We start from the raw sequence: 144,179 nt of genomic DNA on the forward strand, positions 1-144,179 counted from the left end.
ATCCAACTCTCCCAGCCCCATTTGTTGAAAAGACCATTATGGCTCAGTTCAGTGACTTTGGGAGCCTTATCAAAGATCAGTCGGCCATAGATCTGAGGGTCTATCTCTGAATTCTCAATTCAATTCCATTGATCTATATGTCTATCTTTGTGCCAGTACCATGCTGTTTTGGCAACTGTGGCTTTATAATAAGCTTCAAAGTCAGGGAGTGTAAGTCCTCCCACTTCGTTTTTCTTTTTTAGAGTGTCTTTAGCAATTCGAGGCATCTTCCCTTTCCAAATAAATTTGCTAACTAGCTTTTCCAAGTCTGCAAAGTAGGTTGTTGGAATTTTGATTGGGATTGCATTGAATCTGTAGATGAGTTTGGGTAGAATTGACATCTTAATGACATTTAGCCTTCCTATCCATGAACATGGAATATTTTTCCATCTTTTAAGGTCCCCTTCTATTTCTTTTAGTAGAGTTATGTAGTTTTCTTTGTATAGGTCTTTTACATCTTTGGTTAAGTTTATTCATAGGTACTTGATTTTTTTAGTTGCTATTGAAAATGGTATCTTTTTCTTGAGTGTCTCTTCAGTTTGTTCATTTCTAGCATATAGAAACATTACTGACTTATGTGCATTAATCTTGTATCCCACTACTTTGCTAAATTTGTTTATTAGCTCTAGTAGGTGTATCATTGATTTCTCAGGGTTTTCTAGATATAAGATCATATCATCTGCAAACAAAGACAGTTTTACTTCTTCTTTTCCAATTTGGATGCTTTTTATTTCTTTGTCTTGCCGGATTGCCCTGGCTAGCAATTCCAGCACAATGTTGAATAACAGTGGTGACAGCGGGCATCCTTGTCTTGTTCCTGATCTTAGAGGGAAGGCTTTCAGTCTCTCACCATTGAGTACTATGCTGGCTGTGGGTTTTTCATATATGCTCTTTATCATGTTGAGGAAGTTTCCTTCAATTCCTACCTTTTGAAGTGTTTTTATCAAAAAGGGATGTTGGATTTTGTTAAATGCTTTTTCAGCATCTATTGAGATGATCAATTGATTTTTCCCTTTCGAGTTTTTAATGTGTTGTAATACATTGATTGTTTTTCTTATGTTGAAACATCCTTGCATGCCTGGAATAAACCCCACTTGGTCATGGTGTATGATTTTTTTAATGTGTCTTTGGATTCAATTTGCAAGTATTTTGTTGAGGATTTTTGCATCTATATTCATTAGGGACATTGGCCGGTAGTTTTCCTTTTTTGTAGCATCTTTGCCTGGTTTTGGTATTAGATTGATGTTAGCTTCATAAAATGAGTTAGGTAGTGTTCCATTTTTTTCAATGTTTTGAAAGAGTTTGAGTAAGATTGGTGTCAGTTCTTTCTGGAAAGTTTGGTAGAATTCCCCTCTGAAGCCATCTGGCACTGGGCATTTATATGTGGGAAGATTTTTGATGACTGATTGGATCTCTTTGCTTGTGATGGGTTGGTTGAGGTCTTCTATTTCTTCTCTGGTCAGTCTAGGTTGTTCATATGTTTCCAGGAAATTGTCCATTTCCTCTACATTATCCAGTTTGTTGCCATACAGTTGTTCATGATATGCTTTTATAATCTTTTAATTTCTTTGGGATTCTCAGTAATGTCACCTTTATCATTCATTATTTTGTTTGTATGGGTGTTTTATCTTTTTGATTTTGTCAGTCTAGCTGAGAGCTTTTCAATCACATTGATCTTCTCAAAGAACTGTTTGCTGTTATTTATCCTCTCTTTTTTTTTTTTCTCTATGTCATCAATTTCTGCTTTAATCCCTATTTCTTTTCTTCTACTTGGTTTAGGATCAGTTTGCTGTTGATTTTCTAGCTTCTTCAGTTGATCCATTAGTTCTTTGATTTTGGCTCTTTCTTCCTTTTTAATATATGTGTTTAGTGCTATAAATTTCCCCCTTAGCACTGCTTTTGCTGCATCCCATAGGTTTTGGTATGTTGTGTTCTCATTTTCATTCGTCTCTATATATTTAGCAATTTCTCTTGCTATTTCTTCTTTAACCCACTGATTGTTTAGGAGTGTGTTGTTTAACCTCCAGGTATTTGTGAATTTTCTAAGTCTCTGATGGTTATTGACTTCTAATTGTATTCCATTGTGGTCAGAGAATGTGCTTTGAATAATTTCAATCTTTTTAAATTTATTGAGGCTTGTTTTATGTCCCAGCATATGATCTATTCTGGAGAAAGTTCCATGAGCACTAGAAAAGTATGTGTATCCTGGTGATTTGGGATGTAATGTCCTGTATATGTCTGTTAAATCTAATTCATTTATCAGATTGTTTAGGTTTTCAATTTCCTGATTGGTCTTCTGTCTGGTTGATCTATCTATAGGAGAGAGTGATGTGTTGAAGTCTCCCACAATTATTGTGGAAACATCAATTGCTTCCTTTAGTTTTGCCAGTGTTTCTCTCATATATTTTGTGGCACCTTGATTGGGTGCATAGACATTTACGATTGTTATTTCTTCTTGCTGAATTGCCCCTTTTATTAGTATGTAGTGGCCTTCTTTGTCTCTCAAAACATCCCTGCATTTGAAGTCTATTTTATCTGAGATTAATATTGCTACACCTGCTTTCTTTTGGCTGTGGCTTGCATGAAATATTTTTTTCCATCCTTTCACTTTCAATTTCTTTGTGTCCCTGTGTCTAAGATGAGTCTCTTGTATGCAACATATTGATGGTTCATTTTTTTTGATCCATTCTGCGAATCTATATCTTTTAATTGGGGAGTTTAATCCATTTACATTCAACGTTAAAACCATGAAGGCATTTCTTGAATCGGCCATCTTATCCTTTGGTTAGTGTTTGCCATATTTTTCCCTCTCTCTATTAATATCCTTTATTGTACCCATACCGAATCTCTTTAGTACTGAACCTTTCTCCAAGTCTCTCTGTCCTGTCTTTGTTTCTCTGTCTGTAGGGCTCCCTTGAGTATCTCCAGTAGGGCAGGTCTCTTGTTAGCAAATTCTCTCAGCATTTGTTTGTCTGTGAAAAATTTAAGCTCTCCCTCAAATTTGAAGGAGAGCTTTGCTGGATAAAGCATTCTTGGCTGGAAATTTTTCTCACTCAGAATTTTAAATATATCGTGCCACTGCCTTCTTGCCTCCATGGTGGCTGCTGAGTAGTCACTACTTAGTCTTATGCTGTTTCCTTTGTATGTGGTGAATTGCTTTTCTCTTGCTGCTTTCAGAACTTGCTCCTTCTCTTCTGTGTTTGACAGTGTGATCAGTATATGTCTCGGAGTGGGTTTATTTGGATTTATTCTATTTGGAGTTCGCTGAGCATTTATGATTTGTGTATTTATGTTGTTTTGAAGATTTGGGAAGTTTTCCCCAACAATTTCTTTGAATACTCTTCCTAGACCTTTACCCTTTTCTTCCCCTTCTGGGACACCAATGAGTCTTATATTTGGAAGTTCCATATTATCTATCATATCCCTGAGGTCCATTTCGATTTTTTCAATTTTTTTCCCCATTCTTTCTTTTATGCTTTCATTTTCCATTCTGTCATCTTCCAGGTCACTGATTCGTTGTTCAACTTCCTCTAGTCTTGTACTATGAGTGTCCAGAATCTTTTTAATTTGGTCAACAGTTTCTTTAATTTCCATAAGATCATCCATTTTTTTATTTAGTCTTGCAATGTCTTCTTTATGCTCTTCTAGAGTCTTCTTGATTTCCTTCATATCCCGTACTATGATCTCATTGTTCATCTTTAGTTCTTTGAGTAGCTGCTCTAGGTGCTGTGTCTCTTCTGGTCTTTTGATTTGGGTGCTTGGGCTTGGGTTATCCATATCGTCTGGTTTTTTCATATGCTTTATGATTTTCTGTTGTTTTTGGCCTCGTGGCATTTGCTGAACTTGATAGGGTTCTTTTAGGGTTTGTAGACCTATTGAAGTCCTTGTCTCTAATTTATCAGATCTACAGCTTCGTGGAGTACACTTTCTCTAACTAACCAGCAGGTGGCGTCCACGAGCCACCTGTTCTCCACAAGCCAGCTCTCCCCTGCTTAGCCTTTTTTTTGGTGAGTGGGGGAGTGAGTCTTTTGGGGCCCAATTGGTGTACCAAGCTTGCGTGTGTAGTTGGTGTTGCCTGCCCTGTATGTGGGGCGTGTTTCTGGGCAGTCGGGGAGGGGGGGTGGCCCTAACTATCAAATCTCCCTGATGATCCTAGAGTTTTAAAGCTGCTGCAATCGTCTAATCCTTCAGTTCAGTCCTGCCACAGTTTGTCTCTGCCACTGACCCACAAGTCTTTGGTATTGGCGTATGGCTCCTGAGACTTGCAAGTGGGCCCCTCTTCCAGGCCATGCACCCCGGGTCCTCTGTTGAGGGATGACTGTGCTATGTCACAGGTGAGTGCCATCCCCCCAGGGCAGTTCTGGGCTGCTGGGCTTTTGTAGGGAGGCTCCCAGTCTGCTCAAATGATGGCTGAATGGGGCTTTGTTAATTCACACTGCTCCACCTTCCCAGCTCTGGGACAATCAGCTGAGGTTGCAGGGAAGGCTAATGTCCACGCCCAGTTTTGTGGTGTGTCCTGTTATTTGAAGCACTTCTGTCACACTGGGTTGTCTGGGGCAGCTCTGGGCTATGGGGCTGGCGATGGGCAGGAGTGTTTCCTGTCCACCAGGATGGTGGCTGTGAGCGGACACCCCCCTTTTCTTGGGAAGTTGTGGTGTTTAGTAAATTTTCTCAGCCATTGGATTATTGCCTTTTGTCTCAGAGCTCTCTTAGTTCTGCTCTTGACTTGACCTGCCCAAATAGCAAGTCTTTGAAGCTTTCTGTATTGGGCTTCTTAGAGTAATTGTTTTAGAAAAAGAAAAAAGGATTAAAAAAAAAAAAAAGGGCCCTCCTCAGAGATCTAATGGGTTATTGAAATGCTAATAGACAAAGCAACCAGGGCCATTAAGGAAAGGTCCACAGGGCAGAGAGATCAGCTTTTCTTCGGGATTTGCATATGCGCCTCAAGGCCTGAGCTCCGCCCTTCCCCTTTCTGTGTTCACCAGAACTCCAAAAATCCTCTGCTTTTATTTTGGAGTTTTTCGTGTTATTTTTTTTTTTTCTATGCCTGTCTCCTCTCTGCTGGGCTGGCAGCTCTCAGATTCTCTGGTGTCTGGTCTCAGTCTATCTATGGTTGGAATTTGAATCAGTAGAATGAGTTTCCGAGAAGGGCTACCACTGCAGTTCTCCCTTCTCCTTCCCGGAGCTGGCAGCCCCTCCTCCCATGGGACTGAGCCTGGCAGGGAGGGGCGCGGGTCCCCTGGCTGCAAAAACTTACAGATTTCGCTGATCTCAGCAGTTCGACATTTTCATGAGTGTTGTATGAAGTATGCCCAAAGACAGATTGCTCTGTGGTGTCCAGTCCATGCAGTTCCTGGCTTTTTACCTACTTTCCTGGAGGAGTAACTAAAACTTACAGCTCACCAGTCTGCCATCTTGCCCTGCCTCCTGTATCATCTTATAAGAACAGAAAAGTTATTGTGGGTAAATTTAATGTTATAACAATGTTCAGGAACTATGGTTTGTTAATTTTTGGAGGGAATGGTGGGAAAAAGTTTGCAGAAATATAGTTATTTTAGTTTACTGTTTTTCTTATTCCTTTGCTGTGTTATAGTCTAAACATTCTCTTGGGATAGAGTAGGAACATGTTGGAAGTAATGTAGTTATTACAGGTTATTTGTCTTTTCTTATTTCTTTACTTTGTTTTTATTTCAAATGTTTTTCATTCCCTTTTTAAATATTCTGATAAACTTAATCTTCAGACAACTGTCTTTTCTTATCTTTAGTACATTTTATAAATGGGCTGTCTGTACACTTGTCACTGAGTTTTGTGAAGATTTTTACTGCAAAGCAGAGGCTAAACCTGGTTATAATTGTACCTAAGAGACTGGCCCTAATACCTCTTTGTTGCTCAGATGTGGTCCTCTCTCTCTAGCTAAGCCAATTTGGTGTGTGAAATCACTACCCTCCACCCTAAGTGAGATCTGACACCCAGGAGTGTAGATCTCCCTGACAATGCAGGATATGATTCCCTGGGATGAATTTGGACCTGACATCTTGGGACTGAGGACATCTTTACCAAAAGGGGGATGTGAAATGAAATGAAATAAAGTGTCAGTGGCTGAGAGATTCCAAATGGAGTCAAGAGATCACTCTTTTGGGCACTCTTACACACTGATAACCCTTTTTAGGTTTTAATGTATTGGAATAACTAGAAGCAAATACCTGAAACTAACAAACTGCAACCCAGTTGACTCTTGAAGATGTATATATAACAATATAGCTTACAAGGGGTGACAATAGGATTGGGAAACCTTGTGGATCACAGTCCCCTTCATCCAGTGTTTAGATGGATGAGTAGAAAAATGGGGACAAATAAACTAAAGAAAAAATAGGTCAGGAGGTGATGTGGGTGTTCTTTTTATTCTTATCTTCACTTTCTTGGGTACAAGGAAAATATTAAAAAAACAGATTGGGGTGATGAATGAACAATTATGATGTTAATATGAACAACTGATTGTACACTTTGGGTGATTGTATGTTATATTTCAAGTAATGTTTACCTAATGATTTCAAAGTTAAGTAAACTGAAGTGTGAAGATTTTAGCAAACATAGTGGTCCTTTAAAATCCTAATTTAAAGGAGTACTTTTTAGATTATAAAATATACTTAGTCTATTTATTGCAGTGCCAAAGTGGTAGATATTTGCTGTCATAGATTTACCCATCTATTGAAGTTATTTCTAGTATAAAAAGTATAGTAAACTTGTGATATGTAAGCTTGCATTTGTATGATTAAGATTTTGAAACAGGAGAATACTGAAACTGCAATTTGAAAAACTTCATTTAGTAAGCCAATAAAAGCAGTTATCTTGTTAAATTCATTTTATTGAGATATATTCACATATGCAGTCATACAAAACAAAGTGTACATTCAATTATTAAGTACCATTACATAGTTGTGCATTAATCACCCAAATCAATCACTGACACCTTCATTACCACACACACACACAAATAACAAGAATAATAAAGTGAAAAAGAGCAATTGAAGTAAAAAAGAACACTGAGTACCTTTGTTTGTTTGTTTGTTTGTTCCCTTCTCCCATTTTTCTACTCATCCATCCATAAACTAATTAAAGGGGAGTGTGGTCCATATGGCTTTCCCAGTCACATTGTCACTCCTCATAAGTTACATTTTTACACAATCATCTTCAAGATTCATGGGTTCTGGGTTGTAGTTTGATAGTTTCAGGTATTTCCTGCTAGCTACTCCAATTCTTTAGAACGTAAAAAGGGTTGTCTATATTGCATGTAAGAGTGTCCACCAGAGTGACCTCTCAGCTTCTTTTGGAATCTCTCCACCACTGTAGCTTATTTCATTTCCTTTCACATCCCCCTTTTGGTCAAAAAGATGTTCTTCATCCTACAATGCCAGGTCAACATTCCTCCCTGGGAGTCATATTCCATGTTGCCAGGGAGATTCACTCCCCTGGGCATCTGATCCCACATAGGGGGGAGGGCAGTGATTTCATATGCCAAGCAGGCTTAGATAGAGAGAGAGGGCCACAACTGAATAACAAAGAGACATTCTGGAAGAGGCTCTTATGCACAATTATAGGGAGGCCTAGACTTTCCTTTGCAGCAACAGTCTTCCCAAGGTCAAGTCCTGTGGTAGAGGGCTCATCCCATCAAACCACCAGTCCCCTATGTCTGTGAGCATATCAGCAACCATCTAGGTGGGGAAGCCCAATACCCCTGCATTCACCATCAGCTCCTCAAGGGCACCCTGCAAATGTTTTTCACTGTTTCTTTAATTAACTTTTTTAAAAAATCAATTATATCAAAAATTTTTTTAAAAAACATTAATTAAAAAAATAAAAAAAATTTTGAAAAGCATTTCAAAAAGCCATAACAAGGGAGTAAGAAAAAGACAACTAACCTAAGATAACTACTTTTCTTCCAACATGTTCCTACTCTACCCGAAGAAAATAAACTAATATAGCAACATTTCTCTGAACTTGTTTTTACTATACCCATCAGAAATTAATGGACCATAGTCATTCTTAGACATTCCCACAATGTTAAGTTTACCCATGATAGCTTATCTGTTCTTATTGGGTTATCATTCCCCATTCCTTAATTGACCTCCATCACTAGTTCCCCTACATTCTACATTACAAAACATTTGTTTTACACTTCTCAATGTTCACATTAGTGGTAGCATATAATATTTCTTTTTTTATGCCTGGCTTATTTTGCTCAGCATTATGTCTTCAAGGTCCATCCATGATGTCATATGTCTCATGACATCATTCCTTCTTACTGCCAAGTAGTATTCCATTGTGTGTATACACCACATTTTATTTATCCACTCATCTGTTGAAGGACATTTGGGTTGTTTCCATCTCTCGGCAATTCTGAATAATACAGCTATGGAGATATCTGTTCATGTCACTGTTTCATATCCAGGTATATACCGAGAAGTGCAATCGCTGGATCAAAGGGTAACTCTATATCTAGTTTTCTAAGGAACTGCCAGACTGACTTCTAGAGTGGCTGAACCATTATACAGTCCCACCAACAATGAATAAGCTTGCCAATTTCTCCCCATCCTCTCCAGCATTTGTAGTTTCCTATTTGTTTAATGGCAGACATTCTAATTGGTGTGAGATGGCATTTTGTTGTGGTCTTATTTGCACCTCTCTAATAGCTAGTGGAGCTGAACTTTTTTCATGTGTTTCTTGGCCATTTGTATTTCCTCTTCAGAGAACTGTCTTTTCATATCTTTTGCCCATTTTATAAATGGGCTATCTGTGCTCTTCTCATTGAGTTGTAGGATTTCTTTATATATTCAAGATATCAGTCTTTTGTCAGATACATGGTTTCCAAAAAAATTTTCTCATTCAGTTGGCTGTCTCTTTACGTTTTTGACAAATTCCTTTGAGGTACAGAAACTTCTAAGCTTGGGGAGTTCCCATTTATCTATTTTTTCTTTTGTTGCTTGTGCTTTGGGTGTAAGGTCTAGGAAGTGGTCACCTAATACAAGATCTGGAAGATGTTTCCCTACATTATCTTCTAGGAGTTTTATGGTACTTTATTTTATATTGAGATCTTTGATCCATTTTGAGTTAATTTTTGTGTAGGGTGTGAAGTAGGGGCCCTCTATCATTTCTGGCTATGGATATCTAACTCTCCAAGCCCCATTTGTTGAAAAGATTGTTATGTCCCAGTTCAGTGGCTTTGGGGGACTTATCAGAGATCACTTGGCCATAGATCTGGGGGTCTGTCTCCAAATTCTGAGTTTGATTCCACTGATCAATATGTCTATTTCTGTGCCAGTACCATGCTGTTAAGAAAATTGTGGCTTAATAATAATCTCCAAAGTCAGGAAGTTTAAGTCCTCCCAGCTCATTTTTCTTGTTTAGAGTGTCTTTAGCAATTCCAGGCATCTTTCCTTTCCAAATAAATTTGATTACTAGCTTTTCCAAGTCTGCAAGTAGGTTGTTGGAATTCTGATTGGGATTGCATTGAATCTGTAGATGACTTTGGGTAAAATCAACATCTTAATGACATTTAGCCTTCCTATCCATGAACATGGAACATTTTTTCCATCTTTTAAGGTCACTTCTACTTCTCTTAGTAGAGTTATGTTGTTTTCTTTGTATAGGTCTTTTATATCTTTGATTAAGTTTATTCCTAGGTACATGATATTTTTTAGTTGCTAGAAAAATGGTATCTTTTTCTTGAATGTCTCTACACTTTGCTCATTTCTAGCCTATAGAAACATTACTGACTTATGTGCATTAATCTTGTATCCTGCTACTTTGCTAAATTTGTTTATTAGCTCTACTAGCTGTATCACTGATTTCTCAGGGTTTTCCAGAAATAAGATCATATCATCTGCAAGCAATGACAGTTTTACTTCTTCCTTTCCAATTTGGATGCCTTTTATTTCTTTGTCTTGCCAGATTGCCCTGGCTAGCATTTCCAGCACAATGTTAAATAGCAGTCGTGACAGCAGTCATACTTGTCTTGTTCCTTATCTTACAGGGAATGCTTTCAGTCTCTCACCATTGAGTGCTATGCTGGCTGTGGGTTTTTCATATATGCTCTGTATCATATTGAGGAAGTTTCCTTCTATTCCTACCTTTTGAATTGTTTTTTATCAAAAAGCAATGTTGGATTTTGTCAAATGCTTTTTCTGCATCTATTGACATGATCAGTTGATTTTCTCTTGATTTGTTAATGTGTTGTAACACATTGATGGATTTTCTTATGTTGAAACATCCTTGTATGCCTGGAATGAACCCCGCTTGGTCATGGTGTATGAGTTTTCTAAAGTGTCTTTGGATTCAACTTGCAAGTATTTGGTTGAGAAGTTTTGCATCTATATTCAATAGGGATGAAGGCCTGTAGTTTTCCTTTTTGTAGCATGTTTGCCTGGCTTTGGTATTAGATTGATGTTAGCTTCATAAAATACATTATGTAGTGTTCCATTTTCTTCAATGTTTTGAAAGAGTTTAAATAAGATTGGTGTCAGTTCTTTCTGGAAAGTTTGGTAGAATTCCCTCATGAAGCCTTCTGGCATTGGGCATTTATTTGTGGGAAGCTTTTTGATGACTGATTGGATCTCTTTGCTTGTGATAGGTTGGTTGGGGTCTTCTGTTTCTCTTTGGTCAGTCTAGGTTGCTCATATGTTTCCAGAAAATTTTACATTTCCTCTACATTATCCAGTTTGTTGGTATACAGTTGTTCATAATATCCTCATAATTTTTTTTAATTTCTTTGGGATCTGCAGTAATGACCACTTTCCATTCATTATTTTGTTTTTATGGATCTTATATGGATCTTCTCCTTTTGATTTTGTCAGTATAGCTAGGGGCTTGTCAAACTTGATCTTGAAGAACCAACTTTTGGTGTTATTTATCCTCTCTACTTTTTTTTTTTTTGTTCTCGATGTCACTTATTTCTGCTTTAATCCTTGTTATTTCTTTTCTTCTACTTGGTTTATGATTGTTTTGCTGTTCATTTTCTAGCTTCTTCAGTTAAACAACTAGTTCTTTGATTTTGGCTCTTTCTTCCTTTTTAATATATGCATTTAGTGGTATAAATTTCCCCCTCAGTACTGCTTTTGCTGCATCCCATAAGTTTTGGTATGTTGTGTTCTCATTTTCTTTCATCTCTATATATTTAGCAATTTCTCTTGCTATTTCTTCTTTAACCCACTGATTGTTTAGGAGTGTGTCATTTAACCTCCAGGTATTTGTGAATTTTCTAATTCTGTGATGGTTATTGACTTCTAATTGTATTCCATTGTGGTCAGAGAATGTGCTTTGAATAATTTTGATTTTTTTTTATATATTTATTGAAGCTTATTTTATGTCCCAGCATATGATCTATTCTGGAGAAAGTTCTGTGAGCACTAGAGAAGTGTGTGTATCCTGGTGATTTTGGGTGTAATGTTCTATATATGTCTGTTAAATCCAATTCATTTATCAGATGGTTTAGGTTTTCAATTTCCTTATTGGACTCCTGCTGGTTGATCTAGCTATAGGAGAGAGTGATGTGTTGAAGTCTCCCACAATTATTATGGAAACATCAACTGCTTCCATTAGTTTTGCCAGTGTTTCTCTCATGCATTTTGTGGCACCTTGACTGGGTGCATACACATTTATGATTGCTATTTCCTCTTGGTGAATTGCCCCTTTTATTAGTATGTAGTGGCCTTCTTTGTCTCTCATAACATCCTTGCATTTAAAGCCTATTTTATCTGAGATTAATATTGCTACTCCTGCTTTCTTTGGCTGTAGCTTGCATGAAATATTATTTTCCATCCTTTCACTTTCAATTTCTTTGTTTCTCTGTGTCAAAGATGAGTCTCTTGTATGCAACATAGTGATACTTCACTTTTTTGATCCATTCGGTGAATCTATATATTTTAATTGGGGAGTTTAATCCATTTACATTCAACCCTATTACTGTGAAGGCTTTTCTTGAATGAGCCATCTTACCCTTGGTTTATTTTGGTCATATATATTTTTCCCTCTCTCTCTTAATGCCCTCTAATGTACCCATACTGAATCTCTTCAGTACTGAACCTTTCTCCAAAGCTCTCTCTCCTTTCTTTCTCTGTCAGTAGGTCTTCCTTTAATATCTCAAGTAGGGCAGGTCTCTTGTTAGTAAATTCTCTCAGCATTTGTTTGTCAGTGAAAATTGTAACCTCTCCCTCAAATCTGAAGGAGAGCTTTGCTAGATAAAGAATTTCTTGGCAATTTTTCTCTCTCAGAATTTTAAATATGTCATGCCACTGCCTTCTTGCCTCCATAGTGGTTGCTGAGTAGTCACTACTTAGTCTTATGCTGTTTCCTTTGTATGTGGTGAATTACTTTTCTCTTGCTACTTTCAGAACTTTCTCCCTCTCTTCCCTATTTGACAGTGTGATCAGAATATTTCTCAGAGTAGGTTTACTTGGATTTATTCTATTTGGAGTTCACTGGGCATTTATGATTTGTGTATTTATGGTGTTTAGATTTGGAAGTTTTCCCCAACAATTTCTTTGACTACTCTATCTAGACATTTATCCTTGTCTTCCCCTTCTGGAACACCAATGAGTCTTATATTTGGACATCTTATATTATCTATCATATCCCTGAGGTCCATTTTGATTTGTTTTATTTTTTCCCCATTTTTTCTTTTGTTCTTTCATTTTCCATTCTGTCGTCTTCCAGGTCACTGATTTGTTGGTCAACTTCCTCTAGTATTATACTATGAGTATCCAGAATCTTTTTAATTTGTTCAACAGTTTCTTTAGTTTCCATGAGATCATCTATTTTTACATTTACTCTTGAAATTTCTTCATGATGCTCTTCTAGAGTCTTCTTGATGTCCTTTATATCCTGTTCCATGCTCTTCTTCATGTTCTTTATATCCTATGCCATGATATCATTGTTCATTTCTAGTTCTTTGATTAATTGCTCCAAGTACTGTGTCTCCTCTGACCTTTTGATTTGGGTGCTTGGGCTTGGGTTATCCATATCATCTGTTTTCTTCATAGGCTTTAAAATTTTCTGTTGTTTTTTTGCCTCTTGGCATTACTGTAACTTGATAGGGTTCTTTTGGGATTTGTAGACTGATAAAAACTCTTATCTCTAATTTGTCAGATCTACAGCTTTGTGGAGTACACTTTCTCTAACTAACCAGCAGGTGATGTCTGTGAGCCACCTGTTCCCCTCAAGCCAGTTCTCCCCTGCTTTGTCTTTGTGGTGAGCCGAGTTTGAGTCTTGTAGGTTCCAACTGGTGTGCTAATCTTGCATGTGTATTTGGTGTTGCCCACCCTGTACATGGGGCATGTGTCTGGGTGGTCAGGGAGGTGGCCAACTCTAACAATCAAATCTCCCTTGTGTTCCTGGAGATTTAAAGCTGCTGCAGTAGTCTAATCCTTCAATTCATTCCTTCCACATTTTGTGTCTGCCACTGACCCACAAGTCCTTGGTATTGACCCACTGAGACTTGCATGTGGGTCCATCTTCCAGGCCATGCACCCCCAGTTCTTCTGTTGAGGGATGACTGTGCTATGTCACAGGTGAGTGCCATCCCTCCAGGGTGGTTCTGGTCTGCAGGGCTGTGTAGGGAGGCTCCCAGTCTGCTGAAAGGATGGATTTTTTGCTGATGTCAGCAGTTTCACATGTTCATGAGTGTTGCATGAAGTATGCTCAAAGTCAAATTGCTCTGTGGTGTCTGGGTGATGCAGTTCCTGGCTTTCTACATACTTCCCTGGAGGAGTAACTAAAACATACACCTCACCAGTCTGCCATCTTGCCTTGCCTCTCTTATATTGTATTACAGTAGTGACTACTGCTCTTTCATAGTTTTCATGATATTTGTAATTTTAACTACATTTTCCTTGGTTGATTAGCACCTGTGTCAGCAAATAGAGGACAAGTGCATTGAAAGTGTGACTTAGCTGCTTATGCTTAAATTTGTATCTTTAGTACCAATCTCAGAGCTTAGGCATATTGGGAAACACTCAATATGAATGGAGAAGTGTCTGAATAATTTCTGGAAAGTGTAGCAATTACAAGTACAAGTAATGGAATCAAACAGGTTAAAGTTTGGGGTCAGCCAAATACAAGATGTAGCATCTTAGAGAGATCACTTGTAATTTCCCTTCTTTAAAGCTCACTTGCCTCAGCTGTAAATGTGGATAACAATAAAACTTCTTCTAAGAGTAACAGAAGTTGATTCCCAGAAAACAATAAACACAATGCCTGGAACATAGAAGGCACATGTATTCATTAGAATTAAGTTTCACTGAGAACAACTGAAAAACCAAAATAATACGTTTTAAGCAAAATAGAAATTTATTTTTCCTATCTCTATTCCTCTTATGAGTCTTTGTATCTTTTTGCTCCATCATTCTCAACATGTGGTTTTTGCTTTATTCACATACTGCCAAATGACTATCAAGCTTCAGCCACCACATTCATATCTTAGCCAATGCAAAGGAAAGAATGTCTTCTTAAGGGCATTTCCCAGAAGTTGCACACAGCATCTGCTCTCATCCCACTGGCTGGAACTTAGACTCATTAGCCACATCAATGAGAAGGAAGACAATGAAATACAGTTTTTAGTTAAGTTCATCACATGACCAGCTGAAAACTGAGAGATAAATAGCAGTCTCTAACATAACAAGGCAGAAAAGCAATTAGCCCTTACATGGAAATTGTACATTTTATGTCAAGGAGTGTCTCCATAAAAGATTATATGGTCAAAGGAGCCTGCAGATGCACCATCTACAACAACTCATCTTGTCACAGCAACAGGCACATGAATTTTAGAGAAATTAAGAGAAAGCAACAATAAGCACACCAAATGTGAATCTTCATAATCACAAGGCCCATCTCCACAGGTCCCCAGTGAAGTTGTTCAGCTCTGGTCTTGCTCAAATTCCACTTGAGCTCTCACAGCCCAGGAAAACCAGCCTTACCTTGGACATAGTAGAAGAGAAGCCTTCAATGGGTCCTCCTATTGTCACCCTCATAGGCATCTATTGGGTTTTGTTCTCTGCAGAGAGGCAAGATAGTGACAGATAAAAGATCCCTGGCTGGACTTCTCAGAAAGCACCAGAAAAGTCTTTTTCTGATGCAGAATCTCACTATATGGCATCTCATGGACAGGAGGACTTCATATTTGCCTGCACTGACACACTGAGGTCTTCCCCATTTGTAACTAACTACCCCCTGAGAAATCTAATCTTTTTTTAGAGCTGAAGCAATACTGTCCCCCTGCTTCAATTCACTTAGGAAAAGTTATAAAAGGAATCTTTGGCTTCACTCTGAATTCTTAAATGTTAGAGGAAAATGTGCAGCAATTCCCAAAGAGAAGGACCATGTTTATTTTTTCTCTTTCATGCAGGAGAGAAAGGAGCTTTCTGTAATATTTTGATAATAGAAACTGCACTTTAAATAAGAACATCCAAGAGTGACAACCACACTCACACTGCAGGTTTTCTTTCATCTCATAGTAGCTGTATGCAGAATAACCTTCTTTAGTATTAAAACATTTTATCAAGGGCCAGTAAGTGCCTGTGACACAAAAAGTTCTAAATTTTCTACATCTAAATCAGTACTTGGGGACAACCCTGAGGCCTCTCCTGAGAACTCAAATATTGCCTTCTGAAAACTTATCAAAATGTATCAAAATTTAAAATGTTCAGACTCCTTAAATCTTCCTTATGATTAGAAGCATTGAAGAGCATAAGGATTTCATAGAGTCTTGTTTGTAAAAGATAAAAAAGGAAACAACAAAGATGTCCATCAAGAAGTTCTGATCAGGTATAGCATGATATATTTCTACAGTGAAATATGATGCAGAAATTTCAAAACAATGAACTAGGTCTCCATTCAGTATCATGGAAAATTGGTCAGAATATACTGAAAAGTAAACAAAGAAATTGCAGGCTCTGAAATCAAGGGGTCTGGTTCACATGTGAATTTTCCACTTCCCAGATGAGTGACTTTGGGAAAGTCATAACACAAACTTTTTAAGTTGGAATTTCCTTATCTGAAAAACGGGATAATAAGACGACCCACCCCCTAGGTCCTGTGAGGATTAAATACAGCAACTAGCCTAGCAGAGTTAGAAAATTTCACTCCAAATGCAGGCTTTCACAAACAGCACATTAGTCAAGACTTTTCTGCAAAACTCCCTGGTAATCAGCCACTGCATCTTTCCCCAAACACCCTTCCTCAGCTATATACATTCCAATCCTTAAAAGGACACTAAAACCCACTACTCAATTCTCCAATGGCTCAACACCATTCCTTCTCAATCCCCACCCAAACAGGACCCTGGGTCCAATCATCACTTATACCATCAGCTAAACCCCTGTCAATCTTGACCAACTGACTACCCCTAAAAGCAAATCATAAATACAGCTCTCCCTTTATCTCAAGTGGGCTGAAACTTTACTTCAGACCCCTGTCATGCTTATGGTGCTTTTCTTTCTGACCCCCACCATGCTGCTGCTTGAATAAAACTTTCCTGCCTGATGTCAATTAATCTCCAAGCCCTCCATGACTGCACCTCAAAATTTCTAACATAATGACACCAGAAAATCAGGATTGGGGTTTACATTGACACCAATCAATCTGTATGGAACTTTCACACTGCCATTGCTGACCAATCTCCCAACACCAGATATCAGTTCATATTCTGTGGGTGAGTTTTGTGGTTCCTCTGGAAGGTCCTGTCCATTTCTCATTTCTATCAGCCACAGAAAATCCTAGAACTAGGTCAGCAACCTTCCCCACTGAGGGAAACTATATCTGAGGCCAGACTCCTCATTGATGGGGACACCTGAGTTTTGTGTTTGGTCTCACTTTTCTCTGAGCAAGAAGCAAAGACACAAGAATGCTTGATTCTTTTGCTCTTGTTCCATTATTGGGGCTATTAGAGCTCTAACCAATTGCACTCACCATGGGAAACTCAGTGAGTGGACAGAAAATGGAAACTTAAATTACCAAATTCTACAAGATCTTAAAAATTTCATTCAATACAATGGCAAATAGTCTAAAGTTCCATACATTCAGACTTTCTTCTATTTCTGTAACCACTCCCCCCACTGTCAGTCTGGTAACACCTACAAAATCCTCCTTCTTCACTCTCCCACCTCTCCCCCTTCTCTGGCAACTTTGACCCCCATTCTCATTCTCATGTTCAGCATACTACTCAAGCCCTTTAATCCTTATTCTGCCAACTCTTTCCTCAATCCTTCCAAATAAACTTTCTCCTAAACTCTTCTCAAGCCCCTCCTGCAAAGACATCTCAGAATCATGGCAGCAGGATCAAAGGCTTGTCCAAGCAAGGTGAGAAAATAGAGTGGATTTCTAAACTTCAGGCTAAAGGTATTTTTACCTAGGCTAAAGGTATTTTTACCTTGGCTAATGGTATTTTTTTTTCTTCCCTTTCTTTTTTGAAGAATACACAGCTCAGGGCAATTCACAGACCTCCATTCCCTGGCATTGCAAAGGGGCATCTGAGTCTATGGGTCTCTAAAGCTGCCAGCTCAGAGAAGGGCTTGGGAAATCAATGCCTCTCTCTGAAGTTATCCAAAATGCTAAGACATTTAAACAAAACTACAGCACACAGACATTAGCAACAGTCTTTCACAGCATTAGAAGATGGAAGTTTATTTCCCAAGCATCCCTGAAATGTGGCAACAGTAGCCATTTTCTAAGATGAAGACATGTTGAATTCAGCTATGGCAGTGATTCCCAAAGAGTCACAACCTTGTCAGCAGACAGGAACAAAAAGCAGCTGGATTATATTTCTAACTCCCCTACCTGTAGGTAGGGATGGCATATGGAAAACATTCTTAGCATCTTCTCTCTCAGAGTAGCAATATAGTGTTGTGGCTATCAGAATGCACCCTACATGCAGAGGCTTGAATCCAGGTGCCATCACTAATGGTCTGTGTTCATTGGGCATAATTCTTCCCCTCTGTGCCTCAACTTTCACAAAGGTAACAGTACTCTAACTCAATAGGGGGTCCTGGAAGGATTAAATAAGAGAAAGGATAGGACATGCTAAGGTTTATTTTAATCACATAAGCACTCAATGGAAGTTAGCTATCATTATTAAGAATGCATATTAAGAAGCGCAACTGCTGGAAAGTCCAAATCACAAAATTTAATTCCCTGTACATATATTGGTTTTTAAAATTTGTCTTTATCAGAAATAGAAAATCATTTTGAAGAAGTTTTCAGAATCTTCAAATAAGTCACAAGGAACCTAGAAGAAAAACATCTTTCAGGTGGCAAGTTTTCAAATTTCTGGGACCTAACATAGGTATTACCAATAAGAAGTTGTAAGTGACAACTCCTACTTCTTCTGTTTATATTCACATCCCTCATCTCTTGACCATTTAGAAGGCAAAGCCCTTAAAGGGAAAGGGACTGTGGCTTTTTCTTTGGGGAAAAAGACGAAGGTTGGTGATGATGAAAAGAGTCAGGCTCCTGCTCTACAGCCAGACAGTGGCAGAGACCCTAAGCCAAAGGGAAATGGTAGCTCAAGATCAGAGGGAGAGATGGAAAACCCCATAGCCTTCAAATAGGTAAAGGTTCACATAGGAAACTGGCCTTGATCTAATAAGTAGCCCTGGGATTTAAGAGTCCCAAGGTCCACCAGTTACCCAAAGTATCCCTGCTGAAGAACCTTCAGAAAGACCCCTTGTGATAAACTTTTAGCACACTCACACCCACAAATACACAGGCTGAGGAAGAAAACATTATGTGCTACTGAGAATCCCCTAGACAGTGCATGAGGTACATATTTTAAAACTAAACACCAGTACACTAGATTTGATGGTGTTTTTTTTTCCAAAATGTGGATGAATTCTCATAGAAAGTCTTACAAAAGTGTAAAAATATAAATGACATTTAATTCTATATTGTAGGCCTCACTTTAAATGAATAAGAATCAGTAATGTTCTAGAAATTCTGAACTTTCTGGTTGTTATATTAAGACTGATCAAATGCCAAATCATTTCCCTCCATCCTCCACTCCATCTCCCACCATCCCTCCATCCTTGAAGGGAATCCAGGCAGGAAGACAATGTGAAGACACCTTCACTTGCTCTTTGAAGAATTATCTTGTAAGATATATAACCCCTTTAAAAGATCCCAGACACTTTTTGCATTACTTTTGATTTTTTAAAACCTTGCATTCAAATACTATTTCCTGAGTTTTTTGGTGCCCCTTAAATTTAGGGCCCAAGGTAAATGCCTCACTATCCTTCCCTGCTTTAAAACCTGAAGCACACTTTTTCACTTTAATTATTATTCTGGTTATTTTTGTGCATGTGGTAATGAGGGTGTTGGGGACTGATTTTGGTGATGAATGTACAACTATGTAACAGTACTGTGAACAATCGAATGTATGATTTGTTTTATATGACTGTGTGGTATGTGAATATATCTCAATAAAATGAATATTAAAAATAAATAAATAAATAAATAAATAAATAAATAAATAAATAAATAAAAGATCCCAGACAGCTGCTGGGGCTTGCTAAGGAAATAAAGGAATAGAAAATATTCAAAATAAATAGTGATTTCTGAGGGAGCAGGTTTTTAGATACTGTTTTTCAGGATTTAATACATCTTAAGGTTTCAATAACAAGTTTCTTTCTTGCTTTACTATTCTTTTTCTCTTCATAACTTCCTTCTTCTTTCTTTTCTGGATTAAAGCAGAGATGCAGAATTTTCAAGTAGTGTGATAGAGAGGGAGATTTTTATCTTCCCTATTTGTGCCCAGCTAGGGTGAAAGACACAGAGTAGGAACCATGCCCTCTATCTCCACATAAGTCAGTGAAACTCTCAGTGAGTGCATTTATGAGCTGTGCTTTGATGAAATATTGCAACCCAACAGATGAGTCTTGAGATAGACAACCTGTTGTTTTGGTGCCAGCATCAATTTCTCTTATTTGAAATCTGTATCCTTGTTTTGCTGAGTGAAAATGACAACACATTTCATTCTCTGTGTATCCAGGGGAATGGACTCCCTCCTCTTCCGGAATCACTGAGCCTCCAGCCTCTCATCTCCCTGGCAACTGTGACTGGTTTATGAATGGGAGTTTGGCCCCTTCAGAACCCAAAACCTTTAGTGGGAATTTGGCAGAAACACAAGAGGGCATAATTTTCCATCTGCACTTGAGGAGAAAGAAGCAGGCTGACACACAATTACATACATCACAAGGGGTTGCATTTTGAGAGTGCAGCCAACCACCTCAGAGGAAGAACAATCCAGAAGTAGAGATCTGGTTACACTCCGTAAGCCCTAATTAAGTCACACCTGAATAAAATCTCCCTCCCCATGATTTCTCAGGTTAATGAGCCCCCATTAATTGGTTCAGGTTTGACCTGGGATTTCCATCTGTGTAACCAGAAGAATCCTGTCATTGAGTTCTGCACTGAAAATAAGTTTATTAAACCACTAGAAAAAGTTTTCTTTAAAGGTGTTATAACTTGTTTTGATGTCTAGCAATTTCTTCATCCTGGTGGAAGAGAGGGGGAAAGAATGTAAAAGACACCCAATTCCAAGAACATATATGAATAACAAGGCCAAGAGTTGAAGGTAAACTAAAATAGGGCCTTTCAGCACAGTGATACATAGGCAAATGAGAACCAGTGTGCATAGACCAAAATCTCTGTTTCTTCCTACTTTAGGGAATAGTGACTCTTACTGGATCTGGGTGAGTTCCTAAGATTTGTAAGCTCAAATCTCCATTCAATTTTCAAATGGGTAGTGTACTTCAAATGGGTAGTGTACCCATGTAATATCTGACATGTTATAATTATATTTTCTATAATTACATGTCAACACAAACCTACAGTAACATGTTTTGTCCACTGTTTGTCCATATTCAGATGACAGGAATGCTAAGAAAAGAAAGTGCTCCCTGGAAATATTTTCTCTGATTCTGAACAAAAATGAATAAATTGTCTAAACAGTTGTTAAAGAAAAATGATACATAATTATATTTGGGTTTGGTTTAAACATGGTTCTAAACATCTGTTTTGGCATCTGTTTAATATTTACTGAAAACAAACCTTTTTTCACAAAGCCTATTATTTTCTGATATAGGTGTTAAGTTGGAATCATTCAGGAATCCACATAACACAGTGATTCATGGCTTAAGTAGAGAGTTTAAGGTTTCTTTGAGGAAGAAAGCAGGTGGGAACCAGCAAAAGGAAAGAAAGAAAATGGCTCCAGCTCTCTATCTGAGAGCAGCATTTTTTAAAGGAAAAACCCACATTGGGATGGGAGGGTGTTGGGGTGTAAGTGTGACTGCTGAGTGTGTCCTTGCCTTGATTGGTTGAGGGCCTATCAATTTCTGAGCTGATTGGTTCCTAGGGTTCTGAGCATTATTCTTCCTTGAAATGTAGCTATGTTATATATGTGGAGGAAGCAGGTCTTTTGGTTTGTTTGTGGTCATTCATTTTATGGACATATCTGATCTTGTCTTATCCATCTTTTGGGGTCTAGGTGCCACTATGAATGGGATTTCTAAAACAGCCTTCAACCCTTTGTTTATGGTACACCTGGTATCTGTGAGGTAAGCAGCAGGGCCCCTATATCAGACATTCCTTCTATATGTTAGACTCTTTTTTCTGGGATCTGACATTCCTGCCTTTTATTTTTAATAAAAAATTGGTATGGGTTTGGGTTGAATTTTGGGTTAATGCTTTAACTTAGCTCAAAGCAACCTCTGTAGGGAATTGAGACATCACACTTATCTCTCAGCTACTTCCAGCTGGTTGTGCATGGAGTTGGGGAAGAGTTGCTTTGAAATAAGTTCCAGCATTATTAGATTGATGTTTAGATATCTTCTGCTGGAACCAGCTGTTAGTGAGGCTTTTGCTGTGGCAGGGACAGATTTTCAAATTTTTGTTGCAGCAGTATTATGTTTTTGGAGTTTTGCTGGTTGGTTACAGCTGCTATTGACCTATTGATACATTTAATTAGACATTGTAAGAGGCAAGGAGCAAAAAGGAAAATTAATATAAGAATAATTACTGGTACCATAAGGGGGAGTAGAATAGCTTGTAGAGGCAAAGAAATGAAAGAAAATTTGAGGAAAGTTTTTTAACTAGGAATTGCTTACATTTGCTAGACTATCTTTTATTATGTTTATATTTTGTTTTAGTACTTGTAAGTTTTGTTTGATTTGTCCTGTATTATTGATGTAAAAACAACAGGTTTCATTTATTATTGTACAAGTTCTTCATGCTATTGTGCTTAGAACATTTAGTGCTTTTTATTCTGTATGACTACTTTAGCTAAATAATTTAAAGATTAAATGGTATCTTGTGAACATCTCTCATGAAAGGGAAAGCAGGTGGAGGTTTTTTTTCTGTCTTGTAGCTGCTTTTTGCTGAGAAAAGGTGAATAGGTACTTATATTAATTTAGAAGATGCTCTGGACATAAACTCACAGATACAATACAGGCAACAACAAGACAAACAAATGACAAGTGGAATAAAAATTATGGTAATAAGGGCTATTTTCTATTTCATAGTAAATTCATTAACCACTTAGAAAATGCATTTAGTTTACTATAATTTTAACACTATTATTATTTTGCTTATGATTTAATATCAAAGAGACATTGTTATATTTATTTGGTATATATGTGTAGCACTGAATGCTAATGAATGCTCAAGTTTTTCCTGAGCTGCATTGGGTGTTAAGTTTACAATACCATATATGCTGTCCCCTCATAGGAGCAGGCCTTAGTGTTAATTATGTTTTTAGGTTTCAACTACATCACAGTGGCAACTACAGCTCTGGGATATATCTTCTTTGTGCTGTTGTAGCATAGCATCATTGGTCATCTGAGAAACAGGACATTGGGCTCCAGGGTTCCATTGGGTTGTTTTACAGAATGCTCTGGCACTATGCAGCAGAGCCAGTCTGGAGGCAATGTTCACCTGAAAAGCTAAAGAGATTGAGTCTTTTTTGGCAGGCAGAGGCAAGGGTGTTTTTAGTAAAAGGTGTTTATAGTAACAGCATGTTCCCATTTACTTCTGGAGCATGTCCATGTGATGTGGTTGACAGCTTTATAGTTCTAGGAACTACAGAAATGTGTTTCACCAATAACTCTGATGGGGAGACAGTATGCAGGCACAATACTAGGAGCCTCATTTAAACTTGCAAGCACTTTAATTAAAACAGAAGTTTAATTTTTCTTTACATTTTTAGTAGGGTTATGTTAGATTATGGGTAGAACATAACTTATTTACTTGCCTTACTTCTCTTTTTCTTTTTTTTTTTTTGAAAGCTTTTATTTGTTGTTGTTGAAGATGAAGCTTTTACTTGTACCTAACTGCAAACACTTTTAGAAAAGCATTAGAATAAACATAGTTTTATTTACTGGCTAAACAAGGCTGTAAAAGGGACTTGGTGTTAGTGTTACAGGTTTGTTTGATACACTTTAAACCTATGGTTTCTATTAGAAAAGGCCTGAGCCTTATCAGGTCATGGTTCAGCCCTTTTGGGTTTCATTAAATAACCTTCCATTCAAATAAGAGTATAGAGACAGAGAATAATTTAAGAGTAAAGAATGCTTAATACAAGAATTTAAAAAAACAATCAAGGAATAATAATGTTAACATGAAGTGCAAGACATTATTTTGATAAAAGAGACTTTTTGCTTCCTACACTGATTTCTTAGAAAAACACTTCTACAACCTTTTATCAAGAAATAACACCTCAATAATTTAAGGAAACTTTTAAAAATAAAAACATCAGGAGACAGTAATGTGAAGAACTTGCAGTATAGTGAGGAATGTTATATTTTGTGTATTATTAGGCACATACCCATAACATTGAATATTAATTACTGCTTTGGGTGGTGGTTAAAATATTTAATACTATTTTGTTTTATAAAACCACTTTTTTCTTTAAGCTCTGAGGTTCTATTGTTAAGCAATGTTATTACTAGTTTTTACCATTTTTTAACTTTGACCACAGAAATAATTGTTTTCACAAACTTTTTTACAACTTCCTGTATCTATTTTTCAACCTTGACTCCAGAAATAAATTTTCCAATTTAAAAAACTTCTGTAACTTTCTGTATCCATCTAGACTTCATCCCACATTCTTATCCATCCAGGCTTCATCCCACATTCCTAAACAATCATTTAGGACAAAGCCACTTTCCTTTTCCCTTTAATTAGAAAAACATTCTTTATACCTTCTATACAACATGCTATTACCACCAAAATCAAATTTGTTAGAATTATGCTAAATATTTAAAACATTTTAGTCAATGCATTTTGAAACAGTAATAAACAATCTTTTGGCTTTTTTGAAAATATTTATGGCTTTTAACTGCTTAGCTTGTCTTGAAGTACAAACTTCTAATATAGGACTTGGAGGATATGAATCAGTTTTAGTTAATATACTAAGACTTCTTACTTTTTTATTATTTGGAAATTGTATTTTAGTGTTTTAGGATGAAACTCTGTTAAATATGCTTTTTTTTTTTTTAATCTTCATTTTATTGAGATATATTCACATACCACGCAGTCATACAAAACAAATCGTACTTTCGATTGTTTACAGTACCATTACATAGTGGTACATTCATCACCCAAATCAATCCCTGACACCTTCATTAGCACACACACAAAAATAACAAGAATAATAATTAGAGTGAAAAAGAGCAATTGAAGTAAAAAAGAACACTGGGTACCTTTGTCTGTTTGTTTCCTTCCCCTATTTTTCTACTCATCCATCCATAAACTAGACAAAGTGGAGTGTGGTCCTTATGGCTTTCCCAATCCCATTGTCACCCCTCATAAGCTACATTTTTATACAACTGTCTTCGAGATTCATGGGTTCTGGGTTGTAGTTTGATAGTTTCAGGTATCCACCACCAGCTACCCCAATTATTTAGAACCTAAAAAGGGTTGTCTAAAGTGTGCATAAGAGTGCCCACCAGAGTGACCTCTCAGGCTCCTTTTGGAATCTCTCTGCCACTGAAGCTTATTTCATTTCCTTTCACATTCCCCTTTTGGTCAAGAAGATGCTTCTCTGTCCCACGATGCCAGGGTCTACATTCCTCCCTGGGAGTCATATTCCACTGTTGCCAGGGAGATTCACTTCCCTGGGTGTCTGATCCCACGTAGGGGGGAGGGCAGTGATTTCACCTTTCAAGTTGGCTTAGCCAGAGAGAGAGGGCCACATCTGAGCAACAAAGAGGCATTCGGGAGGAGACTCTTAGGCACAAATACAGAGAGGCCTAGCCTCTCCTTTGCAGCAACCGTCTTCCCAAGGGTAAAACCTGTGGTAGATGTTAAATATGCTTTTATATTAGAAGGAATAATTGGTTCTTTACCATCAGAACACAAATCATTAGTTGGTATATGAGAGCAACAAGGCTCCTTAGCTGCTTTGAACTCTATAGAGAGAGGGAGTCAAAGTACTTATAATCAGATTCCTCAGTAGAGATATTATTTTATGATACTAATTTGACAATTGGTACTTTTGCTGATTTTTAAATTATGTTAGTTACTTTTGACATCCTTCCAGCAATTTCAGGTTTTTGCAAAGACTCTTTTGACTAGGCCTTTTTGACTTTTTAATTTCAAAAATTCACAGGCTAGCACATTTATGTTATTTCACTTATTTAATTGCTTTGGAAGGCTTGACATTAAAGCAGAGGCGGAAGTCCACATATTTTTTTAACTGTAACTTTTCCTTTAACTTGCAGATTTTTTGTCTTTTTTGAGACAGTTTGCTATAGCTAGCCATACCATACATAAAGGCCAGCTGACTGTAGCTATAGCTTATTTGTTTTTTATTAAATTTCATATTTTTTTGTTCTTGTAATACATTTTTAAATTGGATATTACTTGAAGGTTAGTGTCCCATTTTCTGGTCATTTTGCCATTTTACTTAATTTATATTGTGGCCACACAGATTTACAATAATGTACTAACAATTTTAATGAAAATTTCCAAATTTAGACCAATTAGTAAGAATACTTTTTAAGGGAGACATACATTTTGAGAGTTTCCCATGGCTGAGCAATAGCAAAAGAAATTATAAAGACAGAAAAAAGAAGTAAGAGCTGTTTAAATGTAACTGATTTTTCACACAAATTCAAACTGTGCAAACAGCACAATATTTAAAAGGAAAACTACAAATCTGGGGTTACGGTTAGTGGGTCTCAAACCCACTGAGTTTGCATGCATGATGATTGGATCAACTTAATTAGCATTACTACACAATAGACTAATTGAAACAAAAGAAAGCAAAATGAACACAATAAGCAAAAGATTACACACTTACCTAGTGCAGGGGAAGTTTTGATTGCAAATCTACCTTAACTCAGATTCATTTGGCATTTGTCTGCAGTGGGTGCTTCCACCTGGACTTCTAAGTCCTGGTACTTTAGGAAAAATTTCTGGGCAGCTGGTAGGCACAGAGCTGAGGGGTCCCAGGGGATCACCACAGCTGATGAGATATGGATCAGTGTGTTTGAAAACATGGTTTTAAATAGTTAGGCTCACCTGATCTTGCATCAAATACAGAAAAAAGTTTTCTTTTTGTTAAGGGAGAGGGAAACTTTTAAGTAAGTGACTGTGGCTTAGAAAATTGTTTTTTATCTTTGGAAACTTTATATCCTTTCTGTCAGAGGTGGATAAGGAGAGTGACTGTTTTTGCAATAAGGCTTCAGAGGGGCTGCACTGTAGGAGGTGAGGAGTTCTTGCCATATCCATCCATCTTCCAGTTGTGCCAGGTGTGCATGCTCTGAGCTTGTGATGCAGCCCCGGTCCTAGGAGAGGTGGGCTGGAATGGGAAACAGGGGAAGGGGCACATGGAGAGTGACTGGGCTGTGCACAGGCAGGATGAGGTGAGGAGGAGGTGATGGTGATGGGATGAGAAAGGAGGGGAAAGGGTTAAGGATGAGGGGAGGGGAGCAAAAGGGGTTAAGGGCAAGGGAAAGGGAAAAGAAGGGGTTAGAGAGGAGTTAGAAGGGGGATGATTTGCAGGGTTAAAGAAGCAAAAGCTGCTTAATGGCTTCTCAGGGTTAACTTTTGTAGAGAGAAAAGTGGAAGACTTAGGTTTTTATGTGAAGGAGGAGGATTTGGTAGGAGGCAACAGAGTGGCACAAAGATATCCAGGACTGAACAGTTTAGAAAGCTTGAGATTAGGAGCTTCAGACTACTTGTCATTGCACTGAATAAAATTATTAAGTTTAGTGAGAATTTGCCAATTGAAAGTGCATTTTCTGGCTTACATTTTTTGTTGTTCTAAAGGATATTTCAGCCAAATTGTATTGGCTCTACTTCCCCTTTTAATTGAAGTTTATTGAGTTTGCAGAGTAAACATCTGAAAGGGGTAGACTTAGGGGGAAATTCAGTTTTGGAGCTACTGAAAAGTGACTGTATATTACCCATGATTATTTAATAAATTTGAGAGTCTTGTGTTTTTTAGGGAACTTTGCTCATCAGAGGCTTATGGAGATCACCCGTGAGAGACCCACAGCTCCCCCACTCCTTTAGAGGCTTACAGAGGCCACCCAAAACATTGCTCAAGTGAGACTAATGGCCCAGATCCATATGATGTGTCACAACAACAAAGCAGGTGTTGCCAGTTTGCCATGGGGGGGGGGTCAGGAAATTGCATGCAGTCTTTCACCCAAGGCTTCCCCCTTGGGGAAGATTGCTGCTGCAATGGGGAAAGATGCTCATGGAACATTGGAGTGCTTTGACTGGGTGCTCAGGTTTTCCTAGGCTTATGAAGCCAGCTGCCACATTAAAGTTTGTTGAGGTGCCACACTGGGATGGGCTGGGGTGTCCATGGGACACCAAAAAATCTCCCAAGGGGGATCTTGGAAGAAAGATGCCACTTACCTACCTAGGGCTGAGTTAGTTGTAGATATTTGAGAGCTGTAAGGGTGTGCTAGCATCATATCAAGGTGATCTGAGTTGATGGACTCAAGCCACTGAATGCATGGAGACCTGAATGGCTGTAGTTTGGGGAACAGAGTCAACTGGAAGGCTGCCCCATTGCCCTGAGGGGCTGGGAAACTCAAACTTCAGTGAGACCACTTAACAGGATTGACTGAGAGGCTGTCCCATTGCCCCTTAAGGGGCCATAGACTCAAGCCTCAGTCTGAATTTTTGTCCTGGGTTTTTGGCACCAAATATTAGGTTGGAGTCATTCAGGAATCCACAGAACATGGTGAGTCATGGTTTAAGTAGAGAGTTTAAGGTTTATTAGAGGAAGAAAGAAGGTGGGAACCAGCAAAAAGAAAGAAAGAAAATGGCTCCAGCTCTCTATCTGAGAGTGGCATTTCTTAATGGAAAAAGCCACATTGGGATAGGAGGGTGTTGGGGGGGAAGGGTGACTGCTGAGTGTGTCCTGTGCCTCAATTGGGTGAGTGCCTATCAATTTCTGGGCTGATTGGTTGCTAGGATTCTGAACATTATTCTTTGAAATGTAGCTGTGTTATCTATGTGGAGGAAGCAGGCCTTTTTGCTTGTGTGTGGTCATTCCTCTTATGGACTTATCTGATCTTGTCTTATCTGCCTTTTGGGTTCTAGGCACCACTATGGCTGGAATTTCTAAAACAGCCTTCAACCCTTAGTTTATGGTGTACCTGGTATCTATGAGAGAAACAGCAGGCCCCTTGATCAGACATTCCTTCTATATGTTAAACTCTTTTTTCCTGGGATATGACAATAGGGACAAATTTACAGTGTTAATCCACATTAGAAAGAGTAAGAATCCATTCACATCTTAAATTTCAGGAAACATCTGGCTTCAGTCTCAGCTTATGTCAAACAACCACCACCTGGTGGCAATGTACTTAATAACAGGGATAGCTGGGAGTTAGAAAAACATCTTTTAAATTGACCCCAGCAATATTAAGGGCATTTTATAGCACCAGATCAGAGTTAGATCTTCTTTCCAGAAGGGGTATTTAAGAACCAGGAAATTAACATGCCAGAACTCTGAGCAGGGCTAGGATAATTATGAAATACAGGCAAATATTAATGACAACAATGAATTTATTAGCATTCCCCAAAGGGTGGCACAAATCCAGGTGGTACATGAAAAGGCCAAGCTAAGAAGGAGATAGTTGAGCAGAGACCTGAATGAAGAGAGGATGTAAGTAATGCAGTTATCCAAAGAAAGACCATTAGAGAGAGAGTGAGCAGCATGTGCAAAGGCTCTGAAGCAGGGCCATTTTTGGCTTCTTGGTTACAGCATGATCAGCATAGTTCAAGCAGAGGAGAAGAGAAGAAGTATAAGGAATGTAGTTAAAGAAGTAGGCAAAGGTCAGATCCAAGGGCATCTAATGTTCTGAATTTAGAATTTTTTCTAGATTGAAAGGAAACTACTGGAGAATTAAAAGCAGAGGAGTGATGTGGTCTGCTTTGTGTTCTAAAAGAATCACTTTAACTGCTGTGTGAAGAGCAGACTACAGAGGACAATATGGTTTGCAGGATCATGAGGAGAAATCTATTGCAACTACTCAGAGAAGGGATAAAGTTGGGACCAAATGGCTCTGTATTTTTAATGTGTGTTAATATCTCTACCTCATCAGAGATATATATGTTAGTAATATAGTCTTTACAGTTATTTGATAGCATTGTTATTTTTCATGAAAAAAATCATATAGGTTGGTATATCTGTATGGCAAAAACTGCAAGAAAAAACTCATGACTAAAGTTTATGAGACATCAAACACTTGATATTAAAATGCACTATTAAAGAATCACATAAATTTTCTGTGTTCTTCTAAAATATCCTGTGGTCTCCTAAAATTATTCTGTGTTCTAGTTGCAAAACATTAGTATGCCCAGTCATTTATTTTATCTCTCCTACCAGATTCACTTATTGATAATATTGAATAAAAAGTCATATTATTACCATATTCTTATTTTAGTTACTGTAGTATACAGTTGACTGTCCCCCAAACTTGCTCTCCCCTTCTTGGACATAGAGCTGTGCAAAATGTTTCCCAAATGTCTTTACAGCTGTATGGGGCATGCAACTAAATTCACACCAACCATATGTAACTTCTGCCTCACTTGCTAAAGAGGAAATTCTTTCCCAGACTTCTGCCTTCTTGCCTTTCCCCCAAACTGAAATGTAGATGTGGTGGAATTTCCATTCTGAAAGTTTAGACAAGAAAATCCTGCAAAAACAAGTGTTTACAACTACAATATTGTACCATAGTGGACATTTGGAAAGTCTATATAAATTTTGGGTTGATATAATTGAGAGGTGGGAGCTGGCATCTAGTGGATAGAAGCCAGGGATGGTGCCAAACATCCCAGAAGGCACAGACCAGCCCCCCACATCAAAGACTGTTTTGCCCAAAGAGTCAGTAGTGCTGAGGTTGAAGACCTGCTCTAGGGCAACATTTCTCAAACCTATAAATTACTCAAATATCTTCTTAAAATGCTAATTGAGATTCAGAATGTTTGAGATGTGATCTGATATTCCTCCCTTCTACAAGCTCCCTGGAGATGGTGGAGCAAAGGTGACAAGAACTTGCTTCTCTGAATGATGTCCTGGAGCACAGCTGCACTTGAGGGGAAAGAAGCAAGCTGACACCCAATGAACATGCAACACAAGGGGTTGCATTTAGAGAATGCAGCCAATAACCTCAGAGGCACAAGAATCCAGAAATAGATGTCTGGTTACACTCCTTAAGACCTAATTAAGTCATTCCTGAAAAGAGATTCCCCCCTCTGACTTCTAATTTATGTAGCTCGAGTGGTATGTGCAAGGATGATATTCAAACGTATACCCCTGTACTTGTGAACTCATTCTTTTAGCTTGTTGTTCTCTCTGAGTGGTTGGTAGTCATGCAGCACCGATTGTTACAGATTTAGAGTATCAGCTTCCATTAAATGAGAGAGAATTAAATGCCCTTCTTATTGAAGCTGCGGTATATTGGGGTCTCTTTCTTAGAGCAGTTTAGCTTTTACACTACCATCACCATTTGCAAATAGTTGGTGGTCGCACAGTGCTCCCCTCCATTTACAATGCTGTTATGCAAAAGAATTCAAGAGCTCAGGAGGTGATAATTTTCTAGAAAGATAGGAAAGACAAATGGAAGACAAGAAACAAGATAGCAACTGCTAGTGATATCAGAGAGAGGAATACTAGTTTCCTATTGCTTCTGTAACAAATTGACACAAACTCAGTGGCTTGAAACCAAACAAATATATCACCCTACAGTCTGAAGGTCAGGATTAGGAAATGGGTCTCAGTGAGCTAATAACAAAGTTTCAACAGGCTTCATTATTTTGGAGGCTTTAGGAAAGAATCTGTTGCCTCTTCTAGCTACTAGATGCCACCCAATTACTTAGTTTGTGGACCTCTTCCTCCAGTCTCAAAACCAGCAATAGAGGGTAAAGTCCTCCTTATGCTGCCATCTCTTTGGTTCTCTCTTCTGCCTTCTGCTTCTACCTATAAGGACACTTGTGATTACATTGGGTACATCCAGATAATCCAACATCATCTTCCATCTTGGGGTCAGTGTTATCTGCAAACTTAATTCCCATTTGTCATATAAGCTAACATGATTACAGGTTCTGTGGATCAATATATGGACATTTTTGGGGCCATCATTCTGCCTATCAGCAATGGTTAGAAAGCAGAGAAGTCAGGCAATTTGAAGACAGGAAATCAATACACAGAGCTGGGTGCATAGGGATAAAGAGATGATAAGACAATTGAGAGGAAATTTAAGAAGTTTCTGGTTGTCAGACCCCAGTAAAAAGAGACTAACATATAGAAGGAATGTCTGATCCAGGGGTCCTGCTGCTTATCTCATAGATAACAGGTGTGCCATAAACTAAGGATTGAAGGCTGTTTTGGAAATCCCAGTCATAGTGGTGCCTAGACCCCAAAAGGCAGATAAGACAAGATCAGATAAGTCCATAAGAGGAATGACCACACACAAGCAAAAAGTCCTGCTTCCTCCACATAGATAAGAAGAGTAGTGTGTTAGAACCCTAGTAACCAATCAGCTCAGAAGTTGACAAGCCCTCACCCATTCAAAGCACAGGAAACCCTTCCCTCCCCATGTGGATTTTTTCTTTAAAAAATGCTGCTCTCAGAGATCTGGAGCCATTATCTTTCTTTCTTTCCTGTGGGCTCCCACCTGCTTTCTTCCTCTAATAAACTTTAAACTCTCTACTTAAACCATGACTCACTGCATTATGTGAATTCCTGAATGACTCAGACCTAATATCTGGTGCAGTGACTCAGATACAGAGGTTCAACTGAAGCTTGAGACTCTGGCCCCTTAAGGGGCAATGGGACAGCCTCTCCATCAATCCCATTTGGAAGACTGACTGAGGTTTGTGTTTCCCAGCCCCTCAGGGCAATGAGACAGCCTTCCAGTTGACTCTGTTCCCTGAACTACAGCCTTTCAGGTTTCCATGCATTCAGCAGCTTGAGTCCATCAACTCAGACCACCTTAACATGACCCTGGCTTACCCTAATGGCTCTCAAATATCTACAACTAATTTGGCCCTAGATAGGCAAGTGATATCTTTCTGCCCAGATCCTCCCCTTGAGAGTTTTGTTCAGTGTCCCATGGACACCCTGGCCCACCTCAGTGTGGTGTCTAGGCCTGCTCTAATGTGGCACCCCAACTTCCTAAGCCTAGTGTGCTGGTTTGAATGTATTATGTCCCCCAGAAAAAGCCATATTCTTTGATGCAATCTTGTGGGGCAGCCATAATAGTGGGGATTAAGTTGGAATGTTTGGATTAGGTTGTTTGCATGGAGATGTGCCCCACCCAACTATAGATGATAACTGATGGGATATTTCCATGGAGGCATGGCCCCACCCATTTAGGGTGGGCCTTGATCAGTGGAGCCATATAAACGTGCTGACTTAAAGAGATGGAACTGAGTACAGCTGTGAGTGATGTTTTGAAGAGAGTGACATTTTGAAGAGGAGTAAGCTTGCTAGAGAGGAATTTCCTGGGAGAAAGCCATTTTGAAACCAGAACTTTGGAGCAGACACCAGCCACGTGCCTTCCCAGCTAACAGAGGTTTTCCAGACACCATTTGCCATCCTCCAGTGAAGGTACCTGATTACTGATGTGTTATCTTGGACACTTTATGGCCTTAAGACTGTAACTGTATAGCCAAATAAATCCCCTTTGTATAAAAGCCAATCCTTCTCTGGTGTTTTGCATTCTGAAGCATTAGCAAACCAGAACACCTAGCAAAATCGGAGTGCTCAGTCAAAACTCTCTAACACTCCACGAATGCTTTTCCCCACTGTAACAGTCAAAGTAACTCAGGGGAGGCCTTGAGTAAAAGACTGCAGGCAATTTCCTGATCCCCAAAGGCAAACTGGCAACACCTGCTTTGTTGTTGTGATAGGTTGTGTGGATCTGGGTTGTTAGTCTCACTTGAGCAATGTTTTGGGTTGCCTCTGTAAGCCTCCAAAGGAGGAGGGGGACTGTGGATTTCTCACAGGCGATCTCTGTAAGCCTCCCACAAGGATAGCCCCAATTCATGTCAGCCTTGTTCAGGGAGAACATAAGCCTCTGAAGGAGTGGGGGTGGTGACCATGAATCTCTCATGGATGATCTCCATAAGCCTCCAGGAAGCAATTTCCCTAACAAACCACAAGCCTCTCAAATTTCTTAAATAATCTTGGGTAATATACAGTCACTTTTAAGTGACCCCAAAACAAACTTCCTCCTAAATCTACTCCCCTTAGATGTTTACTCTGCAATCTCAACAATCTACAATTGGAAGGGAAAGTAAAACCAAAAAAACTTATTCATTTCTGCAATACAATTTAGCCACAATATCCTTTAGAACAACAAAAATGTTGGCCAGAAATGGCACTTTTGATTGGCAAATTCTTGCTGAACTTGATAATTTTATTTGGTGTAATGGCAAATGGTCTGAAGCTCCTTATTTTTAAGATTTTTGGACTCTTCAATTCCAGCCATCTTTGTGCCACTCTGTCACCTCCTACCAAATCCTCCTCCTTCACAAAAAGCCTTCTAAGTCTTCCACTTTCCTCTCTACAAAAGTTTACCCTGAAAAGCCTTTAAGCAGCTTTGCTTCTTTAACCCTGCAAACCATCCCCCTCATAACTCCTCTTTAACCCCTTCCACTCCCCTTCCCTCACCCTTAACCCCTTCCCCTCCCTTCTCATCCCATCACTGTGGCCTCCTCTTCATTTCACCCTGCCCATGTGCAGTCCCCTCACCATCTGTGCACCCCTCTCCCATCTCCCATTCCAGCCTACCTCTCCCAAACAGGGTGGTGCAGCACAAACCCAGAGTGTGCACATCTGGTGTAACCAGAGGATAAATGATTAAGGCAAGAACTCCTCAAGTTACTGTCTCCTGCTCTTTTACTATCAACCAACCATCCCCAACCATAATAATGTTTAGCCTCTGATTTACAAATATTAAATTTACATCCCAGTAAGCTGCTTCAATGTGTAGATGAGCTCCTACTGTGCAGCTCCCCTAAAGCCTTATCACAAAAACACTCTCCTTAACTACCTCCAACAGAAAGAATATAAAGTTTCCAAAGACAAAAAGCAATTTCCTAAGCCACAAGTCACTTACTTAGAAATTTCCCTCTCCCCTAACAAAAGGAAAACTTATTTCTTTATTTGATATGAGATCAAGTGAGCCTAACTATTTAAAACTGTGTTTTCAAATGCCCTAATCCATGTCTCATTGGCTGGATCCCTCAGCTCTGTGCCTACCAACAGCTCAGAAATTTTTCCTAGAGTAACAGGACTTCATTGTCCAGGTGGAAGCACCCACCACAAACAAACACCAAATGCATCTGATTTAAGGTAGCTTTGCAATTGAGCCATTCCCTGTGCTGGTTAAGTGTATAATCTTTTGTTTACTGTGTTCACTTTGCTTTCTTTTGTTTCAATTAGTCTATTGTGTAGTAAAGCTAATTAAGTTAATCCAAGGGTCATGCATGCAAACTCAGTAAGTTTGAGCCCCACTAACCATAACCCCAGATTTGTAGTTCTCCTTTTAAATTTTGTTCAGTTTGTACAGCTTGCATTTGTGTGAAAAACCAGTTACTTTTAAACAGCTCCATCTCCTATGTTCTATCTTTATAATTTCTTTTGCTATGGCTCAGCCATGGGAAACTCTCAAAATGTGCCAACTACATCTCCCTTAAAAACTATTCTTAATAATTGGTCTAAATTTAGAAAGTGTCATTAAAATTGTTAATGAGATGTAGCTGCAGTCAGCTGGCCTTTATGTGTGGTATGGCTAGCTACAGCAAACTGTCTCAAGAAAGACAAAGAAATCTGTGAGTTAAAATAAAAATTACAGTTTAAAAATATGTGGACTTCCACCTCTGTTTTAATATCAAGCCTTCCAAAGCAATTAAATAAAAGAAATAATCATGTAAATGTTCTAGCCTATCAGTTTTTAGAATTAATAAGTCAAAAAGACCTAGTCAAAAGGGTCCTTGCAAAAACCTAAAATTGCTAGAAAGACATCAAAAGTAACTAATACAATTTAAAATTCAGCAAAAGTGAAAATTGTTAAACCAGTGTTGTAGTATATCTCTACTAAGGAATCTGATAATGGGAACTTTAACACCCTCTCTCTCTAAAGATCAGACAGCTAAGGAGACTTCTCATATGCCAACTAATGATTTGTGTTCTAATGTTAAAAAACCAGTTATTCCTTCTAAAACAAAGGCATATTTAACAAAATTCACCCTAAAACACCAAAACACAATTTCCAAATAATGAAAAAGTAAAAAAGTCTTAGTATAACAAAAACTAATGATTCATATCCTCCAAGTCCTATATTAGAAGTTCATACTTTAAGACAAGCTAAGCAGTTGAAAGCCATAAATATTTTCAAAAAAGCCAAAAGATTGTTTATTACTGTTTCAAAATGCATTGACTAAAATGTTTTAAATATTTAGCATCATTCTAACAAGTTTAATTTTGGTGGTAATAGCATGTTGTATAGAAGGTATAAAGAATGTTTTTCTAATTAAGGGGAAAAAGAAATTAGCTTTGTCCTAAATGACTAACTGTTTAGGAATGTGAGATAAAGCCTGGATAGATAAGAATGTGGGATGATGCCTAGATGGATACAGAAAGTTGCAGGTTTGTAAAGCAGAAAATTTATTTCTGTAGTCAAGACAGATACAGAAAGCTGTAAAGAGTTTGTGAAAATTATTTCTGTGGTCAAAGTTAAAAAAATGGTAAAAACTTGTAATAACACTGCTTAACAATAGAACCTCAGAACTTCAAGAAAAAAGTGGTTTTATAAAACAAAATAGCATTAAATATTTTAACCACCACCCAAAGCAGTAATTAATATTCAGTGTTGTGGGTATGTGCCTAATAATTCATAAAATATAAAACATTCCTCACCATACTGCAAGCTCCTAACATTACGGTCCCCTGCTGTTTTTATTAAGAAAAAAGTTTCCTTAAATTATTGTGTTATTTCTTAATAAAAGGTTGTAGAAGAGTTTTTCTGAGTAATCAGTGTAGGATGCAAAAAGTCTTTTTTATCAAAATAACTTCTTGCACTTCATGTTAACACTATTATGTCCTTGAATGTTTATTTAAATTCTTGTATTAAGCACCCTTTACTTTTAAATTATTGTCTGTCCCTATACCCTTATTTGAATGGGAGATTACTTAATGAAACCCAAATGGGCTGAACCATGACCTGATAAGTCTCAGGCCTTTTCTAATAGAAACCATGGGTGTAAAGTGTAACAAACAAACCTGTAACTCTAGCACAAACTCCCTTTAACAGCTTTGTTTATCCAGTAAATAAAATGTTTACTCATTTTATATTAAATGAAACTTTTTAACTGTATAAAAATATTGTCTTCTAAGCTATCCATGCCTCAAATAAATGTATCCATCAATTACTAATCACTGTAGTAAACCTGGAGTATATAGAGAAAACTTAATATCTTCACTACAACTTGTCATCAAACCTCAAATATTTAACTATATTAAGTTAGCACACTACATTAAAAAATAATAATAATAAGAGAATACTTTGCCAAGTAATTAAATTAGAAAAACTTCTCTTTGTAATCACAAAGCAAAATCTTTAACCCATATCCTCCTTATATGTCCCAAACCTACCAAGGAATCTGCCTTAATATACATAAAAAAGGTGGGCATAAAAGGCAGCCATAAAATGGCAAATAGCAAAACCCTCTCAAATACTCTAATTTAATAGTTGTTATACAAGATTAAAAGTTTATTTGTAACTGCACCCTTGTTCAGTAATATAGTAATCAACATATTCATAGAGCCAATATGCTATAAAAATTTAGCAAACTAAAAAAAAAAAATCATGAATTTCAAAATTCATGCAAAGTTAAATCATTGTGTGCATTTTTAAGAGAAACAATGTAACACCTATACATTCCAGTAATCCTTGCCAAATAGTTTATTACTATTTCAAGATACATTAATTAAAGTGTTCTATTTAGCAATATTCTAACAAGTTTAAACTTATATTATTTTTTAGTAAAATGTTAGAAATTGTTTTCTTGAATAATCAATGTAAAAGCCAAAAAGTCTGTTCTATCAAAATAACTTATGCCACTCCATGTCAACTTTATCACATCCTTGGTTGTTTAAAAATATTGTCTTCTCACTTTTAAAAGAGCTAAATCTTTTCCTTAATTTTAATTAAAAAAATAGTGCTTCAAACATAATAATTTTTAACATTTTACTTTCTCAAGGTCAAACCCTAAAGAATTTCTTTTTATTCCCAACACTTACAAAGAATTTGTTCTTTCACCTTGGAAAAAAAATAATAAATAACCTATTAAAAATGATTAAATTCATGTAATATAAGTTGCAGAAAAAATGTTTAGACAATGTTATAAAAATTAAAAACTTCTAACCTTTTGGTTACTGATGTGCATAAGACCAAACTACAATGTAGTACTGCTAGTTATAATTTCAGTTATTTTTAAAGTGTTATCTGTCACAAAAACAGCCAAATTTCCTTGTAAGTTACATTCTTTTACTCTAATACTTTTCTAAAAGTGCTTGCAGTTAGCTACAAGTCAAAACGCCATCTTCAACAACAAAGAAACTCTTTTAAAAAGAAGCAAGATAAGTATACAAAGCATGTTCTACCCATTATCTAACATAACCCTACTAAAAATGTAAAGAAAAATTAGACCTCTATTTTAATTGAAGTGCTTGCATGTTTAAACCAAGCTCCTTGTACTGTGCATGCATGCTTTTTCCCCATCAGAGTTATTGGTGAGACCCATTTCTGTGGTCCCTAGAACAATATGTGTGTCAACCATATCACATGGACATGCTCCAGAAGTAAATGGTCACATGCTGTTACTGTAAACACCTTTTACTACAAACACCTTTGCCTCTGCCTGACAGAAAAGACTCAATCACTTTAGCTTTTCAGTGAACATTGCCTCCAGACTAGCTCTGCTGCGTAGTGCCAGATCATGCTATAAGACAGTCCAATGGAACATTGTAGCCCACTGCCCTGTTTCCCATAGGACCAATGTTGCTGTGCTACAACTGTACAAAGAAGATATCTCCCAGAGCTGTAATTGCCAGTGTGATGTGATTGAAATCTAAAAACATAATTAACACTAATGCCTGCTCTTATGAGGGGACAGCATGTTTGGTATTGTAAACTTAACACTGAAGGCAGCTCAGGAAAAACTTGAGCATTCATTAACATTCACTGCTACCCACATATACCAAATAAATGTAACAGTCTCTTTGACATTAAATCATATGCAAAATAATCATGTTAAAATCATAGTAAACTAAATGCATTTTCTAAGTGGTTATCAAACTTACCATGAAATAGAAAATAGCCCTTATTACCATAGTTTTTATTCTGCTTGTCATTTGTCTTGTTGCCTATATTGTATCTGTAAGTTTATGTCCAGAGCATCTTCCAAATTAATATAAGAACCTATTCACCCTTGCTCAGCAAAAAGCAGTTACAAGAAAAAGAACCTCCACCCACTTTCCCTTTTATAGAAGATGCTCACAAGATACTGTTTCTTAAAAATAAGAAAATGTCTCATAAAAAGGAATTTAAATGCTGATCAAGTGCAAGAAATATTCATCAAAATTTTCTCTCAAATTTTCTTTCATTCTTTTCTATGCAATATTCAATAAAACTTTCTCTCAAATTTTCTTTCATTCTTTCTGTGCCTTTACAAGCTATTCTACTCCCCCTTATGGGACCAGTGATTATACTTATATTAATTTTTCTTTTTGCTCCTTGCCTCTTACAATGTCTAATTAAATTTTTCAATAGGTCAATAGCAGCTGTAACCAACCAGCAAAGTGCCAAAAACATACTACTGCTGCAATGAAAATTTGAAAATCTGCTCCTGCCACAAAAATGCCTCACTACCAGCTGGTTCCAGCAGAAGATATTCAAACATCAATCTAATAATGCTAGAACTTAATTCAAAGCAACTCTTCCCCAACTCCATCCATTCCCAGCCAGAAGTAGCTAAGAGATGAGTGTGACATCCCTTTTCCCTAAAAAGTTTGCTTCAAGCTAAGTTAAAGCATTAACCCAAAATTCAACCCAAACCCGTACCAATTTTTTATTAAAAATAGAAGACAGGAATGTCAGATCCCAGAAAAGAAAAGAGTCTAACATATAGAAAGAATGTCTGATCTAGGGGCCCTGCTACTTATCTCATAGAAACCAGGTGAGCCATAAACTAAGGTTTGAAGGCTGTTTTAGAAATCCCAGTAATAGTAGTGCCTAGACCCCAAAAGGCTTATAAGACAAGATCAGATATGTGCATAAGCTGAATGACCACATACAAATCAAAAGGTCTGTTTCCTCCAAATAGGTAATACAGTGCACATCAAAGAAGAGTAGATTGTTAGAACCCTAGTAACCAATCAGCTCAGAAGTTGATAAGCCCTCACCCACTCAAAGCACAAGATGTTCTTCCCTCTCCACATGTTTTTTTTTTTCTTTAAGAAATGCTGCTTTCAGAGAGCTGGAGCTATTATTTTTCTTTATTTCTTTTCTGCTGGCTCCCACCTGCTTTCTTCCTCTAATAAACCTTAAACTCTCTACTTAAACCATGACTCACTGCATTGTGTGGATTCCTGAATAACTCTGACCTAACACTGGTCACCTCCAAAGCTCATCAGCTGCTGGCCACTCCTAAGAAATGAGTGTGTCCTGGAGCATTTGTATGTTCTTCTGGTACAATGAAAGAGTTCTGCAGAATGAGGTTGCCCAGGCATTCTCAGAACCTTTGTGCTGTCTCCCCCCAGAATGTGTGATATCCATGCTATCTAATACTTTCTGTAAATTAAACTGTTAGATCTGGGCCCTGGGCCCCTCCCCATTTCCCTGTTTTGCAAAAACAGGCTGCAGATCAGACCACACCTCACATTGCTACTTTCTCCCTTTCCCCATTTTCATGCCACTCTTTTTCTCCTTCCCTTTCCCTCACAAACTTATTCCCCCCTGACCTCTCTTGTTCAAACACACAAACCAGGCATTGCCAAAGTTACAAGATAAACAATGTGTTACCCACTATTTGCTAAAGTTCACATACCTCACACTGTGTAACCTCCTGATTGGCAAAAACCCTTATAAAAAGGAATCCCACCACCCAACTGTGTGCTTTCCCATCTGAGCAGCCTTTCTGCTGGTGGGGGCTGCCCTGAATCTCCTCTCAAATAAAATTTTTCCTTATTACCTTCCCATTTGGCTTTGTTGCCTGTCTTTCTAGCCAAACTACCTTACATTTTGTGCCAAAACCTGGGAGATGAGGTAATGACTTTCCTTTGCCATTTAAACCCCAACACTGACAAATTATCCAGCCTGGGGGTAAGCAATTTGCAAATGTCCTGAATTTCTCTTTCCCTGATGCACTTAAAATCCTAACATTAGGTAGAAAATTCACTGCACAGCTGCTGGGCCATGGCACCAGGAGGCAGTGGGGATGCCCCTCCTCTTGGTTCCATCTGAAATAATTCCCTTCTCTGGACCCCAAACATGACTCATGGGGATGCCTGTGTTGTTCACATCATGTCCACCAGGCTTGAAATCTCATTCTTTACCTCAGACTCCCCCAAGACGTCCTTATGGGCAACACATTTTCCATCCCACCACAGGAATCCCTTGTAGGTTGCTTCATACAAGCATGGGGTCAGTTAAGCATAAGCTTTAAGCCAAAATGGCTCATTTATTGCTGCAATACTGTCTGACCACAATACAAGTTACTCAATAGCTCTAAGTGGCCTGAAAATTGGACCTTTGATCCCCAAATTCTCACTAACCTTGACAGATTCTGTCAACAGAATGCAAAGGAAAGTTCCATATGTCCAAGTTTTCTTTAAGAAAACCCTCAGACTCCCCCATACTCCTCCTCCTCCATATTCCAAATTCTACCTCTCCAATCTCTGCTTCCCAAAAAGACATCTCTAAACCCCTCACTTGTTTCAAGCCTGCTTAGAAACTCCTCAGCTTATCCTCCTTTTCTGAGAAGAGTCTGGACCAGAGGGGCTCATCTGCATCCATGTTCCTTTCTCTCTTTCTAACCTTTCCCAGATTACAAAGTGCCTAGGCTCATATTCTACTAACCCTACCCAATTTCCTAAAGAATGTCAATAAGTTACTATGCCCTATAACCTCACCTGGCAAAATCTCTATATCATTCTCTCTACCTGCCTCATCCCCAAAGAAAAGGAATGAGTATAGCTAGCAGCTCAGACTCATGCAGACACCGTAAATAGACAGGACACTAAACAGGCCAGGGAAAGCCACCACAGTGCTCTGAGAATATATGAATGGTCCAACAGATAACCCTGTTAATCAAAGAAAGCTAATTGATCTAGGCTTTAAGGTCTTTAACTATAAAAATGTAAAATGACCCTGAAGACAAACACTCCCAGGAGCCTGTTTTAAATGCAAATGGACCAAACTCTGGTCTGAGCAATGTCCAAACCCTCAACATCAATCTATTGGAGCTTCTGGAACTAGCAGCAGAAAACTGAAATTGCCTGAAAACAAAGCCCTAGGACAATCTCTCATATGAAACCTCAGGTAATTCTCTCAGTAGCAGGTAAGCCAATTTCATTTCTTATACACACAAGGCCCACATGGTGTGTTCTCCCACTTCTACCTTGCTCAGTTAACAACCATGTATTTACCCACTCATTGCTTATCCCTCCATGCTGCCTGACACCAATCCAAGAAAAAACATACTGAATTAAAAGCCCAAATTCTTATTCCTTCTCCCCAACTGTCTTTAGTCAATGCAACCTCTTCAAAAAACCCTACCAGCCCCCTTCTTTCCCTTTCTCTCCCTCCCTTGCCAACCCTATAATATACAATACAAAAATCTTCTCACCTAAAACTCTTCTATTTACTAATAAAAACTCAGCTTATTTATTGCTAAAGCAGACATCCAGCCAATGCTTAGATGTGATAAAAATTATTGTAAAAAGTGTGTATTCCTATTTCAATAAGGCAAAAACTGTAATATTTTAAATATTTGACATTATTTTCATAAGTTTAATTTTACTGGTAATAGTATGTTGTAAAATGCTTGCTTAACAATAGTTTCCAAAATTGTCTTGGTGACTTAAGTTTAAAAGATATAAGGAATGCTTTTATTAAAAGAAAAAGGAAAGTGGTTTTGTTTTAAATAACAGATTGTTTAAAAATATAATATGCTGTAGAATGTTTGCTTACAAACCATTTCCAAAATTATTTTGGTAACTTAAATATAAAAAGTATCAAAGATGTTTGTTAGAAAGAAAGGAAAGGTGGTTTGTCCTAAATGACTGGTTGTTTAAGAATTTTAACAAAATGTAAAACAAAAGCCTAAGGGTAAATGCAGAGCTGCAGAAATTTTGCAGAGAAATAGTTTATTATTTTTCGTAAAATTTTGCAAACTGTGGAAACTAGTAATGTCCTGGTTTGATAATAAAACCTCACAGCTTAAGGGGTGGTCTTGCAAAATAGGAAAATAAAATTGCATAGCAAAGAAGCTGCTAGGCTATTGAAACAGTAATCTGCCCATTCTTAAAAGCTGTGTGTTCAGCTACAAAAAACATTAACAGTCAATGTGGCAGTCTGCCAAACAGCAAATTAAATGTATCATAGTTTCCCCTAACTAAAACCCTAAAATGTAAACCCCTAACTAAAAATTAAAGTTGTTAAAGCATGTTCAGCCTCTAATCCTACAAAGGGATAAATAGAAAAATTCAGCAGCTAGTCCCCAAGAAGGGAAAAGGGCTGAGAAGCTGCTGTTGCCTCAGTAAAACCTCCAAATAAAGTGTCTTTCCCAAAATATACTGTGAAAGTATATCAGTATAAACTACTGAAACCATTTGTTAGCCATGTGTGCCAGTTTGTATTGTGCCCCCCAAAATGCCATTATCTTTGATACAGTCTTGTGTGGGCAGATGTATTAGTATTGATTATATCATAATTCTTTGAGTGTTTCCATGGAGATGCAACCCACCCAAATGTAGGTGATAACTCTAAATAATATCCATGGAGGTGTGGCTCTGTCCATTAAGTGTGGGCCTTGGTTAGTTTACTGGGACACCATATAAGTGCAGACAGAAGGAGTGAGCTTCCTACAGCCTAGAGGGGAATGTCCTGGGAGAAAGCTATTTTGAAACCAGAACTCTGGAGCAGACACCATCCACATGCCTGCCAAGCTAACAGAGGATTTCTGGATAACAGTGGCCATCCTCCAGTGAAGGCACCTGATTGTTGATGCCTTTTCTTGGACACTTGATGGCCTTAAGACTGTAACTTTGTAACCAAATAAATCCCCTTTATAAAAGCCAATCCATTTCTGGTATTTTGTGAAAAGGCAGCATTAGCCAACAAGAACACCCTGTCTAGACAATATATACATAATTGTTCCTCGCAAATAACTATTAACTGTAGCAAACTTAATATAGTAACTACCTCTTTATTTGCTGTAGTGCCAAATAAACTTACCTTATTGCAGGATATAAGTATTCAAGCCAATTTAACTTTATATTAAACTTTGCTAAAATGTTATTTAACATATTTTTAAATCCCTTCAACCAAACTGCAGCCACCTTTGCATGGAAAAACAACAATGGACATTTGCTGTGCTTCAAGATGTAAAAATGAAAAACCTCCAACAGACCCTAACTACTCTATCAAGTTCTTGGGTATTGTCTGGTTAAGTAAAACTAGGTTTATTCCTTCAGCTCTTGTTAAAATACAAGATTATCCTACACCACTTACTCCTAGACAATTAATAGCTTTTCTTAGTTTATTAAGTTATTGAAAACTGTTTATACTGTATTTAGTACAAATTTTAAACCCTTTATACACCCTAATATAGAAGGAAAAGCATGGAAATAAAATTTCCCACAGCAGACTATGGGCTGCATCCTTTATTCCAGTGATACTTAGCCCCAGTTCAAATTAGAAGGAAAAAAATAACCACAAAATAGTACTCTTGACTTTAACAACATATGCCAATTAAATCCTTCTTTCTCCAAAACGAAAAGTAAAATAGTCAAATTCTGTATGTCCAGCTTACATAATCCTCTATCAGGACTGAACTGTAAAGGAAGTTTGTTAAATTACATTATCTTAAAGGTAAAATGGAAGCTTACAAAGTATGTTATCTTAAAGGCAAAATAAAAAATAATTCCCATTTATCTCAAGAAAAAATAAGCAAATATTTTAAATAACCAGTTGTCAGTCAAACGTCCACAACTTAAAACATCAAAAAAGCTCAAAAATAAAAATACCCTAAAACTAGCCTCTGAGCCCACAAACCCTATACTAAATAAAATTAATCTATATCTCTTTTTCTATGACAAACTTAGAAGAGTATAAAAGACAACTGGAAAATTTTCTAAAAACCCTTCCAATTTGTAAAAAACTTTAAAAATCTACTCTTAACTTATAAATTTACTTGGGAAAAAAATTCAAGTTATTCTTTTCTTCTGCTGCACTACCAAAGAAAAGTGAAAAATCTAAGCAGAGACCCAAGAACATGCAAATAAACTAAAAAAAAAAAAAAAAAGAAGAAGCCTGCATGGTATAGGGATGGAATTAAACTGTCCCTACCACTGACCCTGTCTGAAACTATCAGAAAAAAACAAAATCTGAAAGCAAAGGGCCATATAATTACTTGCCTAATAAAATATATAAAAAATATATTAGTAATCCTGTAAATATTTACCAATATGAACTCAGACTCTAAAAAAAGTTATATTAAAAATATACTTTATAGAACAGTCAGCTTCAAACATTAAAAACTGCAACAAATATCCTCAAAACATTTAACACCTATAAGTAACCTTATAAATACTGCCTTTTCTGTCTTTAATCAGGACTAGACTACAGGGGAGGCAAGAGAAAGAAGGACTGGAATGAGGCGAGGCTCATAGCTTTAACTGTAATGGTAATTAGTTGCCTCAAGGTCACTCAGGAACAGAAACCACTGGAAACTTGTTATCAATGCAAAAACACAGGGCATTGAAAACAAAAGTGCCCCCAAGGATGAGAATGCCCTAATAACAGAAAACCTCCAGGGCCCTGTCCATGGGGCAGGAAGCCAGAACACTGGGCCTGAAAGTTTATTCAGCACCCAAGGGGAACCAGGACCTCCCCAAAAGCTCTGTTAGCCACCCTGACCATGACTAAAGGGGCCCCAGGCAAATCACTTCTTGGATCTCACAAATAATGTCAAGATCATCAAGCCTTGGGTGTTTCTTGACATGGTGGGAAAACCTGTTGATTCTTTTAAAATTAATATGAAAGCCACCTTTTTTTATTTTGATGGTTTCAGGCATTTACTCCTAGCTATTCCTATTCATTAGAACCTAAAATGGGTTGCCTATATTGTGCATAAGTGTGCCCACCACAGTGACTTCTTGGCTTCTTTTGGAATCTCTCAGCCACTGAAATATTTCATTACAAGATGGTCTCATCTAATGATGCCAGGTGTATTCACACCCCTGGGTGTCAGATCCCTTGTAAGGGGGAGGGCAGTGATTTCACCTGCCAAGTTAGCTTAGCTAGAGAGAGAGGGCCACATCTGAACAACAAAGAGGCATTCAGGAGGAGACACTTAACCACAATTATAAGCAGGTCACAATCACCATTTTTGGTAAACTTACAACATTAACCTTTCACTTTGGCCCTCTGTCCTCTAAAACCTATCTCATAGTGGGAGTAAATAAAAAGACTCAAACTCAAGCCTTATGTGCTCAAATCCAAGTAATAAGTTGTCTGCCATAGCAAAAGCATAAAAGTCCCATTGAAATATATTAGCATTAATTATAGTTATAAAAAGCCATAAAAATCAACAAATGTCCATAGACAATCTAGCAGGCATGGTTCTGCAGAACAGATGAGCCTTAAATATTCTTGCAGCTAAAACAAGATGACCTGTGCATTGCTTAATAAAACTTGCTGTTTTTACTTGAATACAACTAACCAGATAGTTAGAAGTCTAAAAACTTTAAAACAAAATATAGATATCATAAAATGAGACAAAAAATGCAGAAAATAATCTGTCTTGGCTTCAAAGTTTCTTTTCTTACTTCTCTTCACTGCTCCATGCTATTCTTATACCATTTTAACCCCTTTAATACTAATCTTGTTATTTATCACTTCTCAGGCCCTGCCTCATATGATTCCTAGTAAATTTCATTTGCAGAACTGTCCAGACAACAACCAATCAAATTGTTGGCAAAAGACTCCTCATGCAGCAATCACTACCAGACTCTGTAACAAGATTATTTTGAGGGACATCTCTACACACCTTATCAGCATGAAGCAGATACAGAAAATGGATCCTCACCCAGACCCCAGTAAAAAATAACGAATGAAGTCTGGAATGTTAGGTCAGGTCCCTGGGCCTCTCTGCCATATCCCTGTTTTACAAAACCAGGCTGCAGATCAGACCATGCATCACATTGCTGCCTCCACCCTTTCCCCATATTCATACCACTTTCTTTGTTCTTGGCCATCACTTTCCCCTCCCTTTCCCTCACAAATTTATTCCTCCTCCCCTTCAAATGCAGAAGCCAGGCATTGCCAAAGTTACAAGATAAACTATGCATAATCCCCTATTGGCCAAAGTTCATACACCTTACACTGTGGAACCTTCTGATTGGCCAAAGCCCCTATAAAAATGAATCCCACCACCCAAATGTGCACACTCCCCTCTAAGCAGCATTTCTGCTGGCAAGGACTGCCCTGAATCTTCTCTGAAATAAAATTTTCTTTATTAACTGCTCATTTGGCTTCATTGTCCTTCTTTTGAGCCAAACTACCTTACATAAACCTCTTAATGTAACTTTATAAGAATGCTTGTCCTGTATTGCAGGTACTCCCTGCAGTGCAATATTCCAGAAAACCAATTACCAGGGGTAATTCATGCAAATATGCATGGATTAATAACAAATCAGATAAGTAGACAAAGCAGTTCCCAAGACATCATCAATATTCCATCTTTGCAAAATCTCTGTGAAATTTATGAAAGTTGTTGTTTCCATTTTAGAGATGAGGAAACAAAGGCTCAAAGGAAATATCTTTCTACTTGACCATGCACATAAAGAAGGTATTCCCAGAAATCAGACTAAGATCCTTAACTTTTCATTCCAGATGCAGCTTTCTTTTCCAAATATCATGTAGGTCCAAACAGTCTACATTCCCTGTGACAGAGGGGCTCAGGCAATTTGACACAAATATTTCCTTGGCTCTAGGGACACCCAAAGCTCTAACCTGCTGTGAAGACCTGAAACTGAAGAGCTAGGCAAAGGTGTGTCTACATGCTGCAGTGAGTAACACAAATCAGTCACAGAGTCTCTGTGTACTTGTTTGTTTATAACATGACAACTATGCCATTAAATTAATGGATTAACTAAATCCCAACTAATCTTGAAGCACAGTAATCTATGAGGAATCATCCAGGCCCTTCTCCTAAAACTTTCAGGTACAGAACACAGCCAGGAACCAAAGACTCTGTGTTGCAGTGGAAACACCTGGCTTATACCAGCCTGCTGAGAGGCCTCAGGGCTATTGCTTGTCCTTTATAAGCCTCATTCTTTACATTAGTAAAATGATGATAAGAAAGCACCTACTTACCAAGGCTACCAGAAGGACTATGTAAGGTAACATGTGCTCTGTAAAAAACTTTTTGGGAGACAGCCCACACAGCTTGTTCAAATTGTTTCTCGCATCCAAAATAGCCTTGCAAAAATAGCATACAAAAGAACTCAGAACAATTGTGTCTCAGTTTGCCAGGGCTGCTATGACAAACAGCACACCATGGCTTGGCTTAAGCAACAAGAATTTATCATCTCATGCTTTTGGAGGCTGGAAGTACAACATGGAGGTAACGGCAGGGCTTACTTTCTCTCAGAGTCTACGGCATTCCAGCAATACTGTCATGTGGAGATCTCGCTTTCTCTTCTTGAGTCTGTGCCTCTGATTTCTGTTGACTTTTGGTTTCTGGCTTCTACTGACTGACTATATTTAAATTTTCATTACTTATAAAGGCTCCAATCATATGGAATAAGGCCCACTGTGGTTTAATTTGATCTCATCTAAATAGGATCTTCAAATATCCTACTGCTAAATGAGTCCATACCTAATTAATACTAGCATCTTCAAAGGTCCTTTTGGCCAATAGGTTCACACCCACAGAACATGAGACTTGGATATGTCTTTTGAAAGACATGTGATTCAATCCCCAACAAATCCTTAGCCAGAGTTCCCAGGAAACATGAGACTTATTTCTTCTCAGAAGTCTGGAGTTTTACAAGAGAACTTAAGTGACTTACACATTGATTCTTTTAATAAATTGCCATTAACAGAGTGCTTGTTATATGCCAGACGCTGTTCAAGGCATGGGCAAATAACAAGACAAAGAATATTCCTACTCTTACAGGGGAATAAGTAATTAAAATAACTTTGGAGAGCAATTTACGCTCTGAGGAAAAGAGAACAGGATAACAAGCACAGAAATGGAGAAGTGTATTTAAATTTTAAAATTTTTCAATTGTAGTAACATATATACAACTCAAAATTTCCCAATTCAGAGATATTAATTATATTCACCATATTGTGCAGCCACATCACCAATACCCATTACCCTAATTTTTCATCACCTCCAACAGAAACTCTGCACTTACTAAACAGTAAATCCCCTTCCCCTCACACCTGATCCATGGTAACCTGTAATTTACTTCCTGCCTCTATGAATTTGCATCCACTAGTTATTTTATAAAAGTGAAATCAAACAATATGTATCCTTTTGGGTCTGGCTTATTTCACACAACATGATGCATTCATGGTTCATTCATGTTTCAGCATGCTTCAGAATTTCATTCTTTTTTACAGCTGAATATAGCAGCACTATTCACAGTAGCCAAAAGGTGGAAGAAATGCAAGTGTCCATCAACAGATGAATGAATAAACAAAATGCATTTACACACAAGGGAAAGACTTTTTAAGGAGCTGTAATTTGAGCCAAAACATGAGGGACAGATAAGGAGACCCCAGCTGTTTAGGGATCTGGAGGCATAACATTCCAGGAGGAGGGAAGAGAGAATTAAAAGGACCTAAACCAGGAATGAGTTTGGCATGTCCCAAAACTAAAATGAATTCACTGTCACAGATTGTTAAAATGGGTAAGGCACTTCAGTTTGCCTGTCCTGTAGAAGGACCAAACCAAATGTAGAGGGGAAATCAGAAGCTTTCAGTGGGGAAATGCTAAAATTTTATTCACTCCTGTGATTCTGGAAGACAGCATTTCCATTGGAAAAGTGTTACAGGCAAATAAAGGAAATGCTGTACCTTAAGGTCAAACACCTGGGTTTGGATCCCACCTTTATTACTTTGAGTCAGCTACTTATCCTCTCTGTACCTCAGTTCCCTCACCTGTAAAATGGGAGAACAACACTACTTATCTCACATGATTCCTGTGAAGTTCAAATGAACTCAATGCTTGGAGCAGTGTCTGGCACATGTAAATGCAATATGTGTCTACTACCTCAACTACTACCTCCAATGCCACTAGTATTCTTTCAGATCCAAATTTAAATCTCCTTCTCCCATCCTAAAATAAGCATCACTTGTCCCTGATTTTGATTTCAGCTTTGTAACATGAATATGTCTGCATTTACTAAATTGTACTAATTCAACTGCAAATCCACACCTTAATCTTGTCCTACCCCTCCCTGAACTTGAGGTCTAGGGCAGCCAGTGCCCCCAAAGAAATGAATATGAGCCCTAACAGTTGTCTCAGCATCCTTTCTTTCCTCATTCAAATGAAACACAGAATCTAAGAAAATCTTATATATTAAGTATAAAACTTTGATCATATTCATAGAAACAATATTTCCAGACCACTCTCAAACAAATACAAGTGACCACAATTTATGCTGCAATGAATTTAAAAAAAGGAAGGGAGGCAAAAAGAAAAAGAAGCAATTCTGAAGAAGGGGTCTGTCTTTCTATTTGCTTCTGTCCTCTTTGATGTCCCTCAATAAAGCATTTAAAGTTTTTTTTCTTATGAGTCCCTTGCAATTTTAGTATATTTATTCTTATTTATTGTGCCTGTATACTTGGTTCTGGTAAATATTGAATATTTTATCCCATTATATTTTCAAACTGGTTGGTTTAGGCATATAGGAAAACTACAGATTTTGCTTAGCAATTTCCTTACCACCCACCTTAATGAATTCTATTATTGTTCCTCATGGACTCATTATGGGATTGATTATATTTAGTTTTCCAAAAAGAGATCAAACCCCTGAAATGGTGATAACCCTACCTCTCCCTTTTTTGCTTCTTTTTCCTATCAAATTTTGCTATCTAAATATTCCTGAATAATGGTAAAGAATAGTGATGATAATGGGCCCTGTGACCTTTCTCTTGATTTAAGGGGGGCCTTTCTAGTGCTACATCATTTAAGATGATTATGACTTTTCATATCATCCTACTTTATTACCATACTGTTTTAAAAATCAGAAATAGGAATTTACTTTTATCATATGTCCTGTAACATCCATAAAATAAATCATACAGTGTTTCTCATTTTCCCATATTAACAGTGAATATTAGGATTATATTTCCTAAGATTGAACCATCCTTCCATTTCTGGGATAAATCTCATTTTGTCATGGCTGATATTACCTTGCATTGTAATCATTTACAGATCCATTTATTCACTTCAGAAGTTCCTTCAGCTTGTTGGCAATGATTGATTCATATTTGACTGCAGTACATTTCATGGAGTTGGCAATGAATCAATTAATGAACTAATAAATGAATGAATAACTGAATAATAAGTGCACTGAACCCCACCAAACTAACACTTTGTATCTTTTCTAGAGTTAAAATACAATGTTAGAGCAATCATGTGTCTGTCCCAGAGTGGACATTCATATGTTCAATGGACATCTGATTTAATTCACAATCCCTTCTTCTGGCAACAGAACAACTGAATTCATTCTCCATGAGCAACCAATCCCCTTTAGTTTAAGTAGGGCAAATCCTGCCTCCCCACTGCCACCACTACCACAGGAAAAATGGTATCTTTATCACCCAAATCTGATTAGAATATTTCACAACTATGGCTTTAGGAATGGTACTTGACCCAAGCTAGTCCAAAGGCATCTCCAGGAAAGAAGCTCTTAAGAAAAAGTATTTCCTAAAGGATTGATAAACATAAAACTTGTTTCTCTAGGGTTTTTGCTACCATCTTGCTTAAAATATCATGAGACCACTAGTTGAAAATGGAGCCAGGTAAAGAAACACTTGGTAAATGAAGGGAGAAAGACAGAGACCGAGTGACATCATTTAAGGTCCTGGAGTCAGTTTTGCCTGAAGCCAGCTAGACCCCAGAATTTCCAGTCACATAAAATTAAGACTTCCCAATCACATAAAGTTAATAAATAATCTACTTTGAGTATAATAGTTTAAATTTGATTTCTACCATTTGCAACAAAAATATATAATGTAATTCATGTGTTTTTTTGTTTCCCTGTAAATAGGTCTTGCACATTCTTAAAGGTTTAAAAATTCTTTTAAAAGGCAATCCCAACTAGTTAGTGTTTAAAAAAAACAACTGCCTGCTTTTAATTTATGGCAAGATAGGCTTAAAGGCTCCGTTGGTGAATTGTAATTTCATATTGCAATCCCCAAGATTATAGAGGAGCTTGTTAACCCACAGAAACTGATAGAATCAAGAGATTAACAGGACAGTGGTTCAATCAGTTCTGGACATATCATCCATTATGCAAAACTGAAACCTTAAAACTTTCAAATGTACAACCCTAGCCTCTGAACTGGCTTGATTTTAAAGTAAAAGTGCCTGATATGAGTGACACAAAACCAGAATCATGTTCAAAGGTTTCTTTGCCCACAGCTTGACTTCAGGTGCCATGGTACCTGTAGACATATGGAGACCTAACACTTAAACTTAGGGGATATAAAAACTCCTCTCCATGTCTCAGAAAGAAACTTGCTGCTGAAGCAACTAAGCTGATATGATTCCAAATATTGTCTCAGAAATTTTTAGCAACTGAACCCAAGGATTTTCATCATTTGTCCACATAAAAGGGATGACTTTTGAAATTTAATTTGTTATTTAATCAGTAAAGATACAGAACTGTTAAAAGAGATCAGTTAAATATAAAATATATTTATTATAGAACACATCTGCAAAACACAATCTTGTGCCACTGGGGATGAGAGGACTTCTGCAGTACAGGGGTGAAGAGCTCATCTGGCACTTGAGTGAGTGTCTTGGCTGAATTCTACAGTCAGGATGGTGTTTTATCATAATTGCACTTATGCTATATATTATCTTTTACCTATACAATTTTGATCAAATTAAGTTTAATTTTCTTACCAGTAATGGAGAGGAATTTGCACTTCAGAATTCATTATTTTAACATGACATTCATATATAAGACAAGGCTTAGTAGATATTGCAGAGTTTGTGGTAAAACCATCATAGCAAACTAAACAAGGCTGCAATTCATATCCCTGTTTTACTTGCCTGAATATTGGTAGCACAGTGCACTAAAAACATGTTTAATTTCTATTGTGCACAGCCTTTTCTGTTAAAGCTAGGGAATTTCAGGGCTTTTACCTATTGCAGAAAATTGTTGTCTTTTCTAAGTCCTTTGACAGTATCTCGAGATTTATGTCCAACTAATTCTGGATAGAGTTTAGTGATCTTTGACATCAACAGAGTAATATTTGGTTCATGAAATGTAGTTCTATTGACTAAATTGAACCAACTTTACTGAGATACTTGACCTAGTTAAGGACCTTAAGATCAAAAAGGCAATCAAGGAAATAGAATTACTTCTGGATCATATTGTCCATTTACCTATAAATAGAAAATTTTACAGGGGACTAATTGGTGGTATACTGACTTATTCACAGAACTGAAAAATAAAAGTATAAGAAATTGTTTGAAAAACTTAAGTATGGGATATAAATTACATAGTGTGAATTTTATTTAAATCTGATAGACACCTCTCTTATGAAATGTAAGTGAATGTACATTGTTGCTTTCATCTTAGATTTAAACTGCTTTTATCTGTGCACCATAAAACTGAAGAAATTTGTCACTGTATAGAAGTTATTCTTTAAAATGGTCACTATTTTGGGATAAATTTCATGCTATTTGCAAAGTTTTACAAATTATTTACTGTCAACCCTATTCTCCTTTTTCAAGCTCAAGGAGAACAAAATTAGGACATAAACACAAGTAACAGATTGCCAAACTGAATACCATTTTCTTGTTCATGCTAGGAGAAAAATCAAGACAAAAACTTGAAATGATGGTGGTATCCTTTATGTGAAGATATTAATACAAATGATATATATTAAAAATGTTTGATAATGTGAGTTCTGTCCCCTAAGGGATGTTCTGGGCTGCAGGGCTGTGTGGGGGTGTTCCCAGTCTCCCAAAAGGATGGCTGAATGGGACATGTTAATTTTCCCCTTTTCACACAGTTCTACCTTCCCAGCTCCAGGACAATTAGCTGAGGGTGTGGGAAAGGCTATTGTCCATGCCCAATATTGTGGTATGCATGTATGTTGTTGGAAACACTTCCTGTCACACTGAGTTGAGGCAGCTCTGGGCTGTGGTGTTGGTACTGGGCAGGAGTGTTCCCAGCCCACCAGGAAGATGATTGTAAGGGGATGCCCCCCTTTTCTTGGGAAGTTGTGGTGTTTAGTGAATTTTCTTAGCCACTGCACTTATTGCTTTGTTTCTCAGAGCTCTCTTAGCTTTGCTTTTGTCTGGGACCAAATTGCATGTCTTTGAGGCTTTTGGTAATGGGCTTCTCAGTTGTTTTAGAAAAAGGGAAAAAGATTTAAAACAAAGAAGGGCCTTCCTTGCAGATATAATGGGCTATTGAAATGCTAAGAGTCAAGGAGATTAGGGTCATTAAGGAACAATAAAGAAAGCAGAGAGACTGTCTCTTGAGACAATGAAACTCTGCATTTGCCTATGAGCCTGACTCTCTTTGAGCCCTGCCCTTCCCCATTTTATGTTAACAAGAACTCCAAAAAGTCTCTGTTTTTATTTTGGGGTTTTCTTTTTTTGCTGTTTTTGTAGCCCTATCTCCTCTCCACCAGGCTGACTGCTCCCAGATTCTCTGGTGTCTGGTCTCAGTCTATCTATGTTTGGAATTTGGATCAGCCATCCCAGTTTTCAAAAAGAGCCAAAACTTCAGTTCTCTCTCTTCATTCCCAACACTGATGGCCCCTTCTCCCACAGGACTGAGCCTGGCAGGGAGGGGCATGGGTCTCCTGGCTGCAAGAACTTATGTATTTCACTGATCTCAGCTGTTCCATGTGTTTGTGAGTGTTGTATGAAGTATGCCCAGAGTCAAATTGCTCTCCAGTGTCTGGTTTATGCAGTTCCTGGCTTTCTACCTACTGCCCTGGGATAGTAACTAAAACCTACACCTCACCACTCCACCATCTTGTCCCACACTCTGGCATCTGCTCTGGAGTTCTGGTTTCAAAATTGCTTCCTTCCAGAGTGTTCCTCTCTAGGCTGCAGTTCTGTCCAAAATGTCACTCTTAGCTGCTCTCCAAAATGTTCTCAGGGCATTTTGTCCTCTCTTAGCTCCTGTGTTTTCTTCAAAGTTTCCCTCATGGCTGCAGCTGCTCTGGGGTCCTTCTGTCTGAGCCTTTATAAGGCTACAGTGATTTAATTAAGAACCATGCTGAATGGGCAGGGCCACACATCCATGGAAATAATCCAATGAAAAGTCTCACCCACAGCTGATTGAGTCATATCTCCATGAAAACACTGAACCAATAGGTTCCAACCTAATTAGCATTAACACATCTGACCCCACAAGATTGCATCAAATAGCATGGCATTTTGGGGGACATAATACTTCCAAACTGGCACAATCCTTTTATTAGTTTTTTTCTATGGGGTCAGTATTACTGTCCCATGTCTCATTTCTGATTTTATTTATTTGCATATTGTCTTTTTTTTTCCTTTCAGTCTAGCTAAGTGTATGTCAATTTTATTGATTTTTCTCAAAGAATGAGCTTTTGGCTTTGTTGATTCTCTCTTGATTTTTTTCTATCAATTTAAATTATTCTCTGATTTTTATTTCTTTCCTCCTTGCTTTGGAATTAGTTTTTTTTTCTTTTCCTGGTTTCTTCAGGTCTGCAGTTAAGGCTTTGATGTTATCTCTGTTTTCCTTAATGTAGGTATTTAAGGCAATACATTTCACTATTAGTGCAGCCTTCACTACATCCCATAAATTTTGATATGTCCTGACCTCATTTTCATTTGTTCTGATTATTTACTGATTGCTGTTGTAATTTCCTCTTTTTTACCCACTGAGTATGTTGTTTAATATCCATATATTTGTGAATTTTCTATATCTGCCTGTTACTGATTTCCAGTTTCATTCACTATGATCAGAGAAAGTGATTTGTCTAACTTCCATCTGTTAATGTTAGACTTTTTTTTTTCTTTTTTGACCCAACATGTGACCTATCCTGGGGATTGATCCATTTGCAACTGAGAGGAATGTATATCCTGCTGTTTTCAGGTACAGTGTTCTGCAAATGTCTTTAAGGTATAGTTCATTTATCATACTATTCAAGTTTTGTTTCTTGATCCTTTGTCTAGATATATGTCTATTGATGAGAGTGATGTATTGGGGTCCACATGTATTATTGTAGAGATGTCTATTTCTCCCTTTAGTTTTGCCAGTGATTGTCTGATGTATTTTGGAGCACCCACCCTGGTTATGTATGAACATAAATACATATTCCTGATTGTTATTTCCAGTTGGTATATTTTTCCTTTTATTAATATATAATGTCCTTCTTATAAAACTTTTCCAATTAAAGTATGTTTTCCAATATTAGGGGAGATACCCTGGCTTTTATGGTTATTATTGTCATGCAATATATTCTTACAGCATTTCTGTTAACCCTTTTTCCTTGGGTCTAAATTGAGTCTCTCATTGACAGCATATTGATGAATAATATTTATTTTTCTCCATTCTGCCAATGTCTGTCATGCTTGGGGAGTTTAATCCATTAACATTAAATGATACTACTCTGAGGGCTGTACTTCAACCAATTTAACCTTAGATTTTGTATGTAGTAATGGTTAAAAACTGTAAGATCCTCAGAAAATGCCATGTTCTTTTAATTCATTCATGCAGGGGCAGACCTACTGAGGGTAGGACCTGTTTGTTAGGTTGTAACAATTGAGATGTGACCCACCCTATTCTAGATGGATATTATTCTTAACAGAGTCTTTTATGATGGGATAAAAGGAAGAAACAGCTCACGGAAACACCTAAACAAATTTGGAGAGAATAGGGAATACCCCAGAGATGCTAAGATGGGACACACAGAAGCTTGGATAGCAGACCACTGGAAACAGAAGCTATGTGTCTTTCTATCTGACAGAGGAGCCCAGATGCCATCAGGCTTTCTGTAGAGTTCAAGTATCATCCTGTAGATGCCTTATTTGGGCCATTTTCATGGCTGTAGAACTGTAAATTTTAAATTGGTAAATCCATATTGTAAAATCCAACCCATTTCTGGTATATTGCATTCTGGCAGCTTTAGCAAACTGAAATGTCATAACTTGTTTTTGCCTCTTTTTACCTATTTAGTTACCCTTACAGATAATCTTCATTTCTAAATTCTTCTAAGCACCTCTCTCCTGCCTTTTCCATTCATCCCACAAGACTCCATTTCATATTTTTTTCAGGGCAAGTCTTTTGTTATCAAACTCTCTTGGCTTATTTTTACCTGTATGGTCTAAACTCTCCATTTTGGAAGGACTGTTTTGCCAGATAAAGAATTTTTGCCTTACAGACCTTCTATTTCAGTATATTAAATTACCATACCACTGCTGTTTTGCCTCCATGGTTTCTGATGAGAAATAAGAAATTAATCTTATCAAGCTTCCTTTGTATGTGAGGAAACAATTTTCTCTTTATGCTTTCAGGATTCTCTTTATCTTTGGAATATGATATTCTGATAAGTATGTGTTTTGGAATAGGTCTACTGGGATTTGTTCTGTTCAGAGTATGTTGTGTCCCTTGATTATATATATTTATGTCTTTTGTGAAATTTGGGAAGTTTTCTGCCATTATTCCTCAAATTCTTCCCCTTTTCCCTTCTCTCTCAGGTACACCCATGATGCATATGCTTGTACCCTTCCTTAAATCATAGAAATACATGAGACACTACTCAATTTTTTTCTCTTGTTTCCTCAATCTGTTCTTTATGACTTTGCCCTATTTTCTACTTCTCTGATTCTTCTGCCTGTTCAAATCACTTGTATGCCTCTGGTGTATATTTAAATTCAATTTTATTGAGATATAATCACATACCATAATATCACCCAAAGGTTAATTATTCACAGTACCAATGTATAGTTGTGCAATCATCACCACAATTTTTGAACTTTTTCATTACTCAAAAGTTAAGAATAAAAGTAAAAGTAAAAAAGAATACCCCAAACCATCCCATCCTTTCCATTCCCCCATATTATTCAATTTTTGTCCCTATTTTCTACTCATATGTCCATACACTGGATAAAGACAGGGTGAGTCACAGGGTTTTCACAATTATATTGTCACACAGTGTAGGCTATGTGTTTTACTATCATCAAGAATCAAGGTTACTGGGTTGCAATACAATAGTATCAGGTATTTCCTTCTATTTATTCCAATACACTAAAAACTACAAAGGGATATCTATTTAATGCATAAGAATAACCTTGTTCTAGTTTGCTAATGCTGCAGAATGCAAAACACCAGAGATGGACAGGCTTTTATAAAATGGGGGTTTATTTCACTACACAGTTACAGTCTTAAGGCCACAAAGCATCCAAGGTAACACCTCAGCAATCGGGTACCTTCACCAGAGGACAGCCAGTGGTGTCCAGAAAACCTCTGTTAGCTAGGAAGGCAGCTGGCATCTGCTCCAAAGCTCCGGCCTCAAAACGGCTTTCTCCCAGGATGTTCCTTTCTAGCAAGCTTGCTTCTCTTCAAAACATCACTCCCAGCTGCACTCTCTTTCCTCCCCCCAAGTCAGCTCATTTATATAGCTCCACAGATAAAGGCCCACCCTGAATGGGTGGAGCTGCGCCTCCATGAGAACATCTCATCAGAATCATTGCCCACAGCTGGGTGGGGCACATTCCAAGGAAATCCAACCATCACCAAAATGCCTGCCCCACACAAGACCACAAAGATAATGGCATTTGGGGGACACAATACACTCAAACCAGCACAAAACTGTAGAATGACCTCTAGACTCCATTTGAAATCTCTCAACCACTGAAACTTCTTGTTTGATTCCTTTCCCACCTTTAGGTCAAGAAGGCTTTCTGTGATCCAAGCTTATCCCCAGGAGTCATGTTCCACATTGCCAGGGAGATTTACACCTCTGGGAGTCATGTCTCTCATAGGAGGGGAAGGCAGCAAGTCTGCCTCCTGAGTTGGGTTAGAGAGGGTGGCCACATCTGAGCAACAAAAGTTGTTCTCTGGGGTTGAACCTGTGCATAATTAGAAGCATACTTAGCTTCTCCTTTGCAGTAACAAGCTTCATAGGGGCAAGTTTCAAGATTGAGGGCTCAGCCTTCTAAATTGCTGGTCCCCAATACTTGTGAGAGTATCAGTAATTCCCCACGTGGGGAAGTTTAATATTTCCACATTTTTCACCAGTCCCTCAAGGGGGCTTCACAAATACAATTTTATGCTCTGCACAAACACTTTGGGATGTATTGGGGCATCACACTAAACTGCACAAACCCACCAGGTCTCACTCCCTATTCAAAGTTTCAGGCAATTATGGTGTTTGAATATACTGAACATACACATTAAAATTTTATAGTGTGCTATAGAACATATAGATTTCACACTGAATATATATCTCTTCCTTTTGTCTTACACAGAAATTTCAAACACTATCAATATCATCCTTTAATCTTCCATCTTATTTGCCTTAGTATTAAATACATCGGCTTCATTCATACCTCTAATTGAAATCTGAACTCCAGCTTTTTTAACAGTTGCTCTATGCAGTACTGCTGACCTTTCATAGTTTCAGAACTCTATCTCTGAGTCTCAGGTGCCACACAGATATCCAAAGTTCCAGGGATTTACAAAATTATACAAAATAGAGCTCAGCATCTCAAAATTTAGAGATAACTATTACAACTCAGGAATAGGTGTGATTGCTATAAGAGCTTACAATCTGGGAACTATTACTATAAGTCTTCCCCTGAAATCTGTGTTCTCACAATCAATTTTCAGAGTTGGCACATTGTATTTAGTTTGCATTGGTCAGGCATGGGCATATTTGTCTTTTCATTTCTGATTTATTTCACTCAACATACTGTCCTCAATGTCCAGCCACCTAATTTCATATCATTCCTTCTTGTAGCCACTCAATATTCCATTGTTTGTGTACTCCACAGTTCACCATTCCATTCATTATTCAATTTACTCTTACACTACCCTCCATCCACTGTGAATCATGAATATTGCCACCATAAACATCAGTGTGCAGATGTCCATTCATGTCCTGGCTCTCAGTTTTTTCAAGTATCTACCCAGTAACAGGGTTTCAGGACCATATGGACACACCATAGCTTCCTGTGGAACCACCACACTGCCTTCCAGATGGGCCACATCATTGTGCTTCCCTAGCAACAGTGACTAGGTACATCCCTCTCTCCACATTTTCTCCAGCTCTTGTATCCCTCTTTTTTTAGACAGGTTTATTGACACACCATCTATTCCCTCCTAAGTAAACAATCAATGGTTCCCAGTATGCATACTTATGCATTCAACACCACAATCTATATGAGGACATTTCCATTTCTTCCACAAAGATAGAGGAAGAGAAGAAATGAAGTAAAAAGGAAAGGAAAATAAAGCACAGTAAAAAGGTCATACATCACCACCATCACAAAGAATCCCATACTCCCCCTTATATCCTTCCTTATAGATATTTATCTTTGGTATATTGTCTTTGTTACAATTAATGGAATCATATTAGTGTGCTACTGCTAGTTATAGAATCTAGTTTGCATTGATGGTATTTTTCTCCAATACTATCCCCTTTTAACATCTTGAGAAGTTGACATTAATTTGTTCTCCCTCATGTAAAAACCTTCTTATATTTGTCCATTTAATTACCCTCATTGACCATTTGTTTCACTAAGTTATACAGTTCTGTTCTTTATCTTCTGTCTTTCCTTCTGATGTCATACATGACCCTAGCTGCCTTCTTTCACTTGTACCCAATCATCTTTATTTAGTGTTTATAATATTGTGCTACCATCAGAGTTTTGTGATATCCATTTCTGATCTATACAATCAATTCTGTTGAACATTCTACACTGCTTCAGAATTGAATACCTGATCCCTTCCCTCTTTCAATCTCCTGATAACCTGTGTTCTCAGCTTTAACCCTCAAAGTTTGGTCATTAATATTAGTTCATGCAGTGAGAACATAGACTACTTTATCTTTTGTATCTGGCTAATTTTCCTCAATATTCTCAAGGTTCATCCATGTCATTACATATTCCATGGCTTTATTCTGTCTTACAGCTGCTTAATATTCATCCTACATATACACCATTTGGTTTATCTACTCCTCTGTTGATGGATATTTGTACTGTTTCTATCTCTTGGCAATCATGAATAACACTGCTATAAACATCAGTTTATAAATATCCATTTGTGTCCTAGGTTTCAGCTCCTTTAGGTAAACAACTAGTTATGGGATTGCTGGATCATATGGCAATTCTATACTTAGCTTCCTGAGTAACCACATCACTGCCTTCCAGAGTGGCTCCACCATTCTTCATTTCCACCAACAGTTAATTAAGTTTGCCTGTTTCTCCACACTTTTTCCTGCACTTGTAATTTTGTTGTTTTTCTTTTTTTTGGATGATTATTATAATAGTAGATTTGAAACATCTCACTGATTTTGATTTGCTTTTCCCTGATAGCCCATGTAGTTGAACATCTTTTCATATGTTTTGGAAGCATTTGTACTTCCTCTTCAGAAATGTATCTGTCCATGTCTTTTGCCCATTTTTTAAATTAAGTTGTTTGACTTTCTGTTGTTGAGTTGTGGGATCTCTTTATGTATTCCTGGATATTAAAACCTTATCTGAAAGGTGGTTTCCAAATATCATCTCCCAATATGTGGGCTACCTTTTTATTTCCTAAGTCATTTGATTGCCTCAATTTTGAGGAGATCACATTTATTTCTTCTTTCACTGCTTGCACTTTGTGCATAAGGTCTAGGAGGCCACCCCCTATCACAAGATCTTTAAGATATTGCCCTACATTTTCTTAAAGATTTGTGGTCTTAACTCTAATGTCTATGTCTTTGATAAATTTTGAGTTAATTTTTGCATAAGGTGTGAGACAGGAGTTCTCTTTCATTCTTTTGGATATGGATATCAAGTTCTCCAAACACCATTTATTTAAGAGGTTGCTCTGTCCCAGTTGCACTGGATTGACTGCCTTATCAGAGATCAATTGTTCATAGATGGGAGGGTCTATTTCTGAATACTGAATTCAAGTCCATTGGTCAATATATCTATCTTTATGCAAGTACCATGCTGTTCTGTCCACTGTAGCTTTGTAATATAGTTTAAAGTCAGGTAGTGTGAGACCTCTCTTTCACTCCTCTTAAGATATTTTTGGCTTCTCAGGGCTCATGGCCTTTCCAAATAAATTTGGTTATTAATTTTTTTCTATTTCTGCAAAGTTGTTGCAATTTTAACTGGTTTTGCATTGAATCTATAAATCAATTTAGGTAGAATTGACATCTTAACTATATTTAGTCTTCCTATCCATGAACATATTTTGTCTTTCCATATATTTAGGTCACCTATGATTTCTTTTGGCAATTTCTTGTAGTATTCTGTGTATAGGTCTTTTGTGCCCTTGGTTAAGTTTATTCCTAAATATTTGAATCATTTTGTTGCTATTGTAAAAGGAATATTTTGATTTCCTCATGTTGCTCATTACAAGTGTATAGGAACACTACTGATTTTTGCATGTTAATCTTGTACCTTGACACTTTGTTGTATTCATTTATTAGCTCTAGTAATTTGCTGTAGATTTTTCTGGATTTTCTACATATAAGATCATGTCATCTGCAAACAGGGAAAGTTTTACTTTTCTATTTCCAATTTGGATTCCTTTTATTTGTCTTGTCTAATTGCTCTAGCTAGAACTTCCAGCACAATGTTGAATAACAATAGTGACCATGAGTGTTCTGTTTTGCTAAAACTGCTGTTATGTAAAATACCAAAAATGGTTTGGTTTTTAGAAAGAGGATATGCTAGTTTACAATTAAAAGGTCATAAAAGTGTCCAAACTAAGGCATCAACCAGAAGATACCTTCACTGAAGAAAGACCAATGGTGTCTCAAACACCACTGTAAGCTAGGAAGTCATGTGCCTGGTGTCTGCTGGTCCTCTTGTCTTAGGTTCTGTTTTCAAAATGGCTTTCTCTAAAATGATTCTGGGCTTCTGTAGTTCTTAGCTTCTCTCAAATTTCTGCTTGGTTCTCCTGGGGTGTTTCTCTCTAAGCACATGAGAGTCCTCTCTTAGGTTCTCTTAGCTTCTCCAGAGCAAAATCTGTACTTCATCTCTTAGCTTAGCAACTCTAAACATCCTTCTGCCTGCATCTCCAAGGGTCAGCTCTTGGCTTTTCCTGTAGACAAACTCTGGATTACATAGCTTATCTTTTCTCCAAAATGTCTCTTTCAGCTTCTTTGAGCTCCTTATTTCTATGAGCTCTTGACTCCAGTGATCTAATTGTGACCCTGCCCATTCTGGGTGGGCCTTACCTCCATGGAAATGATGTAATCAAAAGCTCTCACTGTTGGATGGGTCACAACTAATGGAAACAGCCTAATCAAAATGTTTCACCCTAATCAAAAGACAAGTAAGTCTGCTCCAACAAGATTGCATTAAAGAAAATAGGTTTTGTGGGGGACATAATAGATTCAACACAACAGAGTGGGCAACCTTGTCTTGTTCCTGATGGTGGAAAGATTTCCATCTTTCCACATTAAATAAGATGTTAGCTGTGTTGTTTTTCATAGGTTGACTTTATCATATTGAGGAAGGTCCCTTCTTTTCCTATCCATTTTGTCTTTTCATAAAGAAAAGATGTTGAATTTTTTCAAATGCCTTTTCTGCATCAACTGAGATGATCATTTGGTTTCTCTCTTTTGATTTATTAATGTGGTATATTACATTAATTTTTCTTGTGTTGAACCAGCCTTATAATCCTGGAATAAATCATATAATCCAGGAATAAATCACACTTGGTCATGTTACATAATTCTTTTAATGTGCTCTTAGGTTTGATTTGTATTTTGTTGATGACTTTTACATCTATATTCATTAAAGATTGGTCTATAATTTTGTTTTCTTGTAGTTTCTTTGGCTTTGGTATTAGGATGATGTTGGCTTCACAGAATGTGTTAGGTAGCTTTCCCTCCTTTTCAATTTTTTTTGAAGAGTTTTAGCAGGATTGTTTGGATTTCTTTCCAGAATGTCTGGTAGAAGTTATGTATGAAGTCATCTGATCCTTGACTTCTCTTTTTTGGGAGTTTCTGATGACTGATTGAATCCCTTTACTTGTGATGTATTTGTTGAGTTTGCCTATTTCTTTTCAGGTTGATTATGGTTTTTCATGCTTTAATAGGAAGTTGTGTATTTCATCTAAGTTGTCAATTTATTAGCATATAGTTGCTCATAGTAGCCTCAGTATCTTATATTTCTGTGATGTTTGTAGTTATTTACCTTTTCCCATTTCTGATTTTACTTGCATCCTCATTTTTTGTTAGCCTAGCTAAATTCCAACAATTTTATTGATTTTTCTGAGAACCAACTTCTGGTTCTGTTGATTCCATTTTCATGGTCTCAATTTCATTTAGTTCCACTCTAATCTTTATTAATTTCCTTCTGATTGCTTTGGGGTTATTTTGCTCTTCCTCCTGTATTTCCTCAAGTTGAACAGTTAATTCTTGGTTTTTGCTATTCCTTTTTATTACAAGTGTTTAGGGCCACAAATTTTTGTCTCAGCACTGCCTTTGCTGCATCCCATAAATTTTGATATACTGTGTTTTCATTTTCATATACCTAAAGATATTTATTAACATCTCTTGTAATTTCTTCCTTTACACACTAGTTGTTTGAGTGTGTTGTTTAGCCTCCATATATTTTGAATTTTCCAACCTTCAGCCTGTTATTGATTTTCAACTTCATTCCATTATGATCTGCAAAAATGTTTTGTATAATACCAAGATTTTTAAATTTGGCACTTTATCTGTGAACCAAACATATGTTCTATCCTGGTGAATGATCCATGAGCACATGAGAAAAAAGTTTATCTGCTGTTGTGGGGTGTAGTGTTCTATAAATATCTGTTGAGTCTACTTCATTTATTGACAAATTCAACATCTCTTTCCTTATTGATCCTTTGTCTAGATGTTCTATCCATTGATGAAAGTGGTGTATTGACGTATTCAACTATTACTGTAGAGTTGTCTACTTCTCCCTTTTGTGTTTGTCTTATGTATTTTGGGGTAATGTTGGGTACATGAATATTATTTTGTCTTGTTGAATTGTCCCTTTTACTGATACATAGTGCCCTTGTCTCAAATGTTTTACATTTGAAGTCTAATTTGTCAGCTATTAATATAGCTAACCTTGCTCTTTCCTGGTGATTTGCATGAAATATCTTTTTTGAACCTTTCACTTTCAACCTATTTTTGTCCTTGTGTCTCAAGTGAGTCTCTTGTAGACAGTGTGTAGATGGTTCTCTTTGTAAATCCATTCTTCCAGTCTGTCTTTATAGGGGAGTATATTCTATTAACACTTAATATTACTAATGTAAAGTCAGTACTTTCTTATACCATTTTGTCTTTTGGATTTTATGTCATATTTTTCTCTCCCTCCTTTCACCATTCCTCACAGTTTTCATTCTATACTCTTGTCCAGACCTCTCTCTCCTGTCTTTTTCCAACAGCCTGAAGCATTCTCTTTGGTATATCATGTAAAGCAGGTCTCTTATTCACAAACTCTGTTTGGTTCTCTGAAAATAAACTCTCCCTCATTTTTGAAGGACAAATTTCCAGTTATAGAATTCGTGGTTTGCAGCTTTTCTCTTTCAGTATCTTAAATATATCAAGACACTACCTTCTTGCCTCCATTGTTTCTGCAGAAAAATCCATATATATTCTTCTCAAGCTTCCCTTGTTTCTGTTGGATCATTTTTGCTACTTTCAGAATTCTGTCTTTGACATTTGACAATTTGATCAGTAACTATCTTGGGGTAAGTCTTTTCAGATCTATTCTGTTTGGTATACACTGCATGTGCCAGTTTGAATGTATTATGTCCCCCAGAAAAAGCCATATTCTTTGATGCAATCTTGTGGGGCAGACATAATAGTGGGGATTAAGTTGGAAAGTTTGGATTAGGTTGTTTGCATGGAGATGCGCCCCACCCAACTGTAGAGGATAACTGATGGGATATTTCCATGGAGGCGTGGCCCCACCCATTCAGGGTGGGCCTTGATCAGTGGAGCCATATAAACGTGCTGACTCAGGGAGATGGAACTGAGTGCAGCTGTGAGTAACGTTTTGAAGAGGAGCAAGCTTGCTAGAAAGGAACGTCCTGGGAGGAAGCCATTTTGAAACCAGAACTTTGGAGCAGACACCAGCCACATGCCTTCCCAGCTAACAGAGGTTTTCCGGATGCCACTGGCCAACCTCCGGTGAAGGTACCTGATTATTGATATGTTACCTTGGACACTTTATGGCCTTAAGACTGTAACTGTGTAGCCAAATAAACCCCCTTTTTATAAAAGCCAATCCATCTCTGGTGTTTTGCATTCTTCAGCATTAGTAAACTAGGACACTGCACTTCTTGAATCTCTAACTTCATGTCTTTCATAAGAGTTGTGAAATATTCTGTAATTATTTGCTCCATAGTTCTTTCTACCCCTTTCCCCTTCACTTCTCCTTTAGGGACACCCATATGCATATTCATGTGCTTCATGTTTTCATTCAGTTCCTTGGACCCTGTTGGTATTTTTCCATTCTTTTCCCTATCTATTCTTTTGTGTGTTTGATTTTAGATGTACTGTCTTGCCTCTTCAAATCTGCTGTTGTGTGTACCCATTGTTTTTCATTTCATCTATTCAATGCCTTTCAGTCAAGTATGTTTTGCCAGTTGTTTTCTCAAGCTTACAAATTCTACTTTATCATCACCCATTGTCTTCTTTATATACTTCATCTGTTTGTCACAGTTTGCTTCAGCTTGTTGATTTGATTTAGAAGATTTATTTGAACATCTTTAGTTGTATCAACTCCTGGATCTCAGTTGAAATGTTAGTATGTTCCTTTGGTCCATATCTTAGTACTTCCTAGTAAAACTTGTGATTTTATTTTTTGCTGTCTAGGCATCTGATTCTCTTGATCAGATTATTCTGGAGAACATTTTCACTCTTATTTAGGGTTTTATTGTTGGTCAGCATTATTCTCTATTCTTTGGTGATCAAGTCAACTTATTCTAGAATTCTGACATACCTTCTGTTTAATCAGAATTTTTCAGGCCTTGTTTTTCTGTTTCTTGCCTGCCAATAGGGAACAATTTTTTGAAGGGATCTCACCATCTATGATCAACACCAGTCAGATTATCTCATTTCAGAAAGGTGCGGGTTTCAGGAAAAGTATGTAATCCATATCAAGTTTCCCTGAGATTGAGACAAAGAAGGTTGATAGAAGCTTCTAGACTCAGTTCTTTTCCTATCCCATTGAGCAGATGGTGCTTATCAGCCCATGGCTCCTCACTGCGTTAAATAGATATGGTACCTCTAATTCTTAGTAGACCCTGTCCCTGCCAGGGGTGTGGTTGACTTAAGCTATTTGTTTTCCAAACACTGGGGCCCGAGTTCTCTGAAAGAGAGCTACCATTTGAGCTCAACCCTGCCCTCCCTTTTCTTGGGGTAAGATATGCCCTTTAGGGAATTCTTTCTCCTACTTGACTCATTACTTTTTCTCTCATTCTGTCTTAGCTCCCCACTTACCTGGGTCCAACTGCCAATTGAAAATATCTGAGGCTTTCTCTAATGAGCTATTTAGAATAGTTTTAAAAAAGAAGAAAAGCTAAAAAAACAGGAAAAAAGAAATCCCTTCTCAGAAACTTTCCCCAGCCCCAAAGCCTTGCCAGCCAGGACCCAGAGTTGGGACATGGCTCTGTGTACCCTACCTCTTAGGGAACAACCCCTTTCCAGTATGCTGAGCTCAGTAAACCACAGAAGCCTCTCTCTTCACTTCTAAAATTTTATTTCACTTTATTTTTCCCATCAACCCTTCCTCTCACAGGATTATAGTGACTACTTAAATATATGCCCTTAGGGAATTATCACCATCATCTGATTAGTTACCATCAGACATACCTTAATTCTTCCCTTGCCCTGAGCAGTGTTGAAACCTGAGCATTCCTACTGCTCTAGAGGGCTATTGAAAAATTTAAAAAGGAAAAAGGAAAGAAAAGAAGAAAAAACCCTTTTCAGAGCCAGAACCTCAGCTCATTGGGTTTGCCAATCAACAGCCAGATTTTGTACTTGTTTCTGTGTGCCCCTGAAAATAAAATTGATCTGATCTATATGCCAGTAAATCTGCACAAGTATTGATATCAATCAGAAAAGTTATAGGGATTTAGCAATTAGAATTTGGAATTAAATAGTATTTAATATACTGACTTTGTATTACTTTGAAAAATTTGTTTTCCCTTTGCATTCATTCAAAATTATTATTCACCAATATACTGCAGTAGAATAACAGATTAATAGCAATTGTGCCAATTTTATCTGCATATTGTTTATATATGTAGCAGTTATTAATTCTTACAGTCTTTAAGCTTATGTACAATTTATAATGCCTTCCAGAAATGCATTCTCTTTAGTGTTTATCTAATGGCTTCCATTCTCCAAGGTTGAGCTCTGGTTCAATTCCTCCAAGATCTGTAACATATCCACCTATATTAGCTGTAGATTTTTCAGGCAGTTTCAATAAATAGAATATTTGTACCTGTCTTTCCCGTATATGTGATATTACCAAATCCAAATTAACATCAAGTACAAAGTCAATTTAAAAATCAACTTTAGGATCTCAGAATTTGTGAGGAACATTTTTGAAGACATTCATAAGTATCTAGTCATCTGCTGGGCACTACACTAAGCTAGTCACACTAAATTTTTCAAACATAATAAATGTGTGTCATATATATACTACATATATTTTACAAAGTGCATTTATTAATAAACAGCTATAGAAACTCCATGGGCCCACAGTATTAACCTTCAAGGGTGGAATTCATAAAAGTTACCTGACCAAGCCTGAGTTTCCCCAATCTTTAAGAATGCATATGAACATACTAGGCCAACTATAAAAACTAAAAATATATAAGTACCTTTTTTATTGGACCCACCATTCCTCTATGTGCTAGGGACAGAGCAATAAGTGAAATACAGCAATAGGAGCTACAATGGGAGAGTGACAGGAGGTAAAAGAATGAGAACAACTAATGCCATCTAAGGAGGGGTGAGGTGATGATATGCCATGGTAGTTTTTCCAAAAGAGTTGATGCCCAATCTGAGTGCTGAATTATGGCAAATCAGAGCTAGCAAGACAGATGAGATGAGGAAAAGGATGAAGAGTGTTTTATGTAATTACCTTCTTTACTCTGAAAAACAACTAACTTTTAGGTTAGTTACCAGAATCATGTTTTATCACAAGAAGAATTTGAAACTCAAAGTGTATAATGGTCCAATGTTCACCTAGCCAATTGTGAGAGTCTAAGTTATATATGTTTTAATTCTAGAGTGGAAACATTGTAATACTTCATCAGGCTAGAACATATAATAGGGACAAAATACTTATTTGAAAATCTCTAGTGAATTGGTATGTCTCAAATATTTAATTTAAAATGTTGCATATGTTAAATACATACTTCTATATATGAAGTGATAGGAGTTATTAAAGACTAATTTTACCATAATTACATAGGAACAGTGCATTTCTTTTTACCCTCTCTGATTAACACTTCTCCAGAAACATGAGTACCATGAAGACATATTGTTGGCCAGCCAACTAGGCAATTTCACACATGTGCCCAACAGGATTGTTATTGTTGCCCTAAAAGAAACTTCCAGGTTGCCTCTGAAAAGGGAAGACCTTCTGAAAGTTTTGAATCTGAACAGAGATCAGGAAAGCTTCCAATATTCGGACATAAGTCATGCATTGTGTTAGATCACTTGAACTTATTCTACTTTAATTAGTCATTGAATAATTGGTGGAGGGGGAATATAATTCAACAGTTAGAGTCATAAAGTGTCACTAGTGTCTAGATCATGTGAACTTCATTAGGTAGAATTCTAAGATGTGCCCCAAGATACCTCATATATACTGCTCAGCTAATCAGTTGAACTTTTGCCCACAAAACATGAGCATTTGTTTAAACTGCCACATATGTGGTAATTTGTTATGCAGCAAAAGCAAACATGCTTTCATTATGTAATAGCTGCATGTTGGAGTTACACTAAAAGCTTAAATACTAAATTTAGAAGTGATGGTTTAGACATTAATCAAGATTAGCTGATTCCTAGGTATAAATCCAAATTTACAAGGCAAAAATAATTGATTTCCAACTTTGGTAGTTAAACATCCATAGATTTACTTTCTTCTTCTGCTTAGAGACATTTGTTTATAAAGTCTGCTCTATCAGTGAAGGTTCATTGCAGAAAGAGTAGCCACTATAGGCATTTCAAACAGATTTACAGCAGGATAGTAGGTACAGAAAAAAATAATCAGGATGGCTGGGGAGAAAGTCAGAGGACACCACTATTCATTAAATTTAGGTTCCTGATTGTTGGAAATGAGATCTGTTCATGTGTGTTCAGGAGACATAAGGCACAGAGAGACTGTCATTTCCATATTAGTGTATATTTCTGGTTAAAAATTGCTAAATATGCATAAAATAATTGCTTCAGTAACAGGCAACAAAAATATTCTCAGATTCTCCCATAATATCTATAAAATTTAGTGTGAAGTTTGACTACACTTCCTAGATTTTCTATTAAGGAATTGAAGGGCACAGGAATATTTTTGGAGGAATATCAGATACTTCAAAACTCAGGAATTGGGTATTAAATGCCTTATCATTTAAGTGTGCATGTCATTTCTTAGGGGTTCATAAAAATTAAGTTTAATTTCATGTATTTAGTAAATATGTAGAACAGGAATTACCCAGGTCTGTGTAATTTCAGACTGTGTTTCCACAAAATGTTGTATTATTTTTTATCTTTGAATAAATATATGGAAAGAGAACAGGGATTAAACTTCATAAATGGTCAGACTGAAAAATTTTCTAAATATAAGTATTTAAGACATTGTCACAAAACTAACAGTATTTGGGGGTCTTGTATGTATGCAAATTTTCAGTCACAGCAACTTCTTTTATTGAATAACTTCTCTTATTCATTGGCCATGTCTCCAACCCACCTTTTCAGAAGGATTTTTTCAGTATTGTAATTTGTCCTAATTAACCAAATGAAGTCTAAATACCCTGTCAATCACTAGGGTCTTTAAACACACCAGAAGACAATTTTGGTTCTCCAATATAAACTTCAGGCCACTAAGTCTTGACTTCAAATGGTAACAATTCTTGTATATAAATCTAAAATATTTGAGAATTGGCATGCCAGACAATATAAAAGCAAAATTTATGTTACCTTAGAATATGTTAGAAGCAATGTAATAATTTTAGATTATTTGTTTTTCTTCTTTGTTTTGGTTTTGTTTGAAATGTTTTTTTATTGCTTAATATTTTGATAAAATTAAAAAAATAAAATTCACACAAGACCAGTATTTCACTACTGCCCTAGTGCCCTAACACCTGAGACTAAAATCTTGCAGTATTTCTGTGTTCCTTTTTCACCCTGGCCATATGTACCTCTCCCTGGCAATGATCTCTATAACTCTGCATATTCTAGTACTCAAATGTTCACACCTGGCCCAGTAGTACCTGGATGTGTCAAGAGTGGCACCTGAGCTGGGTGTACTGGCTGTTAATCACCCCTGAGCTAAGTCTTAGGCTCATTTTACAGATTTGTAAACTGAGGTTACTAAGAGGTTAAGCAACTTGCCCAAGGATATCTGGATTTTGTACTTAAGCAGTTTGACTCAGGAGTAATCTCCAAGAGCAATACTATATGGTTCTAGGTATCACAAATACTTAAAAATAAGTTTTGTATTATGCACATTGACAAAATTCTAGGGAACCATAATGGAATGTACAGACAATTGTGCCTGCATTGCATTCTGCATTTATCTATATATCCTTATTAATAGTTATTTTAAATGAGCTCTTATATATATTTTTATGTAACATGTGGATATATTGAAATGACAAAAATTGATGCTTATATTGCTAATTAGTGGTATCAGGGGAAAAAAAGCTTTTGAATACCACATACAAATCCACATCAGTTTCAGCAGCCATGGTTCTTTGGATTTGTGTTCCACCAGAAAATTAACATGGGCTAGAAGCACCAGCCCACTGCTTTAGCTAGCATGGTCAATTGAATGTGCTGGGACTGAGATTCTCTGTAGCTGTGGATTATTTATCATTGAGCTAATATAAGTAGGACTCTTGCAGAGGTAACCTTTTCAATCTCCTACAATTTATGTCATTCCCTGGCAATTGGAAATGCAGCTACAATAACATCAGCTTCTGAGAGGCTGATCTTTCTGCTGGAATTGACTGGCTAGACAGACTTCTTTTGACATTCTGTGCCAAACTAAAGCATGCAGGTTGTCATGAAAAGGGGTAAAAATCAGTGTTTCTTAGAACTTCTTACCTCTACAATCAAAAGTAAAAAGGACTTCACATCAGTTTGCATAAGGCTTTGTGTAAAATAATTATTAATTTCTAGGACACTCCACCAAAAAATAGGCAGCCAGGAAAAAAAGTTGGACAGATTTTCCCTTTTATTCACCTCAAAACTTGTTTAAACAGTAACTAACTCTTATTCCTCTGCCAGAAAAAACAGGCCATGAACATATCTGGTGGTCAGTAATCACCTTGTTTATACCAAGTTGCCTTTCCTTAACATCAAAATGTGCTGTAAATAAGCATTGCTTTTATCACTGAAGACTTCCTTTAAGAGTAATTGTGATGAACTTTATTCATTTTAAAATGGTTCTTTAGAGTTCTCTTCAACATAGTGGGATCTTTGTCATTTCAGTTAGTGATTTTGTGTGAGGATCAAAACATGTTAAACAAGTTTTAATATGTTATTTATCACAAAATATGTAAGACAAACATATTAATAAAATTCTCCATGTTACTAATGAAACACTAATGCCTGAGATTTGAGGATTACTCAGTGCCCTGAGTTGGAGGCAGTAGTGTATGGGTATCCTGGGCAAATCTAAAGAAAACTGCATTTTAGGACCCATTAAGACAATTTCCCTTAGTGATGGTGCAAAACATTCTGGTGACCCCACAGTTGCTTTATCAGAATCTGTTATCTGCAAGTAGTGGCCAGGTGCAGCAGGTCTTGTGTCCTTCAAATACCTACCAGCACATTCCTGCACAAGTACAAAAGCCCATCTCCAAATCTAACCTAGTTCATATTAAGAAGCAGAATAAATTACAGACAACCTCTGTGCCTCATCATGTCTCCTGGCCACTGAATAACACTGAAAAGTGTAAGATGTGCCAGCCACAAGCATCTGGAAACAATCCTGGAAAAGAACTTGAATCAAAACAGAAAAAAAGAAGAATCAAAGCAATGGGCTTTGGAGTATTTTGAAATTGGTTGCCTGCTAGGTAAAGGAAAATTTGGTAATGTTTATTTGGCAAGAGAAAGACAAAGAAAATTTATACTGGCTCTTAAATATTATTTAAAGCTTAGTTGAAGAAAGCAGGAGTTGAGCACCAGGTGAGAAGAGATGCAGAAATAGTCTCATCTTAGGCATCCTAATATTCTCAGACTGGTTATTTCAATGATGCCACCAGAGTGTACCTAATTCTAGAATATGCACTTCTTTGAGCTACTATAGAGAACTTCAGAAGCTTTCCAAATCTGATGAACAGAGAACTGCTACCTATATCACAGAATTGGCAGATGCACTTGGTGTCATTCAAAGAAATTTATTCATAGGGACTTCAAGCTGAATAACCTGCTGTTCAGGTCAGCTGGAGAGCTTAAGTTTGAAGACTTTGGGTGGTTGGTACAGACCCATCCTCTTGAAGAGCCTCTCTTTGTGGAACCCTTGACTTCTTGCCTCCTGAGTTGATTGAAGGCCAAATGCATGATGCGAAGTTGGATCTCTGGAGCCTTGGAGTTCTTTGCTATGAATTTTTACCTGGGAAACCTCTTTTTGAGGCAAATACATACCAAGAGACTTGCAACAGGATATCAAGGGTTGAATTCACATTTCCTGACTTTGTAACAGAGGGACCCAGGGACCTCATTTCAAGACTTTTGAAGCATAATCCAAGCCAAAAGCCAACTCTAAAAGAAGTACTTGAGCACCCCTGGATCACAGCAAATTCATCAAAGTAATCAACAAGCCAACAATCTTAATCTTACAGGGGAAGAATTCTTTGAGCCAGGTGTCTGTTGTATAATCCAGTAGGCAAATGCTACTGAAACTCATTCAACTGTTCACTTCTGGCCCTCAAGATTTACTATTATTATAATTATTTTTCAATTTACTGAGTAGGCAGTACCTCAGTTATTTCTATTCAGAAAACTCCACTTCAATAAACCTGATATTCTGAAGTGAAAGTGGCAGTAGAATTGTGCTAATTTTAACTGGCCTCATAACCTCAAGGTGGGGTTCAACTGCAGTCAACTCAACAGCCCATGCAGTGAGGAGACTTGTGGAAGAAACACACAGCCTGGTTGTGGAAGCTGACAAACTCCAGACTTGATGAAAGAACTATGCAATAACTTTTCAAGAACCTGAGTGTGTGTGTAATTATCAGGTGGCCATGCATGGCACAGCTGATGGAATGAATACTTGATTCATTTTTTAAATGTTAAAATAAAGACTTTTGTATAGACCCATTTTTACTTCAATAGCATCCCCTCAGGGAAGGTCTCAATGTTTCAACTCCTGTCAACCCTGTTGGGTTTTTGGTCCTCTTAAAGCACTTACCCCCTATATGAGACATTGTAAAACAGGTACATGTGTTCTACTTCCATTTCTCACAGCTTTTTCTAAATGTTGACCTTACTTTTTTATTACATTGGAGTTATGGCATGTGCACAAACTTTAAAAATAAATGAATGATTAAATACATAAAAAGAACCCTAGCATTAGGAATTTGTCTCCCACAACCTACTATGATTCTAAAAAAAAGGTAGTTGAAAGCAAACCTCATGGCTTGTGAGAGTTAAACTCAGATATACAGAATATTCTGAGGGAAATTTTGCAAGAAACTTTGCTTCCTATTTGATCATGTAAGGTAATCAAGTAAAAAATCCAAAAAGAATAAGCTTTTAATACAATGCATTAGCATAAGCTCTCTCTCCTTCTCCAAAGTCTTCAACAGTAAGTTTCAATATGTTGACCTGCTACATCATTTCAGCTGCTTCATCATCCCCATTGCCCACACCAGGATTCTTTCTTACCACACCTGGCCATCCTTAGGCATTGCAGTAGTTCTCTGTGTTGAAATGGGCCTCTGTGGAGCTGCACTGCTAGAACTGAGAGGTTTCTTTGGTTTATTGAGAGCTGGAGAAACAAGGGAGGGAGGCACTGCCTTTTCTTGACCTTGTCTAGCAGCTACAGGATCACAGTCTTTTCCATCATAGTTTGCATCAAAAAAACTTCTTGAACCACTGAACAGATGTCTGAATGTATTCATTTTCAAACTTAGCTTGGAATTTCACTTTCTTCAAAGCAATGGAGCTAGGGAACAGCATGTCCATAAACTGACAATAGGCAGCTCTTGAGCACAACTGTTCAATTTTTTGTCAAATTCAACTGCAGAGACGTGTTGATCCAAGCCAGCATGTCATGTTGACTTAAGTTATCACTGGTCACTGATGTCCAGTATACATTCACTGCCACCTTCAGCTCTCAGTGGGACTGTGTCCACTGCCTGTGCCCAGCTCCAGTTCCATCTCTGTCTCATTCAAACCTAATAAGGTTTTAATACCCAGAATAGACATCCTACAAATCAAAAACAAACAAAAAAAGAAAAAGGGAACCCAATTAAAAATGGGCAAAAGACATGGGTAGACAGTTTTCCAAACACAAAACAGAAATGGCTAAGAAACATATGAAAAGATGCTAAACTTCACTACCCATTAAGGAAATGAAAACCAAAACCAGAATGAGATACCATTTCACACCTATGAGAATGGCTGTCTAAAAAAAAATACAGGTAGGAAATATACATATATATAGGAGTAAAATGTTGTAGAAAACATGGTAAGAGGAATCTACTGTTGATGAGCAGGTAGAAAGATGTAGCCTTTCTGAAGGTCAGTGTGGTGGTTCCACAAAAAGTTAAGTATGTGGGGACCATAAGGTCCTGCAACCTCATTATGGTATGTCATTTGAAGATCTGAGAGCAAAGACATGAATGGACATTTGCAAACTGTTGTTCATGGAGACAGTAATCATGATTTGCAATGGGTGGAGGTGACCTAAGGGTAGATAGACCGAGGGACAGAATGGTGAACTGTGGTATATGCATATGATGGAATATTAAGCAACTATGAGAAGGAGTGAAGCTGTGAGACACACAATGAGGTGAATGGATCCTGTACACAGTTTTTGAGTGAAGAACCCCAGAAATAAAGGCAAATGCTATAATGCCTCACCAATATGGACTAACTACATTGTGTAAGCTCAGAATTGAATCTTAGAACATAGCCTAATATGGACATGATTATTGTAATGGTTCCTAGACTGTAAGCTCTTACAGCAGTCAACTCTATTCCTGAATTGTAATGCCTATCTCTAAACTTTGAGATGCTGATCCCTTAGTGTATAACCTGATTGGTCTCTGGAACAAAGAATATCTCTGAGACACCTGAAACTCAGAGCTACAGCTCAGCAGATATGAATGTCAGTATTAGTGCATAGAGCAACTGCTAAGAAAAAAAAAAAAGCTGAAAAAGAGCCCAGACTTTGATTAGTGATATGAATGAAGAAGATCTAGTTAAGACTAGGGTCAACTGGGCCAAAGGGTAAAAGTTGAAACTAACTGTGTTTTAAAACTTCAACTTCCATGTGAGATCAAGGGTAGAGATGTATATTTGGTGCAGGATCTATATTTTCTAAACAGTATAACTCTACAGTTGGTTTGTTCAAACATCACAATTACATGGAACTTTGAACAGGAAGTGAGATATGGTAGGTTAATGTAGGTTAGAGGGAAATAGTGACACATCCCAAAGTAATTTGGGCAGAGAATAAAAAATATATTTACAGCCCCCCCCCACCCTGAGGAGCTGGGGGAAAGTGTAGAAGTGTTGGACTTCCTCACCTGGACTAGGGTTGATGTTGTCACAAACATTGGGACTGGTGGTTTGATGTGCTGAGCCCTTGATCATGGGACTTGCCCTTATGAAGCCCATTACTGCAAAGGAGAGGCTAAAATTGTACATAATTGTGCCTAAGAGTCTCCCCCTGAGTACCTCTTTGTTGCTCAGATGTGATGCTCTCTCTCTCTAACAGAGCCACCTCAGCAGGTGAACTTACTGTCCTCCCCCCTATGTGGGACCTGACTCCCAGGGGTGTAAATCTCACTGGCAACACAAGATATGACTCCTGGGCATGAATCTTGACCCAGCATCATTGGATTGAGAATATCTTCTTGAACAAAAGGGGGATGCAAAATGAGATGAAATAGTTTCAGTGGCCAAGAGATTTCAAATGGAGTTGAGAGGTCACTCTGGTGGACATTCTTATGCACTATATACGTAACATCTCTTAGGTTTTTATGTATTGAAATAGCTAAAAATAAATACATGAAACTACCAAACTCCAACCCAGTAGTCTGGACTCCTGAAGATTGTATAATAATGTAGATTACAAGGGGTGACAGTGTGATTGTGAAAACCTTGTGGATCACACTCCCTTTATATAGTGTGTGGATGGATGAGTAGAAAAATGGGGACAAAAACTAAATGACAAATAGGGTGGGATGGGGGATGTTTAGGGTGTGCTTTTTTTACTTTTATTTTTTATTCTTATTCTGATTTTTCTGATGTAAGGAAAATATTCAGAAATAGATTGTGGTGATGAATGCATAACTGTATGATTGTACTGTGAACAGTTGATTGTATAACATGGATGATTGTATGGTATGTGAATATATTTCAATAAAACTGAATTTAAGAAAAACCAACCAAAAAACAAGTGCTGGAGAGGATCTGGAGAAATAGGTACACATTTTCACTGTTGGTGGGAATCTAGAATGGTGCACCTGCTCTGAAGGCAGTATGGCTGTTCTTCAGGAAGCTAAGTATAGAATTGCCATATGATCTGGTAATCCTGTTACTAGGTATACACTCAGAAATATGGAAAGGAGGGACAGGAATGGACATTACACTCCAAAGTTTATAGGGGCATTATTCATGATTGCCAATATAAGCCAGATAAATATAACACAAGAGAAGAAAATTGGAGACCCACACCCCTCATGATATAGATGTTAAAATCCTCAACAAAATACTAGCAAACTGAATCCAACAGCACATCAAGAGAAATATACAACATAATCAAATGGCATTCATTCCAGGCATGCAAGGGTGGACCAACCTAAGAAAATCTATTAATATAAAACATCAGATTAACAGAATCAAGGGAAAAACCCACAATCATAATTGATGCAGAAAATTCATTTGTACAAATTCAGCACCTTCTAGGAAAAAACACTTGAAACACTAGGATTAGAAGGAAACATCCTCAATGTAATAAAGGGCATATATGAAAAACCCACAACTTAAATCATTCTTAACTGCAAAAAACTGAAAGCTTTCCAACTAAGATCTGGAAAAAGAAAAAGTTTCCCATTGTCATCCTGGTCATTCAACACTGTAGTGGAAGATCTACCCAGAGCAACTAGGTGAGAAAAAGAAATATAAGTCATCTGAATTGGAAAGGAAGAGGTAAAACATTCCCTATTTGCTGATTACATGATTCTACATGAAGAAATTCTTTAAAAATCCACAACAAATATCCTATAGCTAATAAATGAACCTGGAAGGTTAAAATCAACACACAGAGGCGGGGCAAGATGGCAGACTGGTGAGCTGTATGTTTTAGTTACTCCTCCAGGAAAGTAGGTAGAAAGCCAGGAACTGCGTGGACTGGAAACCACAGAGCAATCTGACTTTGGGCATACTTCATACAACACTCATGAAAACATGGAACTGCTGAGATCAGCGAAATCTGTAAGTTTTTGCGGCCAGGGGACCCGCGCCCCTCCCTGCCAGGCTCAGTCCCATGGGAGGAGGGGCTGTCAGCTCCGGGAAGGAGAAGGGAGAACTGCAGTGGCTGCTCTTATCGGAAACTCATTCTACTGATTCAAACTCCAACCATAGATAGACTGAGACCAGACACCAGAGAATCTGAGAGCAGCCAGCCCAGCAGAGAGGAGACAGGCATAGAAAAAAAACAACACGAAAAACTCCAAAATAAAAGCGGAGGATTTTTGGAGCTCTGGTGAACATAGAAAGGGGAAGGGCCCTGAGGTGCATATGCAAATCCCAAAGAAAAGCTGATCTCTCTGCCCTGTGGACCTTTCCTTAATGGCCCTGGTTGCTTTGTCTCTTAGCATTTCAATAACCCATTAGATCTCTGAGGAGGGCCCGTTTTTTTTTTTGTTTTTTTTTTTTGTGTGTGTGTTTTTTTTTAATCCTTTTTTCTTTTTCTAAAACAATTACTCTAAGAAGCCCAATACAGAAAGCTTCAAAGACTTGCTATTTGGGCAGGTCAAGTCAAGAGCAGAACTAGGAGAGCTCTGAGACAAAACGCAATAATCCAGTGGCTGAGAAAATTCACTAAACACCACAACTTCCCAAGAAAAGGGGGGTGTCCGCTCACAGCCATCATCCTGGTGGACAGGAAACACTCCTGCCCATCACCAGCCCCATAGCCCAGAACTGACCCAGACAACCCAGTGTGATGGAAGTGCTTCAAATAACAGGCACACACCACAAAACTGGGCGTGGACATTAGCCTTCCCTGCAACCTCAGCTGATTGTCCCAGAGTTGGGAAGGTAGAGCAGTGAGAATTAACAAAGCCCCATTCAGCCATCATTTCAGCAGACTGGGAGCCTCCCTACACAGCCCAGCAGCCCAGAACTGCCCTGGGGGGACGGTACTCACCTGTGACATAGCACAGTCATCCCTCAACAGAGGACCTGGGGTGCACGGCCTGGAAGAGGGGCTCACTTGCAAGTCTCAGGAGCCATACGCCAATACCAAGGACTTGTGGGGCAGTGGCAGAGACAAACTGTGGCAGGACTGAACTGAAGGATTAGACTATTGCAGCAGCTTTAAAACTCTAGGATCACCAGGGAGATTTGATTGTTAGAGCCACCCCCCCCTCCCTGACTGCCCAGAAACACGCCCCATATACAGGGCAGGCAACACCAACTACACACGCAAGCTTGGTACACCAATTGGACCCCACAAGACTCACTCCCCCACTCACCAAAAAGGCTAAGCAGGGGAGAACTGGCTTGTGGAGAACAGGTGGCTCATGGACGCCACCTGCTGGTTAGTTAGAGAAAGTGTACTCCACGATGCTGTACATCTGATAAATTAGAGATAAGGACTTCAATTGGTCTACAAATCCTAAAAGAACCCTATGAAGTTTAGCAAATGCCACGAGGCCAAAAACAACAGAAAATTATAAAGCATATGAAAAAAACAGACGATATGGATAACCCAAGCCCAAGCACCCAAATCAAAAGACCAGAAGAGACACAGCACCTAGAGCAGCTACTCAAAGAACTAAAGATGAACAATGAGACAATAGTACGGGAGATAAAGGAAATCAAGAAGACCCTAGAAGAGCATAAAGAAGACATTGCAAGACTAAATAAAAAAATGGATGATCTTATGGAAATTAAAGAAACTGTTGACAAAATTAAAAAGATTCTGGACACTCATAGTACAAGACTAGAGGAAGTTGAACAACGAATCAATGACCTCGAAGATGACAGAATGGAAAATGAAAGCATAAAAGAAAGAATGGGGGAAAAAATTGAAAAAATCGAAATGGACCTCAGGGATATGATAGATAATATGAAACGTCCAAATATAAGACTCATTGGTGTTCCAGAAGGGGAAGAAAAGGGTAAAGGTCTAGGAAGAGTATTCAAAGAAATTGCTGGGGAAAACTTCCCAAATCTTCTAAACAACAGAAATACACAAATCATAAATGCTCAGCGAACTCCAAATAGAATAAATCCAAATAAACCCACTCCGAGACATATACTGATCACACTATCAAACACAGAAGAGAAGGAGCAAGTTCTGAAAGCAGCAAGAGAAAAGCAATTCACCACATACAAAGGAAACAGCATAAGACTAAGTAGTGACTACTCAGCAGCCACCATGGAGGCAAGAAGGCAGTGGCACGATATATTTAAAATTCTGAGAAAAATTTCCAGCCAAGAATGCTTTATCCAGCAAAGCTCTCCTTCAAATTTGAGGGAGAGCTTAAATTTTTCACAGACAAACAAATGCTGAGAGAATTTGCTAACAAGAGACCTGCCCTACTGGAGATAATCAAGGGAGCCCTACAGACAGAGAAACAAAGAAAGGACAGAGAGACTTGGAGAAAGGTTCAGTACTAAAGAGATTTGGTATGGGTACAATAAAGGATATTACTAGACAGAGGGGAAAAATATGACAAACATAAACCAAAGGATAAGATGGCTGATTCAAGAAATGCCTTCACGGTTATAACGTTGAATGTAAATGGATTAAACTCCCCAATTAAAAGATACAGATTCGCAGAATGGATCAAAAAAAACGAACCATCAATATGTTGCATACAAGAGACTCATCTTAGACACAGGGACACAAAGAAACTGAAAGTGAGAGGATGGAAAAAAATATTTCATGCAAGCTACAGCCAAAAGAAAGCAGGTGTAGCAATATTAATCTCAGATAAAATAGACTTCAAATGCAGGGATGTTCTGAGAGACAAAGAAGGCCACTACGTACTAATAAAAGGGACAATTCAGCAAGAAGAAATAACAATCATAAATGTCTATGCAACCAACCAAGGTGCCACAAAATACATGAGAGAAACACTGGCAAAACTAAAGGAAGCAATTGATGTTTCCACAATAATTGTGGGAGACTTCAACACATCACTCTCTCCTATAGATAGATCAACCAGACAGAAGACCAATAAGGAAATTGAAAACCTAAACAATCTGATAAATGAATTAGATTTAACAGACATATACAGGACATTACATCCCAAATCACCAGGATACACATACTTTTCTAGTGCTCATGGAACTTTCTCCAGAATAGATCATATGCTGGGACATAAAACAAACCTCAATAAATTTAAAAAGATTGAAATTATTCAAAGCACATTCTCTGACCACAATGGAATACAATTAGAAGTCAATAACCATCAGAGACTTAGAAAATTCACAAATACCTGGAGGTTAAACAACACACTCCTAAACAATCAGTGGGTTAAAGAAGAAATAGCAAGAGAAATTGCTAAATATATAGAGACGAATGAAAATGAGAACACAACATACCAAAACCTATGGGATGCAGCAAAAGCAGTGCTAAGGGGGAAATTTATAGCACTAAACGCATATATTAAAAAGGAAGAAAGAGCCAAAATCAAAGAACTAATGGATCAACTGAAGAAGCTAGAAAATGAACAGCAAACCAATCCTAAACCAAGTACAAGAAAAGAAATAACAAGGATTAAAGCAGAAATAAATGACACAGAGAACAAAAAAACAATAGAGAGGATCAATATCACCAAAAGTTGGTTCTTTGAGAAGATCAACAAGATTGACAAGCCCCTAGCTAGACTGACAAAATCAAAAAGAGAGAAGACCCATATAAACAAAATAATGAATGAAAAAGGTGACATAACTGCAGATCCTGAAGAAATTTAAAAAATTATAAGAGGATATTATGAACAACTGTATGGCAACAAACTGGATAATGTAGAAGAAATGGACAATTTCCTGGAAACATATGAACAACCTAGACTGACCAGAGAAGAAATAGAAGACCTCAACCAACCCATCACAAGCAAAGAGATCCAATCAGTCATCAAAAATCTTCCCACAAATAAATGCCCAGGGCCAGATGGCTTCACAGGGGAATTCTACCAAACTTTCCAGAAAGAACTGACACCAATCTTACTCAAACTCTTTCAAAACATTGAAGAAAATGGAACACTATCTAACTCATTTTATGAAGCTAACATCAATCTAATACCAAAACCAGGCAAAGATGCTACAAAAAAGGAAAACTACCGGCCAATCTCCCCAATGAATATAGATGCAAAAATCCTCAACAAAATACTTGCAAATCGAATTCAAAGACACATTAAAAAAATCATACACCATGACCAAGTGGGGTTCATTCCAGGCATGCAAGGATGGTTCAACATAAGAAAAACAATCAATGTATTACAACACATTAACAACTCGAAAGGGAAAAATCAATTGATCATCTCAATAGATGCTGAAAAAGCATTTGACAAAATCCAACATCCCTTTTTGATAAAAACATTTCAAAAGGTAGGAATTGAAGGAAACTTCCTCAACATGATAAAGAGCATATATGAAAAACCCACAGCCAGCATAGTACTCAATGGTGAGAGACTGAAAGCCTTCCCTCTAAGATCAGGAACAAGACAAGGATGCCCGCTGTCACCACTGTTATTCAACATTGTGCTGGAAGTGCTAGCCAGGGCAATCCGGCAAGACAAAGAAATAAAAGGCATCCAAATTGGAAAAGAAGAAGTAAAACTGTCATTGTTTGCAGATGATATGATCTTATATCAGAAAACCCTGAGAAATCAACGATACACCTACTAGAGCTAATAAACAAATTTAGCAAAGTAGCGGGATACAAGATTAATGCACATAAGTCAGTAATGTTTCTATATGCTAGAAATGAACAAACTGAAGAGACACTCAAGAAAAAGATACCATTTTCAATAGCAACTAAAAAAATCAAGTACCTAGGAATAAATTTAACCAAAGATGTAAAAGACCTATACAAAGAAAACTACATAACTCTACTAAAAGAAATAGAAGGGGACCTTAAAAGATGGAAAAATATTCCATGTTCATGGATAGGAAGGCTAAATGTCATTAAGATGTCAATTCTACCCAAACTCATCTACAGATTCAATGCAATCCCAATCAAAATTCCAACAACCTACTTTGCAGACTTGGAAAAGCTAGTCATCAAATTTATTTGGAAAGGGAAGATGCCTCGAATTGCTAAAGACACTCTAAAAAAGAAAAACGAAGTGGGAGGACTTACACTCCCTGACTTTGAAGCTTATTATAAAGCCACAGTTGCCAAAACAGCATGGTACTGGCACAAAGACAGACATATAGATCAATGGAATCGAATTGAGAATTCGGAGATAGACCCTCAGATCTATGGCCGACTGATCTTTGATAAGGCCCCCAAAGTCACTGAACTGAGTCATAATGGTCTTTCCAACAAATGGGGCTGGGAGAGTTGGATATCTATATCCAAAAGAATGAAAGAGGACCCCTACCTCACCCCCTACACAAAAATTAACTCAAAATGGACCAAAGATCTCAATATAAAAGAAAGTACCATAAAACTCCTAGAAGATAATGTAGGAAAACATCTTCAAGACCTTGTATTAGGCGGCCACTTCCTAGACTTTACACCCAAAGCACAAGCAACAAAAGAGAAAATAGATAAATGGGAACTCCTCAAGCTTAGAAGTTTCTGCACCTCAAAGGAATTTCTCAAAAAGGTAAAGAGGCAGCCAACTCAATGGGAAAAAATTTCTGGAAACCATGTATCTGACAAAAGACTGATATCTTGCATATATAAAGAAATCCTACAACTCAATGACAATAGTACAGTCGGCCCAATTATAAAATGGGCAAAAGATATGAAAAGACAGTTCTCTGAAGAGGAAATACAAATGGCCAAGAAACACATGAAAAAATGTTCAGCTTCACTAGCTATTAGAGAGATGCAAATTAAGACCACAATGAGATACCATCTAACACCGGTTAGAATGGCTGCCATTAAACAAACAGGAAACTACAAATGCTGGAGGGGATGTGGAGAAATTGGAACTCTTATTCACTGTTGGTGGGACTGTATAATGGTTCAGCCACTCTGGAAGTCAGTCTGGCAGTTCCTTAGAAAACTAGATATAGAGTTACCATTCGACCCAGTGATTGCATTTCTCGGTATATACCCAGAAGATCGGAAAGCAGTGACACGAACAGATATCTGCATGCCAATGTTCATAGCAGCATTATTCAGAATTGCCAAAAGATGGAAACAACCCAAATGTCCTTCAACAGATGAGTGGATAAATAAAATGTGGTATGTACACACGATGGAATACTACGCGTCAGTAAGAAGTAACGGTCTCGTGAAACATGACAACATGGATGAACCTTGAAGACATAATGCTGAGTGAAATAAGCCAGGCACAAAAAGAGAAATATTATATGCTACCACTAATGTGAACTTTGAAAAATATAAAACAAATGGCTTATAATGTAGAATGTAGGGGAACTAGCAATAGAGAGCAATTAAGGAAGGGGGAACAATAATCCAAGAAGAACAGATAAGCTATTTAATGTTCTGGGGATGCCCAGGAATGACTATGGTCTGTTAATTTCTGATGGATATAGTAGGAGCAAGTTCACAGAAATGTTGCTCTATTAGGTAACTTTCTTGGGGTAAAGTAGGAACATGTTGGAAGTTAAGCAGTTATCTTAGGTTAGTTGTCTTTTTCTTACTCCCTTGTTATGGTCTCTTTGAAATGTTCTTTTATTGTATGTTTGTTTTCTTTTTAACTTTTTTTTCATACAGTTGATTTAAAAAAGAAGGGAAAGTAAAAAAAAAAAAAAAAACAAGGAAAAAAAAAAAGATGTAGTGCCCCCTTGAGGAGCCTGTGGAGAATGCAGGGGTATTCGCCTACCCCACCTCCATGGTTGCTAACATGATCACAGACCTAGGGGACTGGTGGTTTGATGGGTTGAGCCCTCTACCACAGGTTTTACCCTTGGGAAGACGGTTGCTGCAAAGGAGAGGCTAGGCCTCCCTATGGTTGTGCCTAAGAGCCTCCTCCCGAATGACTCTTTGTTGCTCAGATGTGGCCCTCTCTCTCTGGCTAAGCCAACTTGAAAGGTGAAATCACTGCCCTCCCCCCTACGTGGGATCAGACACCCAGGGGAGTGAGTCTCCCTGGCAACGTGGAATATGACTCCCGGGGAGGAATGTAGACCTGGCATCGTGGGACGGAGAACATCTTCTTGACCAAAAGGGGGATGTGAAAGGAAATGAAATAAGCTTCAGTGGCAGAGAGAATCCAAAAGGAGCCGAGAGGTCACTCTGGTGTGCACTCTTACGCACACTTTAGACAACGCTTTTTAGGTTCTAAAGAATTGGGGTAGCTGGTGGTGGATACCTGAAACTATCAAACTACAACCCAGAACCCATGAATCTCGAAGACAGTTGTATAAAAATGTAGCTTATGAGGGGTGACAAGCGGATTGGGAAAGCCATAAGGACCACACTCCACTTTGTCTAGTTTATGGATGGATGAGTAGAAAAATAGGGGAAGGAAACAAACAGACAAAGGTACCCAGTGTTCTTTTTTACTTCAATTGCTCTTTTTCACTCTAATTATTATTCTTGTTATTCTTGTGTGTGTGCTAATGAAGGTGTCAGGGATTGATTTGGGTGATGAATGTACAACTATGTAATGGTACTGTGAACAATCGAAAGTATGATTTGTTTTGTATGACTGTGTGGTATATGAATATATCTCAATAAAATGAAGATTAAAAAAAAAAAAAAAAAAAAAAAAGACATAATGCTGAGCAAAATAAGCCAGGCACAAAAGAGAGATATTGTATGTTACCACTAATGTGAATTCTGTGAAAAATGTACAATGTTTTATACTGTAGAATGTAGGGGACCTAGAGATACCAATTAGTGGAGGGGGAATGATAATCTAATAAGAACAGATAAACTATGGAGGGTAATCTCAATGTTATGGGAATGCTCAGGAATGATTATGGTTTGTAAACTTTCTTGGATATAGTAAGATCATGTTGGAAGCAATAGAGTTATTTTAGGTTTCTTTTTTCTCTTATTCCTTTGTTTTCTTATGGGTTGTTAATTTTCTTGGGGTATGGTAGGAACATGTTGGAAGCAATGTAGTTATTTTAGATTATTTGTTTTTCTTACTCCTCTGTTTGGACATGGTTTATTAATTTTCTTGGGGTATGGTAGGAACATATTGGAAGCAAAGTAGGTATTTTAGGTTATTTGTTTTCCTTAATCCATTGCTTTGTTTGAAATGTTGTGGGGTTTTTTTGGTTGTTGTTTGCCTGTTTGTTTTTAATTTTTTGATAAACAAAGTTAAAAAATTGGAAAAAAAATCAGTAGAAAAATGAGAGTAAAAACTAAATGACAAATAGGGTGGGATGGGGGGATGGTTTGGTATTCTCTTTTCACTTTTATTTTTTATTCTTATTCTGATTCTTTCTGATGTAAGGAAAATGTTCAGAAATAGATTGTGGTGATGAACGCATAACTATATGATCATACTGTGAACAGTTGATTGTATAACATGGATGACTGTATGGTTTGTGAATATATTTCAATAAAACTGAATTAAAAAAAAAAGTATAAAAAAAATCAACACACAGAAATCAGTACTGAATCTGTAAACAATGAAAAATCAGAAGAAGAATTTAAAGGGGGGTGACATCATCAACATGGCATCATATATAGCAACTGAAAACTTCTTTCCAGATATCTGGCAAAAAAGTAGGATAACCCTGAATTGATCAGAACTTAGGAGTAGTGTATGGACAGGAGAAGGACCCTACAGAGGCCAACTTGAAGAAGTGTGATATCAAGTAGCAAAACTCCATTTGAGGTCTGTGGGTTCCCTCCTCTCCCCCTCAGTCTCATGCATTATAGAAGGAACAAATAACCAGCAGTTAAGTTTCTTCTCCCCTCCCACCAGGGACACAGACTATAAAATCACTCATAGCAGTGAGAGAGATCCTCAGTTTTTGGAGAACAGGGGAATAGCAGAGGACATTTCAAGGCCCAGATAAGTGAGGTATGAAGAGTCTGAGAAAACATGGGCAGAGCCTCTTTTCAGCCCTGGATCTGAAAGCCCTTCTACCCACCCTTCTACCATGCCAGCAGTCTGATACTTGTCTGGAGATGGCAGAAAACTGTGGCAGCTGGGGGAGTCCTCTGCCAAAGAGAGAGTGGGGTACACAGCCCCACATTGAGGCAGATTTTACCCAGTAAAGTGAGGATGCAGGAAACCCACAGCTTCAGCACTGCAACATCATATGGGGCACCAGGACACAATTCAGTCCAGCCAAACCAGACTCAAGCAGTCTCCAAGTGATAAGTCAGTCCCAACCAGACAGACTCAGCTGGGCTCTAAGAGGTAATTCAACCCTGACCAGTTGGACTCATCCAGGCTCCAAGAGGTAATTCAGGCATGTTCTGGTCAAACACAGCCTCAGATAAAGAAAAGAACACCTTCCAAGGACAATTAAGTCACCAAGGAGTGCCATCTTCTGGAGTCCAGAAAGTGCAAGAGAACTTTAGGACTTCTCAGAACCCCTCCAAACATTATCCCAGGCCTAGTAGAGCTGGTCTAAACACTATGCATGGGAAACTGACCTTGCTTAGGTTGAGAAATATGGATGACCCAACAGTTAAAGCAGTGCTCTAAAACAAACCATGGCTTGCTGGCCAGCGGAAAACAAACACAATTTGGAGCAAGCAGACATTTTTACCCACACAGAGAGAAGTTGCTGTGGTACCCAGTGCCTACTTCCAAGCAGCTGGCAGGTAGGTGCTTGATTATAGAAGAAGATGGGAGGCAGAGGTAAACTGAAAACTGACCAGTGAGAGAGGCATACAGGTATAGCAATAACAAGAATAACAAGAGCTAAAAATTTCTGATCAGTTAAAAGCTATGTTAGAGATCTAGAATAAAAAGAACTGTACAGCAAAGAACAGATAGAGAACAAAGTCAACAAACAAGAAAGCCTGAAATAAAAGAGTGAAAACAACTTCTAGAATAAAGTGAAGTTCAAAGGTTCATTTCCAAGTATAGGGTAGGGAGATCAGGGTCAAAGCTTTCAAGAGTTTTTCAGGATCTAGGCCTCCTTGAGTTGGACAGAATTGTAAAGTGGTAATCAGTATTCCAGGGACAAAGCAAAGGTGTAGGGCTCCATTCCCAGCAAAGATATGAGAGTAAAGCAGGACATTATTACTATCATCCATCAGGATCCTGAACCAAAATAGAAGAGGTGAGCAGGCTGTTCTCATGTCATTTCAAAATCCTTTTTACAGATGATGCTTGATTTGCAGAATGATAATATTTCTATCTTTTCTTTGATAGAAAGCATGCTATTTTTGTGTGTTCTCAAATATATTGAATTTATCAATGTACCTAAATGATGTATTTCAGAATGATTTTGAAAGAGCATAATGTACCTGAAATACATATTTTTAAATGCATAAGAATGTATTTCTCATATTAGTATTATTTTCATCATTATAATTCAATATTTCACAAATAAAGTCTAAGTAAGAGGATGCTTCCTGGTTAAAACATTGAAAAACTTCCAAATTTTGAGAATCAATTTTCAAAGATATCAAAACCTTTTAAATGCATATCTTTCTTTGTATGCCTCCTTATCATTCAGAGTATGCTAATTCCTGACCTCTAAAAAATTATTTTGAGTTTAGAATGAAGGTACCCTCCTGGAAAGAGGTTTTGCTACTGTTTCTACCTTCAAGAAGGTACCAGTCCCTCCTTGTAGGGCTTTTACATGATTAACTCTAGTTAACCCAGTGCAATCTCACTTTTGAGTAAAGTAAAATTACTGATCTGAGACCTTAATTTCATCTGCCAATTTACTTCACTTTTGCCAAATTCCATTGACTACAGTTAAGTCACAGGTCCCTCCCACACTCTAAGGGAGGGAAAAAAATGGTCATGAACAGCATCAGGAGAGAATCAGTCCTGCCACCTGCAGTCTTTCCACCATACTAGCTCACCCAGCCTCTTCATATCCACAATGTAAATCTGCACAGAACACATATCCCTGTGTTCTCAGTAGTAGTCTATCTTTCTTTTTCTCCCTTCTGCTATATTCACAGCCAAAGCAGCTATTATTCAAGTCTACTGGTGTTGAGGCCAGGGGTTATGGGCTTACTAAATGACTACTGAATAATTATATAGACATTTCTTTTAAGTTTCTAGTGTATCAGAACAGCCAGAATGAAATATCTGAAATTGTGGAACTGTAACCCATACTATACTTTGAAATTTGCTCTGTAAATACCTGTTAAACAATATTTTGAAATTTATCACTATATATATATATATCACAATAAAAAATGTTTGAAAAAAAGATTTTAGTAAGTTATATGAAGCATACACCATATAACCTGCACCACTCAAGTACCACAAGAGCCAGCATCCCTTAGTTAACCACATGCTTATTTATGACACAAATCATCAGATAAGTAGTTAAAGACAATCAATAGCTTCATGCCAGCATGGGCCAGGTTTGCTGCCAAATGAAGACAGGGCCTTGGGACCCCAGATGAGCTATGTAGACACATGCTGGGCCCTTTCACCTGTGCTCAGGGCATCCCCACAGGCCTAACTCCAGGAGCCTACATGTGGCCTGTTGCTGCTCCTGCCAGACCAGCACACATGTGCACACCAGCACCACATCTTTACTGTCCACAGGTAAAGGCAAATTCAGCTCTCCAGCAGAGCATCCACCAAGGATTCCACCTTAGCCAGGTCTTCCTGCAGGCCCTAGCACAAATTTCCTTGAGGACCACCAGTTCCAGGGATGGTGGTCAGGCTACCTTGCCATGGCCCTGTGCCAGGAAGCTCTGCATCATGTCACAGGTCATGGAGAACAGCCATGACAGCACCAATTGTGTCACCAAACAATGCACATGTCACCTGCTACAACCCCCACCTTAGACCAGCTCCACATGGTGCCTCAGAGGCACAGGAGCCCACCTTAGAAAAGGCAGGGATGAAGGGTGTCAGATGCTCAGAGAAATTTCTCTCTATCCCCTAAAATATGCTGTCCTCCAGGAACTCTTTCTGAGCACCACACAGGTGCCTGGGGCCCCTCTCAACAGCATACCTCTGTCTCTGAACCTCTTCTCTGTCCCCATTAACAATGCTGACCCTGGCAGCTGAGGGTACCATCCTGGGCACCCCTTCCCAGAGCTCTGCATGGATGCTTTCTGCTTCATGTCCTCCACACTCATCCTAAAATTCACAGTTGGATTTCTCTCTGACTCCTTCTCTGTGCTCTCACTGGGTGAGGGCTAGTGTCTGCCTTAATAGGATTTCCCTGGCATCCACACTTGAAGTCACATGCTTTTCAGAACACTTAGGAAGCACTTTGGCCAGGGGTGGCAGATGCCATTTCCATTTCTGCAAAGAAACAACTGAAACTCTGGGAAAATTGTCACCATCTGCTTTTAAGCATTTTGATTTTGGAAAAAGAAACAGCAAAATTTTAATTGACTAATACTGGAAAACATGAAGAAGTAAAAGCTGCCTTGATCCAAACAATGATAAAGATAGACCAAGAAAAAGTCCCAGAAGTGGCACTGCTTCTGGATCCTGGCAGGGACAGGTCCTGTGTGGGAGCTTTGACTCAGTTTCCTTCACAGGAACATTGAGGTGGCTCCTAGAGCTTCCCCAAATGGCAGATGATGACATCCAGCTCAGAGCCATGGAAATCTCCAAAGGTTGCAGGGTGGTAATCCCAGCAGGCTGGCATCTGTGCTCAAGCACCAACCTCATCTACAACCTACAGGCAAATCCACCACTTGGGGAGCCTTCTATTTGGCTCCTTCAGAGCTAAGCCCTGGCTAGTCGGATTTCTGAAATTTTCCTCAGTTTATACAAATCTAACCATGTGTATGTCAACCTATTTAAACCTCAGAGACAGGGAGGCCTATTGCCTGTGCCATCCTCCATTTGCCTGACATCACACATGAGCCTTTTCCCACAAACACAGTTCTTCCATGTATTCCATCAATGGAGAACCAGATATGGTTGAAGCAGGACACCCCCACCCCATGGACACATAGGTGGCATCTTAGTGCCTGCCTGTTCAAACACAACACATATGTTCATAGCAAGAGCTTGGCTGGCACAAGAGTTAAGCCCCAGTCCAGTTTTGTTTTTCTTAAGGAAGAATTCAGGGACAAGAAAAATAATAGTGAGTAGTAAAGCTTATTTGAAAGGCCAGCACATGCAGAAGGAAAATAGGAAAGGCTTGTAAAAGGAACACGTTTGAGACTTCAACACATGTGTGCTTAAGAGAGGGGATGCACCTGGTTGAGCTATGTTCACATATTATATGTTAGCCTGTGGCTATGCTTTCGGCTAGGGATGGCATGGACATTTTCATTCTCTCCCCCTAGCCCAACCTGTCCATTATCCCTCCACCTGCCTATCTCAACTGATTCTGAGAAATAGGATTTTCTCTTCCTTTTGCTCAGCCCCTCCTTACTGTTCTCCATCTGGCTCTATTGACTATTACCTGATGGTGACCCATCCCTCCATTTGGACTGACCAACACCCCTGGCCTGCCCAGAGTGCCCTATTCTAGCCAGCCTCATGTTCACATCTGAACTATTATTTCCAAAGGATAGACTTACAGAACCAAAATTAAAGTGGAGAATTAATAAAATTAATATGAACATCAACAGTTTTCATTGGTGATGCTAAACTGCATTCCAAAATGCAGCAAGAACCTACATGTACAAAAAGGGCAGATGGCAGGCCACCAGTGGCCTGTTGTTACTCATTCTCCCCAACCTGGCTCTCCCTGCATATTGTCCTTGGAATTATTGGGCTGTTTTTTTCCAGGCCCAGCTGCTGTTCCTCCTTCCCTCTTCACCTCACCTCCACTGTGGAGACATGCTCAAGTCTCCAGAACCTCACCCCACCCCCACCAGCTATCTCTGGCCAGAATCACCAGGGTCTCCCAGGCTTGGCTACCTCCAACTCCTTTTTCCACACCCTAGGGGCCACTGTCTGCAATGTCTGTGGACACCTGGACACCAATGTGTTGCTAAGAACTGGGTCTTATGGCATTGCTGGTGCTAAAAAATTCAAGCTGTGCCTGTTATCCAGACCTGCCAGTGAAGGTCAATGATGCACCAATCTAAGGACTGCCTTTAGAGGTTTTAACCTTTACCCTGACCACCTGCAGACCCACCCACTAGACCCTGTGCCTGCAGATGCAGCTGCACCCTGTAGAGAAATGTACTGAGGCCTGAGGATGGTCCCAGGGCATTTGCAGTTCTCCCTGACCAGGGTTAAATAATTGTTGGATAATTACCAAACTGCTCAAATCCTAGCTTGAGACATCTTCGAGTGAACTTGTGAATAGTGAGATTTCTAGTGAATACCAGCCTCTCCTCCATGGAGCTCTCAGTTTTGGTGAGCAAAGGCTTGTTTTTAGCCACAAAAAGCAGGAAAGATGTTCCCCAGGTGAGAGATGGAGACTTTGCTTTGGCTAAAGGGTGGGCAAGAGCTACCTGGAAAGAAAGAATTCTGACTTCATGGCTTAGTTTATACAAAAGAATTAGGTAGAAAGATAAATATTTCAGCATTAGTTCAAAGAAATACTGGAACCCTCCACAGGGCTGGTCAAAGATTTGCCAAGTAAACCACAGCTGTTGGAATGGTGGGGTTGGATGCACACTCAGGCCTGAAGGATGTCTCTGATACACTGTACACTAGAAAGGACATGCTGCAAGACACTTTCCAAGATAGGAGCCTACCTGGACTGCTAGAGGTAAAATGATAGAGGTCACATTACTAAACCCATTTGCTCCTGGAGTGATAGATAAAATAAGGCATATTGATATTCTGTTTTGGTTTTCCATATTTTCTAATTTTTAAAGAGTGATAATGTCATGGCTTTCTATTTTTAAGGAGTGGAGACAAAATAGATGTGTTAACAGGGTTGGGATGGTGTGATCATGACCAAGTCTCCTGAGGCTGGAGTAATTGAGATAAGCATGGGAAATGGGTGGAAATTAGAGGATTTCAGTCTGCATTTGACTATCTCTTTTGCTGCAGCAAATTTCCCACTTACAGTGAAAACTTTCTGGGAATTCAATCATGTTCCCTTTCTGTCTGACACACTGAATGATTAGTGAACATATTCCCAATCATCCATAAAGCACTAACAAATTTTAACATGCAATGTAACATGCAGGGTGGCTGGGGGATGAGAACAATCAGTATGGGAGGGTGTCATTCATGATGGCAGGGTTGGGGATGTGGATGCCCATGCCCCATGGAAAGAGAGGAACTATCACTGGATGCAGAAGAAGATCCATCTTCAGCTGGAAGGATGCCTGCAGCAGAGTACATGACCTTGGAGACCATTAGCCCCTGTCTACAGTGAATGACCCTGCAGGAAAGGAGCCTCCTCAATGTCCCCACCTGCCCTTTCCTCTCCTGCTGTCCCAGGGTTTCTGGATAACCACAGACAGCAGATTGGAGGGTCAGGTTGGAGGGGTACAGCCTACACTTCATGAGCCACCTTATCCCCACAGCTGCGCTCACCAGTGGCCCTGAGACTCCCTCCCAGCATGCTGATTGCAGCTGAGGTCCTCTGAGGTGGGAGAAGACCAGGTGATGGTAGCACAGTGCCTAGCATCATACTTGAGAGGGTTGGATTGCCAGGACTGTGGTGCAGACACTTCAGAACTTCAAGCTCTGCATTTAGCTTTGGGCTTTTCCACACACCAGTACAGGACATGCAGGTCTCTCTCTGCCCCTCAGAGCAGCCCAAGTGAAGAGACTTCTAGCATCACAATACCTGGTCAACAAACACTGCTTATGGAAGGAAGGGGAGATGATTCCTTTTTGGGCCCAGGAGTATGTTCTTGCAAGGTTCCAACTGACACCAGGCTGTGCTATAGTGCTCCTCAGCTCTGATGTCTCTATGACTGGGGGTCATATTCCTTAAAACAGGTGCCAGCCACCAGGAAAGTAAGCCTCAGCCAGGTGAATTATCTGGGGAACAGGTGGTGTGCAGCTCATATCCAAGGTCATGAGAATCCTCTGCCTGCTGGTGCTTTTAGAAGGGCTGAGCTGCAGAAATGGCCCTTCTTCCCCAGAGCTTCCTTCCAGATGTGGGAGAAAGACACTAGAAAAAGTAGCAGAAGCAAATGGCAGGGATCAATGTGAGAAATTCCAGGCAGAGCACATGTTTGGAATAGGGCTAGGGATGTGTTGGTCTTTGCTGGGAAGGCTGATCAGGGTGGGTGGTCTGCACAGGCCCATCTGCACCTGGGTCTTGATGCCAGCCAAACACGCAGAGGGAGATGCTGGGTCAAGGACAGGGCCAGGATGGTCTGGGCTTCCTGGAGCAGAGTTGGCATAGTATCCTGGTTAAGGGAAGAGAGCAGGAGCCACATACTCTCTGTGGGTGTGTGTGTGATTGGCTCCAGTCTGGTTTTTACAGAAGCAATATAAGTTGCCAAATCATTTACACAAATGCCACTTATCCAATCATAACCAAATCATCAACTTCTCTGGTGTGTCTTGAGTTTTAAGGGGTACCTATTTTTAGCTGGAATATCCATTCTATTGCTGCTACAGTCTCAAATATAACAAGTAATTTGGCCAGGTTTTCTCAAATGACTGTGAATTTTATAGAAGAGTGAGGTAGAGAAATAAAATCTTTTTTTTCTAAGAATATAAATCAGTGTATTTTATGAAAAAAATGCCATCATCTATCTGTGGTCATCTCTCAGTTTAGATAGTCCCATCTTTCAAGGCCAGGAAAAGAATGACATCCACCAATCTCATTCAGCTTAAGTATATGATGATTTTAAGATCATGAGCCCAGCAGTCTCCCAAAATGACACAGCATGGAACCAGAGAGAAATCCCACAAATTTACTTGTATTTTGAGGATGTTTCACACACTTTAGAAGAAGACTATAGAATTACCATGGTTTTATCAAATTTATCATTGTGCAAAAGGTATTATTCTACAAAATGTCTATATTATAATACATATGGGAAATTCTACAAAAGTTTTTTTTAACATTTTCAAATAATTTCTTCCAATCATATGCCACCTCCCCCAAAATAAAAGCCTAGTTTGTGTCTGACATAGTAAGACATATTTTTGGCAAGATTTAGATTTAGATTTCACTGTGGGTTCTGCAATGCAGATATAACACTGATATTACAATCAGCTTGGTGGGGCAAAATTAATTTGCTGATCAAATATTAAATAAATATTTCAGTTGCAGGCATCTAAAGTGAACAATTGTTTGCACTTTAAAGTTTTACTTAATTCTATGTATACATTTAACATATTCCATGACAGTTTATATAAAGGTAATTCCTCTGGAATCACTCATATTACATATAAACTATGCTATAGAGAATAAAATTAAAGCAGAAAAAAATGCACTGAATATCTACAATTATTACTTGATTTCATTGAACAAGTGCATATAGATTTTTGTACACTGTAAATTTGAAGAACAGATATTTGATGAAGTACTACTATGAATAACCCTTGCAAATTGTAGGAGGGACACATTGGAATATCATTGAGTTTTAGAAAATGTACTTGATCTGAAAGCATCACATCTCAACAAGCTTATAGCCTTTAGATTTTGAGGCAAAGCTACATATAATAATTCTATTTTTAAGTTAGGCTTTCAAATTGAATAATATATCAATGATTGTCCAGAGAAGAAAGTGTACATCTTTGAATAATACAAGAACACTTCAATATTGATGGGATGCTCCATTTATTTGTAAAGAAATGACTGAAGGTAGATAAAAGGAAGAGGGAAGATATTGAATGCTAAAATGTAAATAGGGAATGCAAAGAATAAGTGGATATTGCGTGTTTATAACAGAACACAAATAAACATGACCAACAGACTAGGTACTCTTCCTTAGGAGCACAGAGTTTTGGAATATTATGGACAAAATTGTATGTACATTATTGCTGACTTTAGATTGCATATTACATAAGCATTGGTCAAGAGAGAAACTTTTGAATTTCTAGAGGGGATAGAATGAGGAAATCAATTGATAATGGGTGGGTAAACACATTCCAACATGATTCCTCTCTGTTCACACTTAATGCAAGTGAGCTTCAAGGAAAAGGAGATCTTAATTTCAGTGATTTTAATCTAAATAGCTATGAAAAATTCATACAAATTACAAAAAATACAATGTTTACTGAAAGACAATTATTCTGTTAGTGTATGTGATAGAACACAATTTCAGTCATGAGATTGTTAAAGTTAAGATGATAGCAATTCAAATAAATTAGTTATCTAAGATAAAACATATGGAAAAGTAAGTGCTCTACTTGGAAGGACATGTAGAAACAAGAATGGACATGGTCACAGGAAAAGGAGAAAAATGAAGATATATAAGGTATGTGGAAACCAAATTTAAAGAGTAACAAGAATGCAGTTTTCAAATTAAGTAAGCAAATGAGGATAAGCAGTAGGCAATTAAGGTAAATAAATTTAGAGGAATATCTACAGATAGCTTTATATAGATAAAGAAATAGATAAAAACAGTTATAGAAGCAATGATGTGCTTATGGCTAGGGTTAACCTTACAGTGCATGTTACCCAGAAAATTTTTCCTTTTATTTCTGACTTACGTTTCTAAATATTGTCAGTGGCAAGCATATCATATACAAAACTTCTCTGTAGCAGATAATTTAAGTTTCCAGTATATATATATATAGAAAAATAAAATGACTTCATTAAGCAAAACATTCACTGATAGATCTTAAACCTTAAAATAATTTAAAATTTATAATTTATTTAGTACATCAGTAACAAGGAAATCTTACATTTAAAATTTCTTAGGTATGTTATGGAATTTTCTTTTAAAATATATTACTAAATAAGCATTCACTCCCCTTCCTTTTTAACACAATGGACTAATAGCTGGTGAACAAGAAGAGTTAAAAAACTTCTACAATGTAACCTCTCTACCTAATTTGTGACAAAATTATTAACAATTAGGTCTCATGGACTCAACAAGGAAATATAAATTAAGGTGGAAGGGTCAAAAACATGCTTCAGATATGGCATAAATTTCCACATGTGTAATTTGTCACTGGACACACTTGTGTGCATATGCACAATTTTAAACCTCAAAAAATTTTATACATTTGTTTAGCCACTCAATCTAATATTATTTAAATATATGCAGTTTACCTTAACTAATTAATATTTGGTTTCAAAATTCCCCAAATGTCTACATTTTCACATATTAACCTCTTTACAAATATTTAAATGTTTCTTTTGGCACAGACAATCCAGAATTTAGCACAAAATTTACTTCTTCTCAGTTTCAGATATTTCATTACCTATCCAAGGTTTCAACAAAATGAAAGTAAAATCATCCATGTCAACCAAAATGCATCAGTAAAGAAAAACATACTTCTCATTTATATCAAGAGTTCATACTGTGATTTAGTATATATTTTATATTATGCTTCCTTTCCCCTTAGGAAAATTAAAAATTTGAACCTTGGAGAAAACATGCTTCTATTCTTGATAAAACTGAATAACAACCAACATAATGGGGATTCATTTTATGAACAATCAATTTAATATGTTGAAAAAGAAATCTAAATTGTAGAAGAGTGACAACTCTGTTTTTTTAATATCATAGAATAAGTTACAGCAAAAGTTTTTCTAGATTGCCAGCCAAAGCAGTAATAATTTGATGTTTTTAGCATTTTTTACTGTAATCTGAAAAATCAGTCCTGTAAAATATGATTATACAACCAACTTTCTACAAATTTTCATTTTTCATGATAGAGCAGTAAATATTAACACTACTTTAATGTATTATTACACACATTCATGGTGCTAAAACTATATACCAAGAACATGAAAAATGGTGTTTTTATGATTTAGGTCCAAATGTGTGCTATTTCAATCTTACTTTAGCATATAACTTTTAGCTCTATTTTTCAGCAGTGCATTGATTATCTATGAGATTGTAAATACTCATAAATTATTTTTAATTTAAGGCAGTCATGCCTAAATGTATACTTTAGGATTTAATGAGATAAAAATATTCATCTCAATTCAAATAAACATAAATCAAATCTTCCATAGTACCCTGACTTATATGCCATCATATTTTTAACTTCTTATTCCTGTAGTAAAAATACTGGTTTCTCAAATATATCATTGTATTTCATCATTTTCCATAGTCTATGAAAATACTAATTTTGTAATTACTACACTAGTGCTACTACCATTACAAAAAATGTCCCAAATTATACTGCAGTCTTTGGAACCAGACTATGCCCCTTTCATGGGAGAATACTGACTTGTAAAAGTCCTTTCTGGGTTGATGCTTCTCCTTGAATTTCCCCTCTAGGCCAAAGCAGCTAGAGACAATGAAAGGAGGGATAATAAATATAGAGGCAAGTAAAAACTAAATAGAACAGATCAACATCCCCAGAAAAGGAACAGGGTAAACTAAGTTTTATCCTGGGGGTGAAACAACTGTACAAAATGTGCAATCTCAAAAATTGTACCACAAGAACAGGGCAAGAATCAGATGAATAAGGTGAAAACACCTGAGCTATTCTAAGTCTAGAGTAAGTTGATTCAAGAGGCAATGAAGATCCTAGCACTAAATAATCAACAGGACAACCCTAGGTATGAAAGAGAAACTGACCTCCAAATTAAAATCATAAAGATAATCAGATGCCTAGAAAACAGTAAAAAATTACAAGCCAAACCAAGAAGCAGAAAATATGGCCCAGTCAAAGGAATAAATTAAAACTTCAGAGGAGACAAGAATTTGGGAAATCAAAGATGTTCAGAAAAATATCATAAGTCAATTCAAGAAGATGGAAGAAAATATGCATAAACAGGTAAAAGATATTAACAAGATGCTATGTGGCCAGAAGTATTTGAAAATATAAAAAAGAAACACAACAAAATTATATGAAAGAAACACACAATAAAAGAGATTAAAATACACTAGAGGCATACAACAGCAGATTTCAATAACATTAAAAGATTCAGCAAATGAGAAGACAGCTGAAATTTTACAGACAAAAGAATGGATAGAGAAAAGAATGTGAAGAATTGAACTTCTCCATAAATTTGCTTTTGCATAATGACTACTGATGATGAACACCTTTTTATGTTCTTATTTGCATGATTTATATTCTTGGTGAAGTGTCTGTCCATTTCTAATTGTGTTGTTTATCTTTTCCCTCTTGAACTTTAAGTTACCTTGTAATGTTCTATATGATATTCACTCAAATATGTGATTTGCAAATATTTTCTCCCAATCTATTCGTTGACGATTTTGAAGGAAATTAATGAATTCAAATGTATGTTTTCCCCTTAGTGAATTGTACTTTTGGTGTCTTTTCTAAGAACTCTTTGTCAACTTTATTCATGATGATTTTCTTTGAAAAATTTTATCAATTGGCATTTGACACTTTGAATTAATTATTGGTATACTTCATGAGGTTTAGATCAAAGACCTCTGTTTTCTTTTACATATGGATGCCCAAAGATTCCCACATAAATTTTTGAACATATTATTTTTCCATTAAACAGCCTTTATATTTTTTCAAAAATCAAATGACCACATTTGTATGAGTTACAGTGCTATCTGTATATATAATTGATCCCCTTGTTAATCTGTCACTAATACTCCAAAATTTTACACTTAGAGTAAGTCTTAAAATAGGTGTGATTCATCCAGATCTATTCTTCTTTAAAATTGTTTTGTCTATTCTAGTTTTTTGACTTTGCCATGTAAGATGTAAAATCAGTTAATCTAGACTTACCAAAAGGCTGCTGATGTTTTCACTAGCATTCTGGTAAATGTATAGATCAGTGTAAAAAGTGGCACCTTAGTATGATTCTTGCACTCCATAAACACTATGTGTTTCTCAGCTTAGTAAGATATTTGATATCTTTCTTCAAACATCAGTTTGCAGCCTAAAGATTTTGTACATATTGCTTTTAGATATTTATCTTAGTATTTCATTTCCCTTTAGTATTGTAGTTAACTGTACTATTCTCTTTCATTTTGGCTTTCAAGTTTTTCATTACTATTACTTAGAAATACAATTGATTCTAAGGTGTTGATCCTGAAACCTTTGCTTCTGCAAAAGTTTATTAGTTCCAGGAAGTTTATTTTTCTGTGTAGATTCCTTGAGAAATTTATATGGAAAATCATGTCCTCTGTGAAGAGACACTTGCAGTTTTATGAGTTTATTATATTTTATGATTTCTTAATATGGCTAGGTGGTTTGGGAATGGAGCTCATTTCCTTCTTCCCAATCCTAGGGTTTAAATTGCCTATAATCATTAAGTATAATGAAATTTTATTGAAATACATTCACATACCATACAATCTTCCAATGTGTGCAAATGTTCACAGTATCATCATATAATTGTGCATTCATCATCACAATTTTTGAACTTCATTACTCCAAAAAATTAAAATAAGAAAAAAATTCATGTAAAACAGAACATGCAAAATATTCCATGCCCCTCCCCCCATTATTCATTTAATTTTTTTCCTCACTTTACTCATTTATTCATACACTGGGTAAAGGGAGTGTGAGCCATAAAGTTTTAACAATCACAGAGTGACACCATATAAGCTATATAGTTTTAAAAGAATCAAGGATACTGGATTGCAGTTCAAAGTTTCAGACATTTCCTTCTATCTATTCTTATAAACTAAAATCTAAAAAGAGATATGTATACAATGCATCAAAGTTACCCTCAGAATGAACAATCAAATTCTTTTGAAACCTCTCAGGCACTGAAACTTTATTTTGTTTCATTTCTCTTCTTCCTTTTGGTCAAGAAGGTTTTCTCAATCCTACAATGCTGGGTCCAGGCTCATTCCCAGAAGTCATGTACCATATTGACAGGGAGATTTACATCCCCAGGAATCATGTCCCACATAGTGGGGAGGACAGTGATTTTACCTTCCTAGTTGGTGTAGAAAGAGAAGACATGCAAAACACAATACTACTGTGTCCTCAACATAGATTCTACTCTCCATTTCTATAAGTGTTAGAATATAATTGATTAACAAAGCGTTACATTTCTTGATAACAGTATCATGATATTTTAATTGGTAATTTAAACAAAAACCACATAAAGAGGGGAAATAAAGATACCTCAGAGTGTAGGTCATGGTTGCTATTAAATGTAAGTTGAAATCTTTTCAAATTAGTAGGTTACAGATGTAGGTTTGTAATAGAAACCACAGAGTAACCACAAAGAAATTATTTTAAAATATATACAGATCAAAAATGAGAAAGGTATCAGGTACTTCACAAAAGATAAACTATATTGAAAGGAGGCAGCAGTAAAGGGAAGAGAGACAAAAAAGATGTGACATAAGAAAAACCACTTGACAACATGGTGGAAATAATTACTGCCTTTATAGTAATAATGCTGAATGTTAAAAGATTGAAGTCCCCAGTCAAAAGAAATATTCACAAAGGAATAAAATATCATGATCCATGTATGTGTTGTTTACAAGAGATACACCTTAGACATAAAGATTCAAATAGCTTGAAAGTGAAAGATTGGAAGAAAATTGTCAATGTGAATAGTACCAAAAGAGAGCTTTTCTAGCTATACTAGTGTAATACAAAATAGAAATTTAGTCAAAAGCTGTAATGAGAAAGAAAGAGGGAAAATATTTTAATAAAGTTTCAGTTTAACGAAGAAGAAATCACAATCATAAGTATTTAGGCACATGACCATAAGACAAACACTGGGAAAACTGAAGAAAGAAATAACTATCTCTACAATAATAGTTGGGGACTGCAATACACCACTTCCATCAATAGATAGCACATCTGGAGAGAAGATTAGGAAAGAGAGAACTTGAATATTATGATCAATAAACTACTCCCAACAGGTATATACAAAACATTAGACCCCAGCAAACAGAACACAGATTCTTCTCAAGTACACATGCACTGTTCTCTAGGATAGACCACATGTTGTATCAGAAAAAGAAGCCTCAATAAACATGAAAAGATTGAAATCATACAAAGCATCTTTTCAGACATCAATGGAATGAATTTGGGAAGCATTAGCCGGCAGAGAACAAGAAAATCCACAAATATATGGATGTCAAATAATGCACTCCTTTTATTATAGAAGTTGTGAGTTTATGCCTAATGTTATGCATAAAATACAGGATTCCCATACACCACCTCACCATCAACATTTACGTTGGTGTGGAAAACTTGTTATAATTAATGATAGCAATTTTTTGCAATTCTTATTTTAAGAAATGGATAAATTTGTTACAAGTTATGAAAGATTATTAAAATAGTACTAGTCACAATTGTCCATAGTTTATACAGGGGTACTTTCCCCCATATTCCAAAACTTTTAGTTATTATTATTATTATTTATGTATGTCTTTTCTTAATTGTCATCTACCCATTCACTGGATAAAGGAGGTGTCAGTAACAAGGTTTTTAACAATCACACTTACAAGATAAAATTTGTATGGTTATACAATCAATACCAAAGATCAAGGCAACTGGAATAAGTTCAACAACTTCATGTATTTCCTTCTGGCTACTCTAATACACTAGCAGCTAAAAATAAACATCTATATGAGTCAGAAGATATACTCATTTGTTAAATACTTCTCCATTACAACTCCTCCCTCTTAATCATTCTCTTAATTTTCTGGATATCATGGAAATGACCATTCTAACTACTTCTTGTTGAAAAGGGTGTCAACATTATGTGGTAAGGATTGAAACAGGTTGATGTTCTTGAAGAGGCTGGTACCACTGGGTTTCAGGGCTTATCTGGCATAGAAACAATCTGGAGGCTTTATGTTTCTGAAAAAATAAACTTAATAATTTCACTTTTATATAGTCTTAGATAGATCCCAGTTCTTTCTTTAGGGTTTTCAGGAATGGTTGGTTGGTGCTTGGCAAACAGTGGCAAATTGCAATATCTGATTAAAGTTTACCTAAGAGTAACCTCCAGAATGACCTCTTGGCTCTATTTGAAATATCATAGCCATTGAAAATGTATTCTGTTTCATTCCACCCTTTTGTTGAGGAAGGCATTCACAACCCCATTATGCAGGGCAAGGTTCATCTCTGGGAGTCATGACTTATATGGGGGAGGTTAGTGTGTTTATTTACAGAGATGGCTGTGAGAGAGACACCATAGCTAGGCAGCAAACAATGTTCTCTGGGAACAACTCAGGCATAATTATAAGTATGCTTAGCTTCACCATTATAAGATAAGTTATATAAGGACAAGCATAAAGATTAAGGGCTTGGCTTATAAGATTGGGTGTCCCTGATGTTTTAGAGAATATAAGGAGATCCCAAGATAGGGAAGCTCATTGTTTCCACATTTTACTTCAGTCCCTCAAGGAATTCTGCAAATGCTTTTTTTTATTTTCTTTCCAAAGTACCCTGGTATGTATCAGAATCTTACATTAACAAGTAGAGAATAACAAGATCTCATTACCTATTCTAAGTTCCAAATAACAGACTCTTAATTAATGGACACAAGAAAATTCACAAGGGAAATCAGTACATATCTTGAGATGAACAAAAATAAGAAATGAATATATCAAAAGTAATGGGATAGAGTAAAGGCAGTGCTCAGGAACAAACTTACACTTCAACTGAGATACAGGAATTGAAACAAATAATAAGTCAATTCAAAAGCTTTAGGGAAGACATAGCAAAAGACCTGAATCATATAATGAAAACACTGCATGTACATAAGGGAGAAATTGAAAGTTCAAAAAAACCAACTGGCAGATTCTATGGAAAAAAGGCACAAAACAAGAGATGAAAGACATGACAGAAACATACAACAGCAGATCTCAAGTGGCAGAAGAAAACACAAAGAAACTGGAAAACAAGGCATTTAAAGGCTACACACAAATGAAAAGATAGAGAAAAGAATGGAAAAATATGAGCAATGTCTCCAAAAACTTAAGGAAAAAATGAAAAGTAAGAATATATGTACAATTGGTGTCCCAGAAGGAGAAGGGGAGGGAAAAAGGGGAGAAGCAATAATAAAGGAAATAATCAAAGAAGGTTTCCAATTTCTTATGAAAGACAGAAAATTACAGATCCAAGAAGGGCAGTGTACCCCAAAGGCAATAGATCTGAATAGCCCTACACTAAGAAACTTAAAAATCAGATTTTCAAACATCAAAGATAAAGAGAGAATCCTGAAAGCAACAACAGAAAAGTGATCCATCGCATACAAAGGAAGCTTGATAAGACTGTGTGGTGATTTCTCTATAGAAATCATGGAGGCAAGAAGGAAGTGGGGTGATATTTTGAAGATACTGAGAGAAATACCACCAAGAAACTGATATCCAGCAAAACTGTCCTCCAAATATGAGGGAGAGCTTAAAATATTCTCTGACAAACAGACAATGAGAGAGACTGTGAAAAAGATAACTGTTCTACAGGAAACATTTAAGGAAGCACTGAAGACACAAAGGAAAATACAGGAGTGAAAGGTTTGCTAAATAATTTGGGAGATAGTAGCACAGCAATGTGAGTATACTCAGCAAAGATGGCTGTGAGTATGTTTGAAACAGGAAGGTTGGGACCATGTGGGAAACCAGAATAAAAGATGAAGAATAAAGACTGGGACTGTGTAACTCAGGGAAACCTAGGGTGCTCAATGATTGTAATAAGAGGTACAAATGTGTTTTTACATGAGGTAGAATAAATGAATGCAAGCACTGCAAGTTGTTAAAAATAGGGTGGGATTGAGGTGGAAATAAAACCAAAGCAAACTAGAGACTATAATTTACAGAAACATTGTATTATGCTTCATTTAATATAACAAAGGCAATATACCAAAGCTAAAGGTATATGCAACGTGGGGAAAAGGGAAAGTGTATGGGATTCCTGGCATTGGTGATGTTGCCTGACTCTCTATTCTACTTTAGATTAATGCTATCTTTCATTTTATTGCTTTCTATCTGTCAAGTTTTGTTTGGGTTGTGTTTGTTTTCTTTCTCTTTTCTTTTTCTTTTGCCTCTCTGTCTTCTTTGACTCTACCTCCATCTTTGTGGAAGAAGTAGAGATGTCCTTATATAGACAGTGGCAATGGTGTGGAATAGATAAATACGTGACTATACAGGGAACCAATGATTGTTTACTTAGGATAGAATGTATGGTGTGTGAACAAAACCATCTCAAAATAAATGGGTTGATGAAACCTTACAAGCACTATATTGAGTGAAATAAGACACATGAAGGCAAATATTGCAGGGTCCCACTGATATGAACTAATTATAATATGTGAACTCATAGACATGAAATATAAGTTACCAGGATTTAGAATCAGGCTAAAGAATAGGGAGTGGTTGCTTATTATGAGCAGAATGTTTAAGTTGAAGTTAAAACATTTGGGAATGGACAGGGGTGATGGTAGCATGATGTGAGAATAACTAACAGTGCTGAATAAGTGTGTGAAGGTGGTGGAAAGGATCAGCTCAGTGTCATGCAAGTCACCAGAAGGAAAGTTGGAGGTTAAAAGATGAGAATGTATAAAACAGTGAATCTTGTGGTAGACAACGTCCATGATTAACTATAGAAATATTAGAAATCTCTCTCATGAACTAGAACAAATGTATATTACTATAACTAGAAGTTAATAATAGAGGAGCATATAGGAAGAAAAAATATATATGTATTGCAAACTATACACTACAGTAAGTATTTTAATATTCTTTTATCAATGGTAACAAATGTACTATATCAAAACAATAAATCAATAATGGAAGGGGGCATGTTTAGGGGTATGGGAGGATTTGAGTTTCCTTTTTTTGTCTTTATTTCTTTTCTGGAGTAACTAAATTGTTCTAAATATTGAAAAAAATTTCTGTTGATGGATGCACAGTTGTATGATGGTAAAATTGGCAGTTGATTGCACACTTTGGGTCTTTGGATAGTTGTATGTTAACAATCTCAATAATATATATATGTATAGACACACACACACACATTTATATTTGTAAAATGCAAAAAATGTATTGGGCACAGTAAAGGCAGTGCGCAGAAGGAAATTTATAGGCCTAAATGCATACACTGAAAAGAGAAATGTGTGAAAATCAAAGGCTTAACTGCATAACCATAGAAAATAGGTAAAGTACAGCAATGTAGCTCCAAAGAAAGCAGAAGGAAATAAATAAAAAGAATAGAATAGACATTAATGAAACAGAGAATTTAAAAAAAGAGAGCATTAACAAAATTAAATGTTGGTTATTTGAAAACAGCAATTAAATTGGCAAACATCTAGATAGACTGACCAAAGTAAAAATGAAAATGTGCAAATGGCAACAAAAATAAAAATTATCAGTAATAAAAGTGTGCAAATGCCAAAAGCCATAAAGTATAAAAATGATTATAAGAGAATACTATGAACAAATTATGTAAACAAAGATGGAAAAAAGCATGAAAAATACAAGGGAAATGAATTCCAAAAACAATGAAAATTAATAATACTGATTCAATAAAATATAGATGATCTGTACTGAACATAAGCAAGTCAAGAGATTGATCCAGTAATCAAAATCTCCCAATAAATAAAAATTCAGGATCAGATAGCTTCACCACTGAATGCTTCCAAATATTTAAAGGATTATTAATATAAATCCTTCTCAAACTTTTATGAAAAAGAGGCCAAAGAACACTTCCTAACTTATGGTCTTATGGAGCGTTACTCTGATACAGAAGGTAAAAAAAAAGCATTGCAAGAAAAGAAAAATGCAGACTATCCCTGAAGAATATATATGCATTTTTTTTGTAGTTTATGTAGTTTTTTGTAGTTTTTGCTTTATAGGTCTTTTGTGGCTTTCGTTAAGTTTATTCCTAAATACTTGATTTTTTTTATTGCTATTGTAAATGAATGTTTTTCTTGATTTCCTCTTCCTGTTTCTCATTATTTGTGTATAGGGAAACTCCTGATTTTTCATGTTGATCTTGTAGCCTGAAATGTTGCTTTAGTACCTTTGCTATAGATTTTTCTGGATTTTCTACATAGAGGATCATGACATCTGCAAACACTGAAAGTTTTAATTTTTCTTCTCCAGTTTGGATGTGTTTTATTTATTTTTCTCACCTAATTGCTCTAGCTAGAACTTCCAGCACAATGCTGAATAACAAAGGTGACATTGGGCATCCCTGTCTTTTTCATGATCCTAATTAGAGGGAAAGCTTCATGTCTTTCCCTGAGTATGATTTTAGCTGTGAGTTTTTCATATATTACCTTTAACATACTGAGAAAGTTTCCTTCTGTTCCTACCCTTTGAAGTGTTTTCATCAAGAAAGGATGTTGAATCTTGTCAAATTCCTTTTCTGCAGTGATTGAGATGATCATGTGTTTCTTCTGTTTCAATTTATTGATATGGTGTGTTTCATTAATTGATTTTCTTTTGTTGTACCAGCCTTGCTTGCATAGCTGGAATAAATCCCACTTGATCATGGTGTATAATTCTTTTAATGTGCTGTTGGATTTGATTTGAGAGTATTTTCTTGAGGATTTCTGCAACAGGATTGACTGTGTAGATCTAGAAATAGAGAGTGCAGTGTTGTGTGATGGTAACAGTGTTGTTGGTGCACCAAACAAGGATGTCTGTAAGTAGCATTGAGGGAGGAGGGCTGGGAGCATATCTGATAACAGACAGAAGGATGGACAGTAGAAACTGACACTGTGTAGCCTGGTGAAAACTAGTGTGGTCAAAGATGGTGACTAAGTAAACAAAAGTAAAAATTTTTTAAATGGGGAGAACAGGTGACAGGTAATCTTATGGGAAGTTGAAAATTGGAGGGTATTAGGGGAAAGAATATAACCAATGCAAGTTGGGTCTGGGGTTAACAAAACATTGTAGTATACTCCTATTAAATGTGACAGAGGCAATATACCAAAGCTGAATGTCTGGGAGGGAGGGGTTTGGAGAAGGGTACAGGATTCTTGGTAGTGGTGTTGTTGACTGACCTTATTGCTGTGTTTTATTTTAACTTTTCCTTTTATCCTTTTTATTGTTCTTTTGTTTCAATTCTTTTTTTTTTTTTTTGAGTAATGATCCTGTGTAAGTGCTAATTTTGGTGATGAATGCACAACCATATGATGATACTGTGAACAATTGATTTTACACTGTGAAAGATTGCATGGTATTTGAATATATCTCTATAAAACTTCAGGGAAAAATTACACAGAGGGACACAAGTGCTGGAGAGAACATGGAGAGATGCATGTATTCACTATTGGTGGAAATTAGAATGGTATAGGCTCTCTGGACGACAGTAGCATGGTCCCACAAAATCTAGGTATGTGGGGTCAAGGTCCTGCAATCTCAGTATGGGGTATATACTTGGATGATCACACAGTAGGAACATAAACGGACATTTACACACTGGTATATATGGCAGCAATATTCACTATTTGCAATAGATGGAGGTGGTCCAAGAGTACATGGACTGATGAACAGATTGGTGAACTGTAGCATAGGCAAGCAATAGAATATTGAGTGGCTACAATTAGAAATGAAGCTGTGAGACACACAAGTGAATGGAATTTGAGTAAAGCATTTTGAGTGAAGCATGCCAGAAATGAGAGGACAAACATTGTGATCCCTCACTAATATGCACTAACTATAGTGTGTAAACTCTGAGAACTGAATCTTAGAGCACAGCTTATCAGGGAAATGCTTATTGTAATTATCCCTAGATTGTAAGCTCTTAGTCACATGTATACCTGAGTTGTATTAGTTATCTCCAAATCATGAGGTGCTGAGCTCCTTGTGTATAACCTGGTTGGTCTCTGGAACTTTGGATATCTTTGTGACACAAGAGACTCAGAGCTAGATCTTGGCATCTATGAATATCAGTGTCACCCCATATGGCAACTGTTGAAAGAGCTGAAAAAGAATTCAGAATTTAATTAGAAATATGAATGAAGAGGAGCTGGTTAGGACAAAGGTAAATCAGGCCCAAGGATAAAGGATGATACTGACTGGATTTTAAAACTAAAACTTAAGTTTGAGACCAAGGAAGAAGGTGTTTATCTAGTGCAGGATCTTTATTTTCTGTAGCACACTAGACAATTTAACTTGTACAGTCAGTTGGTTTGAACACTATAGGTGCATGGTGCTTTGAATGGGAAGTGGGATTGGTGCATTTCTACAGGCTGGTGTGAAATCCCAATATGTCCCAGAGTGATATGGGGGGCAGAGAGTATAAGTGTATTTGTGGGGACCCACTGAGGAGCTGGGGAGAAATATGGAAGTGTTGGACTTCCCCACCATGGCTATTGCTAATTTTCACACAAACACTGAGTACTGCAAATTTAGGAGCCAAAACCTTGATAAGGGGGCTTTCCCGTATGAGACTAGTTACTACAAGGGAGATGCTAAGCCCACTTATAATTTTGCCTAGGGGTACCCCCCAAGGAGTCTCTTTTTTGCTCATATATGGCCCCTAATCTCACTAAGCCCACTAGGCATGTGAACTCACTACACTTCCCTCTATATGGGCTGTGATTCCCAGGAATGTGAATCCCTTGGCAATGAGAGAAATGACTCCTGGAGATAAGCCTGGACCCACTACTGTGGGATTGAGAGGATCTTATTGATCAAAAGGGGGAAGATAGATAAAATGATATATGGTTCCAGTGGCTGAGAGATTTCAACAGGAGTTGAGAGATCATTCGGGAGGGTATTTTTATGCAGTATATAGATATCACCTTTTAGTCTCTAGTATGTTGGAATGGCTAGAGGGAAATATCTGAAGCTGTCAAACTGCAACCCAGTGAACTTGACTCTTGAAGGTGATTGCATAACTATGTAGATTGCATACTGTGACTGTGACTGTGAAAACCTTGTAGCTTGCACTCCCATTATCCAGGATATGGACAGATGAATGGAAAAATGGGGCAAAAATTAGATGAAGAAAAGGGTAGGATGGATGGGATGGAAAGAATTGAGTTCTTCATGCTTTCATTTGTATTTTGGGGTAAGGAAAAGTTTCAAAAATTGATTCTGGTGATGTATGTTGGTGCTGTGAATAATTGATTTTACACTGGATGATTATAGGGTGTTTGAATATGTCTCAATTAAACTGTATTGGAAAAGTAAATGAACAATGTGGTGAGGAAGGGAATGGGATTTTTTGGATGTTCTTTTTCGGTTTTAATTTTAATTTTTTGTATGTAATGAAAATATTCAAAGTTTGATTGTGGTGATGAAAGCACAATTATATGACACTACTGTGAAAGAGTACAATTTGACTGTGTGTTTTATGATTATATCTCAAAAAATTGCATAAAATATATATGAAAAACATCCTCAACAAATCCAGCAAACAATTTCCAATGTAATATAAAACGTATTATGCAGCAAAACAAAGAGTGAAATATCTCAGTATGGCAAGGGGGTTCAAAAAAAGAAAAATCAGTCTAATAAACCACATTAATAGAATAAAATGAAAAAATTAAATCCCATATGATCATCTTATTTCATGTAGAGATATGATTTAACAAATTTATGCACCCATTCATGGTTAAAAATTTCATGAAAAGGTATTAATGGAAAACTCATATTTAATATCATACTGAGTAATGGATAAATGAAAGTTTTGCCCCAACATCAGGAACAATACAAGGATTCCCAATTTGACCACTGCTATTCAACAGTGTGCTGGATATTCCAGGCAGTGTAATTAGGCAAGAACAAGAAACAAATAGTATCAAAATTGGAATTGAAAGTAATAAAAATTCTCTATTCTCATATGACATGATCCTTGATGTATATAATCCCCCAAAAATGAACCAAACCTAACTAAAGTAAATGAATGAAATCATCACTATTGTTAGGTAAGATATCAACACATAAAATCAGCTGTTTCTATGCACAAATACTCAAAACTCTTAAAAGGAAAGGAAGGGCTGTTGCCATTTTCTTAGGCTTCAGACTGTCTGTGCAAAGCCAGGCAATAAAACTACTTTTCAACAAGTTTTGTCTCACCTTTTCTCAATTGAAAAACCTAAAATATATTGTCACTGAACCCCAGGATCAAGAAAAGAGACAAAATCTCCATCAGGTGGATCTGAACCCATTTGCCTGACTCCAACATCCACCACCAGGAAATAACCTCAGGGTAAGGAGAAAGTGCCTTCTCTTTCTCTCTCCATCACCCTCTGTGTTGACAGAGACAACATTCATGGGAATCCTAGCTCTAGGTGAGTGCTACCCCAGTTTGGGTCCAGAACCCTAGGGGTGAGTAGTACAGTGGGATGCTTCCATCCTCTCCCTGATCACTGCATTGGAGCTTGGGAACTCTCAAGTAGGGATGCCCTCTTGATTGTTCCTAAGCTTGGAAGCTGGAATTTCTCCTTACCCTGTACACCCTCATTCTAATCATGGGCCACATAGACACAATATAGATAAACCTGGCCAAAAAATTGAACCCTTAACTCCCCCTCCAAATTCATTCAACCTTGACAATTATTGTCAGCATCTTGCCAAGAGCAGTGAAATCCCATATGTTCAGGCCTTTTACAACCTGTGCAAGTGCCCCTATTCTCTCCCTCTCTCTCTGCCCCTCTTTTTGCCAAACCTGTTCCACTCACCAAATCCTCTCCTCCTCCTCCCAACACTTTCTTCAATCCTTCCAAAACTTTCTCCTCAAATCTTCTTGAGCTCCTCACCTGGCTTCATCCCCCAGCATTCACTGTGCTCAGTGCCCACCCAGCCCTGCTGGGGCTCCATGCCACTGATGCTGCTGCACCCCATTCCTGCTAGGGCCTTAGCTGCAGCTGCCACATTTCCCCTCCTTCTCCTTACACAGCCCCTCCTAGCCAAGCTGAAACTGCTGTTAAACCACAACCAGTATACAACCCTCCCCCATCTCTAGATTCCATCTAAGAATCTCAACCCTTCTTTTCTTCCCCACAAAGAACCTGCTTCTATTGACATCAGCCTATCCTTCTTTTGCAAGAAGTGACTGGATCAGAGGGGCCCATCTGCATCCATGATCCCTTCTCTCTCTTTCTGGCCTTTCCCAAACAAAACAGCACCTAAACTCATGCTATAAAACTCCTCTTTTTCTCTCCTGTCTTAGAAATGCCCTCCTATGCTATGCTCATCTCTTTCCTGATATGCCTAGGCTACCTACTCCTAAATCTTCACTTCATTTCTCAAGCCACTTCTGACATATGCTGCAAACTCTAAAAATTAAAATCTGCCTCAAAACTCCAAAAATCTAGGCTTCAATGTGTTTAATAATAAAAACCAGAAGTGCTGTCACCAGGAGCAGGAGAAAACAAAAGCTAAAGCTAACTCTTAAAAATAGATGTGACAATTATTAGCAAAAGCCTTAAAGAAAAAGAAAAACTTGAGCCCAGTCCACTTTGCAAACAGGAAGCCACTGAATCTGACTGCTTTCAGGCCCCTCCCAGCTGCAGTATATCAAACTCTCAAAGCCAATCTGGTCCACAGCTCAATCTCCTCAATCTCCTGAGGCTCACCATGGACAACTGAATTGTCCAGGTACTGAAAAAGCTCCAGTCACCAACATTACACTGATGATACCATGGGTAATGCTCGCAGTTGCAGTTAAAAATGTTTCATTCCTTTACTCTCCAAGCCACTGATTTACTCTCCAGTCTCTATTCTAGGAATAGATGGTATAATCTCTAAGCTCCTGCAAACTCCTCCATTGCCTTATGCACTCCATAGTATATCTTTTCCTCACTCCTTCTTAATAATCCCAAAATGTCCCACTCTTATTCTAGGAATTCTTGTTAAAAATTATGTGTTACAGACTGATGTTTATTGCAGCATTATTTGTGACTGCCAAGAGATGGAGGCAGCTCAAATGTCCACCAATGGACAAGTGGATAAACAAACTGTGGTATACACACAGGATGGAATATTATGCAGCTGTAAGACAGAACAAAGACATGGAATATATAATAACATGGATGAAACTTGAGGACATTATGTTGAGTGAAGTTAGCCAGAAACAAGTGGACAAACACTTTATGGTCTCACTAATATGAAATAAGACTAATGAGCAATCTTCAAGAGTTACAAGCTGATAACACAGGCTACCAGGAGATAGAAAAAGTGTAGAGATCAGGCATTTGATGCTGAAGGGCTACAGAAATATACAGCAGGATTGATTGTATATATCCAGAAATAGCATAATATTGTGTTATGGTAGCACAGTATTGTCAGTACATATATATCTGTGAGTAAAGCTGAAAGAGGTGGGATAGGGGAATTATGACACCAGAGGTAAAGAAAGATGAATACTGGGACTGTATAACTTGGCAAAAACTGGAGTGGCCAATGACTGTTGCTAAATGTACAAAAATAAATATGTTCTCACATGAGGGAGAACAAATGAATGTCAACCATGCAGAGTTTTGAAAAAGGGATGGGATTTTGGAAGAAACATAATCAAAGCAAACTGGAATCTATGGTCAACAGTAACATTCCAATAAGCTTCCATTAAATTTAACAAGGCAATATGCCAAAGTTAAATGTGTATGAGAGTGGGATATAAGGGAGAGATATGGGATTTTTGGTATTGGTATTGTTTTTTGTCCTTACTATTATATTGTATTGTATGACATTTTTATTTTTATTTTTATTATCTTTTTTATTATTCACCAAAATAAAAACACTTTTTCATAATAATCAATATGTTCTAGTGCTGACTGTGGTGATAAATGTACAACTGTATGATGCTGTGAACAAATGATTATGCACAACGAATGGCTGTATGTTATGTGAATATATATCTCTATAAGAATGTAGGAAAAATATAAATAGAGGTATAAGTGATGGAGAAAACATTGATAAAGGGATGTACCTATTTACTACTGGTGAGGAGGCAGAATGGGGAACTTTTCTGGAGGTCACTGTAGGTGCTCCACAAGAAGCTAAGTATGAGGGGTGATAAGGTCCTACAACCTAATTATGGGGTATGTATTTGGAGGATCCAAGAGCAGAGACATGAATGGACACTTGCACATGTGTTAATGGAGCCAGTATTCATGATTTGCAGTGGGTGGAGGTAGCCTAAGGTTACATTGACTAAGGAACAGTATGGTGAACTGTGGGGTATGCATGCAATGGAATATTGAGCAACTATGAGATGGAGAGAAGTTGTGAGACATGCAACAAGGTGAATGGAAACTGTTGACAGCATGTGTGAGAAGTACACAAGAAACCAAGGCAAACATTATAATGCCTCACCAGTATGGACTAACTACAATGTGCAAACTCAGAATTGAATCTTAGAGCACAGCCTAACAGGGAAATTATTATTTTAATTGTCCCTAGATTGTAGGCTCTTACAGCAGTCTAATGTACTCCTGAATTGCAATGACTATCACTGAACTCTGAGATGTTGATCACTTAGTGTACAAATTGATTGGTCTCTGGAATATTGGGTATCTGTGTTACACTGGAAATTCAGAGCTAGAGCTCAGCAGATGTGAATATCAGTATTAACACATAGAGCAACAGTTAAAAAAAGCTGAAGTATAGCCCAGACTTCAATCAGAGATATGAATAAAGCAGATCTGGTTAAGTCTAGAGCAAACTGGGCAAAAGGGTAAAGGTTGAAACTGACTGCATTCAAACTTTAACTTCCAAGTGAGACGAATAGAAGAGATGTTTATTTGGTGTAGGATCTATATTTTCTAAACAGTATGGCTTCTACAGTCAGTTTGTTCCAACACTACAATTGCATGGAAGTTTGAATAGGAGGTGAGCTATAGGTCTCTATAGATTAGAATGAAACAATGACAATTCTAAAGTTATTTGAGTAGACAATAAAAATATATATTTGGGGACCCCCTGAAGACATGGAGGAGAATGCAGAGGTTTTGGACTTCCTCACCTGGATTGTGGCTGATGTTCTCAGAAACACTGGGGGCTGATGGCTTGATGTGCTTAGGCTCTGTCTTAAGCCTGGCCCCTATGAAGCTTGTTGTTACAGGAGAGGTTAACCTGCTTATAATTGTGCCAGAGTCTTCCCCTGAGAAACTCTTTGTTGCTCTGATGTGGCCCTCTCTCTCTAAGCCACCTTGGTGGGTGATTTTGCTACTCTCCTCCCTACATGGGACCTGACACCCAGGGGTAAAAATCTCCCTGGCAATGCAGGATATGACTCCAGAGAATGAATCTGGACCTGGCATCATGGGATTTAGACATCTTTTTGACCAAAAGGGGGATGCAAAATGAAATGTAATAAAGCTTCAGTGGCTAAGAAAAAAATTTGTGTTTCTGTTTCAGTAATGCATTAACTAAAGAGTTTTAAGTATTTAACATTATTCTAACATGTTTAATTTTAATGATAATAAGCCATGCTAGGAAATGAAAATATGTACTATCCAAAGGAACAAACTAATAGTTCAACTGAGATTCAAGTGTTTAGGCAACTAAAGATACATCAATTCAATGAACTGAAGGAAGATCAAACAAAACTCCTAAATCATTGATTTAATAAACTGAGGGATGATATACCAAAAGCGATGAAGGATATAAGGAAGACATTATGACCATAAAGAAGAATTCAAAAACTTGAAAATACAAATGACAGAACTTACAGGAATGAAGCACCTAATAGAGTAGATGAAAAAGACAATGGAGGGATACAACAGTAGATTTGAACAGGCAGAAAAAAGGATCAGTGAACTGGAAGATAAGACATTTGAATTCATACATACAAAAGAACAGATGGCTGAAAGAATGGAAAAATGCAAGCAAGGTCTTAGGGAGCTGAATGGCATCATGAAACATGCAAATATATGAGTTAGGGGTATCCAAGAGGGAGAAGAGGGGGAAAAGGGGGAAGAAAGAATATTAGAAAAACTATTCACTGAAAATTTCCCAAATCTTAAGATTGCCTGTTCAAGAAATACAGCATATTCAAAACAGAATATCTCCCAACAGAACTACTCCAAGACAGTTACCTATCAGATTGTCCAATGTCAAAAACAAAGAGAGTTCTAAAAGCAGCAAGAGAAAAGCAATCATCACATACAAGGGAAAATCAATAAGACTATTGTATTAGTTAGGGTTCTCCTTGGAAACAGGATCAATGAGAGATGTCTCTGATTATCAAATTGTAAAAGTGACTCACACAACTGCGGGAGCGCACGAGTCCAAGTTCTGCAGAGCCGTCAACAGGCTGTCAACTCCAAGGAAGATGTCCGACGAACTCCTCAGGAAACGAACCGACAACTTTGATGAACTCCTCAGGAAATGAACCGGCAACTTTGACGAACTCCTCAGGAAACGAAACGAACTGGCAACTTCGACAAGCTCCCCAGGAAATACTTCACTGAGCAGCTGAAGAAAGAAGTGAAGGTTCTCTAACCGTCCGGCTTATAAGCCTCCAACTGATCACCTGGACCAAATCCAGCCAATTGCATTCTCTCACTGTGGAAGCACGCCCCTTGATGAGTCATCAGTCAGCTGCAGTCAATTGACTGATGATCTGACAAACCAGCCTGTTGGATTATTAACCAGCCTCAAATATCCTCACAGCAATCATCAGGCCAGTGCCACCTAGTCAAGCTGACACATGTACCCAACCATCATAACTATGTACAGATTTCTCTGCAAAAATCATGGGGACAAGAAGACAGCTGTATAATATATCTAAGATACTGAAGGAGAACTGTCAACCAAGAATCCTATATCTGGCAAAACTGTCTTCAAAAAATGAAGGAGAGATTAAAATATTTTCAGACAGACACAGAAAGGGGTCATGAATAAGAGACCAGTGCTACAAGAAATACTAGAGGCAGTGCTACATGCTGATAGGAAAAGGCAGGAGAGGGAGGTTTGGAGAAGAGTGTAGAAATGAAGATTTTCAGGAAGGGGAAAAGGAGAGAGAGGAAAAAAGAAGACATGACATATAAAATCCAGAATACAAAATGGTAGAAGGAAGTACCTCCCATACAGTAATAACATTAAATGTTAATGGATTAAACTCCCAAATAAAAGACAGACTGGCAGAATGGATTAAAAAACAGGCCCATCTATGTGCTGTCTACAAGAAACTCAATTTAGATACAAGGACAAATATAGGTTAAAAGTGAAAGTTTGGAAAAAGATATTTCACATAAACAGCAACCAGAAAAAGTGGGAGTAGCTATATTAAAAGACAAATTAGACTTCAAAAGTAAAACAATAAAGAGACAAAGAAGGACACTATATATTAATAAAAGGGCCAATTGATCAAGTAAACAGAAGAATCATAAATATTTATGCACCAAGCCTGAGTGCCCCAAAATTCATGAGGCAAACACTAAGGACATTGAAAGGAGTAGATAACTCTACAATAATAGTTGGAGACTTCAACATAGTGCTTTCCTCAATGGATAGAAAATGTAGACAGAGGCTTAGTAAGAAAACAGATGTTGAATTGTATGATAGATGGACTAGATTTGACAGACATTTATAGAACACTATACACCAGAACAGCAGAAAACAGGTTATACTCAAGTGCTCATGGAACATTCTCTACAATAGACCACAAGTTGGATCACAAAGCAAGTATCAACAAATTTAAGAATATTGTTATAAAAAATACTTTCTTGGTTCATAATTGAATGATGTTGGAAATAAATAGAAGGTAGAAGATTATAAAAATCACCAATATATGGAGCTAAAGAAGACACTGTCAGAAAACTAGTGAGTAAAGGAAGAAATTAAAGGAAATTAGTAAATATATTGATGCAAATGACAATGAAAACACAACATATCAAAACATGAGAGGGAAATTTATTGCCCTAAATGCCTATATTAAAAGAGAATACAGAGCAAAAATTGAGGAATTAACTGATCACCTGGAAGAAGTAGAGAAAGAATAGCAAAGTAACCCCAAACAAACAGAAGGAAAGAAATAACAATGATTAGAGCAGAAATAAATGAAAATGAGAATAGGAAAAGAGAGAGAATCAACATAACAGAATTTGTTCCTTTGAGAACATCAACAAAATTGATGGACACCTAGACAGGATAATGGAAGAGAGAGAGAGAGAGAGAGAGAGAGAATGAATGCAAATAAATGCAATTAGAAATGGGAAAAAAAACATCAATACTGACTGTACAGAAAAAATGAGATGATGCTATGAGCAACTATATGCTAATAAACTAGACAACTTAGATGAAAGGGACAACTTCCTAGCAAAGCATAAACAATCAACATTGACTCAAGAAGAAATAGACAACGTCAAAAAACAAATCACAAGTAAAGAGACTGAGTCAGTCATCAAAAAGCTCCCCAAAAGAAAAGCCCAGGATGAAGCACCTTCACATATGAATTCTACAAAGCATTTCAGAAAGAATTAGTACCAATCCTGCTCAAACTCTTCAAAAAAATTGAAGAGGTGGGAATGTTACTGAAGTCAATCTATGAAGCTGATATCACCCTAATACCAAAATCAATGATACTACAAAGAAAATTATAGACCAATCTCTTTAATGAATACCAATGCAAAATCCTCACAAATTGTATCCAGCAGCACATAAAAAGAATTATACACTGTAACCAGTGGGGTTTATTCCAGGTATACAGGACTGGTTCAACACAGGACAATCAATTAATATAATACACCACATCAATAAATCAAAGCAGAATAAACACATGATCATCATGATTGATGCAGAAAAGGCATTTGACAAAATTCAACATCCTTTCTTGATGAAAACACTTCAAAGAATAGGAATAGAATGGAATTTTCTCAATATGATAAAGGCAAAATACAAAAAACCCCACAGTTAACATTGCTCTCAATAGGGAGAGACTGAAACTTTCTCTCTAAGCTCAGGAACAAAACAGGGATGCCCACTATCACCATTGTTATTCAACATTGTGCTGGAAGTTCTATATAGAGCAAGTATGCAAGAAAAAGTGAAATCATCCAAATTGGAGAAGAAGAAGGAAAACATTCACTCTTTACAGATGCCATGATTCTATATGTAGAAAATCCAGAAAAAATCTACAGCAAAGCAGTTAGACCTAATCAATGAATAAAGCAAAGTGGTAGGCTACTAGACCAACTTGCAAAAATATACACAAGTATTGTGCAACAAGAGGAAGAAATCAAGAACAAAGTTAGTTACAATAGCAACCAAAAGATTCAGGTATTTAGGAGTAAACTTAATGAAAGCCACAAAATACTTCTACAAAGAAAAATACAAGAAACTGCTAAAAGAATTTGGACAGGATCTTAAAAAATGGAAGAACATACCATGTCCATGGATTGGAAGACTAAATATAATTAAGATATCTAGTCTACCTAAACTGATTTATAGATTCAATTCAATACCAATTAAAATCCCAACTTACTTTGCAGAAATAGAAAAACCAATGACCAAATTTATGTGCAAAGGCAAGGTGCCCTGAATAACCAAAATACCTTGAGAAACAAGAACAAAGTGGGAAGTCTCCCACTGCCTGACATTGAAGCATATTACAAAGCTACAGAGCTCAAAAAAGCATGGTAAGTGCATAAGGATAGATATGTCAACAAATGTCATCAAATTGAGTGTTCAGAAATAGACTCCTGCTTCTACAGACAATTGATCTTTGATAAGGCAATCAAGCCAAAGCAACTGGGACACAGAAGCCTCTTAAATAAATCATGTTTCAAGAACTGGATATCCATTGTCAAAAGAATGGAAGAGGAACCCTATCTCACACCTTATACAAAAGTAAACTTGAAATGGATCAAAGACCTTAGCAGTAGTGATAATACCATAAGAGTCTTAGAAGAAACATAGGGCAATTTCTTGAAGATCTTGTGATAGATGGTGGTTTCCTAGACCTCACACCTAAAGAGTGAGCAACCAAAGAACAAACAGACAAATGGGATCTCCTCAAAATTAAACACTATTATTCATCAAAGGACTTTGCCAGAAAAGTAAAAAGTTATCTTACACAATGGGAGACATATTTGGAAACCACATATCAGATAAGGGTTTAATATCCCATAGAAAGCAATCCTACAACTCAACAACAGAGTGAAAAACATTCCAATTAAAAAATGCACAGAAGACATGAACAGACACTTTTCTGAAGAGGGAATACAAATGGCTCAAAAACATTAAAAAATGCTCAACTTCACTCATTATTAGGGAAATACAAATGAAAATCACAGTGAGATATCATCTCACACATACCAGTATGGCCATTTTCCAAAGAAAAACAGAAAATTACAAGTGCTGGAGAGGATGTGGAGAAAGAGACACAATAATTCACTGTTGGTGGGAATGTAGAAAGGCATAACCACTCTGGGAGACAGAGTGGCAGTTCCTCAGGAAACTCAGTTTAGATTTGCCATACGACCCAGGTATTCCATTACTAGCTATATACTCAGAGAAACTGAAAGTTAATAAATGAACAGACATTTGTAAACTAATGTTTATCATGGCCTTATTAACAATAGCAAGGAGATGTAAACAGTCATAATGTCCATCAATGGATCAGTGTATAAACAAACTGCTACATATACATGATGGAATATTATGCAGCTGTAAGACAGAACAAAGACTTGGAATACATAATAATGTGGATAAACCTTGAGGACATTATGTTGGGTGATGCTAGACAAAAAACAAAAGGACAAATACTGTATGGTCTCATTAATATGATCTAACATTACGGAGCAAACTTTGAGAACTAAAAGTTGATAACACAGGCTACCAGGAGATAGAAAGAAGGTAGAAATTGGGCATTTGATTTTGAAGGACCACAGAATGTTCAGCAGGATTGATTGTATAGATCCAGAAATAGACAGCATAATACTGTGTGATGGTAGCACAATATTGTAACTACACTAAACAAAGATATCTGTGATTAAAGCTGAAATAGTTGAGCTAGGGCATGAATGACACCTGATGTAAACATAGAAGATAAAGATTGGGACTGTTGAACTTAGCAAAAAGTGGAGTGGTCAATGATTGTGACTAAATGTACAAATATAAAACAGTTATTGCATGTGGGAGAAAAATGAATTTCAACCACGAAGAGTTTTGGAAAGAGGGTGGCATTGGGGAAAAAGATAATCAAAGCAAACTGCAGTCTGTGGTCAACAGTAACATTGTAATATGCTTCCATTAAATGTAACAAAGGTAATATACCAAAGCTAAATATGTGTGATAGGGGGATATAAATGAGGGATATGAGATTCTTGGTAGTGATGTTGTTTTCTGACCCTACTATTTTATTGTATTCTATGATATTGTTTCTTTTTCTTGTCTTTTTAAATATTCACTATAAAAGCCCACTTTTTCCATGATAGTATGTATGTTCAAGTGCTGACTGGTGATAAATTCACAACTGTATGATAATACTATGAACAACTGATTGTACACTGTGGTTAATTATGTGGTAATGAATATAGCTCTAAAAATTTTGTTGAAAAATAAAAATGAATACAAGTCCTGGTGAAAACATGAAGAGAGGGATGTACATATTTGCTTTTGGTTAGGAGGCAGAATGCTATATCCTTTCTGGAGGACACTGGGTGGTTCCAAAAGAAGCTAAGTATGTTTGTGAATTAAGGCCCAGCAACCTCAGCGGGTTGCACTTACATGGAGGATCTGTGAGCAGGAATACGAATGGACATGTGCACAATGGTGTTTATAGAGAATGTTCTAGTTTGCTACTGCTGCCAGAATTCAAAACACCAGAAATGGAATGGCTTTTATAAAAGGGGGTCCATTTGGTTACACAGTTAGACTTAAGGCCATAAAGTGTACAAGGTAAGGCATCAACAATCAGGTAACTTCACTGGAATATGGCCAATGGTGTACAGAAGGCATGTGGCTGGTGTCTGCTCCAAGTTCTGGTTTCAAAATGGCTTTCTCGCAGGACGTTCCTCTCTGGGCTGCAGTTCCTCAAAAATGTCACTCTCAGTTGCTCTTGGGGCATTTTACCTCTCTTGTCTTCTCTGGGGCAAAAGTCTGCTTTCAATGGCCATCTTCAAATTCTCTCAGCTGCAGCTACTCTCTCAGCTCCTGTGCATTCTTCAAAGTGTCCCTCTTGGCTGTAGCTCCACTTCAAAATGTTCTCAGCTGCACTGAGTTCCTTCTGTTTTTCAGCTTATTTATATGGCTCCACTGATCAACACCCAACCTGAATGGATGAGGCCACACCTCCATGGATATATCTCATCAGAGTTATCAGCTACAGTTGGATGGGGTGCATTTCCATGAAAACAACCTAATCCAAATATTCTGACTTAATCCCCACTAATACATCTACCCCACAGGATTGCATCAAAGAATATGGCTTTTTCTGGGGGACATAATACATTCAAACTGGCACAGAGACAGTATGCATGATTTGCAATGGGAGGAGGTGGCCAAAGGATACATCAATTGAGGAACAGAATAGTGAACTGTTGTGTGTTCATACAGTGGACTATTGAACAACTGTGAGGAATGAAGCTGTGAGACACACAACAGGTGCATGGAACCCTCAGACAGCATTTTGAGTGGACTACACCAGAAACAAATACAAACACTATAATGCCTCACCAATATGGACTAACTACAATGTGTAAACTCAGAATTGAAACTTAGAGCAGAGTTTATCAGGGAAATGCTTATTGTAATGGTCCCTACACTGTAAGCTCATACAACAGTCGCATCTATTCCAGAATTGTAATAGCTATCTCCAGATTCTGAGATGTTAACTGCTTTGTGTATAACCTGACTGATACTTGGAACTTCGGGTATCTGTGTGACACCTGAAACTGAGAGCTAGAACTCAGCAGATATGAATGTCAGTATTAGCACATACAGCAATTGTTAAGAAAGCTGAAAAAAGAGTTCAAACTTCAACTAGAGATATGAATGAAGCAGATGTACTTAGGACTGGGGAAAATCATGTCACAGGGTAAAGGACAATAACTGATTGCACTTGAGAACTTCAAATTCCATGTGAGACCAAGAAAGAGATGTTTAGTTGGTGCAAGATCTATATTTCCTAAACAATTTAACTCATAGTTTGTTCCAATACAAAAATGGATCTTTTAATAGGAAATGAATCCTGGTAGGTTTGCATAGGATATCATGAAATAGAGACATCCCAAAGTAATTTGGACATAGAATAAAAGTACATATACAAGTCCCCCCTGAGGAGCTAGGGGAAAGTGCATTGGTGTTGGGCTTCCTCACCTGGATTGTTGCTGATGTCCTCACAAACATTGAGGATGGGTGCTTTGATATACCACGCCCTATATCATGGGACTTACCCTTTTGAAGCCTGTTACTGCAAAGGAGAGCTAAACATATGCATAATTGTGCAAAAATATCTCCCCAAGTATCCCTTTGTTACTTAGATGTGACCCTCTCTCTCCAGCTTACCCAACTCAGCAGATGAACAAATTGCCCTTCCCCATATGTGGGACCTGACTCCCAGGGATATAAATCTCCCTGGCAATGCAGAATATGACACCCAAGGATGAAACTGGACCCAATATCATGCAATTGAGAGTGTCTTCTTGACCAAAAGGGGGATGTGAAATGAAACAAATAAAATCCCAGTGGCTGAGAGATTCCAAATGGAGTTGAGAGGTCACTCTGGTGGGAATACATATGCACTATATAGATAACCATTTTTAGGTTTTAATGCACTGGAATAGCTAGAAGTAAATGCCTGAAACTATCAAATTGCAACCATGTAGCCTTGACTCTTAAAGGTGATTTTATAGCAATGTAGCTCTACAAGGCCTGACTGTGATTGTGAAATCCTTGTGTATCACACCCCCTTCATAGAAAAATGGGGACAAATATCTAAATGAAAAATAGGGTGGGGTCAGGGATGATTTGGGTGTTCTTTTTTACATTTATTTTTATCCTTATTTTCACTTTTTCTTGTACAAGGAAAATGTTCAAAAATATATTGGGGTGATGAATGTACAACTATATGATGGTACTGTGAACAATGGATTGTACACTTTGGATGATTGTATGGTATGTGAATATATCTCAAAAATTGAATTATAAAACACTAACCCCCCAAAATATTCTTTACATTCTCAAGAAGATGAAGGAAATAGAGAGAAAGAACTATAGGATATCAGGAAAGCAATGAGTGAACAACCTGAGAGTCTATGTAAAGAGATAGGAATTTTAAGAAAGAACCAATCAGAAATGCAGTCAAAGACAAAAATGCCCAGGAAGAATTCAAGAGCAGATTCTTATTGCTGACAGGGTGGTGCAGGAATGAGATACAGACACAAAGCTAAGAGTTAAGGGAGCAGGGGACCCACTGCCTCTAGGGCTAGTGGACGCCAATGCATCTTTGCTCCAGCTATTTATTAGTGCAGATCACGTGCATATGCTAAAGATCCTCGGGCTCGGAAGAGCCCACCAGATACCTACGTTTACATCAGGTGTAGTTACATCAGGTGTGTACATCTTGTTTACATCAGGAACGTCATAGTCACAAGACTTACATCAGGTGTATATCATCATTATAGTCACAAGACTTACATGAGGTGTTTACATTCATCATCATAGTCACAAGTTACACATCTTTACAGGGCTGGCCTGCATGGCATTCTATGCAGGCCTGCAGCTTAACTTTCTAAGCCACCACCCCAGATATGCCTCAGGCAACTTGGAAGACTCAGTTTCCCACAGATTCTAGCAGGAAAAATAAGGAATCAGTGATATTTAAGAGACATGAAATAAGTCATGCTGAGGATCAGCAGAAAGGAAAGTACTAAAATTGAAAATGGCCTAACACAGCATTGGGACAACATCAAGCACATCAACAAATAAATGATGGGAGTCACAGGCATAGAAGAGAGTAAAGTGCAGAAGGAATAGTCAAAGAAACAATGACAGAGAACTTCTCAAACTTTGTCAGAGACATGAAAATGAACAAAGAACAGAGATGAACACACAAGATAAACCTGAAACTACATTCCAACATATACTGATTACACTATCCAATGCAAAGGACAAAAGAGTGGAGGGAGCTGCAAGAGAAAAGCAATGTATTCTGTACAAGAGAGCCCAATTAAATTGAGTCAAAATTTCTTATCAGAAACCAGGGAGGCAAGGTGGCTATGGGTTGAAATACTTTAAGTTCTGACAGAAAATAACTGCCACATCTGGTGAGACTCTTTATACTTTCTCAGATAAACAAAACCTGAGGGAGTCCACCACTAGACTTGACCTACAAGCAATGTTAATGGGAGTTCTGACCAAAAGCAAAGAATATTGAACAGTGGTTCAAAGCAGTATAAAGAAAGATCTGTAGTAAATGTAACCATTTGCATGAATATAAATGCCAATATTATCATATTGTATTGTATATGTAACTCCATTTCTAAGATCCTACAGTTAAGATAATTGCAAATGCATGAAAAATAATGATAAATCTTGGTTTTTAGACCTACAATGCACAAAGACATTAGGGGTATAGGAAAAGTATATGTATGCTATTGAAGTTAGGTATCAAATCAAATATAATTGTTATATGTTTAGGATGTTGTGCCAGTTTGAATGTATTATGTCCCCCCAAATGTCATTATCTTTGAGGTAGACTTGTGTGGGTAGACCTATCAGTGTTAATTAGATTGTAATTCTTTGCGTGTTTCCATGGACATGTGCTCAACCCAACTGTGGGTGATGACTCTGATTGGATAATTTCCATGGAGGTATTACCCCACCCATTCAGGGTGGATCTAAATTAAATTACTGGAGCCATATAAGTGTGCTGACAAACAAAAGGAACTCAATGCAGCTGTGAGTGACATTTTGAAGAGGAGATACAGCCATGAGGGACAATTTGAAGAATGCACAGGAGCAGAGATGAGAGCACAGCTACAGATGAGAGGCAGTTTGAAGATGGCTGTTGACAGCAGACTTTTGGTCTGGAGAGTCTAAGAGAGGACAAATGCTCCAAGAGCAACTAAGAGTGACATTTTTGAGGAGGTGAAGCCTTGAGTGGAACATCCTGGGAGAAAGCTATTTTGAAACCAGAACTTGGAGCAGATGCTGGCCACATGCCTTCCCAGCTAACAGAAGTTTTCCAGACACCATTATCCATCTTCAGTAAAGGTACATGATTGTTGATGTGTTACCTTGGACACTTCATGGCCTTAAGACTGTAACCAAATAACCCCCCTTTTATAAAAGCCAATCCATCTCTAGTGTTTTGCATTCTGGTAGCATTAGTAAACTAGAACAGATGTTAAATTTTAACTTCATGGTAAATACTAGGAAAATAGATGAAAATATATCCATATAGAAATGAGAAGTCACAAAATATGGTACAACACAAACCAAATATAAAAGTAAACATTAACAGAAGAGGGAGTATAAGGCCTACAAAGCCTAAATAGCAAAATGGCACAAGTACAGTATTATGAGTAGCAACTTTAAATGTAAATGATTTAAACTCTAGTCAAAAGGCAAAATTACAGAAAGGATAAAAAAGCATGATACATTTATATGCTGTCTACAAGAGACTCACCTTAAAGTCAAAGATACAAGGAGTTTGAGGTTGAAAGGATAGAAAGAACTACACTATTCAAGTAGTAACCAAAGGAGAGCTGGGGTGGATATACTAAAGTTAAATAGACTGTAAGTCAAATATAGTTATGAGGGGAAAATGGTCATTGCATACTGATAAACCAGTCAATTCAAGAGGAAATTGTTACAATTATACATACATATGCTCTAAACAACAGAGACCAAAATATATGAAGCAAATACTGACAGATTTGAATGGAGAAACTGACAGTTCTAAATTAATCATAGATGATTGTAAAACACTACTCTCAGTGGATAGAGCACCTATATAGAAGACCAACAAGAAAGTACAGGACTTGATTGATGCACAAAACCAACTAGACCTAACCGACATATGCAGAGCACTGTACCCAATGAAAACATAAACATATTTTTCCTGTGTTCACATGGAATAGTCTCCCCAACTGCACATGGAATAGTGTCCAAAATAGGTCCATTTGGTCACAAAACAAGTCTCAAATTCAAAAATATTGAAGTTGTAGAGTGTATATTCTCCAATCAAAACTGAATGAAGCTAGAAACTAACAGATGGAAAAATGGAAAATTTAAATATGTAGAAATAAAGTAACAAATTATTAATTAACCAAAGGGTTCAACAGGCAATATGAACCAAAATTAGAAAACATATTTAGGCAAATGAAAATGCAAACCAGCACACCAAAACTTATGGGATGCTGTAAAGGCAGTGACAAAAGGAAATTTACATATCTAAAGACTTACATGATAAAAGACTTTATATTATACAATCAGAGACTTAACCTAAAAACCTGAAGAACTAGAAAAAATGTAAACTAAACCCAAAGGTAGAAGAAGGAAGAAAACATTAGATAGAACAACAGAGAATCAACAAACAAAAGTTGTTTCATTGAAAAGAACAAAATCAACAATCTTTAGGTAGACTGATACAGAAAAAAAGAATACAGATACTGAAAATCAGACATGTAAAGGACATTACTAGCAACCCTAATGAAATAAAAAGGACTTTATGTGGATTCTATGAACAACTGTATGCCAATAAATTAGATAACTTAGAGGATGTGCCGGTTTGAATGTGTTGTGTCCCCCAAATGCCATTGTCTTTGTAGTTTTGTGGGGCAGATGTTTTGATGCTGGTTGGATTTGCTTGGAATGTGCCCCACCCAGCTATGGGTGATGATTTTGATGAGATGTTCCCATGGAGGCATGGCCCTGCCCATTCGGGGTGGACCTTGATTGGTGGAGCTATATAAATGAGCTGACTCAGAGAGAGGGAACTGACTGAGTGCAGCTGTGGGTGATGTTTTGAAGAGGAGCAAGCTTGCTAGAGAGGAACGTCCTGGGAGAAAGCCGTTTTGAGGCCAGAGCTTTGGAGCAGATGCCAGCTGCCTTCCTAGCTAGCAGAGGTTTTCCGGATGCCATTGGCCATCCTCCGGTGAAGGTACCTGATTGCTGACATGTTACCTTGGATGCTTTGTGGCCTTAAGACTGTAACTGTATAGCCAAATAAACCCCCTTTTATAAAAGCCAATCCATCTCTGGTGTTTTGCATTCTGCAGCATTAGCAAACTAGGACAGAGGAAATAGACAAAACTCTTCAAAAAAGATACACAAATTACCTATATTGACTCAAAACCTCCCAACAGACATCTAGGACCCATTGGTTTCACAGGAGAATTCTACCTAACATACTAAGAAGACATGAGTCCAATTCTGGTCAGACTCTTCAAAAAAGTTGAAGGAAACACTCTATAACACATTCTACAAGGCCAGCATCACCTTCATACTAAATTCAGATAAAGATATCACAAGTAAAGGAAACTAAAATACATTATCTCTTGAAGAAAAATACTCAACAAACTACTAACATACTGAATCCAATGACATATTAAAAGAATCATACACTATAAGTGTATTTTATCCCTGGTATGCAAGATTGGTTCGACATAAGGGAATCAATTAATATAATACAACACATTAGGAGAATGAAGGAAGAAACACACATGATCATCTCAATGCAGAAAAGTCTTTTGAAAGAAATACTACACAATCTCTTGAAAAAAACACTCAGAACACTATCATTAGGAATAAAAGCAATCTTCAACATGATAACAGGCATATGTGGAAAGTGCAGAGCTAACAGCCATGTTAATTGTGAAAGAGTCAAAGCTTTCCCTTTGAGATAAGGAACAAGACAAGGATGGTCATTGTCAACATTGTGCTGGTATTGTATCCAGAGCAATGAGGCAAGAAAAAGAAAAGGAATACAAATTGGAAAAGTGGTAGTAAAACTTTCACTATTTGCAGATGGTATACCATATTTAGAAAGTCCTGAAAAATTGACAAAGCTACTACAGCTAATAAATGAGTTCAGCCAAGTGGCAGGATACAATATGAACATGCCCAAATCAGTAGTTTTTCTACACTCTAGGAAAGAGCAACCTGAGGAGGCCATCAAGAGAAAAATCCCTTTCACAATGTCATCTAAAAGAAACAAATATCTATGAATAAAATTATCATAGGATGTAAAGTACCGGTATTCAGTGAACATTGCTAAAGGAAGTCAAATATGACCATATATAAATGAAAGAACCTTCCATGTTCATGGATTGGAAGACTAAATATCATTAAGATGTCAAGGTTACCCAAAGTGATTTAGAGATTTAACACAATCCTAAAACTTCAATGGCTTACTTTGAGGAAATGAAAAGCCATTCAACAAATCCATTTGGAAGTGAAAGTGGCCCAGAATAACTAAAGTTATCTTGTAAAAGAAGAATGAAGTTGGAGGACTTCCACTTCCCCAAGTAGGCTGATTACAAAGCCACAGTAATCAAAACAGCATGATACTGGCACAAGGATGTACATAAACCAATTGTATAGAATTTGAGATCTCAGAAAACAGCCCTCACAATTTCTGGCCAACTTATAATTCACAAAGTTTCCAAGACTACTCAATTTGTAAAAAAGTAGTTTCTTGAACAAAAGTTGCTGGGAGAATTGTATCTCCATTTGGAAAAAAATGGGGACCAATAAAGTTCACACCATCACACCACATACAAAAATCAACTCAAAATGCATCAAAAGTCTTACCATAAGAGATGGAATTTTTAATCTCCTGGAGAAAAAAACCAACAGGAAAACAACTTGAGAATCTTGTGTTAGGCAGTGGCAGTAGTTCCTCGCACTTTACACTCAAAGCACAAATGAAAACAGATGAATGGGACCTGATCAAAACTAAAACTGTTTTCTCAAAGGACTTCATGAAAGTAAAAGGTGAGCCTATACAATGGGAGAAAATATTTGGAAACCACATAGCCAATGAAGATTTAATATTAAGAATATTTAAAGAACCCCTTCAACTTAAAAAAAAAAGCAATCAAATTTAAAAATGGGAAAAATCTTGAACAAACATCTCTTGCAAAAGATGTAAAATTGTCTAAAAAGTGCATAAAATGTTGCTCAACACCATTAGCCATCAGGGAAACGCATATCAAAACCTCAGTGAGAAACAATTCCACAACCATTGGCATGGTCACTACTAAGAAAAATGGTAAATAAGAGCTGGAGAGCATGCAGAGAAACTGGAACACTCATTCATTGCTGGTGGCAATGAAATGGTGCAGCTGATGTAGAAAACAGTTTTGCAGTTCCTTAGAAAGCTAAGTATAGAACTATCACATAACACAGGAATCCCAGTACTAGGTATATACCCAAAAATTGAAAACAGGGACTCAGATATTTGCACACAGGTGTTCATAGTGGCATAATTCACAAATGTCAAAAGATGGAAGCAATCCAAGTGACCAGTAACCAATGAATGGATAAATAAAATCTGGTATAAATACACAGTGGTATATTATTCAGCCATAAAAAGAACAAAGTCCTGATATATGTGACAGCATGGATGAACCTTGAAAACATGTTGAGTCAAATAAGCCAGTCATAAAAGGACATATATTGTATGATCTCACTATTCTGAAACATATTAGAATAAGCAAACTCAGTGTCAGAACACAGAATATAGGTTACTAGGGGAAGGGAGTGTGGAAGGAATTGTCAGTTAAGGCTTAAAATGTACAGGGTTCCAATTTGGAATGATAAACATATTTTGGTAATGGATGGTGGTGATGGTAGCACAACATTTTGTATGCATTTAAGAGCAATGAAATAAATATTTGAATATTACTATCAGGGGAAGTTTTAGATTGTGTGTATGGTAACATGACAAAAACTTTTAAACATATGGAACTATACTACCCAAATCATGAACACCAGAGACTTTAGTGCAATTATAAAAATGTGCTATCAGGAAGAAGATGGCAGCGTAGAGAGAAGTGGAAGCTAGTCTGTCCCCCTGCAACAAATAATAAACCACCAGGAACAACCAGTAAATAATCTGGAATAACTGCAGGGGGGACAAATGTGCCTGTCCACTCATCATATACCAATCTGAATTGGGAGGAATGCCTGAGATCACAGCATAAAATCTGTAAGTAAAAATGGTGAATCCAAGCTGGGAGCCCCTCCCCCAACAGCCTTACTGCAAGGCTTCATGGGGCTAGAGAGCAGCACTCTCCAAGCAAGTGAGTATACCTCAGCTGAGCTCCAACTGGGGTTTTAATTAACAAACATGGACTCCTCAATACAAGATAGGAATCCCCAACAAGCAGATAGAGGCTTTTGGTGGTGACTGACCTTGGAGAGCCAGAGGGTGGCCATAGACCAGCTTTTAAGGTGGGTTTCTCTCACTTTTTCAGCTCATTGGAGAAAGCCTCAGCCATTTTCATTTCCCAGAACTCTGACCAGAAAAGGGTGGAGGTAGCACAGGCAGAGACTCTATCCAAATGTAAATGACATTGTCCTAGGGGGTGTATTTTCCTTAATAAAAGAAGGTGGTGCCAAGCTCTACTACCTGCCCTGCATTCAGAACCAGACCCCAGAGCCTGGAGTAAATCAGCAATGGGCCACACTTCCCTACACAGTCTGAAGCTACAGGCTGACAGGTGTCATTTGCTGAGCACAGAGTCACAGTGACTTGAGGCCTCATAGGGCATACCAATCTTCTAAGACAAACACACAGGGAGATATGATACTATTGCCTCCTGCTGAGATCTGAGCCTGTTCTGTTCTAGGAAAACCTGATTGGGCTAACCAGGGATATTAGATACCAGGGCAATAGAAAACTACAACATACACTAAGAAAAATGAAGTTATACATTTCAACTGAGATACAGGAATTTAAATAACAAATACTAAATCAATTCAAAAATTTTAGGGAAGATATGGCAAAAGAGATGGGGCATATAATGAAAACACTGGGCATACATAAAGAAGAAATCAAAAGTTTGAAAAACCCACTGGCAAAATCCATGGAAATGAAAGGCAAAACACAAAAGATGAAAGACAAAATGGAAACATATATCAGCAGATCTCAAGAGGCAGAAAAAAACACTCAAGAACTGGAGAACTATGCACCTGAAAGTCTACACACAAAAGAATAGAGGAAAAAATTGAAATATATGAGCAATGTCTCTGGGAAATTAAGCACAAAATGACATGCAGGAATGTACATGTCATTGGTGTCCCAGGAGAAGAGAAGGGAAAAGGGGCAGAAGAGATAAAGGAGGAAATAATCAATGAAAATCTCCCATCTCTTATGAAAGACATGAAATTATAGATCCAAAAGTGCAACATACAGAAAACAAGAGATCTGAATAGGCCTACACCAAGATACTTAATAAAAGATTATCAAACATCAAAGATAAAGAGAGAATCCTGAAAGCAGCAAGAGAAAAGTGATCCATCACATACACAGAAAACTTGATAAGAATATGGGCAGATTTCTCAATAGTAACCATGGAGGCAAGAAGGAAGTGAAGTGATATATATAAGATACTGAAAGAAAAAAACCACCAACCAAGAATCCTATATCCAGCAAAACTGTCCTTCACATATGAGGGAGAGCTTAAAATATTCTCTGACAGACAATGTCAGAGTTTGTAAACAAGACACCTGCTCTACCAGAAACACTAAAGGAAGCACTGCAGACAGAAAGGAAAAGACAGAAGAGAGAGGTTTGGAAAACAATTTTGGGAGATAGTAGCACAGCAATTTAAGTACAATGAAGAAAAATGAGTATCTATGAAAGAAGAAGGTTAGGAGCATGTGGGACACCAGAACAAAAGACAAAGGATCAAGACTGGGACTGTATAAGTCTGTGAAACCTCGGGTGCTCAATGACTGTGATAAAAGGTACAAATATGTTTTTATGTGAGGTAGAACAAATGAATGTCAACATTGCAAGGTGTTAAAATTAGGGTGGGATGGGGGAAATAAAATCAATGTAAACTAGAGACTATAATTAACAGAAATTTTGTATTATGCTTCCTTTAATATAACAAAGGCAATATACCAAAGATAAATACATATGGGGGGACACAGGGGAAGGATATGGACTCCTGGCATTGGTGATATCATCTGACACTTGATTCTACTTTAGTTTAATGCTCTCTTTCCTTTTGTTTCTTTCTAGCTGCTATGTTTTTTACTCTCTCTTTCTTCTTTTTCTTTTGTCTCTACATACTTTGACTCTTCCTCTGTTTTTGTGGAAGAAATGGAGAAGTCCTTATATACATGGTGGGAGTGGTGCTAAATACATAAATACATGACTATACAGGGAATCAATGATTATTTTCTTAGGGTGGAGTATATGGTGTGTGAACAAAACCATCTTTAATAAATGGGTTGATGAAGAAAACTTGAGGGCACTGTATTGAATGAAATAAGACAGATACATAAGGACTAATATTGCAGGATCTCACTGATATGAACTAAGTATAACATGTAAACTCATAGACACAAAATATAAGTTACCAGGGTATAGAACAAGGCTAAAGAATGGGGAGTGGTTGCTTATTATGAGCAGAATGTTCAACTAGTGTGAACTTAAACATTTGGAAATGAACAGAGGTGATGGTAGCACATTGTGAGAATAACTAACAGTGATGAATGGTGTGTGAAGGTGGTGTAAAGTGTAAGTGCAGCATCACATATGTCACCAGAAGGAAAGTTGGAGGTTAAAAGCTGGGAATGTATGAAACAGTGAATCTTGTGGTGGACAATGTCCATGATTAATTGTACAAATACTTGAAATCCCTCATGAACTAGAACAGATGTATTACACTATAACTAGAAGTGAATAACTGAGGGGCATATAGGAAAAATATATACCTATTGCAAACTATATGCTACAGTTAGTAGTATTAATCATTCTTTCATCAAGTATAACAAATGTACTATACCAAATCTATGAATCAATAATGGATGGGGTTATTTAGGGGTATGGAAGGATTGGAGTTTCCTTTTTTTGTCTATTTCTTTTCTGGAATAATGAAAATGTTCAAAAAATTGAAAAAATTAATTGTGGTAATGGATGCACATCTTTATGATGGTACCATGGTCAATTGGTTGTACACTTTTGAACTTTGGATAGTTGTATGGTATGTGAGAAATGTCAATAAAAACTAAAAAAAAAAAAAATAAAAAAATTGTGCTATCAATTGTAATAAATGTTCCACAACAAAACAAGATGTTGGTGGTTGGGTTGTATATGTAAAACAGGTATTATATGCATGATTGTTCTGTAATTCCACAAACAACATTAAAAGAATCACTATGGGATCCTATATACACACACAATTCAGCAAATATGCTTATGAAATACATGCATTTTTGCCTGAATTATTTGCAAGTCACTTGTGTTTGAAAGTGCACATGCATGTGGATAGATATGGGTAGAAATCGATATAGATTATATAGGAAGGGGAGGGAGAAAAATATTTTGAGAGACTGAGAAAATGTTAAAATTGGGTAAACTCTGGTAAATATATGGATATGTATTATACTGTACTTTCAATTATTTTGTAAACTTGAAATATTTTCATATTAAAGTTGGCACAATTTGAGAAAAATGTATGTGAATTTGAAATAGGTAACATTTACTTTAGTCCATTCAATATTTTTCAGTTACATATAAGCAACTTTGCTGCCAAAATATTTAGTCCCTATGTCCCCTAAATTATCTTTTTTGATATACTGTAAGTCCAATCTACTGAGAACCTATTTGCCTTTCTAAGTATACTTGATATATAAAATTTCCATGAACCCTCATACAAAGAGATAAAGTAGAAAATAGCATATATGAATCAGAGTTTAAGTATTTTTATAGTACTGAGTTGAATAAATAGTTATTCAATATTGTAGGCACATGGCTTTATTTCCTCCCTTAAATACTATTTCTTCACCATCTATCTATAAAGAAATTAGTTTAAAATTAGAGAAAATAATAGAAGATGAAAATCTAATATAGAGGTAACCTGGAGAAATGAATGTAATGTAAAATAAACTTTTGATTATTATAATTAAATATAGTCATACCCCTGAAAAATGTATAAAGCTAAAGTGTGAACAGGCATCCAAGTTAATGGAACTATTTATCAGCCAAGAATGTTGGATATATGAATATACTTTGTTATTCATATACCATCTCTGTACCATGGAAACAAATGTATTTTATTTGTGATATTATGAATTTATATTTTTCTCTGCTAGAAAAGTTCCACTGAAGCAACAGTGTGGTAGTTTGAAGCTGTATGTCTCCCAGAAAAACAAGTTCTTTAATTCATTTTAAGTAGGAAATTTTGATAAGGTTATTCAGATAAGGAATGACCCATTTCAAGTAGGGTGGATCCTAATGCTATTAATGAAATCTTTTATAGGAGGAGGAATTGAGACAGGGAAAACCACAGAATCAAGAAGCTGAATACAACAAAACCCAGAAGAGGAGAGAGAGACCAAGAGACACCACCATGGCACTGCCATGTGACAGAGGAGCTTAGGATCACCAGCAGTTGGTCTTGGGAAAGACAACATTGCTTGATTTGGACATTTTCCTGGTCTCAAACTATAGGCTAATACATTCCCTTTGCTTAAGCTGAACTATTTCATTGTATTTGTGCTGAGTAGCCTAGCAAACTGGAATAGTGTATTCTTTTGTTAAATTGCTAAGCCTGTATTTTCTATGACAACCTCTCAGTTTATATCAAGCATCTTAATGAACAAGCATTTTTTCCTCATTGTTGACTTTCTAATATAGTGCACTCCATATTTCTTAATAAAATTTGCTAATTCACACATCATTCTATGTCTGTGGGAACCTCTATTTTAAATTTCCTTATGATTTAAATAGTAGTTTAATCCATTATGTTTCTGTCCTCACTGGATTCATGTTTCTAAAACAACTCTTTGTGTCACATTTTCAGTTGTTATTTGCACAAACACAATATCTACAGATAAACAATGGGTTTAGATTTCTTAAACTGACATTCTAGGATTTCCAAAATTGATTTCTATCAGAGACAATCTCATCTTGTCTCTTACACTTTCACTCCAACAGACATTTTCCTTTTCTTCCTCTTCTGCTACCAACACTATTGATTCCTAGATATCATCCCCTAAAATAAAACAGCAAAGAAAGAGAAACTTATAAGCCTGCCCAAAATAGTTAATATATTCAGGAACCACATATTCTTTTCTAGCAGATTCCTGGGATATGGATAAAATATAAGATCACAGCTCATGGATTATTATATTTTCTAATTTGCTAATTCTGCCAGATTGCAAAACACCATAAATGGATTGGCTTTTTAAAAAGGAGGTTTATTTGGTAACACAGTTATAGTCTTAAGGCCATAAAGTGTCTAAGGTAATGCATCAAAAACTGGGTACCTCCAGTGGAGGATGGCCAATGGTGTCCAGAAAAACTCTGTTAGCTGGGAAGGCACATGGCTGGCATCTGCCCCAGAGTTCTGGTTTCAAAATGGTTTTCTCCCAAGATGTTCCTTCTCTAGGCTTCAGCTTCTCTCCAAATTGTCACTCTCCATTGCTCTTGGGTTGTTTTTCCTCTCTTATTTTCTCTAGAGCAAAAGTGTGCTTTCAAAAGCCATCTCCAAAATGTCTCTGTAAACTGCAGTTCTGCTCTCAGCTCCTGTGCATTCTTCAGAGTGTCCTTCTTGGTTGTAGCAAGACTACTCCTTCCCCCTGAGCTTATATAGTGCTCTGGCAAACTAATCAGGGCCTATGCTGAATGAGTGGGGCCACACTTCCTTGGAAATTATCTGATAAGTTATCATCCAAATTCGGGTGGGGTGCATTTCCATGGAAACAACTTAATCCAAATGTTCCAACCTAATCCCCACTGATATGTCTGCCCCCACAAGATTGCACCAAAGAACATGGCTTTTTCTGGGGCACATGATATATACAAACTGGTAAATTCTACTCCCTGGACCCCAGAAAAACATGATCTTTCCATATACAAAATACATTCATCCCATCACAATATCACAGAAACTTAAATCATTTCAGTAACAATAATTAAGTACAAGATCCCATCAAAATCAATTCAAGGCATGGTTGATCCTGAGGCATAATTCCCCTCTGACTCTGTACCTGTGAAATGTAGAACAAGTTATCTGCTTCCAATATACAAAGGAGGGACAGTCATAGGGTAAACATTCCCACTGCCAGAAGGAGAAACTGAAAGGAAAACAGGGTTAAAGGGACCAAAAGAATTCCAAAAACCCACAGTGCAAAGTCCATTAGATTTCAAAGTCTGAGAATTATTTACAGAATGACATTTTATCCTTGGGGCTTGAGAGAGTGGGAGTCTAAACCCCTCTAAGGGCCTTTGCCTTTCCTTTTCTTTCCAAATTCTGGGATGGGTTCTCCGACATATCCACACACTGGGGAGACCACCTTCTAACTACTCAAAATATGGGACAGCACCCAGGTTCTCTTCCATCTCCAAGGCACAGACTCAACCCCTTCAGGACAGTGGGGGTGGTGGCCATGTTCTCCTTGACTTCTAGGGCAAACTCACCCTTTCTATGTATTTGGACCATTCCACTCTCCCAGCCTGAAACCTCTTGACTCCAGTCCTCAACCTCCATGGCTATGTCTTTGAAGGAATTTTTCCTTCAATTTGTTCCTTTTCTGTCTCCTCCAGTCCAGACCAGCAGCAGCTGTGTCTATAAAGATCTTGCAAAAATTCTGTTGGCTTTGCATGTAGAATGCAGGGATCAAACCTGTCAGACAATAGGAATTTCCACAAATCCTTTCTGCTCAACTCCTTCTCCAATCTTGGCTTGTATTGAATTGATGGCTAGGTTCCATGTTTGGATACATCCTCACATTGGGCTGTAGCTTATGAGGTTTCATCCTCTGGAAGCCCAGATTTTTTCAGGTCATCAGTTTCTGGTTTCATTGAAACAAAGAGCTCATTTCTCAGGTTACCTTTGCTCTCTCTCATTTTCTTTCTTAGAGATTTCATCAGCTAAATATCCCAGGTCATCACTTTCAAATTCTGCCTTCCATCCCAAACCAGGACTCAATTTTGCCAAATTCTCTGCCACTTTAAAACAAGGATCACCTTCCTTCGAGTTTGCAAGAACACATTCATCATTTATGCTCAAGTCCCCATCAAAAGTATTTTTAGAGTCCATATTTCCACAAACAATCTCTTCAAAACAGTTTAGGACTTTTCTATCAAGTTCCTCACAATTCTTCCAGAATATCCCTCTTATTCATTTAAAAAGTCATTCCAACATGTTTGATAATAACAAACACAGCAGCACCAGCATCCCACATCTCTGGTACCAAAATCTTTTCTAGTTTGCAAATGCTGCTGGTATGCAAAACACCAGAAATGGATTGACTTTTATAAAAGGAGGTTTATTTGGTTACACAGTTATAGTCTTAAGGCCATAAAGTGTCCAAGGTAATGCATCAACAATTGGGTACCTTCACTGGAGGATGGCCAATTGCATTCAGAGAACCTCTGTTAGCTGGGAAGGCCCATGGCTGGCATGTGCTCCAAAGTTCTGGTTTCAAAATGGCTTTCTACCAGGGCATTCCTCTCTAGACTTCAGCTTCTTTCCAAAATGTCACTCTCAGTTGCTCTTCAGGTGTTTACCCTCTCTTAGCATCTTCAGAGCAAAAGACTGCTTTCCAAGGCCACTTCCAAAATGTCTCCATAAACTGCAGTTCCTCTCTCAGCTCCTGTGCATTCCTAAAAGTGTCAGTCTTGACTGTAGGAAGCCCACTCCCTCCATATGAACTTATATAGTCCTCCAGTTAACTAATCAAGGCCCATGTTAAATGTGTGGGGCCACACCTCCATGAAAATTATCCAGTAAGTTATCACCCACAGTTGGGTGGTGTGCATTTCCATGGTAACAACCTAAACCAAATGTTCCAACTTAACCCCCACTAATATATCTGCCCCCACAAGATTGCATCAAAGAACATGGCTTTTTCTGGGGGACATGACATATACAAACTTATAGTTTGACATTTATCCCCAGTGTATAAGAAAGCCATTTATATGTTAAACAATTGTTCATATTCTGTTTGATGTTTCCAGGAATAGAAGTTTACTTTTCAATATCTTCTTATGGGACCTGTGAATTTCATTTTATAATGCAGTTTATTAATACTTGAATACACTTAAAATTATATTGACAATAATTATTGTAGAGATGTAGCTAAAGGGCACTCAAAATCCATCCCAATCATTTATTGTACCTTTCTATATTTCTGAGAATGGAAAGCTAAAGAAAAAATTTCAGTCATCAAAGTCTATGTTTCTGAACAGGATTTAAATTCCCTCAATCAGGTTTTTTGTGCTGTATCTATGTGCTGATTTGAATCTCTTATGTACCCCATAAAATACTATGTTCTTTAAATCCACACTTGTGGGACAGACCTATTTTGGGCAGAACTTTTGATTAGGTTGTTTCCATGGAGATATGACCCTACCCATTCAAGGTGGGTCTTAATGAATTTACTGGAGTACTTAAGAGATCAGGGAAAGACAGTATTCAGGATGACACAGACCCAGACTCTTGGACATGAGAAGCTGAGACATAATTCAGAGATTGCCCTTGAGAGAAGCAAGGATTACTCATAGGATTGAGAGAGTTCAGAGATGCTTAGACTGAAATGACCCTGGAGAAATGAGGAGAGAACCCAGAGAAACTGCAAGACACAGATTGGAGATAATAAAAAGTAAGTAATCCAGAATTTACCCCATAGAATCTAAGCAAGAACCCACAGATGCTTAAAGAGAAAGTCGCTGGAATCAGAAGCTGAAAGCAATGCAACCTGGGACCAAAGAAATGGCAGACACCAGCCACATTGTCTTCCCAGCTGACAGATGTTCCAGATGCCATCAGACATTCTTCAGTAAAGGTATCCTCTTGTTGAGGCCTTAGTTTGGACACTTTTACGGCTTTACAAATGTAAGTCTGTAACCTAATAAATCTCTTTTATAAAAGCCAATCCATTTCTGGTATATTGCATTTTGTCAGATTTAGCAATCTGTAATACTCTAGACTGCAACAGTAGAGCAAAAGATATTCTTTTTCTGCTGTATCCATGAACCAGCAATCATGAAGATTGCCTTTTGCTGGGATGGATTGTAGTGTAAGTGAATTTGGAATGGCAAATAGCTTTACTATTACTTGAACTCTCACTTTACTCAGAAAACAACAAAGAACAAAAAGCAACTAAGGCAGGCTGATGTGCTAAAGACTGTGGTGCTAATTAAGACCACTGCCTCTATATGAAAGGAGGAACTGTGATAAACAAGCCATGCTGACACCAGAAAATCTGCTTCTCTTCATCAGATAGGCTCATTCCTACACAAACATTATGCCTTGGTGGCTTTTACATATTTATAGCACACAAGGACACCCTGCCCCAGATAACTCACATAGCTCAAGTCCTCCTTGCCTCCCCATTTCCATTTTGCCCGTACCCTTTCTTTGTTCTAAGCATATATATAACTGTTTCCCCTCCACTTTGTTTTGAGCAGTAACTTAGTTCTGCTCCCATATGTGTCACTCAGCTCCATAAATTTCTCTGCACCTTGGTTTTCAGAGTTTGTTCTCAACTGACACATTTGGCATGATGCTGTAAAGGCAGGTAACAACTCTCAAATATATGGAAATCAAGGATTGATTAACTTATCAACTTATTTGTGAAGAGTGAAAATATTTATGATGTAATCAGAATTAGAAGATGTCACACTAGGAGTCCATGACACGTGGTGATACACTTTTAGGTGTATTGCAGTAACATATCACTGATGATTCCAGCTTTCAGTCGACACAAGATAAGAATCTCCAGTAGGCCTTTGCTGCACGGTGTGGAGCATTGCAACTTTGCCTTTATGACCTAATGGGATTATCTTTCAGCAGACCAAGAAAATATGAGGAATATGTTGCTCTCAGGGTTTTGGAACAACACCATGCACAACTCAGGAAATAACATGTTTCATGAAAATAGATCTTGACTTCCTACTGATTATTAAATGTGTCCCATCTTTTCTTTGGTTCCTCAAGTGACTATAATTATAGAAATATTGGTCAAGAATTGCATGTTATCTAATCTCCTGAGTTGTAAATTTTGGTGGGACAGCATCACTCTTCAAGTGCAAGTTGTAAATATGATTGCCTCAAGTCAGTTACAAAATCACAATTAATTGCATCAGCTGGTGACTCTCCTCCCAGTTTGCCTTTTCACTGAACTGTCACCTTTAACTCAATCATATCATAATGGATGATCTCCAGTGTTCAGATCATTGAACAAAATATTGGTCTGCATTTAAAGATACCATGTTATAATATTTATGTTGTTAATGTTGATTCCATGTAACCTCAGATTAGTCCATTTTGGCCCAGATGTTTTAATTACTGATTAATGAACAGAGGTCATTGCAGAATGTAGTAAATGTATAGTCCCCAAAATTCTCCTTGCCTAACTGGGTATTCAATATATCTTGAAGAAAATATTGATTTTGATTTAGACATACAATATGATGATCTTTATGTTATGCATGTTATGAAACCAGGTGGAAATGGACTGCTGTATATTATAGCTCAATGCTCTGAAGTCCTGAAAGCAAAAATCCTTCAAGGGTACAAAAAAATGAGCAAATGCGTATATTTGTTGAATTTGTCTAAAAAAAGCAATGAGGATTGCACAAAATCTGGATCAGATAATCAAGGTTCAGAGATACAATATTGAAGAATTGGTGACATAAAGCTGAAGAAATGAAATGCCTGAGGGTAAAAACTGATTTTTCATGTGAATTTTCTGTCAAAGGTATTCACCTAATAAGGGGTAGGGGAACCTGCCACTAATGGTTCCCATTCTGATAAGCAGCTAATATTCCAGGGATTTACCCCTGAGTTTAAGGCTTGGTCAGGCCTCTCCATTAGACCCAATATATCCCCTGAAGACAGAAGAATGGAAACAATGAGTTATCTGCACACAAGAGAAAAGGGAAAGTTAGGCAAGGGCCAGGAGATGGCTGCTAAGTGTGTCATTATAGACACAAGATAGCTTCCAAACATGCAAGTAAAAGAAATAAAAGGATATATTCAGAATCATAGTGGATGATTAACGCCACTCAGTACAAAGAACAAGGCAAAAATTAATGAATATAAAATAATCTGAAAATGAGTGTGACAACTGATATGCATAAAACACTTCTAAAATAACCTGAGTGAAAATTTATAACACACCTGAAATTGAAAAATATTTAAACAGATATATCAAGATTTGTGATCTATAGATAAACCAGATTTAGAAGAAAATGTATAGTCCCAAATGCACATATTAACAGGAGGCTAAAAATCAATCCCTGATGATTTCATCTTTAGGAGAAAATGGATAGTAGATCAAACATAAGAAAATAAGGAAGAGAAATAAAATAAGCAGAAATCAATGATAGGGAGAACAAAATATAGAGAATCAAAAGTGAAATGGTGGTGCTCTGAAGATATTAATGAAAATACAGAAGCTACTATCTAGATGGGTAAAGGAAGAAAACAGAAAAATGTTAGAAATAGAGTTTACAACACTATTGATCATGGAGGCAAAGGTAATGCAAGAATACATTAAAAATCGTTAGGCCAATCAACTGGACCAAAGCCTCAAAAATACAACTTATACAACTGAAAAAATAGAAACCTGCTTCTAATCTTAGATGGTAGAATAATAGTTACCCTTGCAGGGGATAATGACTAATTTGGTTTCCAATGGGGACTTCTGGAATATTAATTCTGTCCTATTTTTATATGACTATTCTACATTATCTTTGAGAAAATATGCATTTATTCCTATTATTTGTTCTCTTTATCTGTGTGTGATGAAGTTCATGTGTCAACTTGGCCATATTAGGGTATCTAATTGTTTCATCAAGCCAGCATTTGTCTGAGTGTTGCTGTTACAATGTTGCATCGATTTAAATCTAAGTTAATTGCCTCTGTGGCTCATTAAATCTATCAACTGTTGAAGATTTTTTTCAACGAGAGGTTTCATCCAATCAGTTGAAGGCCTTAAAAGGAGAAGTGATGATTTCAGCAATCAGAAGAGAGAATTTCCATTTCTACTTCAGCCAGCCAGCTTCTCC

At 37.4% G+C, this 144,179-nt stretch overlaps 2 pseudogenes; one reads left to right on the forward strand and one right to left on the reverse strand.

Annotated features, from left to right (window-relative positions):
- Window positions 1-20,538: 20,538 nt before the first annotated feature.
- LOC119533048 lies at window positions 20,539-112,870 on the reverse strand (annotated as a pseudogene).
- Window positions 73,125-74,535, forward strand: LOC119532500 (annotated as a pseudogene).
- Window positions 112,871-144,179: the final 31,309 nt, after the last annotated feature.

This window comes from Choloepus didactylus, chromosome 4 (assembly GCF_015220235.1).
Source record: "Choloepus didactylus isolate mChoDid1 chromosome 4, mChoDid1.pri, whole genome shotgun sequence".
Taxonomy (NCBI): domain Eukaryota; kingdom Metazoa; phylum Chordata; class Mammalia; order Pilosa; family Megalonychidae; genus Choloepus; species Choloepus didactylus.